Source organism: Phalacrocorax carbo, chromosome 1 (genome assembly GCF_963921805.1).
Source record: "Phalacrocorax carbo chromosome 1, bPhaCar2.1, whole genome shotgun sequence".
NCBI lineage: Eukaryota > Metazoa > Chordata > Aves > Suliformes > Phalacrocoracidae > Phalacrocorax > Phalacrocorax carbo.
The window spans coordinates 195,441,145-195,584,556 of NC_087513.1; the positions used below are offsets into that span (position 1 = coordinate 195,441,145).

Genomic DNA, 143,412 nt, shown 5'->3' on the forward strand with positions numbered 1-143,412 from the left:
ATTGTTTTATACCTAAGCAGATATTTATTGTGAAGTACACTTAATTAGAGCAAAAATATCATGTGGGCAGAGATGCACTAGGAAAGCTGAGAGCAAAACCTTGCCAGATTCCTTGTCCGAGAGTCACTGGGTCATTTTCTTAGGTGCTGTGTGTGAACAAGTGCAGGTCTAGTAACAGTGGCTGGAAAGCACAGCCCAGGAGGGAAAGGTTTCAAACACAGCCCGTTTCTTAAAAAGTAGAGGCCCCTCCAAAACCACATGCTGTTCATGAACGAGGCCAAATCAGTCAAAGCAATGAGCAGGCTTTCTTTGCAATCAGTAAGGTAGACTTAGTTCTGATTAAATAATTGAAAAGTTCATGGAAATCTAGATGTCCATCCCAAAACTTGGTCAGCTTTACTAGATTATTCAAAACAATTACAGACAAGACTGCCAGGGTCTCCCCTCAGACCATTCAGTATACCAACACTGGCACAATTGCTCTCCAATGTCAGGGAAGTAGCAGATCCACTATATATCCACAGAGGCCATTCATACAGAATTTATGGACGTTCAGGAGCCTGGGAAGCCAGCCTGGAAACTCAGGATATCGCTGCCCAAAGCAGTGGACAACCAACGGAATCAACAGGGATTGATAGCTTGGCATAATAACATTACAGCTGGTGACACTGTCAGGAGAGGGAACCAACTCCAAAACCATGAGCTGCAGTTAAAGTTATGCCATGCACTTTGGGTTGCAGAATTAGACCAGGCAGTTCCTCTAGCTTTATCATTGCCCGCCCAATACTCCTTTCAGCAGAGTTGTGATGACAAATTGACTACAGTTTCATAAAATATGAGGTACAATTGCTTGCTCATGAACATTGTGGCTCTTCCACAGCAGACACTGGCTTCCAGCAGGCAATACATGTGCTAATTAACAGCATCATCCCTGGGAGGGCAGCTGATGGCTGTGAACATGAAGGTCAGCCCGACAGACCAGAATGCCCAATACCCAGCTCTGAAGCAACTGTGCTTCTGTCTATCCTACACAACATTTCTGAAAGCTGAGCTTGTTCTTATTGTATTTACTGATATCAGCTTCAGCATCTGAGGCTTAATTCATATCAAAACAAAATCCTACTGGCTCCAGAGACGGCCAAGCTAGGCCCACAATGATGGGAATTCTTTGTTTTATGGAGAGTAAGTGTGCAGCTGCCTCACAAATGCTGGAGTTGTTAGCAAACAGTGAATTAGTTCTATTTTAGCTCCCCACAATAAAGATCTTGCAGCAGTGTAATAAGGGAGAGGAAACATAAGAGCCACTTGGAAAGGAACAACAGCACTAGAGAGTGAATGAAGCCTTTATCGCACAGCGATCCAACAAAAACAGGATTCCACAACTGCGGCAGAGGAGCAGCAGCTCGGTAGCGTGCGGCCCTACAGCTATACCTTCAGGCAATTACATAAGCTAAGATGTCACAGGATCCAATGCAGTTAATTGAAGGGGACCAATAGGGAGACAAAGCGTAGGACGGCTCTTTGTTCCACAGATTTGCAAACACCTCATATCGGCAAACAGGTCAAAAGATCCTGGCCTCTTCTTGTTTTCCTGTCCTGAGTGTGCACACTCACTGCCAGGGAGCAGCAAGAGCAAGGGCTCAGCAGGGGACATGGCCTGGCACGGCACAGGCATGCCTGCAACAGAGCTCGGGCAGGGACCTTTGTCTAAGAAACAGGTGACTTTGCTGGCCAAGGCCCACACATGTTTATGTGAAAATCACATAAACAAGTGGACTAGAAGTGTAAGAACAAGCAGTCTTAAAGGAGGAACCTACACTACTGAGTAAAAGAGAGTCAGGGAGAGAGCTCTAGCACTGGATCACCTGGGTGGTTGTCCACACTCTGAGCTCACTCCCTGGCTCTAATTTAGATCTCTTCAACTAGCTCTTTCCAAGAAAATCTCTTACAGAAGGACTAGCCATGAGCAGTGGGAACACGCAGAGCAGCGTGGCAGTGAGGCTGGGGTCTGTCTCCAGCAGTATTTAGTCTCCATAAATACTAGTCTAGTCTCCACTGTCTTTAGCAGTATGGTCAAACCCATGCAGACTCTGGGTATTCAGTACATGGATAGCTGGTCTGTCCTCAGGCCATTAGCATATCCTTAGACCTCCAGATCCAAAAAGGGGTTCATGATCACATAAAGTAGGATATGAGGTTACTTATGATCCTGGAAGTAGGATAGGGTTGAAAGCCCACAAATTAATCAAGAAGTACAAACAGAGGTGAGGCTATGTGCATAAGAGTTTGAGAAGCAGTGTTTCAGTCCTAAATAGGACCTACCAGGTTTTCTGGGCTGAAAGCAAATATATTTCTCTTTTAGGCACAGTGTGCAGTGCTTTCCATACCTGACCCCTGAATATATTTTTATGAAGTCAAAGGCAGCCTGAGTTCATCCTTTCTCCACTGGGAACAAAAAGTAAGATAATAATCTGTTGGTAGCATCTCTTTCTCTAAAATCACTGGATGGATCTTAACTAGGCTTGTAACATTTCATTCTGTTCAGGAGATATTTTTCAGCAGCTGGCTGGTTTGGTTATGCTCCATTGCCCAAAATGTGAAGCTGGAAGTGGTAAACCCCAACTCAAACCTTGACTTCTTTGGTGCCTCAGGCAGTACCTTGAGTGTGCTCCCCAGGAACTGGGAGTTAGACGATTTTGGAAAGTTCAAATGCCAGAAGCCAGTAAGACCCAGGAAAGTATCTCTTCTGCATGGAAAGACCTTCCTCCTTTTACTTTGTATCTGCTTAGGTTTTTTTCTCTCCATCCATTTAGCACCTCCCTTATAAAAAGGAACATAGTGATGCTTTGCCCACCTCTGTGGCATTCTTTGGATGACTAAGAAGTACTGTGTAGAGATAAAGAGTGAGGGGCAGACCTCTACCATTTGCTACTGTACTTAAAGCTGTAATTGTGTGTAAGTACTTGTAAATATCAAGGCCACCTTTGGGAACAACCATGTGTAATTGTTCTTCTTGCTATATTCCATTTGTCCAGTAGAACATGATGGCTTAATCAATGTAAAGTGCCTGTATTTCTGTTTTCTGCTCTCCCTGGGGCTATTCTTTCCAGTTATGTATGTTCGGCTTTGATCTCCAGAAAAATCAATGAAGATTTAGTTGCTCTCAAAAAAGAACCACGTTAAACATTTAAAGCATTTTCTGTCATCTTGGTATGGCATATGTAATCCCTCTCCCCCTCAGGTTGCCACAAAGAGTGCCCGACTTGTCAAGTTCTTGTGAAATGAGCAGTACCATGAAAACAGGTTTATACTTAACAGTAGTTTTTCTTGGGTCTCATTCTTAACCGTAATCAGTGAAATTGTTTTTATTTGTGTTGTCATAAAAGAACCATTACCACTTTGCTGTTCCTGAAAAATAAAGGCAGTTTTCACAGGAAAAAAAAAAAAAACCAAGAAGGAAAAAAGCAAGAAAAAAAGCTGACTTATGTATCCATTTTCTGACATCTCTTTGTGTCAAACCCTGACTTTTTGGTTCACTTTGATGTTTGGCTGTGAACACAACATCGATTCTCATGATGCAATCAGCCAGTGACTGCAAGAAGACACGGCAAACCACAATTTTTCTATGTCCATAGAAAGATAAATCCTTACAGAAGATTTAGGAATACATTTATAATAAAACCATTGCTTTGGCACTTAGGTCTCCACAATGGCTCTTGCCTTCAGTACAACCTTCTGTGCTTTTCTAACAATCAGATACCACAGTCAGTAAAATAATGCCTTACTTCTCAAGCAGCCTTGAGCACTGGTAAGATTTCATGCTCCAAGATATAATTCTGCTCTTATTACAGAGAACAATTTTCAGGAATGATGCAACACCATCAGAACATCTCTCTGCAAAGCATAGCGGGGGCCTTGGGGATTAAAGGCGTTGCACCCAGAAAGGTTTGGCATCACAGCTCATGGGCCGGCTGCTCAGCGAAGCAGGTGGGGAAGCTGAGCAATCTGGGGTGACAGATGCAATTCACTACCATTTTGGAAAACACTTGTCTCTGATTTTAGCAGCTCGATACCGAAGTTGCCTGGATGTTGGAAAGGCAACATGTCTGCTTAGGAGCATCAGTTTCATCAAGTAGAAGGTAAAAGCTGTGAAAAGTACCTTCCTAGGGCCCCTTGACCCAGTCCTCTCACTTAATTATCCTTCCCGTGGGTTGTGTGGAGGTTTTGCTTTGCAAACAGAAGCAGTCTGAAGCAGGTTTGGGAATCTAGTTTGACCAGTTGCTTGCACGTCTTACAAGGAGGAAGGAAAGAAGCCAAATCCTCCTGCAGTGTGTGGGTGTATCAGCATACTAGCTGTGTTATTACTGACGATACCAACCAGGCAAGATGCACAGCATAGCCATTATGGTGCTGATCACACCCTCCATGTCCCAAGTACCTTCAGCTCCCCTGGCATTGAGCATGGTGTCGGCGTGGGGTACGCTTGGGTCTGGTAGGAGGAAAACAACGCGTGGTCCTGTTTTTGGAAAAAAAACCCGCTCTGTTTATCTGCAGCTGCTTGGCAAATGATGTCATCAAGACTCTGTTTCATTGCTTTAAGTGGAAAATGTTTGTGTCAGGCATCTTCCCCAACACTTGTGTAAGGACACAGCGTGGGGGTTGGAGAGCGCAGGGAACTGACACACACTCCCCCCTACACCTGTGATTGCTGGTGCCATAATCACCACTTGCCCTTGGCAGAAGCTTAGTCAGCGGAGGATGGCAGAGTGGAGCGCGGGAACAGAAAAAGTTTCTCCCGATGCCACTCATCAAACGTGATGTCCTTGCAGGGTGTTTGCAGTGGGCAGATGGCCTAGGAAATGAGGTCAGAGAATGTGTAGTGTTGGCCTCTGTAGGGAAGTGATGGTGAAATAGCCCACAGCAGCGTTTCGCAGTTTATCTCACTCTCTCTACCAGGTTCTCTGGCTCAGCCGAGCATCAGCAGCCACGCTGCAGAAATCTACTAGCACTTTTATTAAAAGCCACAAGCCAGCTGCAACTTGACTGGTGTCTTCAAAGTAATCTGTGGGAAGTTAAACCAGCAAGTTACTCACATTCTCTCCTCATCTGACTAGCGGAAATTTCTGGAGGGCAAACTGAAGCAGCCCAGGTGCATGGGCCACCGTGTCCTACTGACAGAAAGAGGCAAGTCTGGGCTCCACAGGCATTAAGCCCAGCCCTGCCAAACCCAAGCAGCAGCTGCATATCAGAGGTGGCTCTGAAGGAGGGGTCAAGCACACAGGAGTTGAAAACATGGTGTTTGAGGTTGCCTAATGCAACTGGGGCTTCTGAAGAAAAGAACCCGGAAGATGTGTTAGCAGGTGATGACAGCACCTCCTTTCTGCCTGGCTGGACCATCCATCACCCATTTAGGCCACTGCAGCAGAGGCAAACCCAATTACCTGCTGACCCATCAGCTCCTCTGTTCATCTCCTTCCCCAGGAAAAAACCCACACCAATCTACACAGCAAACAAAACCACCTCCACCCCAATAGCTCACACTGGGGAATGACAGGAGGACAGTGCACCTAACCCTGCCTGGGCTGGAGGGCTGCTGCCCACCCTCCTGGCACAAACAGGGGGCAATGAGGAGAGCCAGCACCTTAGCAAGGGGAGCAGGGACAGGGATGGGCAAGGAGTGCAGCTGGGCTGCACTGTCCTGCACCCCACCACAGAGGACCAGGAGGTTGTCCTCAGCAGGCCTGCAGAAAGTGCTTCTGCTTGATGAGGAGCTCAGCAGAAAATGTTGTGCACACACAGAACTCAACAGACATTTAACACAATGATATTACACACAGAAGAAGAGTATAGCTATGCATTACTGAGATAATGCTAGCAAGATGAAAATGTTTATTTATTTTATGCTGAAAAAGAGGAAAAAAACAGTCCTCACTTATAGGAAGACCCTGTAACTTTCTTCTGTGCTCCCTCTTCTGTGCTTGACTTGAGTTCCACATGCCAGTCTCTCTGAGTTTGGGGACAGCCAGCAAAATCCCCATGTTGGGCCACCATGCAGCCAAGGGTACTCCCTGCTGCAGTGATATATACTCCTCAGGTGCCTGGTGATTCCTGGGCTCAGTGTTAGCCTATGCACAGAGGCAAATAAGACTCAGAAAGACTTCTCTGAGTGTTATAAATTTTTGGTAGGGATGAACCCTACTAGCCCTGGGGTAAGAGGCTCCCATGGCTGTTCGCATGTCATTGATCCCTGTAATGCTTATTGAGCTCATTTTAGGAGGCAGGCTTTTTTAAGGCTCATTTTAATGCCCACATCCCACCCTCTTTAGAGGCTTATTTATCTGATTCAGTGCTCAGATGGTGCCAGCACCTCCTGTATTTCTCCATGCAACCTTGCCCAGACACCAACCCCCAGCTCAGGCTCATGCCCACAAGGTTTCTTCTTCCTGCAGGTTTCCTTCCTCAGCCACCTGCTCTGGATCTCCCAGCTGAGCGCAACCCTCTGCCAGGTGTTGACTGATAGCAACAAGGGCCTGGTTCAGACTATAGTGGTTGTTGGTAAGAAGTTGCTCAAGCCTCCGAGCACAGCCCTGGGAAAATTAAACAAAGCTGTCTGAGTCCCCAGTGAGTAACATTTTCTCTGAGCATAAGGGATGAATCAAAGGGCTCAGCAATCCTGGAGGAAGAAAAGGGGGACAGGAAAACAAGCAGATGATGTACAACAACCAGCTGTTCCTTTCCCAAAACACAGGCAGCCCCTGTCTGGACATCCCAGGAGGGCCCTCTCAAGAGCCTCAGCATCCAGGTTTCTATGAGCCGATGACTTTTGCTGACACCACTTTCCCCAGCTCCCTCCCATGGATTGCATGACCATTTTCTTAAAGTACTGAAAGCTGGAGAAGGGAGAAAATCACTGCAAGCCATCCTCCCACCTTCCTTCTTCTGTCTCCACATCAGTAGATTGACTTAAAAGTCATACAATTTGAAAATAAGTTTTGGATCTCAGGCTGCCCTCTCATTTTCTGAGCCTTTGGGTCACATTATATCATAGCCAATCACTTTTCTTTCTGCATGTGAAGGCTAGAAATTTGTCTTGAATGACAGCAGAGATTAATCTCCAGGAGCTGAGGGTTTCTATGTAAAGGTCTATTTTTAGAATAGAATAGAATAGAATAGAATAGAATAGAATAGAATAGAATAGAATAGAATAGAATAGAATAGAATAGAATAGAATGGAAATTTCAGTTGGAAGGGACCTACAACAATTATGTAGTCCAAGTCACACCATGGGACTTGTACTCCAAATGTAAACATACATAACTTTAGAAATATTTTAGAAAAATTAATGAGAAAAGCGTCTGGCTTGCCTTTGTGGAGGGTTTCTGTTGAGGAAAGCTGCATTTTCTTGAGAGCAGCAGAAATGGCTACACGAATCTATTATTCAAGAAGGAGAAACACTGTCAATGTCTGTCAGTAATGAAATTTTCTCTCAGTCCACCGGCTTGTAGATAGATTATACAGAGCTTATGGTCAGGAGAAGAAAGGAAATATAAGAAATATAAGCCATCTGAGTTTCCATTCCCTATGGGAAATCTTTCATTAAGAAATTTGCTGCTGTAAATTGTCCTTAGGACAAAAATTGTTGTTGACAAACTGCAGGAGGCCTCCTGAGGTTACCCCATTTTAAATGCTGATTAAATGCTGTAAACTCTTACAGCAGTTGTAAGGTTCACAATTTCCTTGCTTCAGTGCATGCTGTTATATGTACAATACTCACCCCACAAAAGAAACATCATCTTCCTTTCCCTCACCCTTTGCAGTGTGCAAAATACCATCCCAAAACAATCCCACCTTGCTTACACTTTTGCAACAAATACTGAGTGTTCACTGGAAACTAAAACAAAGCAGTTAATATTTTTATAAACCACTTTTGAGGAGCTGTGAAACTGCAGATTGCACAAGCTCACCAAGGAATAGGTTGATTTCGTTAGGAAATGTGGAGGTCTGAGGTTGGTTTTGCTTTTATCACATTTTGCTTTAGCTAACTGGGGCAGAGATACTGATTTGTGACTTGGGATGGCAGCAAGTGTCCCTAACAATGGCTCCCATGGGGCAAACCTAACCTGCAGGAGGGCCGGGGAAGGGTGAATGAGATTAGATGCTGCTGTTTTTCCTGGAGATGCACACGCTGAAGTGAAGAGCTTCAGCCCAGGCTCGGCTGGAGCTTTCAGGGAAGAGGGTGAGCAGCGCAGGTGAGACAGCTTCTGCCCTCATAGGGGTGGCAGCCCTTGGAGCCTCCCCTGGGGAGCCGAGCTTCACCTGGAGTCCCTGGGCTTTCCTCTCCAGCATGTACAGAGACCCACATCCCACGTTTGATAATGGTTGATGAACTGGTTCAAGGTTTCCATGATATGCTGCTGACCAGGGGATGGAGAAAGTTTCCTGACCACAGGACCACAGACCACAGTTCTATTGCTTTTTGAAACGGAGAGATCAAAAAGGAGTAACTATTGAGAGTGGAAATTATGACAATTATACCAGATTCCTGCTGGTATTTGCTGAGTGATTTTCTAAATCAAGTCATCTAAAAAAAACCCTCAGTAGCGTCCAAGCCACAGCTGATAGTCATACTTGAGGCTATGGGTTCTCCCGAGATGGCTGCCCCATCAGTCAGAGGGAGGGTGCTAGATCCATCCCCACTAGCAGCAGTCCCAACACCAGTCAAGGGCAACTCTGCCAAGGGAAAACTTATACTGATATTCATATCATACACGGCAGTGCACCCTCCCCACACTTCACTGGGTGCTCCGGGAAGGCCGGCTGATGGGTCAGTGGGCAGCCTTCAGCTCCCCAGGGGAGGATAATGGGCCATTTCTCCAAGGGGCTTATGCCCTCACAGGCACCCACTTGCGTGGCTCCATCGCATTTCAAGCCATGAAGAGATGGAGCTCCTTGACAGTGAAGGAAGGGAATGCACTTCTCTAGCTGGGAAAATGGGAGGGTTGGGGGGGCCCTTGAAGTGTGAGCCACGTGGTTGTGTGGAGAAAGGAGCTGAAATGGACAGAGGTTCACAGCTGAACCAAGGGGATGGTACACAGAAAAGATGACAGAAAGCCAGGACTGAGCAGGGCTCAGGAACTTGTCCAGCTTTGCCAGCCCCAGGGCAGGAACACCTAACTCTACTGCCCTCTTCTTTCTTCTTTTTTATATATATCTGTAGAGTGTTCTTAAAAATTCTGAGATTTTATAGGATTGCTGTGCTCCTTTTCCAGAGCTAACTGTCCAGACTCCTGGAAATTATTTCCAAATTTCTGGCCTAAATCCCCATGCTGCAGCTTAGATCCATTTCTTCTTGTCTTCTCTACACCTGTTGTGGAGGAGAGAAGACAAGCCCCACTGAGAGGGAGATGAGCTATGGAAATGCTTGAGGGCAGGAGGGTTCCTCAGCACTAAGCCTGTGTTTCTCAGAAATGAGGTGAGATCTGAGCTGGTGCCATGAGCCCGAAGTGCAAACAGATGGGGAACTGCAGTCTGGAGGTGGGATCCTAAGGAGGAATGCTTGTGACCTGCTACCCTAAGCCCAGCTGAAGGCATGGGAAGTCAGAGAAGAGTAACTGTGGCCTGACGGGTATGAAAATGACAGCTCAGGAGCAAACCTCCGCTTGTGCAGAAAGACCAGGAGTTTGTCTAAGCAAGTATCTTCTCAATTAACCGACATGCAAAATAAGAGATAACAGCAATCGGAAACATAGACAAGCAACTAAAAGGAACATGCAAGCATTGTTCATTCACTCTGGGATGAAATGAGAAAGGAGAAAGCCCAGCTGGAGCTTAGAGTGGCTAGGGACCGAGACAAATGTGCAAGGATGTTACACATATGTTAGCATCAAAACGAAATTTGGAGAAGTTGTGTGTCCACTAGTGAAAGGGGGAGACAATCCACTGAGAGATGATAGGCAAAAGACCAAAGTATTCAATGACTTTTTTGCATAGATTTTCATTGGCAGAGTCTATTCTCACACCTTACATGTCCAGCATAATTTGAAATTGGGACAATCAATGGCAGGAGCCATAAATGAGAATCTACCAAGAGAAGCTGTAAGTATTCAGATCCAGGTGAGCAGATGGGATTCACCTGAGGATGCTGATGTGACTTCATGGCTGCTGTCCATCATCAGAAACTCACAGGGACAGCTCTGACAACTGGAATGTCTCCTGCAGCCTTTTTCTCACAAAACCTGAGCAAACATGACTTGGATGAACAAACTGTTAGATGGACTGAAAATTAGCTGGACCTCTAGGTCAAAGAATAGTAATCAATGTTGTGATGTGCCATCTGGCAACCAGCAACAAATGGAGGACTCCAGGGAATGACACAGATTATATTGTTCAATATTTTCATCAGTCACCAGGCTGATGACATAGACGGCACTTTCAGCACATTTACAGATGGTAATAGATTAGAAGCAATGACATCCGTCTCTATTTGGCAGAGCTGGTAGAGCTTCAGTCCAGAGGGATCTTGAGAAACTTGGGACCTAAGTCAATAGAAACCCCTGAGAGTTCAACAGCAGCAGTGCAAACCCTGTGCTTTGGTGTAGGGTGGCATCCTACTGCCTACGTAACAACAGCCAAGCAGGAAAGGCCCTGGGCTCTATTATGAGACTTCAGTGAGAATTTAATGTGAATCATGCAAACCATATACTGGAGATGCATAGAAGCAATGTGACTGGCAGTCAGAGGGCAGTTATTATTCCCTTTCTACTCAGCGTTGGTGAGGCTGCCACAGAAATGTTGTCCCATGTTGGGACCCACATTTCAAGAGGTCATTGAGAAACTGGAGAAAGTCCACTGGAGTTCTGCCAAGATGGTCAGTGGCCTAGAGCACGTGATCTGCAAGGATATGCTGAGGGACGTTGGTTTGGGTAGTCTGGCAAAGAGGTGGCTTAGGAGAGGTCTAAAACTAGCCTGCACCTACATGAAGGGGAATGACAAAGACAATAGAGCCAAACTCTCCACATTAGTGGCAAACTATACAGAAAAATCGTGATCTTCGCTGGAGTGAACACGTTTGTCTCTTCAGGGGCTTGAAGGAGGATCATGAAATGGACTTCTGACCACCTACTCCAGCTGACAGCTTACTGCCTAGCTCTGCCTTGGGTGGCCCCAGCCAGATTCCTCTGAGCCAGTGCCCAGGCACTGCTCTGAGAACAACTCATTCCCACAGGTTGTCCCCAAAAGACAGCATAGAAAGGGTGGTGCTAGATTCCTCCCACTCAATCTTTAACAGGACCTATTGGGCATTGCATCCTGAAACGCCTCCACAAGCTTCATGCCACACCTTGTGGCATACAATGCAAAGCCTGTTTTGCATTATAAAAATGTCATTCTCATGGGCTTACAACTTTCCTATCACCTTGGATATTTTGAACGGTGGGAGACAAAAAAACTCAAAAAGATTGTCATTAGGAACCTGAGTATCCCAGAGGGCCCAGAACAGACCCCAAATTGAATGCTATTTCATGTAGACCTGGCTAATATAGTGACAATTAGTTTTAAGCAGAGTGGTTGCAGACAAGTCCACAGGGCCTTGGGGCTGGAATTCAGTCACCAGCCCTCTTTCAGCTGACAGCATAGGGACAACTGTGGAAACTTAAGGTCAGTTGCCAAGGGAAGCCTCCCCCATGGCTGTAAGTCATTATTCCCAGCTCAGCTCCCTGCTAGCATGATGTTGAAGACCATGGAGGGCACAAAGCAGTGAAAGGTAGAGCCCTCTGTGTTACCTCCATGTAAGTAAGAAACTTTTATAATGATCAGTTTCCTTTTTACATCTCAGAGGCACGTGTCTGTGCAGCATGGTGGGGAGGAGGTTGACCCATGGAAGTGCCAGTTTCTTCCAGTGTTTTCCTCTTACAGTGCAAGGGGATGATGTAGGCAGCGACGCAGCTCATTGCCCACATGTTCTGCTTCTTGCTTATATTTTACCAGCTTCATATCTGAACATCTCATTAATAAAAGCAAATGGACTACAATATCTTCTAAGAAAGGTTGCTCAGAAATCCCTGAATCAATCAAAAGCCAGGGAAAACAATTCATTGCATCTGATGCATGAGTTCTTGGAATTTTAGCTATATTAGGCAATGCCTCTTTGTTCACTTGGATTAGCCTAATTGCATGCATATTTATTGTCCACTGTTCTTTAGTATCTAGGCAAAATCAAAGTAGGCTGTTTCACTACAGAGATGGCAATTTTGCATAAGAAATATGGACAATTTTACATCAGACTGATAACGCTATTCCATTATTCAAAACCAGAGCTAAAATTAGCAGGCACCTCAACAATCAGACGCATATTTTATCTTCAAGATATGAGCCTGAATTAGCACAGACCTTTGCCTCCAATCAGTAGTCCTTATTTTTATATAGGCTCTTCTACACCAAGATCATTGGCATGAGATAGGCAAGTGAGAGTCAGACTACCTCTTACGTATCTTCCTATTCAAATACTAAAGGGACTCCAGAAGTCATGCTCCATGTGCACCCATTTGCTGTGTCAGAAAACTACATAAACCTACAGATGTGACATTTTGTATACCTTTTTAATAGTAAATCACTTGCTGGTACCTCTTTAAAGGAAAATGGAGTCAAGTCTGCATGCAGGATTGCACCTGCTTGTGCTCACTTCCAGAAGCTTACTTGACGCCCTCCTTGAAATGATTTGGCATCTTTCCTGTCATTGGGTGGCCAAGGGATGGGGAGGCCCTAGCACAGAGCAGGTGCTGTAGCTCATCCGCACATTCTAAATAACAGCCAAAACCTTGTTGTGCAACAGCCATGAAATGGTCCATTAGGTGGTCTTTTAATAGGCCATACATGAGCAGCACTTGGACAGATGGAAAAATTCTCTCTTGACCAACGTTGTGTTTTAAGCACCCTTAATCAGCAGGGACATTGCCACTTGAATGGAATACTGGACGACACCTTGAAGAATGCAATAAACCCAAAGCAAGCTCTGTGTTTTAGCCTCTATGCTCTATCTGAGACATGAAAGGGTAAAAAAAATCATAGTTCTGGTATAAAATCCTCAAATGTCCCTCCTGCCTGTGCTGATGGAGTGGTTACTTCATGTCTAAAGCCTGGGCCAGCTTTTTCCCAGCTCAGTTCAGATGCAGGTAGAGGAAATGTGGCTGCTCAAAGATGGTGAAGAATGACAAAATACTGTAAAGCTGGACCATGGGCTGGTCTCCTCATTGCTGGGGTGCACTGACCGGGGCAGGGGCTGCCCAAGGTGGTTCCTCCCTGTGGAGGAACAAAATGATCAGAGATGCCTCCTTCTCTTCATGGGCTGTAGAGGATGCTTTGCTTAGAAGCTGCTGAGATGTCTCAGTTCAGGTGAGGGGAGTCCCCCCAGCTGCTGGGCAGGACCCAGGGCTAACGGCTAGGGGGGGACAGTTTCTCCCATCACTGGTACTGGGCATCATAGAGCGGGAGCCAGTCCTTTTCCTTCCCAGCAGCTGAGTACAATACATCTACTTTCACCCAAATGAGACTAATAGCATCCATACTTATTGCCTGCTGTTGTGTTACAGGTAGGTGACACCTCCTTAGCTGCTTCAGACCTTAGAGGGTTGCTGTGGTTTCTCCATGGCCTCTGCACTCCTCAGGCTTCTGCCAGTTCTGTCTCTTGGGGTTAAAGACACCTTTGGACTTCTTAATATCAAAAGAAAAAGTATGAGTGGGAAGTCTGCTTGCTGAGCGTGGTTCAGATCAAACCATGTTCTTAAAGGCTTCTGGAAGGGTTCAGGGCTGTGAGCCCCAGACAGCAGGAGCATTTCTTTGACTGTGCTGGGATTTGTTTGCAGGAGGGGAAGGAAGTATCAGCTGCAGGACTGGCGTTTGTAATTCACCTCACTGCCCCAGCCAGGGGAGAGTTTAGTCCCCTCTTCTCAGAGCTGCACCCAGAAACAATATTTGCTGATATTGGCTTAGCATCCCAAGGCAGGGGAAATTACTATGAAATGTTTACAAGGACCATTTGAAACCTGAGAATAGGATGTTTTTAGTAATGGGGAAAGAGCCAAATACCTTAGAAGAGAAATATTCCAGCTTTAAGAATTAATTACAACTTCCCAGTAATGCAGGTTGGCTATTAAATAACCTTGCACAATTTCCTGGACAGATACATTTTAATGGCAATAGTGTGCACAGATCAAGAGCAAAATACAGTTCACTGAACTGTGGCGCCGCAAGCCCAGGCTCATGGGCAGATGCCTTTGCCGAAGCACTTATCCATAGCAAAGCCCAGAGGATGAGGCATGGGGCTAAAGCAGCCACCTATGCACAGCAGCTCATACTGTGAGGGCCTCTGGGTGAGGTTTTCTCCTATGGATGTTTATTTTCAGCCCAGGAAAGGGAAGCATGGATAATAAACAACCAAGTGCCTTTTTAAAAACTGTAGCATCTGTGGAGCTCTGTAATCATTATGCAAACCTTACTACATAGCTTTTCAGTTGTAAATCAAGTACCATAGGCCAGTGAAATGGATGCTCAATTTCTATATCCTAATTTTTCTTTTGATAGTGTGGGAAGATAGTATATAACTGGTTATGCTCCACAACGCACACTGGCATAACAACTCACAATATGTATTTATGCTTCTTTCAGTCAAAAGCATCAAGCAATGAATGTAGTAAGAATACCTCATAAACCAGTTATCTGAAAACCATTTTCAGTGAAAAGGCATTGCTTTCTCTTCCTTTTTAGATAGATGGAAAAAGGAGAGCCGTGGAAGAGCAAGTCTGAGAATCAGTGGGGGTTTTGGGAAGTTTGAATTGTCACTAACTAACCAAAATCCTCACTGAGCTGCTGTTTTGTGAGCCATGCTCTAACTCATAATAAACTTTTCAGGGACATAATTCTGAAGATTTCTCAGGAAGACAGCTCTTTGGAGGATTGCATGGTACCTTGGAGCAGTGATGCAGCAACAGCGTCACCCCCAGAGATGTTGCTCCTAGAAGGACAACTGGCTTTGGATCCTGGCTTTAGGAGCAATTGAAGACATCCTGTTGTCTTACTGGTGCAAACAGCCAACAATCATATACAAAGTGCAACAACTGCTGCAAAAGGTCAATTTTCTCAGAAGGACTTCATTCTGAACCTATTCAGACCTTCCTAAATAAACAGCAGCTTCATCAAAAACTATCAAAGTCCCTCAGGACTAAAATTGCTTTATAGGATGTCCAGACATGGGATGCAGATTTGCTTCCAGTTGTCTGTCCATCTGAGCCTCAACCACTTTTGCTCCCTGTCTGAAGCTGGAATCCAGCCCTTACCCATGATGTGAACATGGGCCTTTTTGTTCACAGTCCATCTTCTCCACAGACCTTCATCCAAACAAACCACAGAAGTACAGCATGGACATGCAGCACTGACAATTGCATGTGCTGATAATCTGCGCCCTGCCAGGAGGCAGCGAGAAAGGAGCCTGGGCCCAGGCTCCTCGAGCAGGGCAGAAAGTGATGGGACATCTGTAAAGCTTTTTGAAGAAAATATCCCTACCTCTGTCTAGGGATCTGCAGCTCCTGAACTGAAGCAAACGGAAACAGGTTGATGGCAGCAGCTATTTTAAAATTCATGAAATCTTAAAGCATTACTGAGTGATTTCAGTGCTGGGAGATAACTAGACAAAATAGCCCAACACGGGGGAGATGCTGATGTAGTAGCAGCCATAATAGTGTGTGATGCCGCACACGTCCCTGCTTCTGAAAACCCACTCATCCGTCCTGTCAGGGGAAATTGCTGTGATTCTGTTTCATAGCAGAGGTGGTGGGAGGAAGGAGTCAGATCCATATCTTCCTTTTATCAAGGAGAAAGGCCAGGCCATGCCCCACTTACCCTCTTGAAGCCGCCCTGGCCTCCGGGTGAAAGGCTTAGATACCAGTGGTGACAAGTATTCAGTAGGGAGGGTGCGAGTAGCTGTGATCCAAGAGAAACAAGGCTCTGGAGCTGCCTTGCTAGCACTTGAGAGGTGGCTTTCCCTCCCTACCCCAGTGTGCCCCTCTTTGTCCACTCACCTGCAACTGAAGAAAATGCCAGGGCAAAATGAGCTGGGAGCCAGTAGGCTCCTTCTGCGCTTTGCCTGTCAGCTCAGGGTTGCAAGGGCTGAAAACTTCTGGGTGAAGATAAATCTGTGCCAGCCGAGGCATGTTGTGACAAACAGTTTAAGTGCCTCATTTATGTATCTGTACCCGAAAGCATTATCCAGAACGCCCCAGCTCAACTGCTGCCTTAGACTGGAGACTGGTCTGAGCAGCCTTCCCTCCCTGCCCTGGGCATGCTTTAGCCAGTGAGATTCCTCATTAACATCCCAGAGGGGCATCGTCCTGCTCTCAGCATACAGCTGAGCCAGCCCAACAGCATGGGGAGGGAATAGGAGGGTTTGCACCTCCACCTGAACATGGGTGCCTACATAATAAGGGGGGTCTCTTTAGTTCTTTCCATAAGAGAGAGATGAGGAAAATCGCTGTATTTACCCTTCTGCTCCTCCTCCCCATCTCTCCCCTTCATGTGCTCGGCCGCCTCCTGCCCAAACTCTGCCCCTGTATCACTGTACAGCCAGGACAGCTGCCCGTGGCTTCTAAAGGCTCACAGTGGGGCAGCAGGAAGGACCAGAGATTGGTGCCTATTGTTTTTTTTCACCTGACCTTCAGTGACCATGGTGAGATGCAGAGGTCCAGTACATGTTACCTGCCCTTTTAGTGTATTTTGTGCCCATGTATGAGCCGGATATCTTTAGCAGCTTGCTCAGTGAAAATCCATACTGGATGTGTGAATAGGAAATCAAGTTCTGTCATTTCCAAAGACAAAAACTACAGTTTAAAAAAATTACCAAAACTGTATCATAGTGGTAATTTCTCTCGTAAACAATTTGTTATCCCTGATTTCAGGATGGTGAAATGCTGCATAAATATCCCACTTGTGATTTCACAAACTCCCCTTCAAATTTCCCCATGAATGCATGGCCTGTGTAATGAGTTTGAGTCTGTCATCCTCAACAACCCCACCCCCGTAGCTCCCCTCAAGCCCCCAGCCCAGAGTCCTGGGCCTGGCAGAACAACTCTTAGCAAAGAAATATTTAAAATATGTGATAAACAGTACTTTTATTTGTGCAGGCTGTCACCATGCTTTTGTTCTTCCATTAATTAAAGAGTTTTGGACCCAGTTTGCAGTCCCAGTTTCAGTCTGGTCCTGCAGTTCTGGAGCTGCCTCCCTTCAGCTCTCCCACTCCCTTTGGTAGGGTAGCACAGGGCCTTCAGAGAGGAGATACACTGGTAACATGCCTGGACTACTGATGTGCACGTGGCCCAGGACAGGGAGTCGTGCTGCTGGCATCCCACTCCCCCACCCAGTGCTAAAACAGGCCTCTGATGCTTCCTTGCAGAGCATCATCTTGCTCAGTCACCCTTCCCTTAATTACCACCATCATGAAGATTTTCATCTGCAGATCACGAGTGGAGTTGTCCCAGAAAGCTTCAAGTCCCAGGGGTCAGAAACAACAGGTACTGCCCACTAACTACAAGGGACTTACACAGCATTTACCTGCCTTTCCTAAGAAAGGCAAGAAGAAAAGTGTCTCTGGACTTAACCTATGAAAAGAAAATAATTTTTTAAAATATCTGACTGGAGTTGTGTGTGAGCAGGTTTCCCCCTGTACATATTACTCCACTTCCACGTTTTCTACTCAGCATGGAGCAGAGCTTTATTTTTTAACCAACACAATGCACATTCTTCAGAGGCACATTTGAAGTGCAAAACCCACGTTCCATGCTTAGACATCCAGCAACACTTAAAAAACATTCTAGTATGGTGTACAGCTGACATGAAATGAGAGGGAAAAGTCCAACCTCAACCTGTTTCCAATGGCTACAAAATTGCCCTGGGGAAGACAAAGATAGGATTTCTTTTAAATGTAGCTATTTTCTGTAAAGGGAACCTACGCATCAGTCCTTCCTATCACCCATCTCCAGAGAAAGCAACAGCCATCCCACACACTCCACTGCTGCAGATTGCTCAGCACTTTGTCCCACAGTAATCTGTAGGAGAAACTCAACCTCCCATTAAAGGCTTTGGGGTCAAAAGATTAATTCTGCAGAATAGATCTCTAAAGTACATCAGGAATCGGAACCCATCCCTAGCAGCTTATCATCATTCAGGCAATTACAGGTGCAAGCAAAACAGCAGTCATTGAGGGAGGAAAGCAATCCTATTATAATCAGAATTCTTACAGACAGTTTTATATTTTCATATTTAATAGAGCTTTTTTTTTCTTTTTTCCTCTCTCCATATAAAGCTTTCCATCAAAGGCTTTCCAAGCGTTTTATAAAGGCAGGTGTTACATCATCACCACCTCCATTTTACAATCAGGAAACTGAGGCTCAAAAAAAGTCATTCCAGCAGAGTAAAACAGCAAATCCCAGCCCAAAACAGAAATGGAATCAAAACCTCCTGGCAAAAATCCTCTTCTTCAACTATTTCTATTTAGTTGCTATGCAGCACTTTTTTTTTCCCCCGTAAAAATAACCCAACCAGTCAAACAAGAGAGAATGGCAAGGAAATGGCAAGCTTTGACATACTTACTTCCATACTGCTGGCATTAGTACAAAAATAAAGATTTTTATTAACTAGCTTACAAAAAAAAAGTCTATTGAGTCACGCAGGATCTCATCAGGGGGTTTATTTGACTTTGGAAGATAAAGCCTGTTTGAAACGTCTCTTTAGATCTTGCATGTTGGGAGATTTGGGCCGAGGGATGATGGACGACCGCCTCCTGTCCATGCTACTGGCGTGCTGTAGTTTGCTGACCTCCTTACAAAGGTACTGGAAAACATCACAGACGCCCTGGGAGTCGTCACTTGTGGAGATTTCCAAGAACAGGCTGCCCAGTTCATTTGCCAGCTGTAGTCCCTCTTTCGCCTGTACTTGCCTGGCATGGAGGAGGTCTGCTTTGTTCCCCACAATAATGATGGGAGTCCTGGCGTCTGGGTGGACCTTGCGTATGTGCTGATAAAGAGGTCGGACTGACTGGTAGCTGCTGTAGTCTGTGATGGAGTAGACCAGGAGGAAGCCCTCTGCCCACTTCACGCACCTGGACAGGGAGTCCAGCACCTGCACGCAGTCCTCCTGCACCTGCGGTACGACAGAGAGCACAAATTTGGCATCAGGTCGTTAAAGTATAGAGCCTGTATCATAGGTAGCACCGCTAAACAGGTCCAAAGGGAAGCCTGAGCTCTGTCTTAGGAGACTAAGCCTGGCCTTATAGGAAGCTGGGGCTCAAAACCTAAGCCCTTAAGGTGTCAGAGAACGGATCGATCCGAAGCATCTCCGTACCTGGATGCACCCCGGCGTGTCTTGGATCTGCACGGCGACGTGGTCCCCCTCCAGGTGGACCAGCCTGGAGTAGAGGTTGCCTGGGGGAGCAGAGAGCCGTCAGGCACAAGCCGCCGCCGCCGCCGCGGGGTCCGCGCCGCGCCCCGCCGCCCGCCCCCTCACCTGTGTTGGGCTCGTAGTCCCCGATGAACCGCTTCGTCAGGAACCGCACGATCATCGCTGAAACACAGAGCGGCCGCGTTAGGACGGCCGGACCGACCGACGGCCGGCCCCGCACCACCCCGCCCCGCACTCACCGCTCTTGCCGACGCCGCGGGCGCCCAGCACCGCCAGCCGGACCTGGGCGCCGGGGGGCCCCGGGGCGCACTCGGCGATGGGCGCCAGCAGGAAGGGCTGGGACATGCTCGGCAGGCGCATGGGAGGGACGGCAGGATGGCGCGGCTCGCAGCGCCCAGCGCGGGCGGCCGCCGGCGGCTTTTAAAGGCTCCGCCAGCCACGGAGGAGCCCCCGCAGCGCGGGGCCGCCCATTCGGCTGTACCGCCTCCCTCCCCGGCTGTACTCCGCCCCCCACCCCGGGCCGTGCCCCCTGGCTGCCCAGCTTGCCTCCCAGTTGCACTCCCGCCGCCGCTGCCCACCCTGGTTGTACCCCCGCCTTCCCCCTCCCCAGGGTGTGGGGTGGCCCCCAGTGGGGATGCGGGACAGCCCGGACAGGCAGCGTGAGCGGGTCTGGGGGCGGGCACCGCAGCACCCCACCGTCCATCACCCCCTCCCGAGGCAGGCGGGCGGCAACACTGGTCTCACTGGGTTTGGGAGGGTGCGCCCCCGCACCCCACCAGTCCCGACCAGCACCACAAGAGGCTCCCGCTTTATGCAGGGCAGGACTCCAGGCACAGAAGGAGGGAAGTTATTTCTTTACCTCGGACTGTTTTGTTTCCCACACCTGGATACATCCCTCCACAGCTGATGTTGAAATCTCAGCTTGCAGATCAAGCAACGGGCAGCACTGAAACCAAAATGGTCCACAATGCCTCGAGGTCTGGATTAGGCCCTGAGGGCTTTTAAAGTGGAAGAAAGTTTCGAAGAAAGGCACTCCACCACAGGCTGGCACTGAGCAAGCCTCAAACCTGCAAACAGCAATGTAGATGCTTCAGTTTCTCAGCAAAACCACTTCTGCAGCGCACGCTTTGCAAGCACGTAAATGTTTACAAGAAAAATAATCCATTCAGGGACTACTTTATTTTTGTTATTATCAGGGAGATAACACAAGCCAGCAGGAAATTACATGGAAGGTGCCAGCAGGTTGATACTCCAAAGCAGGGGGATGGGTCTGGTGTCGCAGAGCCACCATGGGAGCTGGGGGACCCATCTGCAAGGCTGATGCCCAAGGGCACCCCAGGTGGCCCTGGACGTCCACAGGCAGGCAGCTGAGCTGAACCTTGGCAGTGGCAGGGCTGTGCAGCGATGCTGCTCTTGGTTGCCTTCCCCCTCCCCTTCAATGCAGCTCTCAGAAGATGCAGGCAATGACAAGTTATATTTTAACCTCGCTTTCCTCTTGCCCTCCCTCTTACTTTCTCCCTACATCCACGCCAGAGCCCAGCTACCCAACCCAATATACATTTCTTTGGACATCCTCAACCCCAGTCCCTCCAGCAACATGAAAACTCAGAACAAGGGCACCAGGATCACATGGTCAGCTCTGCTCTACCAGAGCCAAGGTGTTCCTGAGGGAAGTCAACCCTCAGCACTGTGGGGGCAAGGGTGGGGAGGAAGGGGAGGAGCTGCTCCCTGCTTCCCATGGGCATAGAGTTCGAGCAGGGAACAGAGGCTTATCTTGGGCTCTGCATCCCACAGCAACCAGAGGACAGGCCAGCCCCCCAAAACAACGTTCTGCCCTGTTTAAAGATTCTCCCCTGGTGCCCCAGAAATGTTCAACCTGATAACAATTCCACACCGCTCTTTGCTGAAGGGTTACACATACTTCACAGTAGTTAACACCATGCTAATTAACATCAGTTCAAGAAGTACCTGCAGCAGAAAAGCACCGTGGAAGAAGTGCTGTTGATTATTTGTGTTACTTTAGTGCCTAAGAATCCCTATGGTAACATCAAGGCCACTTTTAACCTCAAAAACAGATTGCCTCTAAAATTTCTACTTCACTTCCCATCATGCCAGTGAGCCCTTTTCTTTTGGTAAACAAGATTTCTCTTGTATCACTAAAAGCTTTTGGTTTCCAGAGGTTCATGTTATTGTCATCTGCTCCCATTGTCATGCACCACAACTCATCTTTGGCCTCACTCACAGTGCCAACACAGGCTATTTTTATACATTTCTTTACAAAAGAACTATCAGAGTACATTCAGTGTGCCCTTGGAAGAACGCTATGAAATGAGTCCATTCTAGACAGATGATTCCCAGGCACTGAGCTGTGAAAGCAGTAGTATTAAACAACCACCACCCACAAAACTTGAGGAGCTCCCCGTTTCCAGGCAGCTGTAGAGCTGATGCTGCCTCACTCGCTGCTGAGAGCACCCCCAAAGGGGAAATGGTGATAGTCAAGCACAGAGATGACTGCATACACCTAGGTAGGAGACCCCACACAGGAATTAATTTCCAGGGAGCAACAGGCTGACTCTCCATCAACACCTACTCTGGTAGGCAGTTCAGTAGGTTGAAGCAGTTGGGGCTGATTCCTCACATGTGGGGGCTCAGATTAGCTGTCCCTGTCTGCAGGCCCTGGGATGTAGCACCTCACAGCTATTCCAAGGAGCCTTTCCTTTCTCAGCTGGAGGCCCTACTTAGGAAACACAAGGCTGTCCCTTCACCCATGCCATGCAGATGGCTCATGCCACCATCCTATGGTCTACCCTTTCACACAGCAACATGACTCAATCCCACTCACATGGCATCCCAGGGACACCACAGTGCCACCTGACCCGCGTCCCTGATCCAAGCTCTGGTAACATTCAACAGCAGGCACTTTGTGGGTGGGAGTAGGCAGCTTGCTCCTGTGGCTGCAACAGGGAGGACATCCTGAGAGCATCTGGAGCTCATTTCTCCTCTAAAGCAAAATGCAGTGTTTTCCTGGGAGTCTTTGCCGATGTTGTGGAGCCAGCTGGTTCTGGGCTTAAGATCAGCAGGACCATGTGAGATAATGAGCAGCAGGAGCAAAGCTTTTCCTTGTGGAGGAGCACTGGTGACAACCTTTACTGTGAGCTGGCATGGCTTCACTGCTCTTACAAACTTCCAGGAGCACAAGCCCACGTTCAGGACTGCACGTATTCCTTGCACTCCTCAGTTCCTGCTGGTCAGTGGCTAACAGTTTGGAGTGGGCATGGACAAAAAAGCGACTGAGGGCCCAGGGGTCATCACCCGAAACCTTTTCCTCCAAATACTGGAAAATTAAATCAACAACCTCAACCATAACTCAGAGCTTTGCATTTTTCTGGGTTACTGAGCTGTATGGGTGCTGCTGATGGGAGCGATCACCCTCCCACTTGAGCAAGGATGGTTATGACTACATAAATCCCAGCAGCTACAACCTGATTCTTAAATAGACCTTGGTAGTACATCCACTGAGGTAGGTGCATGGACCTGAAAAGCTCATAATCCACGTGTTCCATACCACCACCCTCAGCATTGCAGGGACTGCTGGTACCTTCTTCCTATGCAAGGAGAAAACCGTTTGCTGCAGTAGGGTGCCCCCTGCACCATGGGAGACATTACCCACACCCAAGTCATGAGGTGCTACCCAAACCACAATGAGCCCAGCTTAACCACATGTTTTCACCACAGACCCTGAACTACAGGAACCCATTGCACCTTGCAGTCTCTGCGAGGACAGAGGGAGCCTCTCCTGCCTGTGCTGGGGTAAGGAGGAACACATTCTCTGGCAGGTGTATGCACCACTCTTGGCATTCTCTGGACCAACCAGGACATTCCAGCACACCATCTGTGTCTGGGATGCCAGCTGTCCTTCTGATCATGAGGGCCATGAACCTGCCAAGTCCAGGATTACACCAAGAAGGACAAGGGAACAAACATCAAGATGGTTTCCCCAGTCTGATACATACAACAGAAGATTACGAAAGCATGAATTGTTTGGACACCCTCATGGCAGCTGTCTACCTGCCTCCCCCCAGTCATGGGGCTGGAGGTGTCTGCGCACCCCTCACCCCCGCAGGCATGTGCATTTCACCTGCTCCCTCCCGGGGTCCTCAGCCTGCAGCCCGTTTGCACTGGCACGGTTCCTCCTCCCCAGTCCTTTCTGCCCTTTCATTGACTCTTCCCAGCCACAGCACAGTATTAGCAACCAACACTGCCTACACAGCCCTCGGGAAACCTCAGGCCTCGGTGTCACTGATATGCTCAAAAAGATGAAGCCAACAGCCCAGGAGAAGTCTTCCTTGCTTCTTCTCAACAGATTTTTGGCAGGCCCTCTGGCAGGGAACCAGCTGCAATGGTTCAAGGCAGTAAAACCTGGTGAGCAGGAGACAGCTCAGCCTCCACCCCCTAATTAGGCTCAATGTAATGGAGACAAAGCACTACAGTGAAGTGTAACGGCTTGTACTAATCCATAAGCACGTCACTCTCCACATGTTGTATAGGGACGGCCTGTCCACCAGCTCTGGGATAAATGAAGTCCCTGTGCTAGAAGGGGACTGGAAGACAGTTAACATACCATACTGAACTTCTGCAAAACTGGCTTTTAAACTAGGGATTCCTGAATTCTGCTAGCTCAAGGTATGCCCAGTTATAAGGGAAACCCATACCTTTACACATTTCACAACAGTTCCCCACAATTCAAAGCATTGCAGAATGAACAAAATTCAACTTTGTCATGGTATCAAGAGAAACACCTAGCCTTTAGCTGGCATGCCCGCTCCAAGGTTTGGTTTGCTAGGTACAGCCTCAGACAGGACTGGAGAGAACTGGTTACAGCTATGGGTCTGTGTAAAACCCCCTCTATAGCGAGTCGGAGAGTAAATTGCAACTCTACCATACGGAAACACACTTCCTCCACCCAGAGGGGCAGAGGCTGAACTGCCAAAATCACCCCCCTTCCCTTCCAAATCTTCTCCACACTCCTAAAACTACTTTCTTCTATCAAGAAGGATGCATCTCAACACCAGCTTCATGACTGCAGATGTCCTGACAAGTAGCTCTTCCAGCAACTTTTCTCAATTCACAGATCTCCCTCTTTTGTCAGGGCTATGTAAAAACAGGGCAGCTGAACACATGGGAAGTCAACTTCAACAGCAGATACTGAGACCTGTGAATATCTGAGCTGTGCTTCTGCAAACCCCAGATTAGCAGGAAAACCATCACTGCACCGAGAGCAACTAACTGGTAGCATCTATAAACGCAAGACAAGTTAAATCTTAGTTAATTTGTCCTGTTTTAAAATGTTAAAAAAAAAAACAAAAAGGCTATTCTCTTGCTACACAAACCCAGTTTCATTTTCAGTCATTTCTGGGAATCCTGACCAAGGAAAGCATTCCATCCTTCTCCTCCCAGCCCACACACAACTTCCAAATATGCATTTAAGAGCATCTACTGTCGACATAATGACCTTCAAAACACAGAGACTAAATAAATTGAAAACTGTTGCAATGCAGTGCCTCTGGAAGCACAGCTCTTAAATGACACCACTGCATGCTGTCTCGTCTTATTATTCCAAATTGTTGAAAATAAATTCAAAAGTTTAGAACTACTCACCACTTCTAGTTACTGTTAATCATTTTGATGCTACAGCTAATCCACTTGAGTCTTGACAAGTAAGTACAACACAAACATAGAACCAAAATAACTTAGACAAGCATGCACGGGAAGAAAATTTAAAATACCATCACCAAAGATCGTACCTAGTAAAACCTCCCACTTAACTCCTTCAGACGCAACGCCTAATGGAAAACAATGCTTATCTTGTGAGTCAAATACCGACTTTAAATTACTGTGGAAATCCACAAGCCAAAGCAGCTAATAAAGGTCTATGGCTTAGTACACAGACCTAGCTGTTCCAAGAAAACCCCGCTTCATCATACAAGCTAAGCGCATAAGCTGCAACAGTGAATGTTAAGACAGCTTCATAAACCTTGCTTCAGAGATGGTGGTGCACTCCATGCCTAATATGTATTGTGTCAAAACAGAGCCCTAGTATCATGTATCAGTCTGTTGACAGGTAAGCTTCCTTTCATCTTCTTCATAGCACTTCCAAAGTCATTCCAGCTGTATAACTTGCTCCATCTTCCAGGACTGGAGCTTGGAGAAACTTCAAATGCAGCACCTGCTCACTGCGACTTTGAACCCCCAGTGCCTGAAGCCCATCACCCTTAAATACCAGGCCACGCCAGACTTCAACGTCCAAAAACTACATTCCACGAGAATGGGAATACCCACAACTGAATGTTAGGTAAATGCAAACAGGCGTTAATCCCTTAATTTATAAGCCATCTGTACACTTCTGCTTAAGGCACTTCAGAATTGAGGGAAGAAGCAAACCTCACTACCTCTCCATTTCTTACTCCCAAACCTACTAGCTGTCCTGCAACTGACTATTCAATCATTTTCAACAGTCAATACCTACATACTGCTTGAGGTCACCACCTTCTGTAGTATTTTTTAATCTCTCTACATGTAGACAGTTTTATATCACTCACTTGAGGTAGCTAAGCAATGCCTTACCTCACACTTAGAAAGCTGAAGCATTATTTATCTGTATCTGTAACAAAGTTAAGCTTGAGTTCGTGCATGTTCAAAGCTAACTATGCGTGTTACCTTCAGCAGTTTCTCTAGCAAGCTTCACAACATTTCAAACAAAGCTCACAAAACCAGCACTGGTTAGTAAGCAGTAGGCTGAAGATGTTCCTCTGTTCAAGAAAACACTGGGCAGGTAGCACTGGGTTTTTGTGGACTATCAATAAAATCAATGCGATGAGAGGAGCACATCAGAACATCCAGGTAGATGTTTAGATCCAACAGACGTGCAGCAAACAAAATGCAAGTGTTCAGCTATGTCAGCCAATTCAAATTATAAAAATCAAGTTACAAAGGCTGGCAGTTTTAGAATTAAAGCCTTGTTTCTAAACTACTACTATTTAATAAGAATGCTTATTATTATTATAAGAATGCTAAGGATGTTCTAAAACTTCTTTTACAGGTTTCAATGGTGAAACACCAAAATCTGCCCACAGCCATTTCTCAAAAGGTTGCTTTCAAAAATTGTCTCCACAAGTTTTTATTTCCTATTAATCCAAGGTATCTTAGACAAAAACTTTTATCAATGAAGTCTGAAGCCTGTTACCCCTTTTCCCACAAAAAAATAAACCTTCAAGTGAGACTGCACAATTTTTTGTCTATGCTCTTAGTTTGTCGGTGAAATATTCCATGTCCTCTCATGTTGCCTCTTAGGTTAAAGAAGGATGATCATCACTAAGCATTAGCAAATTTCAGCATCCCAGGATTTCTGGTCTATATAAATGACTAAACTGCTCATCAAAAGCTGCAGATGATTTGAATGAGCAAGCACCATGTAGGGCAAGTTGAACAAACAAACCTCAGTAGAAGAAATGTTTTCTAAAGCATTTGTTCAAAAAAAACCCTAAAGGAATCAGCCACAATCACATACACTTGTCCAAAACCAGCTCTGCAGTTTATTTTTTTTAAATGTGCGTTATGCCATAAATTCATAGGGAATTGGCTCCAGCAGCTCTGGATCCTTGCCATTAGTCCTCACAAAGTGTGCTTCTCTTGGTGGAGCAGGCTGTAAACAGAAAGAAAGGAAAAGAAAACTCATGGCACTAAAAGTCAGAAGAAACCTTACACAAAATTCATTTTGACAACCATTTAACACATTATTATATAAACATTACAGCACTTTTACCATTCCTAGTCTCTTTAAAATTTTTTTCAAAGAATAGCAGTAATAATCTGCTAGGAAGCGTGCTTGACTTTCATGGCTGAATGAAAACATCTACACTTTACCCTCTGCAATTTACTAATCCAAATTATCATGAAGTTATGTACCCTAGGGTTCTGGAAGCAACAGCCACTATCTCCTCTCTAAAGTGTAGTTATGCTCTTCTTAAAGGGTTGCAAGAGAAACTGTTGTAGCTAAATTGAACTACACCAAAGGCAACACTGATCCCAGAAATCAGCAAGAGCTTCTGCTGGAGATGAACAACAGAACAGGAAGCACCCGTCCCTTTGTTCACAGCCAAGGCTACAATTTCCACCCAGGAACAGTGCTGTTCTGTTCAGACACCAAACATACCAGACAGCTCAGATGCAGACACACTGCATGCTGCTACACTACTCCTAAAAAAAAAAAACCCCAAAACCCAGTAACTTCCTGCAAAGGATTGCAAACCCAAGGGAGGGTGGTAGCAACAGGCACCTCCAATAAAATCTGCCAGACCTGGATTTTTCAGAATACTGTAAGCAGCTTCATTAATGTGAGGTGGGTGTGTTTGTTTTTTAAAGGCAGACAGAAAGAGCTCAGTTTACAACCTCAGTTGTTCTGGAAGAAGACAACATTTTACTCAACCGGTTTGGTTCTAGTTGGGTTTCTTTTGGTGAACTGAATCATCAACGTGTCAGCTACAATAAAAATATTACCTGACGTTTCAGTTGAACCCAAATGCCTTTTTCTTTTGCTTCCTTTTTCTTCTTTTCATTCTCCTTCACACGCTGCAGGAAGCTGTCTCTGCTCTTGGAATGTTTAATATGCTCGATACGCACATTAATTCTCTTGGCAAGAATCTTGCCCCTGAGAAAAGAAATCAGTTTTTAATCTATTGCACTTGGAAAAAAAGGTTACTTCAAAGGTAGTTTTACAGCCCTCACATGAGCAACTTCACAAGCTCAATAACAGATACATTTTCTTTAAAAGGGCAATCACTCAAAATACATTGCCGCAGATGCAGATCAGATATAACTTACATAACTGAAAGTTTATCAATATATTACAATATGCTGACAATTTAGGATTAAGACTGTGGAAAACACAAAATGTTAACCTTGCAGCATACCAATGAGGAATTGTATTACTGCTGTACTCCAGTCCAGTTACTGGAAGAAACACAACATGTCCTCTTCTGACTAAACTGTAGAAAACCCACCTGAATACAGCTGGATAGAGCTACAAATTAATATTTAAAAAGGGTTTCAGTATCAGTGCAAAAGTTGGCTGAAAATCTCCATTAGGCAATGTGACTTTAAGCACTGCTCAGAAAAATAAAAACTGTTTCCTCTGACAGGATCCAAGTCAAATGAGCATCATTTGCTTGGGTTATAAAAAGGATATATACTTTACCCACCTTGAATGACCAATCAAGACAATAACTGTCTAACTGGCAAAGTGAAAGGAGGGTGGCAAGGACAGATCAACTTTTCCAAAGACAAAGTTTCAATACACAGAATTTCACTACTTACTTAACCTGCTTGTTAACAATAATGCCCACAGCGTGTTGAGTAACATTGTATACCCTTCCAGTCTTGCCATGGTAACACTTGTGGGGCATACCTTTTTGAACAGTACCCATACCCTGTTAGAAGGTAAAACAAGAATAAAGCATAAACTTTAATTGGGGGGGGGGGGAAGGCAACATTAAGTACTTTTCTTTCAGAAGTTATTTAAAGTACACATTTCAAATTACTTTTGAAATTACTTTTAAGATTACTCCTATTTTATTCATACATTAGAATTTATAACTAAGCATTTTATATCTGAAGATTACCAAATTCTGCTATGACAATTCTGGGCTGCTTTCAGTGTCGGTGAAATGATGGATCACTTTGCTTTCAGCAAGCAATCACAGGAGACAAATCATCATCAAGCTCCAGTGCATCAAGAAGTGTTAATTCTTCACAGTACAATTCTCCAAGAGTCAAATAACAAACAAGCAACTTATACACCATCTTCTGTGTGACTGATACAAAAACTCTGCATTCAAACAAAACTAAAGGATTCAGCAAAGTAGGAATCCTTGGTGAAAGGCTTTCAGATTCACAACTTAATTTTGAAAGTACAGTTGACTTTAAAGGACAAGTTCTAGAAAATACAAAGTGATGGGAAACGCTGCTTCACCTTTTTCCCCTGTATTAATATACATGATGTATCCTTACATTTATTTCTTGGATTCTAGCTTTAATGTGGCGTTGCAATCACCATCCCTGTACATAATTATTTTAAGTATAGCCCTACAATGATACAGAGACACAGACATAACTATGACTCTCTTGAACAGCAGGTACAAATCAGGCAAGACTAAAATACAGCTGGGCTCCTAATGAAAGCACTGCTGGTAGGCACAAGCCAGCAACCGAGTATTAGATACGGTGCCGCCTTTCACTCACTTTTTTCAGCTGAACACACAGTAACAGCACAGCCGAATGTATATAAAAATATATATATATACGCACAAATATATTAAAAAAACCACAAAACCCAGCATGTGACACTGAAGTGTTATTATTGGTTCAGTAGCACTGTCATTCCGTTATTGCTTCAAAAGTGAGCAGCAGGTACTTGTGTTGACACACATCACCCAAATAACAAGACTACCTGAAGAAACTGGAGACTGTAAAGGATTACACTGCTTTAGTTTTTAATTAGCTAGCACTAACACAGTAGAACTGTAGAAAGTACCTTGATATCAACTATATCACCCTTCTTGTAGATGCGCATATAGGTAGCCAGAGGGACAACTCCTGTTAAGAGATACAAATTTGGATACTGATGAAACTCACAGTTTCACACAGGTACACGCCCCCCAATGGGATGTGGGACATGCATTTGATAAAGTTTTCTTAATAATGCCTCAAATTTAAATTCAATTTCAAAAATGTAGAACTGAGAAATTAAACCATATTTTTTTTCAAGCAGTAATTACATATTCACATGCGTCCGATTTTAAAAAAGAAATCCAACCAAGGGAAAAGTACAGCTTTAATCTCGTTCCTAACATAAAAGTTGAGATGACATTACAACTATTTACTACTTTACTGTGAAAACAGCTGTTGTCACTGCTCATTACTAAAAGGCAACAAACTGTACATTTTTAAGTTAAGTCTAACTGTTGAAATATTTTCTTCGCCTTCAAATTAATTTTCAAGCATTACTAGAATTAGCATTGTAACAAGCAACCAGAAGCAACCAGAATACCAACACATAAGCTGTAAGAGGTGAGAGTTCACTTCTGTATCATTCTACAGTTTTTAGCCCAAGTTGTCAGATATCCTTTGACAGAAGCCATGTTTTACATGTGCTGCTTAGGGACTGTTGACATCCAACAGGTCCGTAACATAATGCAGCGTTCTTAGTACAAGGTATACTTACCATGCTTGCGAAATGGCCTTGAGAACATATAACGTGTTCCCCTCCTCTTTCCCTTTGTGTTCGTCATTTTGGCTGATTACTGTAAAAATGAATATAAATTAATCAGAACTACTAGTTTTCATTAAAAACTTCACTGATAGCATTTTCAGACGCGTCAGAAAAATCAAGTCTTTAAGCCTATTCAGAATGACACCCTTCCAAATTGTCAGATGAATTCAAGCAATATCTTTTAGCTTAGACATTCACAGAAAAGAATATTTATAGGACCACTGGGTAACTCACTTTTGAATAGATGTTAGCAAGTCACCTAGCTCAACCTCCTGCTTGAAGCAAAGTCTACTGTGAGATCAGACCAGGTTGCCCAAGGCTTTGTCCTTGAAGCCCCTCAAGGATAAAGGGCTACCAAGATGATCAGGGGACTGGAGCATCTCCCTTATGAGGAAAGGCTGAGAGACCTGGGTCTGTTCAGCCTGGAAGAGAAGACTGAGGGGGGATGTCATCAATACTTATAAATATCTGAAGGGTGGGTGTCAAGAGGATGGGGCTGGACTCTTTTCAGTGGTGCCCAACGACAGGACAAGGGGCAATGGGCACAGGCTGGAACACAGGATGTTACGCTTAAATATGAGAAAAACCTTTCCTGTGAGGGTGACAGAGCAGTGGAACAGGCTGCCCAGGGAGGTTGCGGAGTCTCCTTCCCTGGAGACATTCAAAACCCATCTGGACAGAGTCCTGTGCCCCCTGCTCTGGGTGTGCCTGCTCAAGCAGGGGGGTTAGACAAGATGATCTCCAGGGGCCCCTTCCAACCTCTCTCATTCTGTGATGGAGAACTACTGCACAGCCTCCCCGGGCAGCCTGTTTGGAGGCCTGGCTGTTCTCATGATGAAGAGATCGAGCCTGAGCTTCTCATTTTGTCTTAAGCCCCTTGTCTCATGTTCCTGCCACGTGCTCCTGTCAAGTATCAGGATCCGTCTTCTTGACAACAGCACTGTTAGGTGCCCCCCAAAGCCCCCTCTGCTCCAGGCAGAGTAAGCCCAGTTCCCGCTGCCACCCCTCAGAAGGCATCCAAAAGGCAAGATCTCCTTTACCAGATTTATCAGCCGCTTTACATCTGACACAACATAAACCCTAGTCATCAGTTTGTGCTCTGAGTGTAACAATTTCTTTCGCTTCGAGCTGCGCTTTCTATCGCCACAGGAGCCTCCCCACCCCGCCGCTTCGTGCCAAAGCGCAGACACCCCGAAGGCCCGCGGGGACGCCAGCCACCAGGTCCGGCAGCGACGGGCGAGTGCCGCCGCAGCCAGCGGTCCCCGCTCCGGGGCCCACCCCGGGGAGCTGCCCCAGCCGCCCGGCCTATGCAGGGCCGGCCCCCGGCCCCCGACACCACGCCGGCGGCCACGGGCCTACCGGGCCCACCGCCACCTGCCGCAGCCTCGGCGGAGCCCCACTCCCCCGCGCCTGCACCAGCCGCCTTCACCAGCCCCCTCTCTCCTTTCCCCCATCTCTCGGCAACCTCCTGGCCCACCCCGCCGCCACCCAGAGCCGCGGAGGCACCTGAGGCCGGCAAGCGGGGCTAAGCTCACCTCCCCGTGTGTGCCTACAAAATGGCGGCTCGGAGCGAAAAGGGAGAGGCGGTCCTGCCGACGTCCTTAACAGCGGGACCTCGGCGGGGCTGTCCGCGCCGCGCCTGACAGAAAGTCCCGGGGAGGCGCCCGCCTGCCTGCCTGCCTCAGATAGAGGTTGTGAGGGAAGCCCTTGTACGCCGATGCTGATAAACGACCACGTAACACGCTCGGCAGAAGTTTGACCCTTTTGCTAAAGCAGGGGCAAATGCCGGTTTTCCTCATGGCTGTGCCGTGAGACGGGGCTAGGAGAGGTTTGGTGGCGGGGAAAGGAGCGAAGTGTCTTGTCAGGGATTCTGAGGAGTGAGTTCTGTGGTGGAGCGGCTGGCCCGCTGTTCATAAGGAATTGTGTTTGATAACGTAAAATATGAACAGCCAATAAGTTGTTTTATGACGTTAAAGAAGTGCACCGGAATTTAAATTTGCAGTAATGTCAGCCTTCTGCTACTACGGGTCAGTCCCAGCTGCCTGCCTGGAGATCCAGGTGGTCCTGGGCAGGAAGGCATGGTGGGAGAAGAAAAACCAACAGCAGAAGCAAAGAGGCTGCTTAGGTTTGGAGTTTGTTGTTGTTGTAATGGGCTCTCCTACTGTTATAATGTGATAATCTCCAGTTTGTGTGTCAGATGTTTCCACAAAGATAAATTAAGTATGGATTCTTAACAAAGACCCTTTACCCAGGCCACAGGTTGCATCAGCTGTGTGGTGCCTGAATATTAAGCGGGCTGGTGAGCAGCTTCTAGAGCTGACGGTGTGACTGGTTGTGTTGTGCATTGTCAATATTAGAGCAGACAGGAATCGCATGGGAAGCTGATTGCAGGCGGGAGTGAGTCAAAAGAGGGCCTCCCTCCACTGAGCTAAACACGAAGGGACAGTTCAAAACTTGTCTCAGCAAGAAGTTGCCCTACTGCAGGAATTTTTGTTTTGAGTGAAAGAAGCACTTCTTTAATTTAGGGGAGGGATGATTACTTAAAATGGCATATAAAAACATATTTGATCCTCTGACTAACTTCACAGTTATTCTAATGTTGTCTTACAAAACTTAAGCCCTTTCTATCATCATTTTAAAGCTAGTTTAATATTTATGGATCACAAGAATGGATATGGAGGATTAAATACACTGTCAGGTTCTGCTTGCAAAGCCAGCTGGCAGGGCATGTTGTGACAGACAGAGGCCCTGTCTCCACACAAAATCTCTTGGAAAAAATCTCTTAGGACAAAAAAAATTGTGTCTATATTCCAGCTCTGCACCATGAAAAATCTAGAATTTACAGCACCTGATAGCTATGCAGAGAAAATAATTTAATATGCATTCAGCCTAGGTCTCCAAGCGTGAAGAGTTACGAGCCTGAGCAGGTCCTAGGTGACGAAGCATATTGGCACCAGATAGAGAGATTTCAGGGAGGTTATCAAGCAAAGTAAATACAGAAAGCCAAATCCTAAAAGGGATTATTGAATAAAGGAAGATAGGCATTTTCAGTGAGCTGAACTCCTTACTCTTGCCAGTTATTTACATAGAGGGCAAATCTCCACATCAAGCAGGAAAGAATGGGGAAGAAATTTCACATGTTGAAACTCAAGTCCACATATAAAGTACGTAGGTCTAGTTCATAAGGGAGCAGTAACTGTGAACTTAATTGAACCTGCTTTATTTGGGGCCAAGTAAGACATTCAGGATTTGCTATATTTTTTTCCTAAATAAATTGCATGACAGGTTTATTTGAAATTTCAGTAATGTCTTTATTCATAAAATTTACCTTGATTAGCACACCCCAGGATCCTCCTTTAGCTTCACATTTCAAAGAAACAATCACGACCTTTAGAAGAAGGGGCAGGCAACTCAGGAGGACTACAAGGATGTTGTGAGGTTACGCAAGGAGAAAATAAGAAGGGCCAAAGCCCAACTAGAACTTAACCTGGCTCTGCCATAAAAGAGAATAAAAAACGTTTCTGTAAACACATTAACAACAAAAGGAGGCCTAAGGAGAATGTCCATCCTTTATTGGGTGCAGGGGGAAACATAGTGACAAAGGATGAGGAAAAGGCTGAGGTACTTAATGCTACCTTTGCCTCAGTCTTTAGTAGTAAGACCAGTTGTTCTCAGGCTACCCAGCCCCCTGAGCTGGAAGATGGGGATGGGGAGCAGAATGAAGCCCCCATAATCCAAGGGGAAATGGTTAGTGACCTGCTACACTACTTACACACACAGAGGTCTATGGGGCTGCGTGGGATCCACCCAAGGGGACTGAGGGAGCTGGTGAAAGTGCTCACCAAGCCACTTTCCATTGCTTATCAGCAGTCCCAGCTAAGCAGGGAGGTCCCAGTTGACTGGAAGTTAGAAAATGTGAAGCCCATCTACAAGAAGGGCCAGAAGGAGGAGCCGGGGAACTACAGGTCTGTCAGTCTGACCTCTGTGCCAGGGAAGGTTACGGATCAGATCATCTTGAGTGCTATCACGCGTCACGTACAGGACAACCAGGGGATCAGGCCTAGCCAGCACAGGTTTATGAAAGGCAGGTCCTGCTTGACCAACCTGATCTCCTTCTATGAGAAGGTGACCCACATAGTGGATGAGGGAAAGGCTGTGGATGCTGTCTACCTGGACTTCAGTAAAGCCTTTGACACCATTTCCCACAGCATTCTCCTGGAGAGACTGGCTGCTCATGGCTTGGATGAGCCAGCTTCCTGGGTAAAAAACTGGCTGGATGGCCAGGCCCAAAGATTTCTGGTGAATGGAGTTAAATCCAGTTGGTGGCCAGTCACAAATGGCGTTCCCCAGGGCTCAGTATTGGGGCCAGTTCTGTTTAATATCTCTATCAATGATCTGGATGAGGGGATCGAGTGCACCCTCAGTAAGTTTGCAGATGACACCAAGTTGGGTGGGAGTGTTGGTCTGCTCAAGGGTAGGAAGGCTTTGCAGAGGGATCTGAATAGGCTGGATCAATGGGCTGAGGCCCATTTTATGAAGTTCAAGAAGGCCAAGTGCTGGGTCCTGCACTTGGGTCACAACAACCCCATGCAATGCTACAGGCTTGGGGAAGAGCAGCTGGAAAGCTGCCTGGCGGAAAAGGACCTGGGGATGCTGCTCAACAGCTGGCTGAACATGAGCCAGCAGTGTGCCCAGGTGGCCAAGAAGGCCAAGAGCATCCTGGCTTGTATCAGGAATAGTGTGGCCAGCAGGAGCAGGGAAGTGATTGTGCCCCTGTACTCGGCACTGGTGAGGCCGCACCTCCAATACTGTGTTCAGTTTTGGGCCCCTCTGCAGAAGGACATTGAGGTGCTGAAGCATGTCCAGAGAAGGGCAATGAAGCTGGTGAAGGGTTTCAAGCCAAGTCTTCTGAGGAGCGGCTGAGGGAGCTGGGGTTGTTTAGCCTGGAGAAGAGGAAGCTGGGGGGAGACCTTATTGCTCTCTACAATTACCTGAAAGTAAGTTGTAGTGAGGTGGGTGTTGGTCTCTTCTCCCAAGTGACAAGTGATGGGATGAGAGGAAATGGCCTCAAGTTGCGCCAGGTGAGGTTTAGATTGGATACTAGGAAAAATGTCTTCACTGAAATAGTAGTCAGGCATTGGAAGAGGCTGCCCAGGGAAGTGGCTGAGTCACCATCCCTGGAGATATTTAAAAGACATGTAGAGGTGGTTCCTAGTGACATGGTTAAGTGTTGGTCTTGGCAGTGCTAGCTTAAAAATTGGGCTTGATGATCTTAAATGTCTTTTCCAGTCTAAACGATTCTATAATCCTGTGATTCTGTGTTTCACAGTTTGCCTCCATTGAATCACTGGGCGTGCTGCGTGGGTCTGATCCAGAAGGCAATACTATCTGCTGACATTTTATACCCGGTTTCCCAAATCTGTGGCTTACTGAGCACTTAAAGACTGAAAGGCCTTTATATGTTGCTCACAAAAGGGTTTCTTAATAATGGCTGTCTCTAGCAGATAAAGGTGCACAAGTTGTGTGGTGAGTTCTGGTCTGGAAACCAGAGCTAGCAGCCAAGCAGGTTTGTGGGAGACCTACAGCTCTACATTCCAGACTACAGGTGCTTCCCTTACTGCCCTGCCTCATTCCCTCAGAAACCCAGCCTAAATTGCTCTTCCTTGATCAAATTGCAGTTGTAGGATCCAGATTCCAATTTCTCCTGTGCTGTACAGCAAACACAATATCTCATTCTTCTTCAGAAACATCACATCCTCAAAACTGGGGTGAAAAGGAGTGGCAACACCCAGCCTAACATGAAAATCTAAAATCCCATGAAGGTCCCAGGCTGGTGCTCCACCCATTAATGTACTCTGGAAATCTTCCTACACTATGGTATACTGTTTCCCTTCTAATCCCTCTGGCTTGGAGGTAGAGCAGGACAGGGAAAGCAGCTTCAGTGGAAGCCAGTTCAAAAGTTGCTGGGGAAAGGAGCTTGAAAGGGAGGGCTCATTAGAAGTCCTACAAGTGGGAACTAGATAAACATCACTTTGTTTTTCAGGCTGGAAAGTCCCATGCCAAAAAAACAATTTCCAGTCCCCAGGCTCCCATAGTGACAATTCTGGTATCTTTTTTGGGAGAGCCCCATTTTGTTTCTGACACTTCTCTGCAGCATCTGTCTGGACAGCAGCTCTCTCTAAAGAATAAATGCGCTATGACAATTCTGCACATGGGGTTGTCAGGAATCCTTCACTGAAATTTTAATGCACAGTGGGATCTGGCTGGCTCCTAAGCTCAGAGGACCAAGTGTACACACAGAGATCTCGAGTGTGACATTCCATTTGTGTTAGGTTATTCAGCAGGGGTGTGGAAGGAATTTAAATTAATGAGAGTTTGTAAAGGGCTTTGAGGTGAAAAATGAAAAATATTCCCCTTCACTAGGGTGTAGGTCTCCTGTGTCTCACATAATGCATTCATTACATGAAAAAAAAAGATAGCTGATTATGACTGGAGCAAAATTTTAATAGAAATAACTGAGAATAGGTGTTAAATAAATAGGATTGAAATCTGTGGTTCCTCTTGTGATAATGCTGCAACACCAAGGGTCTCAATTGAAAATCAAGATTGTGAAGTTAATTGGTTACCCCATGGCAGGTTTCCATCCATAGAAGTACAGCACCTACCCTGCACTTTTTTGATCAAAAAGTCACTAACCAAAGTCATCTGTGTCACCTCTTAAGTTGACCATGTTGTTCCATTGTTCTCCCTTTCCAAAAGGATCTTGTTAGAGGGCGTCTCAGACTCATGCTTCTGCCCCCTTTCATGGTTTCTTTAGCTCCCTGATGATTCTACCTCTAACAACTCTTTTTATTTCTGGTAGTCAGTTCAGCTCCTCTTCCGCAAAACCCATTCTGTAAATATAAGCCCGAGCCTAGTTTCACGGCAGTTAAAATCAATAAAATTTGTGTTTAATCAGCCAACCACCTCCCAGAAATGACTGTACAGGAAAACTCCTTGAACAGTCTCACTGTGGAATTGCACAAGTGCCAGTACAGGTGGCTGTACTGAGCTGCATTGCCAGTGAGGCGTTTCATGGAGAGAGGAATGGAAAGTAATGACAGCATGCCTTCAAGAGAAATGAAAAGGCAAAAACTCTATAGACCAAGAATTGTGATGGAAGCCAGCACGTCACACATGGGTGAAAGTTTTCATTACACTTACGTTACTTTTACATTAATTGCTAATTCAAGATGTTACTAAATGCAGATAGACTGATACTGAAGCCAAACAAATGGCCTTTTTTCCATCATGATCTCAACTGCCACATAAAATATGAAATACTAACAAGTTCTGTCATTCAACTGTATATTTGAATAACATGGCATTCTACTTGTATAGGTGCATCAGTGAATACTGTGTTACTGACCATCCAGTAATCATCAGGACTTGCAAGGAAGCTGTGACCAGCTTCTCACGGGTACCAAATAATATAATCCATTTATCAAACTTCAGATTTGTCAAACTTCATTTCAAAAGCAATTAATGTCCGCTTCCTCTGTTACTAATAGAGTGGCTTCTCAGGAAAATTATTTCATTAATGCAGTGTTTTCTCAAACTTCGTGTGTTATTACTTTTTTGAGGTCGCCTGTCCCTGTGTGACCTCCCTTGAGTCCAATCCCTCTAGCCAGGAACAAGCAAATCCCCATATTGTCAGCATCAACCACACTGTATATTTAGTTGTTTTGACTAAAGGTGATTAGCAGCTCGTTGGCTGGCACAGACACTGGTAATTACAGATACTTTTTGCTCCTCTGTCATGGAGGAACTGAGCTGCTGCCAGCAGTAAATCTGCATAATGTGGGGATTTTCGTGGGGATTTTCTTTTGATAATGTACTGAATATAAGTATAGAATTAATATTAAAACATATTTTTTAAAATCTGATCTTTCACAATCTGCCTTAAGCCCTTCGCTAGCCCTCTTGGGAGCTCTTAACTACAGTTTAAGAAATAACTGGCTTAATGATTAGGAACATACTGCTATTTTCTGTTCATTTGTTTATGTCTGAGCTTATGTGTACTTCTAGCTGGAAGAACAACAATGCTTGCCCTTTTTCTGTAATTATTTACACAGAGGAATGATAGTCCGTGTATACCTTCATTTTACTAAGCTAAATAACTCAGGTTCTTGGAGCTGCAGACACGTAGCAGGCTCTGTGCATTTGCTCCCATTCCTACACCTCTTGAGTATCTGTGATCTGTGATCAGATTTGTACACAGCAGTCCCGGTTAGCTTATTTATTGTGCACCAATTATTTCTGAGATACTTCCTGTTATTACTGAAGATGATCACAATCCGTGAAACATGAAGCTTCTGGGGTTGAATCTTTTTTGCTGGCTGTAAATGTTTCAGTGCTTGTCCTTAACCTGTGAGCTTGGAACTAGGAAACAATTTTTTAATCTCACAGTCATGCAATGGCAGGCCTCTCAGTGGTTTTGGTGTCACAAAGTCAGTTCTTGTATAGTGAAGATTTTGCTCAGGCAAAACTTTCAGTGTCTTCAAAGAATTTTTGTCTATAAGGAATAAAAAGGACAGAATTGGCCTTTGATCACTTTAAAATAGATAGGCCAAAACAAATAACACTCTAGGAAAAAACTGCAGACTGGTGAGGGCTAGACTTAGTTGACCTGTTCCTTATCTGATTTCTAGCATGTGACTGTTTTATTAACTATAAAGTATAATTTTAACAGAAGCTCAACCTATGCCAGTTGGTTTTTCAAGACAGGTTTACCTGTGGAAGGCAAAGAGTAGGCAAAGAGCTTTAAGTAGATCTGAATATGAGCTTTGCTGCTGAAATGGGATACCTGATGTAAAGATTCACATATAAGAACAGTTTATTATAATGGCATACTGGGTTTGAACTGATGAAATCTCACCGAAACTATATTACAAAACAACTTTTTGGGTGCTACTTCTTAGTTGAGTTTGCAGGTGACACCTAATTGTTGGGAGCAGTCAAATCACTGGAGGGCAGGGCTGCTATTGAGAGGGAGTGTGACAAACTGGAGATATAGGCCGACAGGAACCTTGAAGTTCAGGACAGACAAACACAACATCCAGTGCTTGGGTTGGAATAACCCCATGCAAGAGGACAGGCCAAGGGCTTTGCTGAAAAGGACCTGAGGGTCCTGGTGGAGGACACCAAAATGCCCTTGCTGCAGAGCCAACTACACCCAGGACTATTAGCAAGGGGTTAGCCAGCAGGGCAAGGGATTCTTCCTTGCCATTTGGCACTTCTGAGACCACATCTGGAATATGCATCCTGTTCTGGGCTCCCTAGGAGACAAAAGGCATGGACGTACTGGAGCAAGCCCAGTGGAGGGCCACCAAGATGGTCACGGGGCTGAAGTACAGGGACATATGAGAAGAAGCTGTGGGAGCTGGGTTTGCTCAACTGGCAGAGGAGAAGGAAATCTTTTAAATCTCTTCTGCTATATCATGGGAAAGTGCAGAGAAGATGGAGACAGACCACTCTCAGGTGCACAGTAGGACAAGAGGCAATGGATAGAAGTTAGAACACAGGCAATTTCTGACTCAAGATAATGAAAACATTTCAGATGTAAAGGTGGTGAAAAACTTAACCAGGCTGCTCAGAGAGATGATGGAATTTACATCCTTGGAGCTATTTAAAACTTGACATGGCCCTGAGCAACCTGATCTAGCTGGACCTGCTTAGAGCAGATTGGACTGAAGTCCTCCATGGGTGCCAGAGATTGTTTTCAGTCTGTGATTCCAACTTCTCAACATCAGGTGCTGTAGTTTAAAAAGGCAACATGCCTGATGGATGCAACAGCATAAAGTAAAATTGTGGGTGGAATCACTCTCTGTTCTATACATACTCTATGGCACTGTATTAGCTGGTTGGTACCTGAGGTAGCTATTTGTATTTCTCATTAATTGTTCTCATCAGAGCCATTAACATAGTTTTTAATTGCTTATGAAATGGCAAAGAACCTTGCTGGAAGGAAAGGGCTATACAGAATATTGTTAGTTTTATTTCAAGTAAATGAATTTTTTCTACTTAGTATTAGCTGAACTCCAGTAAGCACAAATTTAAATTTATCTTCAAACTATGCCGAAGTAAATTTGTTTTTCTGTATGAGTACATAAAGACAAAGCAGCATGTTTATGATTTTAATAGTGCTGCAAAATGCTCTTTTTAATAATGCATGAAGTAACCAGGGTTATTGGAATCTCAAGTACTGAGCAGATTGTAACAATCTTTCAGTAAACATTATTGTCTTGCTCTAGTTTTACATATCTTCTGGATGCTAAAAGAAAATCCTATGCTACCTCCATAGTCTTGTCTTGAAAGAAGAGGAAAGGAGAATCAAATGCAGAAACTACAGGACTATAAAGCACACTGTTCTCTGCATTAAAGCATTTTCACAAGTGATTATAATTCCAAATATATATTCTTTCCTAGGTGCTTTAGCAGAGTTTGAATTTGTGGTCAGAAACTGTCAGCCTTCACTGAGTGATTTACTTTTTGCAGGCCAGCCTCCCTTCCAAAATGGGAAATGGTCTGTAGCTTCTGCAGTCTTACACATGCCAGTATCTTACATGATGAACCTGAGACAGACCCCATGACATCACAAGGTAGAGGTGCTTTAAAATAGCTGTATTTTTTAAAAATACATGTGGTTTTATTTTCACCCTGTTTTGAACATTTTCAATCCTGCCACCACATTTTTCAGTTTTGTAGCTTATTGAGCCAGAAACTTGTTATAATAAGCAAAAGGTGAATTTCTCAAGCAATCTTCATCACCTGAACCCGAGAACTGAGGTTGCAGGGGAACTGTCAAGTATCACAAGGCTTGCGATAAAATAACGAGAGTTGGCCACGCTCTGACAACCTCTGTCAATGAGACAACAACAGCTGCTCTGAACAAACACTACAGCCAGAAAAGATAAATTAGCGGTCAGTCAAGAAGAAGTGAAATGGAGAATTAACAAAGGATAAACTTGACCGAGCTATGACCAACCAAGGATAAACTAGACCAACTTTTCCATATGTATAGCAGGAATAAAAACACATACTTAGGGAGCAGGGTTATTGTGAAGGATCGATTCATTAATATTTGTGAAATGCTATGGAGTCCTTCATGGAATATGCAAAGTAGTATTGTGAGCTAATTAGCATATGTGCTGCTTCAAGGCAGCTGCAGCTTATCCAAGGGAGAGCAGCAATGCAGGGGAAAGGGTAAAACAGGAAAAAACAAATAGAGGGCAAATGCACGAAGCAGTGCTGCAGGGGGAGAAGAGGAAATAAAATCGCAGGGGAAATGGAAGGAGGAAATGAGGCCACATGGGACAAAGAGGTGACGCCTGGGTTACTGCAGTATAAAGGCACAGATCCATATGAAATTGAGCTTTATTAGTTCTGCTCATGCAATAACCAGTGGTTGGTTGTTCTGTTGGGCTTGGGGTTTTGTTTTGTTTTTGTTAGAAAAAATCTAAGTATAACCAGACAAAAACAAGTATAACCAGATGGGAATATTTAACTGACCATCTGCAAGTGCAGAGGGGAATGAGGGTTTTCCAGGATATAAATCTTCCAAGAGAAGAAATTAAAATCATTCTACTTCTGCATTGCTGACAAAGAGAGCATTGTTTGAGAACTGATTGCAACATGGACTTGAACAATAGCTTTAGATCAGTGGAAGCACAAAATATTGCTGTGACATATGTTTCAATTAAAACAAAAATAATTAACCACCCATTAGTGTCATGAAAAACACAGGCTATTAACAGTAAATGCTCTTTAGCAATTTTATTATCTCCACAAAGCTGTTTCCAGTATTTTTGCTACCTCTTACTGGTATTTTTTCCACTGCGTAGCTATCTGCATGCTGTTTTACATATTCCTCCTCAGCTTCCTTTACATCTTGTACTGTAGAGAACTGATTAGTGGGGGAGACTGTAGTGATACAAAGATTCTTCACCTGGAGGCTGCCTGTTATCACATTGTGCGTCACTGTTGTTATTACACGACAGCTAATCTTGCTTTTGGAGAACTGCTGTGAAGATCACAAAAATAATATCCCAGTGACTGCAGCAGGAAGCTTTGCTTGGTATTCTGGTAGAGAACACAGAGACTGAAGAGGTGTCTTGTACTTCTCACCTCTAGTAATGGATTTTCCAAGTTAGCATTAGAGCACTGTCACTGACTCTTGACGTTTTCATCCTAAGGAGAAACTGGAGTTACTGAGACAATGGTTTCCCTAGTGCCTGTGTCAAGGATCAAAGCCATTAATTTTTTAAGAAAAGTTCCTATTATTGAAAGTATTTCATTACAATATTAAACAACCTTACTTCTAAATATACTTGTGGCCCTATTTCTCCAAAAGATTCTGTCCAGAACAATGTCAAAAAGCACAGTTATTGTTTTCATGCCTAGCTCACGTCCTTTCATATCAAGATCACTGAGACCCAAACTATACACATTTCTCTTGCAGAATACAATGACACCTTTCAAAAGAGTTACTATTTTATAAATGTACTCTTTTTCTAAGAAGTATAACTTTATTTTCAGTCAGAATTCCACCTGCTTCTAGGAGCCTAAAGACTCAGTGGTAACAGTGTAGAAATCTGTTATTTTCAACACAACTGAATTCTTACATTTTACAGTCTTATTGGACATCTCTCTTAAAGGATGTACATTTTAAGTGCTGTTGGCAGAAATTTGTATTCAGTTTAGTAGTATAAAATTTTTTATTTTCTCATTTAACTTTTCAGATGCTGGTAATCCTTTGTGTAATAACAGGTTAATTGTTTGCCAGCTCTATGTATGGCAAGACGCCCAGTATCAGCTGAGCTGTGAAAATTAAAGTATCAAAATATCCCCATGTGTGAACTCTGCAAGAAATAAATATTACCCTCTGCTTAAAAAAACCCACAAACCAACAAAACCCAGCACCCTTACTGAGGAAAGCTTTGGTCTTCTGAAATGAGTGTAAGGGAAAAATAATCATAAGCAAATTTTACCCTGTCAAAGAACTCTTACCTAATTTATTCTGTTTATAGATTTGGTCTAATAATTATTATTTTTCATACCTCTGTGTAAAATATTCTGAGATTTACTGATGAGAAGTGCTAAGTAATAAAATAATATTTATCTATTGTACAATTATAGTATCATAATTTTTATAGTTTGTGTAGTTTTCTCTGATAGTAACTTATTAATGTCTTGCTTATGATTACAACTAAGACTGAATTTATTCTTTTGAAATTATTAATAAAACGCATTGCTTTTTTAACTACTTGCTCAGATCCTCCCCTATCCAGTTAGCCTACCGTCACCCCCCCATCATGGCTCTCAGAAAGCATGTACAACTGTTATGAAAATAGTTGTATTTTCTGAAGATGTACCATCAACATAATTTACAAAGATTAATCTATGAATATAGATGTTTAATTACCTGTCAGTTAGTACAAGATGGTTTGATATGATTTTCCAAACATACTTCCTGTCTGTCTCTTCTGTTTCACAGAAGGATCCAAGTTCACTCACATAATGTTAAAATTCCAGTTCTGTATAATTTGATGTAGCTTCAGGTTTTTGTGGAATTATGAAATACAAATTGGGGAAAATTTCTTTTATGTCTTACTCTCTATTACCTCATAGCACAGATCCTGCAACACCCGTTGCCCACAGAATAAGGTGGATTTCTGTGGCAAGGCTGGTTAATGCATTGCGAGAATGGTGGATGACCTTCTCTGGGCTATGTGTCAGTAAAAGTACAGATGATGAATACAGATGGTTTTCTTGCAAGGACCAAAACCCCCCACTATTATGTCTGGATCCAAATTTAAGAGTTCCTAGAACAAGTAAAAATGTATATATACACAAAGCAACCTGTTCTGACCTCAGATCTGACTCTGCTATGAGCAGAAAGTTGGTCTAGAGACCTCCAGAGGTCCTGTCCAACTTGAATCATCCTACAGTCCTGTTATGCTGTGATCTGTACTATGATCATACTGTCTACTAGTCCAACAACAGATGTGGTATGTCTGCATTTGGAGACTGCAGCGATGGTCTGACCAGTTGGTGGATGACTGGTCAGCAGAGTGGGTAAATAGATTCATGGGACCAATTCTGTTGTCAAGCAACATTAATAAAAACCTGACGTGCCCCAGACTCAGCAAAACCATCTGTAGCCGCAGATAGATGATACAGGCACAAACATACCTGTACCATGCCTACTCTTCAAGTTCTGAAGCCAGCCTGCCCACACACCCAAGACTAAGCTGGGCTCCTGCCAAACCACCCGATTATGAAACAAGGAGAGGCACAGGATGAGCAGCAGCAGCTTCTACTTGTTACAGTTTCTCTTCGCTCCTCTCTGCTCTCTGTCTATTGGTGCCTCTGTAGATTTGGAGTGTGAGCTCTTCAGGAGGCAGAATGGGGTTTTCTCTTAATGTCTTTACATAGTCGCTAAGGAGGCAAAGTGCTCTGGCCTTTGACTTGTGTTTCTAGGTGTTATGGTAATTCAAATACTATGTAATAACAATAGCTACATGCTCTGAGAGACTTTCAGGGCAGGGAATTAAACCTATCTGTTTCAACTAACGTGCTTCTGTGAGAAAAGCATCTATTCTTTAACTGAAGCCCTTAGGAGATACTGGATGTGCCATTTCTCTTGGCAGCATATTCCAACCATTAATGTCCTCCACTGTTAAGAATGTGCGTAATTTCTAATTTGAATTTGTTTCATTTCAGCTTATAGTTATTTTTTCTTGTTATGCCTCTCACTGTGCAAGATTAAAAATCACTGTAGTCACCTTCCAGTCTTCTTTTTGACAGGACAAACAGACTGTGCTCTTTAAGTCTCTCCATGCAAAGGAGCTTCTCTGGCCTTGAATAATTTCTCAGCATTCCTCTGACAACAAGGAATCAGAGGCTAGCGCAGTATTACCACAAAGATCTCGCCAATGCTATACATAGAAGGAAAACAACATCTTTTCCTACCTGCCACATCTCTGGCTATATAGTCAAGGATTCCATTAATTGCTTATACCATAGCATTAGACTGGAAAAATAATTTTTGCTGGCTTGGCCACTGTCAACTCTCAATTTCCTTCCGGTCACTGTTCTCCACCACACAGCCCCTCATCTCTGCAGACGTGACCTGCTCACTGTATTTTTAAGTATTTCTAGTTGTGTCTATATTAAAACACACTCTATCTGAACAGGATGAACTTACTAATCGTAGAATCATTAAGGTTGGAAAAGACCTCTAAGATCATCAAGTCCAACCGTCAACCCAACACTACCATGTCTCTTAAACCATGCCCTGAAGTGCTACGTCTACACGTTTTCTGAACGCCTCCAGGAATGGTGACTCCACCACCTCTCTGGCAGCCTGTTCCAATGCCTGACCGCTCCTTCAGTAAAGAAATTTTTCATAATATCCAGTCTAAACCTCCCCTGATGCAGCTTGAAGCCGTTTCCTCTCACCCTATCGCCAGTAACTTGGGAGAAGAGACCAACACCCACCTCACTACAACCTCCCTTCAGGTAGTTGTAGAGAGCGATAAGGTCTCCCCTCAGCCTCCTCTTCTCCAGGCTAAACAACCCCAGCTCCCTCAGCCGCTCCTCAGAAGACTTGCTCTCCAGACCCTCACCAACTTCACTGCCCTTCTCTGGACACTCTTCAGCAACTTGGTGTCCTGCTATAATATAGATCTTATTATAACCCCAGGTTTAATTTAATTTCCTATTTAGCTGCTCTTCACAGGACATCAGTTTTGCTTTCTTATTGCTGAAAATATCAATACATTTATTTGGTTTTCTCAGTGTTAGGATCCTTGTGCTTTCCCGTCAGCTTTCCTAAGCAACTTTACCCTTCAGAGCTGCTGTTCCGTGGATCCCACCTACCAGTTTCCTGAATAAACTGTCCTAATGCTAAGGTCTACTGCTCTCCTTCCTCAGCCCCCACAGGATCATGAACTCCACTCTGCAGTCATGACAGCCCAGTACATCCCCCAGTACCCACTACATCCCCCAGTTCTTCCTTGTTAGTTACTAGTCGATCCAGCTATGAATCACCGCTGGTGTGCCCAGTCAGTATCACAAAGTTATCCTCGACGCCTTTTAGAAATCTCCTTGACTGCTTGCATTCTGATGTGTGGTGCTTGGAGCAGACATCGAGCAGGCTGAAACTCCCCTAAAACCCAGGGTCTGTGATGAAGAGACTTCCTTGTTCCTAGTTAAAGTCCTCCGCAGTAGGTTGGCTGGCCAGTTGGCAAAGGTGCTCTTGTCGCATTTTGTCAGGTGGACCTTGTCTCTCCCCAGTGATACAAGATATGACTGATATCTTATCTCAGACAGGGTTAGTTACTGTACTGATCTATATGCATTAGAGTGACTCTGTAACTGCTTACAAAGCTTTGTCTCCTCAAGCAGACCAAACACATGCACAATCCTGGTCTGCCCACACTGTTTTTCCTTAGCTGGTCAGATACCTTGGAATACTTAATTTGTGAATAATTCCAGTCACCCCAAGGGGCTTAATGATAACAATTAAGTGATCATTTCCAATTCTTTTACTTGTTTCCTCATACTTTACCTCATTTTAACGGTCGATGATATAGAAAGCATTTCTGTATTTCCCCCATTCTATGCGGCATGAATTCAGTTTGCTTGTAACACAGCACCTCAGTTTACACGGCATTTAAAAAATCAGTCTCTCTGTATGTTACTAATTTAGCATCTTCTCAGCTGTTCTGCTTAGTCTCCAGCCACGATTAGCCCACACCTGTCAGATGCAGGCCAGCACAACCGTACGTCCCCCACTCTTTTGAAGTGTGGTCCAGTACTCCACAGCATCTAAATTTTCCCTTGCAACAATGGACAGAAAGAGCACTTCACACCAAGTATATTTTGCCTTCTTTCTCTAATTTATGGGCAGGAAGAAACATCAGGGCAATATCTGACTTGACGTTCAAGTGCCTTGCAAAATTCCTACAGCTTTCTATGGCCTGTACAGCCTGTACTTGATGCCACATAATTGGTTCCAAACTGAATTATCTCCCCAGTAATCTTACAAGCTTCTGCAGTAGTGCAATTGCTTTTTGTAGTTTTGTTTCGGGGAGACAGCACACTGTCATGTTTTCCTCCTGTCATTTTTTGAAGACTTTGTCCACTCTGGGTTATATAGGAGTATCTCTTGTAGCATGTCTGATTAATACTGCAAGGAATCGTATTACAGATGTATCTTGAAGCGTTGTATTTCAGTAGATGAACTGCTGGATATCTGAAGGTTTGACACTTCTCGCTGGCCAAATATCCATTCTTGCTTTTTTGCACATAAATGGCCAATCCACTTCTTTTGTTTCTGTTCTCTCATTCTCCTGATGCTGTCCTCCCCCATGGTTTCTGTGGCAACAGTTTCTGAATGTAGTCATCCAAGAGGCATTCATTTCTCAAATACTGTACTTCTGAAACATACACTTCTAGACCACAGATATTATATAAAAGAATTGCTTGAGGATATTTCAGGTTGCAATAGAGTCAGTTATAAGACTTTCTAAAGTTGTATTCTTTACGCTTCAGCTGAAGGTAAATTTACCATTTCCATTAATTTAGTTGCTAAAGAATGCTTACTTCTGAAGAACATAAAGTGTCATGATTAATGTTATAGATATTAAAATATCTTTTTTACAGAGAAAGGATGCATTTATGATCTAGACCTTATGTGCATACACATTATTCTTAATAACACTGCATCTTAATCTGCTAAATATTTCCCACATATTAAAAAAAAGACAAGGTGGGACATTCTGTGTCAAGCATTGGAACAGGCTGCCCAGGGAAGTGGTGGAGTTGCCATCCCTGGAGGTAATGTGTAGATGTCGTGCTTAGGGACACGGTTTAGTGGTGGACTTGGCAGTGCCAGGTTAACGGTTGGACTTGATGATCTTAAAGGTCTTTTCCAACCTAAATGATTCTGTATCTTGGCTAGCTTTATGCTTCTTTAATGCAGACATCAACATCTTGGATGAGTTATCCAGATTTCCATTATAGTCTGGAGACAAACAGCCACATCAAAGTGATTCATCTCATTCCCAAGCAGACACCTCGAGTAGTTGATATTTAAATGACTACTCTACAGATCTGCTTTATTTTCCAACATGTCTGAGGCTGGGGCATGGAAATCCCACACTCACAGAAACCAAAGAGCTGGTAATCTAGAGACGAAGCAAAGGAAAGGAAAGGAGGAGTTGATGGGTACATGCCTCTCCACATGCCCCTCTTTCTGGGAGGGACGCTAGAGGAACGGCTTAGACAAGACAACTGCTGCTCAGATGTCACAAGTCACTTAGAATTTAGCTTGGTATTAGAGTGATAAACTTGATAGGAGGCAAAAGATTTCTTAGTTCTATTTTTTAATTTGCTTTTGTCATTTGGCTACAAGTTATGCCTATTCATTCCACTTACGTTTCCAGGCCGCAAGAGAACTCTCTGCCTGGAAGCAGCTCAGCACTTGCATTACGGAAAACACCCACTAATCCCACATACACACACACAACCCTTCTGCTGCCAGCACGCACCTGGTGGCCGACTGTTAGATTTCAACTCTAGGGCCAGAGAAGGGAGAAAATAAAGCAAAGCAATCCTCAGCCCTGAGAGCCCAAACATTCCTCCCTCCATTCACTCCCTCCATTCACTCCCTCCCTCCCTCCACTCCCTCCCTTCACTCCCTCCCTTCACTCCCTCCCTTCACTCCCTCCCTCACTCCCTTCACTCCCTCACTCCCTCACTCCCTCCCTTCACTCCCTCCCTTCACTCACTCCCTCCCTCCCTTCACTCCCTCACTCCCTCCCTCCCTTCACTCCCTCCCTTCACTCACTCCCTCCCTCCCTCCCTTCACTCCCTTCACTCACTCACTCACTCCCTCACTCACTCCCTTCACTCACTCCCTCCTTTCACTCCCTCCCTCCCTTCACTCCCTCCCTCCCTTCACTCCCTCCCTCCCTTCACTCCCTCCCTCCCTTCACTCCCTCACTCCCTTCACTCCCTCACTCCCTCCCTTCACTCCCTCCCTCCCTTCACTCCTTCACTCCCTCACTCCCTCCCTTCACTCCCTCACTCCCTCCCTTCACTCCCTCACTCCCTCCCTTCACTCCCTCCCTTCACTCCCTCCCTTCACTCCCTCACTCCCTCCCTTCACTCCTTCACTCCTTCCCTTCACTCCTTCACTCCCTCCCTTCACTCCCTCCCTCCCTTCACTCCCTCCCTTCACTCCCTCCCTTCACTCCCTCCCTTCACTCCCTCCCTTCACTCCCTCCCTTCACTCCCTCCCTTCACTCCCTCACTCCCTCCCTTCACTCCCTCACTCCTTCCCTTCACTCCCTCACTCCTTCCCTTCACTCCCTCACTCCTTCCCTTCACTCCTTCACTCCTTCCCTTCACTCCCTCACTCCTTCCCTTCACTCCCTCACTCCTTCCCTTCACTCCTTCACTCCTTCCCTTCACTCCTTCACTCCTTCCCTTCACTCCCTCACTCCCTCCCTTCACTCCTTCACTCCTTCACTCCTTCCCTTCACTCCTTCACTCCTTCCCTTCACTCCCTCACTCCTTCCCTTCACTCCTTCCCTCCCTCCCTCCCTTACTCCCTCCCTTACTCCCTCACTCCCTCCCTCCCTTCACTCCTTCACTCCCTCACTCCCTCCCTTCACTCCCTCACTCCCTCCCTTCACTCCCTCCCTTCACTCCCTCCCTTCACTCCTTCCCTCCCTCACTCCCTCCCTTCACTCCCTCCCTTCACTCCCTCACTCCCTCCCTTCACTCCTTCCCTCCCTCACTCCCTCCCTTCACTCCCTCACTCCCTCACTCCCTCCCTTCACTCCCTCACTCCTTCCCTTCACTCCCTCACTCCTTCCCTTCACTCCCTCACTCCTTCCCTTCACTCCCTCACTCCCTCACTCCCTCCTTCCCTCCCTCCCTCACTCCCTCCTTCCCTCACTCCCTCCCTCCCTCCCTCACTCACTCACTCACTCCCTCACTCACTCACTCCCTCACTCCCTCACTCACTCCCTCACTCCCTCCCTCCCTCCCTCCCTCCCTCCCTCCCTCCCTCCCTCACTCACTCACTCACTCACTCACTCACTCACTCACTCACTCACTCACTCACTCACTCACTCACTCACTCACTCACTCACTCACTCACTCACTCACTCACTCACTCACTCACTCACTCACTCACTCACTCACTCACTCACTCACTCACTCACGTACGTTGGGGCGCGACAGCCCGGCTGAAGGTAGCGAGGCACCTCCCCCACCCCGCCCGGCCGTTCCGCGCATGCGTGCTTGGCCGCGGCGGGGAAGGCGGTGGTGGGCGGAGCCAGGACGGGGGCGGAGCTGGCCGGTGGGCGGGGCGCGGGGCGGAGGGGCGGTGGAGGCGGCGGGGCGGCCGGTGACCCGGCGGCGCTGGGACCCGGCGGGAGGCGGGGCGGGGCGGGGCGGGGCGGTGCTGGCGGGGCGAGGGAAAGCGAGGCTGTGTGGCGCCGGTTGGGAGCCGCGCGCCCGGCCGTTGGGGCCGTCGGGGCCGCCTGCGGCCCGCGGCTGGCGCTGGCGGGGGCGGTGAGGGCACCCCCGGTGGCCTGCCTCCCCTTCCCCTCCTACTGCTGCCCGGTGGGGCACGGCCCGGCCCGGCCCCGCTCGGCTCGGCGCTGCGATTGGGCGGAAGATGGCGCTGGGCGGATGGAAATCCTAATGACAGTCTCCAAAATCGCCTCCGTCTGTACCATGGTGAGCGGGGGACGGATCCGGTCCGGGACCGGGACCGGGACCGGGACCGGGTGGGGGCGCGGCGCGGCGCGGTGCGGTGCGGTGGGGAGGCGTGCGAGGGGCCGGGCTGTGTGTGTGGGGAGGGGCGGGGTACTGGGTTTGCGCGGCGCCCCGGCGGTGGGTGGCGCGGCGCCGTGCGTGGGGACGGGGGTGGCGGGGAGGCGTCCCGGGGCCCGGAGCGGGAGCGCTGTCGTGGGCGGGAACGGGCAGCGGAGCGGGTTAATCGGATTTGGGAGACTCAGGCTTGATGCGGGCACAGCGGAGGGGATTGGGTTGGGCTGGGGTTACCGAGCCCAGCTTTTCCCCAAAGCGCGCTGAAAGGCTGGAGGGAGAGCTTTAGCACCCCGTCTCCAGCTCGGGGCTGCTTGTTGCAAGTGTCTTGTAAGGGCAGGGCTTCTAGAAGCACCCTCTTCCTCCCCATGCACTGGGTAAGTTGTCCCCAGCTCTCCGAGTACTTTACTCCTTCGGTGGGGCCGTAATTGCCTTGCCTATCAGCAGGCGGGTGCTCCTGTGGTTACCCGGAAAAGTGTGAGCCCCATCCCGCGTGATCCGGTCAGCCCAGCACGCCCCACGCGCCGGCGTGCAATTCGACTTTTTTGCGTCGATCCGGGTCCTGATAGGAGGCTTCTTCCAGCCATCGCTTTTTCATCACTGCCTCTCTTGATGAATTAGAGCTATAAACAGATGCACAGATGTGATAAGGCTCTCTTGGGGTTTTTTTTAAGAGGGGTGGGGAGCTCAGTAGATTCACTGCTGGAGGAATGCTGAATTTAAGGAAGGAAAAATCCCTTAGTCAGTAGAAGTCACTACTTGTCGTGGAAGAGGTGTGTTGGTTCATAGCTCAAGATCTTGCATTTGTGCTCTTTCTTACCTATTCTGTGGCCAAATGAGAGTTCTTGTTCCCAAATCTGTTTCCACAGGGGAAGGGAAGAGGTGGTTAAGGGGAAAAATGCACTCTGTCATCTAGTTTGTTAATTTGCTGGACTGGGATTATAACATATCATAATGTCAAGCAGTGGGAAATGCTTATATTTTATATTATTGGAAGCTTGATTTATGGTTTTCATAAATCTCGCTGCAAAGAGGCTTTAACATCTCAAACAGACGTTTCAGAGGTGGCCTATGAGAATTTTCAATGAATGTCTGTAAGCCCACAGGGTGAGATTGCTCAAGTAGTTGTCAGTCAGCTGGCGTAATGTTTTTTGTGATACGGGAGATCACATCTTTTCATCTGGACTTAGAGAGTGACTTCTTGAATTCATGAGCTGCATACATACCAAGATCTTTATATGGCCAAGTGCTGTGGGGGCATATACCATGAACTTCAGGAGTTTTTGTTCACCAAAGTAGTTGGATTTTAGGTTAGACTGTTGAGGGATCAATGTGATTGATCCTTGAGCTAGGATGATCTTGGTTTTTTTTTTCAGTTCTAGCTAACATGTTTTCACCCACAGTTGACCACTCGCCTTTGTGTCAACATAAATTCACTGCTGGCCTCTTGACTTACGTCCAGTATGGGACCTCACTTTCCTGCTTCTGGGCAGCATAGAAGGGGTAGGTCTGGAGTGGCCAAGCAGCTAGTCTAAGATTATGCTATATGTGTGGTTATTAGAAATGACATTATGTCACTGACATTTAGGTCAATCCTGAAACAATTTTTTCTACTAAAAATCTTCTTATGATTAACTGAAGTGTCTATATCCATGAGGCTGAAATTCTGAGGGCAATTAGGTGTTATTATCTGTGCAGTCATAATCGTGTGCACTGGGGTGGATAAACTCCAGGCATGAGATTTTTCCTGTTTCTTTCTGATGCATGAGCTTTAATAGTACAGTGAGATGGGACAGCTAGTATAGGATAAGCACTTAATAGATAATATAAGATTGTGCTTAAAAACATTTCAGTAAAGATAGTGTGAATAAGCACTTGGTATTTCCTGTGGAGTTGTTTACAGCAATGTGGTTATGGTTGGGCAGATCTTCTTAATTTTAACAAGAGTCATATACTCATGTTTAAGCATATATTTTGGAAAACTAAAAAGGAATATAATTGCTGAGTAATACTGTTTTTTTCTGGCAATTCTTCTTTGCATCAACCCACTGTTTGATAAACTGCCAGACAACTTCCTAAAAATTCTTACAGGGTTTTCTTGCCTTTCCCCATGTCTCTTACAAAAACTCTCAGGCTGTTGCTTCTCTTCTCATGTTTGGTTAGTACAAAACCAGTAACAGGAAATTTTTCTTAAGAGACACTTTGTGCCTACACAAACCTAACATACCCGTACACTTGCAGTCTGTAACAGAGCAGTCTGGAGCTATGTTGAAGAAGCTCTTCGTTGCTGTCCTGCATTTCATTACTTCCTTTTTTGTATCCAAATTCAAATTTCACTTCTGCTGACTCACTTATATTTTATGCATCTTATCCTTGCTGTTCAAGCTCTGAATATTAGAAAGCAATATATTATGTTTTACAGTACTGGCAGGTTGTGTGGGTACAGTGAAGAGTGTTATCCAGTATTTTTAGTTTGTTAGCCACGGTGCCTTTTAAAATGGTCTTACAAAAGCACATTCTGTCTACCAAGGGTTACTACTTCTGTGTGCTTCATTAGTTCATTTATCTATACTCCGGTGTTCATACCAGAGATGACAGAGCTCTTCCTGTACTCCTGTCACCTAATGTTGTATCCCATTTGAGCTTTCTTGGACTTCTTTGCCCTACATCACTACTCCTGTGGTTCCTTGTGCTGTAGTAAGTCTTAATTACATGGTTGGAGATTGTGGAAAAACACTTGAAAATACCTTTGCCTTTGGGTGGTTTAGTTAGTTGTTCATGTTGCAAAATGGATGAGGTTAAAAGTGTGTGGTCTGTTGGTTTTTTTTTTTAAACATCTTTGCAGTAGAAGTCAAACTTGGTCTTTTACCGTCATCCATGCATTAAACTGCAAAGTCTTACCTGACTGAATTAGATGGGGTTTTTATGCATGGCTGAGAAATAGTAAAGGAACCCATGCTAACTGCAGTGATAATGTGCCCCAAGGTATACTCACCATAAAACAGAGATTGAATCTAGGGCTTCTGGCTTTTGCTTCTGTTGTCTAGAATCCAGCAAACACTTGCCAGCAGTTGAAAGGTATCAAGTCTTACACTAGCTGAAGTGAAGACCGAAATTATCTTTGTAGCTTAAAAGCTACAAAAAGCTACAAAGACATCAGTCTCAGACATACAGAAGGAAGTTGTAAAGGTAGTAGCACTTGTTTTTCAGTGTGTCTTCTAGAAACTGGTTGATTATATTAGCACAACCTGAAAAAGTTTAATGAAATTTAAACCTGGTACTAACCTAGAAAAGTTGTAGCACTAGGCAGGGAAATCTTTTCTTCATGTTTCAGGTATTTGCCTGTGTGTTCCCTTCTCTGTCTGCCAGTTTATAATCTTATAAACAGGGTCATTGTCACTGAATGTCTTCAGTGATCGATTCAGCCCCCCAACACTGACATAAAATACAGTTTGTAGCTAGATGTGGATTGTATGGTGTGTGTTCTGCATGAGAAGGTTGTGCCGATCTTATAATCGAAATTTTCATTTTGTTTTTGAAAGGAGTAAGACTTTTGGAATCATGCTGAATGGCTGGCTGTTGTCCTTTTCCTGCCTGTCTCCCATCTAAGGGTACTGCTGACAGTACCCTTTTGCCCGTGTCAGTCACATTTGACAAGGGTGAAGAGGTCTTGGAGGTACTTAAGTTCTAACAAGCATGTGGGGAGAAAAAAGGCAGCTTAGAGGAAACAGACCCTGTAAGTGGCCAGCTGCGGGAAGGTTGCAGTGCACCTACCTCAGATGTCATAGCAGCGAGGCTTTAGAAACACACTTGATTACAGTTTCCTACTGGAAGATTTTGTAACTAACTGTGAGATAGGTAAACATATATGGACTTCATTACTGCTTAAGGAATTTTTTTTTCAATAGGGTTTTCAAACCTGATTGTGAAATCTGCACTTAATGTAAATTGATGTTTGCCAGAGTTTGCAGTCAGCCAGAAATGGCTATGATGTACTCACTCCTGTTCCTTCTAATTGCACTGTCTCCTCTGAAGCATAAATTATAATTCCTAAACATTAATTGATGATCAGTTTAACGGATTGCACAGGAAAGTGTACAGGAGTCATGCTGGAAGAAGTGAGAATTGAGAGTTACAGCAAGGAGAGTAAGTTGTGGAAAAACAGCTTCAAAGTGAGGAGGTAATAGAAGAGAAAGAGGAGGAGAGGACTAAAGTATCACAGAGAAAATAGCATTATGGTATTCCTTTATCCAGCTGTCTGACTTGCTCATGTAGCAGAGTTGGCAAGAAGGAACATGTGCTGTGTCTCAGCCACTGCATTTCACTCTGGCATCATGACCTCAATCTGCCTTGATCAGTGGACTGGAGTGTTCAGGCACGTGTTCTGTTGTGGTGATTCTGTTGCAAGAGCATTACATTTTGGAGAAGTATTTGTTGGGCAGTTGGGGTAAGAACTTAAACCACAGTAAGGAGGTTCACTCATCTGTTGGGAGTTGTTATCAGGAGAGTACTTTGTGATAAATACAACACTAAGACTGAAGCATGATTGTGGCATGTGTCATCTTAATTTTTGTAGATGTAGCATGCTACAGTTGGTAATAGAAGATGAGTCTGCACATTTGCTCTTTAAAATACTGGGTTTGTGGCACTGCTTAGTATACTAATTAATTTAGACAAACTTGTTAAATTTACATCAAAAATGTACAACTGAAATATACATCAAAATTTGAATAAGTAGGGAAATTTACATCAAAATATGAGTTTGACTCTAAATTAATATTAAACAATGCCAAATATGACACATGAAGGAAAAACTCCTGAAGCTGTATAGCTGTAAACCGATATTTATACCAGCACAGAGAGTTATTTAGTTGGTATATTACTTAGTTGGATAATTTCAATTATATAAATGTTCCTTTTTCTTTTTACCTGTATGTATACATATATTCATCATGCAAGTTCTAAGCACAAAGAAACAATGAAATATAAACCTGGACTCTAGTCTTGCCGACAGAAATTTTTACCTGTGTCAGTGGGAATAACTGATCCTATTACTAGAAAAGCTTGAATATTTAGATTGGTGACTTAAATAGTCTTTGTATTTACTTTTTAAACTACTGAAGCAACTAATTTGCATTAAAGCTCCTGGGAATGATTCTGTAAAAATGTGGTAAGAGAATGTCTGTCCATTATTGATATTGTCTATGTTTCTATTTCAAATTATTTGAAGAAAAGAGGTGTATAAAAGCCCTATATACGGGGTAACTTTTGTTTTCCTAGCTTAGGAAGTTTGCTAAAGTTAAATGCTTTTAACAAATTATTTATTTCAATAAGGTCTATCTGAGGTTTTAGTTGAGGGGAAAAAAAATAGTCTAGATCTTTATGTAGCATAGAACCAGAATGGTGTACTAACATAAGTAGACCAGAACTGGAAAACATTTTTACCATTTTTCATAACTCAAATTCTTTTTATAATTCCATGAAAATGTGAAATTACAAAAGCAACATACTTCTTTTTATGAAACAGGAATTTTGTGGGTTTTGTGCAGTTTATCAACAAAAGCAGTTGAGCAAATGTGTTTTGTTTTGTTTTTTTCTCTCCCCATCTGTGTTTTTAGTGATTAGGTGAGTCTGAGTTTTCTAAAAGGTAAATATAATGCTTATAGTTGTCTGTACTTTCTAGGCAGTGAAAGATTTCTAAGGACACTGTCAGATCCTCTTTTAAATACATCTCACGGACTTCCTGTCTTGTCTGCTAGTGTAATTCAACCTTTAACTAAAAGTCCCTGAAGGTAATAATTTTGATCTTTTGGGACCCCCCTTAATAAGTGTCATTATGAGATGTGTTGCACAGATGATACTGAAAATCCATCTGAACAGAGGAGACTGAAGCAAAGGCACCTGATATCATAAACAGGGTTACACCAGGAATTTTCTGGAACTATCAGTATAAATACAGTTTATCATGTTGGCAGTGTATTGCACGGTAAGGTTTTGGTAGCAGGGGTGCCTTCTGTCAGAAGATGCCAGAAGCTCCCTCTGTGCCCAATAGAGCCCATGCCAGCCGTCTCCAAGACAGACGTGCCGCTGGCCAAGGCTGAGTGCATAGGTGACAGTGGCAGCGCCTCTGGGGTAATGTATTTTAGAATGGGAAACACTGCTGCATGACAGCAGCCAGAGAGAGGAGTGAGAATATGTGAGAGGAAACAACCCTGCAGGCACCAAGGTCAGTGAAGGAGGAGGGGGAGGAGGTGCTCCAGGCCCTGGAGCAGACATTCCCCTGCAGCCCGTGGTGAAGACCATGGTGAGGCAGGCTGTCCCCCTGCAGCCCATGAAGGACCCCATGCTGGAGTGGGTGGATCTTCCCAAAGAAGGCTGTGATCCCGTGGAGGGCCTGTGCTGGAGCAGGCTCCTGGCAGGACCTATGTCCCCATGGAGAGAGGAGCCCACGCTGGAGCATGTTTGCTGGCAGGACTTGTGACCCTGTGGGGTCACTGCTGGAGCAGTTCATGAAGAACTGCAAGCCTGTGAGAAGGACCCATGTTAGAGAAGCGCGTGGAGGACTGTCTCCTGTGGGAGGAACCCCCATGCTGGCGCAGGGGAAGAGTGTGAGGAGTCCTCCCCCTGAGGAGGAAGGAGCAGCAGAGATACTGTGTGATGAACTGACCCCAACCCCCATTCCCCGTCCCCCTGTGCCGCTCGGGGGGAGGAGGTAGAGAAATTGGGAATGAAGCTGAGCCCTGGAAGAAGGGAGGGGTGAGGGGAAGGTGTTATTAAGATTTGTTTTTATTTTCTCATTACCCTACTCTGACTTTTCATTGGCAAAAATTAATTTAATTTTCCCCCAAGTCAGTCTGTTTTGCCCATGATAGTAATTGCTGAATGAGCCTTTTGTTATATTCTTTCCCCCCTGTCCAGTTGAGGACGGGAGTGATAGAGCAGCTTTGGTGGGCACCTGGCATCCAGCCAGGGTCAATCCACCACAGCAGTATTTTAGCTTTTAGCAATATGATTTCATTCTGTATTGGGCAGGTAGTAGACAAAGCCATTTTAAGTCTGGCAGCAATTAGGAGGAATTGTAGAAGTATCATTACATACTTTCATGTTTTGAATATCCATTCCACAAAACAGCCAAGCCCAGAGCCCTAATTCTCTGAGTCTCAGCTTCATATGTGAGAGCAACTTATCTTTGACTTCAGTATTCAAACCAGAAGGAAGCATGACTATTTGTAGTTGCTGTGAAGGAAATATATTGTGTGTGCTCGGTGGGTCTCAAAAAGATGGATGTGGTAGACATACCAAATGTGAAAAGAAGGTAATTTTGTGCAGTTTTTCTTGCCCAGGCAGAGTTGGTTTTGCTTTGTACTCAATAAAATGCCTTTTGTCTTAGCTGCACATGATTAAAATATACAGGACTATGCCTTAAACTAATTAGTTAAGAAAATAACAGTATTTGTAAGTATCTTAAAAATATGAACTGAAACTATTCAAATATTTCATGGTTAGATTATCAAGTTGCGTGTTACTAATGTGTGTTCTTCTGCAAATAAATGAACAACATGGATTATTGAATCCCACTCAGCATATTTCACTTCTGCTTCCTGGGCTAGAAACAGCAGCAAAAGAAATGTGTTTCTGTTTTGGCTGCAGTCGAAACAACAGATATAAACTGATTTAATATAGCTATTCTGTTTGCTCCTAATTCTGATTCATATAAGTACATGGAAAAGTAGGAATTCACATATTCTGGTAAAACATAACTGGAAGAGTAGAATTACGTATTTCTTCTTTAACAGAAGATTCCATCAGTTACAGTGCATTAATTAATATAGGCTATGAAATTCTGTATACCTTCACTAGTGGCACAGACAAGAGTCTTCTAATACGTGGCAAAAAAAAAGTGAAACCACTAGTAAATGAGTGCTTCTATACTGAGGTTTATTTTTGCTAATTGTAAATAATTTTGCATTTGTAATGTTTTATTCTTGTTTAGGAAAATATTGCTATTCCTGGTTACTGAGTTTCTGTTTTACTTGTAATTCCTTTCTGTCACTAGGAAGAATAAAAGTTCTGTTTTGTGGGTGGTGGTGGTGGTGGTGTTCACTTACCTATAGCTAAGGTCATGTTTAAAAAATTGGACTTACATATACCTGTGGAACATGGTTTACTTATGTGAGTCACCTTTTATTGTTCCTCGCTTCTTGAGGGAGGTAGAGAGCACTGTAGGGAAGGATCTAGCATAGTGCATGTATGAAGGGATAAATGGATCTTAAGAATTTTGACAACAAATGTAAGTTTTGAGATAAGAAATTTCTTTTAAAGGTGAAATTTTTTGTTTTACTCAGGAAGTTCACAACTCGGTAATGCTAGAGAATAAAGCTGTTACAGCAAACTACTGAAAAGATGACCCACCAAGTTATCAACTGATATTTATTCTAGAAAGGCATAGATGAAACCCCCCCTCTCCCACCCCAATAAGACTAACACCAGTGTAATCTTCAATGAACATTAGGCTGGTTATGAATCAAGTCTTTGTAAGAGAAATGCTGCCTACTAGGTTGTATGATAACAAGAAGGTAGGACACTTTAAAACCACAGTTGTTTGTCTGCTTGCTGACATGTTTTTAGGCAGTACTTTTAATATAGGGTGGCTTTTTTTTGACGTTGACGAGAGCTGGGTGAATTTTCATTAGTGTTTTAGTTCAGGTAAGGTGTGTGCAATTCTGAAGTGATTCTCCCAGGCATCCCAATTTACCGTAATTTGGTTTGCATCTTGGAGTGGTCTTAGAGCGCACAAATTAAATTTCCTTTGGAGGAACCTCAGTCAAGCAACGTAGTTCAGCTGCAGCTGGGTGTTCAGTCAGAGAGCCAGCCTAGAACTAATCTGGCAAAACCCCTCTGAAACCCAAAGCGTGTTTTAGATCGTAAGCACAGCTGATTTGCTTTACAGATTGGCTCCAATTAGCTTATCCATATGTTAGCTGTTAGTATGTCTCAGGAGTACTAGTTCGACATGTAGCACCGCAATAGTGTGAACTTTGAGGCAGTGAGAAAAGGCAATGATAAAATAGGAAATTGCATTTAACAATATTATTGCTTTAGCAAGTGAAAAACTAAACAAACAACCAACCAACCCCATCATATGTCTGCAGTTCATATTTTCCCCCTGTCTTTTCCATTGAAATATAGAATGTCAGGGTTCTTTTAGTTTGTTTTAGAACTGTGGGAGAATGTATATCTGTAAAACTTGAAAATCAGGAAAATTCAACTGTACTAAATTAAAAGATGCTACACTGTGTTTTGTGGGCTTTGATTCCACTGAAATGAAATAAAACACTCATTTGGTCAATGATAAATGTGTTAATTTATAGAAACCTGGAGGTCTTTTGAAAATAGAAATTGAGAAACTTAATTAAGGGCCTTCCGTGGTAAACATGGATTCATATCCCTTCACTAAGAAATTAGCATCTAAGGGGATCTTTGATAAATCCAATAATATAGCCTTTAACTTGGTGGGAGAGATAAGCAATAAATGTTCAACTGATTTTGAACATGGTTTACTCAAGATTATTCATGATTTATTTCCTATCAGTGTGAAGTTAAACATAGGATGAAGTGTACGGTGTTCAGCTTTACACCTGACTTTCATTATGTGTGAGAACACTCTTTTATAATCATTGATATTTCAACATTTTTTTCCAGAATCAAATTCAATACCACAAAAAAGTTAAGCAAATCTTGATTTCATATTGTGTATTTGTATATGTACCTTAGTTGCTGACCTTTCCCCTTTATAAGCGGTATTGTGTTAATTAGGACAAATACATGTTCTGTATGCCTGTACAATTATCTCTGTGCTGGAACGGGGGTAATGTAAGGCAGTGTTTGGTGATATATAGGTTTTACACTAATATGATGCAAAAACTGGTAAATGCCAGTACTATTGCAGTATTAGCTTTTTTGGACTTACGTTGTGTCTCTGTTCCTTCCTTCTTCTGGGTAATGACCATGTGTGCTTCTGCTCAGAAGGGTAGGGAAGCTGGAGGTGGGTGTACTGACCAAAGTTGGTGATGTTCCTTTCTGTCTGCTGCGCAGTGTCAAAGCCAGGTTGCTGTGTGGGGACTGAGCACCTATTGTACGGGTTGTTCAGTGAGCACCAAAAATGAGGGGTTCACTTTGGGATCTTGCCACCTCCCAGTTCAGTGGCAGAGGAAGACATTCTATATTCTGCAGCATACGTCGCGGGCTGAAATCTCCCAAGTCTAGATCCCAAGCCCACTAAGTCCATCTTAAAAGAGATGGAAGGAGATAGACTCCACTTCTGCCTTAAACCTCTTCTGTCGTCTTGTCCAAAAGACGATATGGCACCATATTAGTTGGTGGTGTCACAGTGTTTCTGCTCTGCATCTGTATTTACATAGTGGAAGAGGCAGCTGGGGCTGATGATGTGTACTGTAATGCTGAATGGGAAACCTTTTGTAGCAAGGGATAGTTAGGTTTCAAAATAGCTTTTGTGGGTCAGGTGTGAACATTAATTTTAGCATACTCTTTCAAGTCCCTGCTGCATACTGCGTTTTTGCTCTCTGCAACCAACACGCTGTACACAGTATAAATTATTACTTTGGGGGGAGGAATAACATCCTTTATGATAGATAAAAAGAGAGCGGTAGAAGGAAGTCTCAGTTTTATACCAGTGTAAAACATGTTGGTTTGTAGTAATAAAACTTTCATAAACAACTGCATTCAAACTTAGGCAAAGCCATGCTTTGAAATCATGTGAAAGTCTAAGCCTTGAATGAAACAGCCTTGAATAATCAGAAAACCATAACTATATTGGAGTATCTTAGCACGTCCTTCTAACTGCAAAGTCAGGATCTTTATTGTGCTAGAAAACTAAATGCAGTGTTCAGGTCTGTACAGAACAGAAACATCAAAGTTTATACCATAATATTCTTCCTTCCAAAGATAGAATAAAGCAGTTACTCCACCCTAGCTTCGAAAAGAGAAAGAATTTCCTAAAAACCTGCTCTTGGATTTATTTCTTTTTAAAGAAGTAGAGATTTTAATAATAGGATAGAAAGGCCTCCACAGTTCCTTTTTTTTCTAGTTTATTTGTAAATGATATCCACCTTGCCAGAGCTCATGGGTGTATTTCAATAAGGCTGCAAAACTAAATATTCAGAAGTCATGGAGTGCTTTAATCTTAAATGAGGGTTTATACCCCTTTTCATTACCACCAACATTGCCGTTTGAGAACAGCTTCTAAAGTAGTAAGCCCTGCAGCAAAATCCCCAGTAAAGGAGAGGCTTTATTGTAATTGAAGGGGATATGACTGATGAAAAAGCAGCTGGGGCCACGTTGTGGATGGAGTAGAGCTGTACTGTCTCAAGTGTGGAGTTACACTATCTCTTGCTCTATTCTACTTAAAGCGGTTACCTCCTAATGGGCATTTGACCATGTGTTTCCAGTTTCAGAACTACTAAACTAGACTGTGTAACCACTCTTAAGTTCTGCACTACCACAGTCATGTCATGGAAGATACCACGTAATTGAGTTTCATTTTAATTTTATACACTTTGATACAGTCCTAATTTTAATTCTATCCCCCTTCCCTCATCTGTACTTAATCTGTGAAATCCTGTGTGCTGTTTTTAATGCAGTTTGTGATTTTGATTTAATTTTATTGTTGCAAAGTCCAGGGCTCTTTGCTACATGTTTGGTGTAAAGAAAGAACTTGTTGGGAAGGAGTCACATCTGTTTTAAAATTCTTTGCTGTATACTATGTGCTATTTTAGCTTCAGTTACGCCTGACTTCAGACTGGAATATTCATGCTCACATACTAGTTTGATAGAGGATATATATCAGTGTTGTTGTATGCAACAAAAGGGGTTTAGATTTGGATACATGTGCTTTTCTCTAAAAGCAATCAGTATAAGAACTCATAGAAAGCTAGGGTTTTTTGTTCCCTGAATTTTTGAGAGTAGTTTTTCTGCCTCTAAATAAAACCCCTTTATTCCCTTCAAAACCCAATGTTTATTGCTCTGGTTCAGTCAGCAGTCATCAGTTGGAACCACAGAGTAACCAAAGTTACCTTCTCTGACTTCTTTTTGAGGATCAGACCCAACAGATTTGTCGGGTGAAGGCTGCAGTATTTGTAATGTATACCAACACTAGCTGTACTGTGTTGTCTTTTAATTTTGCAAAGTTCAAGGTATTTAGCAAAGCACTTTGAACATTTTATAGTTTCAGTGTAAGTGGAACAGATGAGTCTGCTTCCTATGAACGTTCTTCATTTCTTAACTTTTCCTGAAATTTGCTGCACAGTATGAAAATTACACTTGTTAAGAGGAGCTCATCATTTGGCCTTATATTACCTGCTTTGCAACACTGCATTAATGCAGTTGTTATTAAAGAAGCTCCACTCTGAAAATAATACAGAACATCACAACAGTGTACTTGCATGAAAATACATGAAAATGATATAACTTACTTTGAGATGTTTTTGAACAGAACATATTTGGAAACACATCTCTAAGGTATTTTGGATTATGTTTTCTTCTAGTGAAAGAGCGTTAGGTTCTTTATAATAAGTATGTAAGTATCAAGTTAACAGCACAGAAGACGTGCTGTCTGCTTTAAGACCTGTGTGAAATGGTTTTGTGGACGATCTAAACATCCTGAGAGTGCAAATCAACAGAGAACTCAAAGGGCTGATTTTTCTGCATTCATGGCTATTGTTATCCTGCTTACGAGCTTGTCTTTGCATTAAGCAATAGACTAAATAAACAACTGTGGTTGATTTGCCACGTATGATTGCTGGGCTGGGTCACAAACTCTACCTTCTCCCCGCTCTCCAGGGCACAGACAGGAAGCTGTTTCATCTGTTTTCAATACTTAGTCTTATTTCTTTTTGTTTTCCTCCCTCCTGACTAGAGAGAGCTTCCGTGTAAGTTACTTTAGTAAACCCAAAGTCTTATGGTCTGAGATTTGAAGATACTGGTTTGGTGTTAGCAAGGTCTGTAGTTGTGATCAGGGGTTTGGGGGGATTTTTTGGTTGGTTGGTTGGTTTTGGTCATTTATCCTTGTCAAAAAACTTGATTCTTTTTTTTGCCTGAACTAGTTAAGTTCACTGTGTACGTAGCTGCAACACTAATATTTTACTGCTTTTGATTCTTCTAGGGCGCCAATGCCTCAGCTTTGGAGAAAGAGATTGGTCCGGAACAATTTCCAGTCAATGAGCACTATTTTGGTTTGGTTAATGTAAGTTTCTGTCCATAACTTCATTGCTTGGAAATGCCACAAGTGGATTTGTTAAATTACAAGGCTGCAGCTGAGTGAATAATTACAACACTGAAAGATAGAGTCGTTGAATATAAGACTTATTGAAATGTGTTTCAATATTCAGTGTACTTGTTGAAATATGCTACTGAAATAATTGTTGAAATTGGACTGTTTATTTAATATTTTTATTTCATTCAACTAATTGTGGGGTATTTTTAAAATAACTTTCTTTCTATTAAAATGTATAAGCCTTAATAAAAAGCTGTTTAAAATATGTAGCTTTTAGTTCATCATATGCCAATCTAAGTGAATAAATACAATAAAAGAAAAAAATCTGTGAAAGTCTGTTGTTAATATGAAGTATTCACATCTGGTATTTGTATTAAGATTTTTAAAAATACTGATACCAAAGGGGAAAGCAATGGTGGAAAAAACACACTGAATTGTTTGATTCAATCATTAGTTTTAACGAATAATATAAATTTTAATTTCTGGTATTACACATGAAAAGTATATCTTGTTACAAATCGCGTTTTTCTGAAATAAAGTATTAAATTATTTTCTTTATTGGGGCTTCAGAAAGTGCATATTTAAACCAAGTTGATTTATCAAGAGCTATCATCTTGCATTCCTTAATGGAACTAATTACTCCTAATGCTGTCCTGCTACTATAACATATGTCTCTACCTCTAGGTTCTTAGCACTGACGTAGTCTAAGAGTCTGCAATCTGAGTATACACTGTGCAGTCAGTAACCGCTATTACTGATAAGCTGACTTCATGCATCGCAAATGCCATGACTTAAATTTGTGATTTTTTTTTTCCTTTCTCATCAAAGTTAAAATACCTTTGAAATGACATGTTGTTTCTCTGAAGAGAGGAAATACAGTAGTTTAACTGTTAATGCTTGTTGTTAGTTCTGTTGCAGAGCTTAGGCTTTCCATCAAAGCTGTTCTTTTCTCAAATCTGTTACTCTGTTGACAGATAACCTGTTTCCTAATTTCTTCTCCAAGACCAGAGAGGATTTAAGACTTAACAGTAAAATTGTATTATATGCCTAATCTTGAAGTTTTACATATTTGGTACCCTTAAGAAAAGTTTCATTAAAGGACAGTCTTCCTAATATATAACGAATATCAACAAATTTTGGCTTTCTGTAGTCCAGAGGGCGTAGGAAATTTGAGGGGAGATCTGTCTTTAAGTCATTGCCCTCAACCATACACGTAAGAGGCAGGCTGCTAAGATATGTCAGAGTGCTGTTAGCTTTCTATGTAGTACCGGAATGTTGCTTATTTTAGATTCAAACAATTAAGTTTTATGGACCAAAATTCTTTGAATTGTAACGAATAGTAAAATGGGATCCCATTACATCTATGGTGCATTGGTGCTGTGTTTTTCAGGTATAGTGGTTGGCTGAGGAAATTCAGTCATATTGTTGCTTGGATGGTTTTCAGATCTGTTATACAGATTGTGTTTATAAACACTGTATGTATATGCCATAAATGTGTAACAAGCTTGCAGAATTTAATTCTATCAGGAAAAGGAAAGGTAGTGACCTCTTCATTAGAAAACTATGGCCAGTGGCCTTCAGAAAGAATGACAGAGCTAATGGTAATTAAAAGAAATATTAGATAATTAGATAATAAATTAGGAGTACTATTAGATTGAAAAGAGACAGAAATCACAATTTTTGCCTGCATTGATTTCTCTAATTGTTTTATGGCAATTAAAAGAAGCTAAGTTCTGAGAGGTTTATTAACATTTACTGCTAAATTTTTCTAATTTGTTTATCGATTTTGTTTGTCCTAACTTTGTCCAGAGTAATGGAAAAAACATAGATAATGTGGAAATCAATAGCTCGCTTCTAACTGTGTGATAGCTAGCCATTTGAGATGTCTGGAATGTAGGTCAGGATTTTAGATAAAGGTGACAATTCTGAAATAGAGATCTGTCGATGGTAAACATAGCATTTATCCAGGGGTAGTATAAAAGAAGAGAAGGTAGAAGCACTCTTATCTCCTCTCCAGCTTTGTGGTGGAATCTAGGGATTATTCAGAGGGTGTCCTGAAAGAACAATTTGAGAGGTAAAAGAAGAATTAAGAAAGGGCCATTATGGGAAGCATATGGAAGACCAGATGGTTGATGGGATGTTTGATTCTGTCAATGAAAGCTCTAAATGGAAAATTCAGCTTGGGTTTGAAAGGACAATACCATTCACTAAATCAGCAGGAAATATTTAAGATAAGTGGTAAGATGAAAATATGAGTAATATGATGTCCCATGCACAGGAACATCAAGTAAGTCTGCCTGTCATTCTTTACCTCTACAGTGCGATAATGCAAACTATTCAAGTCTCTGTGCTTCACAAATTAAATCAGTTATTTTACCCATTGAGTATGAAATAATGAACACTTTAATCTCATAAGAGGTACTCTGGTAGCTCTTCAGCAGTTTACCAGACTTCTGGAGCAGAAAGTTTGGTTATTCAGTCTCTTGCAATGGAGCTGTTTGTTTTGGAGAAATCCTATTTACTGGCATGGCCCATTGCAGCAAATAAACGTTGTCAGAGCTGCCAGTGCATCAGAGCTGGGAGGAACCCTAGTGCTGCACGCAGACGGTGTTCTGAGCAGATCTAAGTTCTTGTAGGTCTCTTGTTTGGTTTTGTAGATCTGTGGGGTTCAACAACCAAGTTTCTTTCCAGCTGTATCTTGCATTAGAAGAGTAAACTATAGCAAACTATAAGGCTATAAGCCTTAGTGAGTGTGTGGTGTTTTGTTGCATTGTCTATTTTATTTTTTATTTCCACACAGGTTTGAGTGTTTCAACTTCGATTTCAGACTTAAAAAGAGAGATGCATGTGGGAAACATACAGACTGCAGTATTTTTATGAAAGGAAATAATATAATTTCTCAAAACTTCGAACAGAAGAACAATAAGGACCAAAAAAATGAGGAAATCTTTTTTTTTTTTTAAGTTTTCTATGCACATCTTAAGATGATCCTCACAGAAACAAGGCAGCAATCAATAAACCAGTTGAAACATAGGTTACAATAACTCTCTATCATCTCCATTACCTTCCTCTGAATGAGACAGAGGAGTTTCAGTAGCCTGTACGGGCTGACAATTTAAGATACAAAATTACAACGATGGTCTGTCTTAGCATTTTCTACTGTTATTCTGAGGCAGACTTCACAAGCGTTTCATCTTCCTACAATTATATTTTGAATAAAGCTAGCTGAAATCTAAAGCTAGCTAAATATCCTTCTTGTTTTGAACAGTTTGATGGGCTTCCAGTGCTGTGCATTTTCATATTTCAGAGTGGTGTTGGAGTGTTTACACTGTCACTAGAAAACATACAGATTATGGTTGCAAACATACTATACAGTGCTGTGCTGGCACATCTTCTTGCAAGCATTATGCCTCTGAGGCAGCACTAGCTGTAAAGTGAGGGAAGAAGGAAAGCATCTGTTGGCCAGGTTAGCAGGAGAGCTGAGTACTGAAGATGCAGAATTAGTGAAGTATAGGTGTTCAGTAGGAGGTGCGAGGATGGGGAGACTGGAGGAAGGTCTTAGGCATTTTCTGAAGGAGAAGTGTGCTTTTGTACTGGAGTCAAAGATGGGAATTGAAGTAATAATGGTGGTAAGACCAGCCTTTATTCGTGTAACCAATTCCCTATTTGCTTAGTCTAGAAACCTCCCCACATTTTCCCTGTTGTTATTTAGTACATGTACCATTATAATTTTGTTATGATTAGAAGCTTTTATTTTAAAAATATTTTAGGTTTTGAAGTGGTGAAGTTTGATGCTTTAGATATAAAACAAATGTAAATAATATTTCTTCAGGAGTTTGTTTTCAAACTCTTCTATTGCCTATTGTCTTTCTGAATTTGATTGAAGAAAACCTTTTATGTACTTAATCTGCTTGCTTTTATTTCCTATCCATAGGCATGTAGGTTAACAGATATTCATATTAAATTATCTCCTGAATTTTGTTCAGTGTTCTGAGTTCTTCATAATTTGGTCATCTCTCACTGCATGTTTGCATTCTAATTAATTTCTCATTAGACTCTTCCTTTTTAAAATTGGAATGTCACGAAATTTCTAATTTGCTGCCTTTTCATCTTTTGACACTTGCTGTATAAATTTAAGACGTTCGTAACATTTTAATGTAGTTCTCCTTTTATGGCTATTTCTAATTATAAACTCATAAACAGTTACCTTACAATATTAAAAGTTTTGACATAAACTACTGTGTGATTTCATCTGCTTCTTTTAAGGAAAAAAAGCCATGGTTTTCCTATTCAGTTCATTGACCTACTTGAGTGCATATTTGGACCACAAAGAAGCTCATATAAGCATTAAAGAAATAAAAATAATGGGCATTAATTTCCTCACTTCTTAATATGGAGATCTTAGGACTTATTAATATCTTTTTAACAAATACAACTCTTATTCTTTGAGTGTGTCTTGGGTGTTTAGAAAGTAGTTCTTATATTTCATTAATTTAAAATAAAGGAAAAAAAATTACTTTCCAGTTTTCTGATTAAATTGCACGGTGCTCTAGTTTGTCACTGTCTTAACCAGGGAGAGCAAAAACCAGTTACTTCCCTGTTATTCCTATGATGTAAAAGCTCTTAGTTCTTTTTCTCTGTTGAAAGAACCTGCTCTTAAAATATTTCTAAATGTGCTGTTTGCTATATAACAGTCTTCCCATCATAGTATAGTCTTAGGATTTGCTACCTGTATATGCTGCTCTCTTTATGTAGAATGTAAATATGAACATTATTTTTACATTTTACAGAATGTGTGTAGCAGGTATGGGATTCAATTTGCAGGTTGAGTGACTGCAGCTGAAAGGTTGGGTTACTTGCTGAGGGCCTTATAAAGATTTTTCTCACACCTTCAGTGTTAGATAATAGGTTTCACTAGGGGAGGGCAGCATAAAATGAGAGTGGCTCTATCCACTGACAGCTCATGATGCCTTCTCAGAGGTGACAGGGAGGTTTGCAGTGTTGGGGTGAGCTGGAGACAGTGTCAATGATCACAAGACTCAAGTGCCTAGGAGCTGGAAGGAGTCTGGGGAAGAGGGACATCAGGAGTGTCGTGGTGCAAAGGGAGTTAGGGATGCTTTTCTAGCTGCCCCATTTCAATTCAGTGGCCTGCATCCTTTGAAATGCACGTGTCCAAATTGTGCATTCTTTTCCTCAATTTGAAACTGCCACCAGTACCGTAGCTTTTAATCCTAAACAAATCACGTTGCAATCTTTGAAGAGAACTGAATGCCAATCCTGTCACCTAGGCTTTTCTTGCGTTTACTTGCAGTGTACTTGTTACTCCTTTGCGAAACAGACATATGCTTTACTACCTTAGAGTCAAGAAGTAATGACTTCTCAAAAATTTGCCCCTGCTTATGCATTATCCTATACTTTTGATTTAATTTTACCTCTTTACTGTAATACAATGCAAGCTAATAAATCTCTCTCTTGTTTTATAGTTCGGGAATACATGCTACTGCAATTCAGTTCTTCAGGCACTTTATTTTTGTCGACCATTTCGAGACAAAGTCTTAGCATACAAGAGTCAGCCAAGGAAAAAAGAGAATCTTCTTACATGCTTAGCTGATCTCTTCCACAGTATAGCCACACAGAAGAAAAAAGTTGGAGTAATACCTCCCAAGAAATTCATAACAAGATTACGAAAAGAAAATGGTAACTTTTTTTTTCTTGTGTAATAATTATAGCAATTATGATTTAATTCTGAAGTTCACATGGTGGAATACCTACATATTTGTTAACACGTGAAAAACGTTCTTGGTCCTGCAGTATAAAAAGGAGGTGACCCTAGATTTAAATAAACTGTGTGAGGTGCCTTATTTAACACTGCTGCAATAGACATGTTGTAATCTCTCCGAGGCTATATATGCAGCCTAAAAAAGTGTTTCAATATTATGATGACCATCTCTGTAGTAAAAACAAGAAATAAAATGTGACATTCCTAATTTGAAGTGAGCCCTCCAGCAAATGCACGAGTTGTAATATTGCTATAAAAAATCTCTCAGTTAATGTATGATCTCTTACCTATGCAGAATAGAAAACTCATGCAATTCTTCAGTAAGTATACTTGAGTAAGTACGCTTGTGTGTTGATATATTTAAAGAAATAGTTCATTATGTCAATGAACGTTGACTTAACTATGACAAATGTAGAGAATGGTTCAAATGGAAAGCAGAAGTAAACCACAGGAGCATTTATTTTTAGAAAGTGTTCTTTTTAATGCTTAATTATGTCATGACACTAAAATTGTAAGCAGAAGGCAATTGGAGAACCTTCATTAGAGAAATCGGATGTGAACGTACAGCTCTTGCTGGCTTTTGGGATCTCTTTTAAGGATGATACTCTCACCTTTTCTACAAATAAATGGCTAAATTGTCAGGCAGCAATTACATGGACATCATATATGCTATTAAGTGCTTATTGTAAATGTATATCATTTTGAGCTTTAAAGAAGTTAAAGAGTCAGGTAGGTGTGCAACACTGATCTAGATTCTGTTCCTGTCAGTATCCAGCTATACCAGGGTGATGACTGAGAACATAATCTTAATGTATTCCAGACTACAATGCTGCTGTTCCATCTTTATTTTCAAAGTCTGAGTATAAATATATTAATGACCTTAAAGCTTAACTGGCCAGGAAGCAGATGCTGGGTTGAAGTCAGCTGAAGGCATACTATTATGTTTACTTAAATTTAATCTAATCATAAAATGAACGATGTGTAGCTTTCATTCTGTTGTATTTAATGCTAATTTACTGGATGGGCACATAGCCCTGAGAAGTCCATGATGTAATACTGTGAAGAATTTCTCAAGTGTTTTCACTCAAGAGACTTGTAGCTCTAGTTCTGCCTTGAATTACTAGATTTGGAGTTGAACTTACTTCTCAAAAATAGTGTAGCGGTTCATTAAATAAACTACTTGGTTCATACTCTTGGCTGACCTATGGCACTACTTAACCTCTCCAAATGATCTAGATTAGCATCAGATTCCTCCCTACTTTTCTAGTAACTCAGGATTTCTTTTTTTCCTATTTGAAGTTTACTCCTGGCTGCCACCAACTGAATGATAGTAAAGCTTCCTTGTAGTCCCTGTATGCACTTCAAAACTTAAGCTTCACTGAGTATCTTTTTCATTCATCTTTCCAGTCCTAGGAACTATCCCTCCACTGAAGGCTAGTCTCTTAGTATATTCTTGGACTACAAGCAAATTACAAGTTATAATTAACTGAAGTGATTGCACATTAAAAGAACTGTATGATATTAGCCAGTGATATAAAATGCTTTTTAAATTGGCAGGTAAATTTCCTTGTAACAATTCCTGGTCAGAGAGAGAAGTAACTATTACTAAATTGGATTCAATGCCTTTATGGTTTTCTTAGTCCCATTCCTAATGTGAGGACTTGTAGCAGCAGAGGATTTCTCAGGTTGATGTCCCAGGGGAGTACAATAAACATTTTCAGCGTAGTACCAATGTAAACATAAACAAGGGAATAGACTTGTAAGAAAGGGAGTTCAACTCTATGCTTTAATCTGTATCATTGCTATATATTGCAAGTATGTGCTAGTGAAATTATTCCCTTTCCACTGAACTAATCCTGAAACTCTTATGCTTGGAAATGTTGATAAACTGAGGGCATGAAGCGGAAAGCATAGTGAATCCATTATTATCTATCAAGCAAGCCCACCAGTAATAAAGGTGCCAGGTATACCAATCAGAAGCAATACTTAAGATCTTGAAAGGCAGATCTATTTATTACTTGAAGTCCTAATTTGAAACCTGTTTGCTCTTGCTGTGGCTAGAACTTTAGACTAATTTGACATGGATTCTACAAATACTAGCTTACTTAAAGAGCTTTGAGAAAGAGAACAGTTTAAAAATATTAGTACCTCTAAGTTTTTAGTCTTAATCTTATTTTCATTGCTAGTATTGATGACGCTGTGCTTATAACAGAGCAGCAGTGGATTTAAAACACTAAAAGTGAGAATAAATAAAGCAGTGTTTGAGCATTTATTGTTCATCTTCTACCTGTGATAGAACATATGGACGATGAAACATTTCCTGTCATAAGTTCTCAGTTCATTTCTGGAAAATGTCAACATCTAGTGCCATTTGGGATGCCCTTTGTTATTAAAGACATTGACCTAAGCTTGGCAGAGATAGCATAGCCCCTGTAGGAGATCCAAATCGTCGTGGTCTAGTGTCTGGAGGCTGGCTGGGATAAGTTATAACATTTCAGGTGGTACTATATATACACCTATGTTTAGGTAGTTGAATCATGCCCTAATTTTCTTGCAGAATGGTTTGTTCTTTTGTTAATTCTGATCAGCTGAGAGATTTCTGTGAATGTAAGCTGACTGGCTTTCCCCTCTTCCCACCCCCTATATTTTTGGCTTAGTTTATGAAGTATGCATTTTGGGTTGGTGTTGTATTGTCATGAATGATTCAAGACGTGAAATAAAGACTGGTTTTAAAATTTGCCCTCTCTTAAGAACTTTTTTGTAGTATAGCGCTAACCAGTTAATTTAAATAAATCTTCTGTTGTTTTGTAGAGCTTTTTGATAACTACATGCAGCAGGATGCACATGAGTTCTTAAACTATCTATTAAATACAATTGCGGATATCTTGCAAGAGGAAAGAAAACAAGAGAAACAAAATGGTCGCCTGCCTAATGGCAACATTGACAATGAAAATAACAGCCCGCCAGACCCAACCTGGGTTCATGAAATCTTTCAGGGAACATTAACTAATGAAACCAGATGTCTTACGTGTGAAACTGTAAGTCTGTATATACATTGTAAAATCAATCCTTCCTCCTTCCATGTTTCAGAACTTCATGTTTCATGATTCATTCATCTCAGCAGACTAACATACTAGATTAGTTTCTTTAGAAATCTTACATTTGTATAAACATTTGCATTGTTTCTTTTTTAGTGAGAAAATTTCAGTAACTGATGCATGAATTGTAGGAAAAGGCTTTTCATCAACATTAAGAAAATGCCCACTTGAACTTTTGTCAGTGTGGTCATCATCAGCTTCTAAATTTAGATTAGAAAATTCTGACTTCTTGTATTCCTAAGAGCAATGCAGCCTGCTGCTTGGGGATGTGTTCTTCTCAAATTTCATATCTTAATCATTTAATGTCATGCTTAGTGATACATTTCATAAACAAGTATTTTGAATCAGTTTCCACCCATTTCTAGTTTTCAAATTTAAAGCTGTTGAAATTGAGATACTATGGTTGGCTTTGGGAACTGGGACAGTAGACTGGGACTCTCATAGAACATAACTTAATGTGCAGGAAAAGTAATCATTTCCTAACTGTCTGTCAACAGGAATTCTGCTAATACTAGACCCTGAGAAATAAATTCCTTCTTTGAGTAACCTATACTAAATTTTTATTTGAGAATAGATTCTCAATTCTAGATTTAGAGAAAGCATACATTTCAGAAAAACTATAATGGAATTTTATCTGCTTGAGAAAAAGGAAAAAGCAGCACAATTTGAAAATTACAGTAATTTTGTCATGGTCTTTGTCTCAGATATTGTAAAAGCTAATTGACTGTATTTTTTGTATGACTTTTCATACCTGTTTTCCTTAACTTAATTAGGCAATGCAGATATTTCAGCATGACATTGGAAAGGAGGAATTAATCAGATTAAATCTATATATTTCACAAGTAATTTTCTCCATCTTCTAGAAACACCCACCTCTCTTATTTCAAAGAAAATAGCTTCCTAATGTCATATATAATGTAACTACAGACTTCAGTAGATGATGGTATTTTGAGTAATTTAGGTGCTGATTTCTAGCTACCATATTTTCTTTCCTGGTAGATTTCCCCTCCCTAATAACTATTTCATGGCAAATGTCAATTGCTTCTCTTCAGTTCTTGAACTGATTTTTTTTTTCTTCTTGAAATATGAGTTTAGCTTAGTCTCTTAACATGACTGACATCATCACCTTTCCTCACTATGGCATAGTGAACTACTGCTGTCAGGATTTTGATCTAGGTACAGTCCCTAATACAAATTTAAAATGCTGATATGCTCTTTGCCAGCATATTTTATTAGTTATTAGGCCTATCACAATTTTGAGAGTTCTACTAATACTGCTCAGTTATATTTTTCTGTTAGCTATTGCTGAACAGGATGCACCATGTCTGTTTGCCACTCTGCCTCCTTGGACAGTTGAATTTTAAATTCAGTGTTCTAATACACATTGGTTTGTAGTATATTAGGGCCTTTTTTTTTCCAAGCCCTAATAATCTGGAAACTATTTTATCAGCTTCTGTCTATTCAGTATATCAGCTTGTGTCTAAAAAAACACAGTGACTTGAAAATGGGCACTTAGAAACACATTAAAGAAGTAATATTACTGTGAATAGTTTCTTATTTTCAAATATAGTGAGCATATATGATTGTTTTAATGTTTATTGGAAGCTGTTGGCATTTAGAGTCTTTCTGTGTTTAGAAATATAACTTAAAATGTCAGGCATACTTGGATATAGCTAATGTAGAAGATTACACAGCAATAGTGGATGAATTAGTGCTTCTAAATGATAAGATGATAACCTTAGCATATTTTTTATTTAAATTGGAACTTATTGCATCCTTAAATATAAAGCATAATATATCTTTGCTCTAAGTGAGAATAATAATCTTTTAACTGGCCAAACCTACTCAATATTCCTAAAATTAGCATGGCAAGATTTATTCTAATTTCAATTGTCCTGATTATAGAAAAGAACTTTCCAGGATACAGTCTCATTAGCCCATCTTAAGATAAAAAATTAACTGACTAAAGATTTATCCTCAGTTTAAGTGTGAACAGTGGAATATAAGGAACATAAATATGATTCTTTAACAAAGATTCACGTCGTGGGTCAAGCCATACTATAAAATGGATAAGTTACAAAACAGATTGTAAATTGTCTTTGCATGCTTTTAATGTGATTTCTTGTTATGATGCTTTCCCACTTGCTTGATAGAGGTAGTACCATGAAGTGACTGTTGAAAATTTTTGTGGCTCATAGATAAAAATTATCTAGAAGTTCATTGGTTTTACAGATTTCTCTAACAGTTTAAGGAAAGAATAACAGTAAACCAGACAATAATGTAATTGACTTCATTAAGATTAAATTTGAAGCTGCTAAATGCAGGCAGTACTTCCACAGAGAAAAATAGGAAATCATCTTGGGTCAAAAGCACTAAACATATCAATAATGTTTTTCTCCAGCTGATGGTCTTCCTCTTGTGTTCAAATGACTCTACAAGGCATAAAATTATTTGGCTCAATTGTACTTTGGACTGAGAGTTGGCAATAAGGAAAATCTCAGTAGTGTCTCTTACAGGAGTACTATAGACTATAGAAGCCTTAACTATGCCCTACTTTTTTTCTCTCTCTTTTTTTTAATTTGAAACCAAGATAAATCATGCCCTTTTGTTTCAGCTTCATTTAAAAATAGTTTCTGTCTTAGCACATATAGGAGCCTACAGTTGCAAAAGCTTTTTTGTCAGTGAGCTGACTCACGTAGCTAGTGAAATTCCAGACTGAAAGAAATACATATTGCATGAGGGTTAGCCTTCTGAGTTTTCTCTTCTGTGTGGCATTGGTCATCAGAGGATAGCTGAGCTGTTGGAGTGCAGATTATGTCCTTGATGTGAGAACAATGTACCATCACCTTTAGCCAGAATGTTGGAACACCCAGATTCGTCACTGTTACTCAGATACTCCTGTTCGAAGCACTCAGATGGCTTTCTGAACACATCAGGACTTGATTCTGCAAGTGATGAGGTTTTCTCACTGCATCCGTCTTTTTTTCATTCTATAGATGATTGAAATATATAATATTGGCAACTTTAGCCTAAGGAACTTGTTCTGTTCAAATAAACATCCCTGTCTACAGAAGAGGTTGAGGAAGGGAGCTGGTTAGAGTGGAGGGTGACTTTTTAATAATTTATCTTTTTTTATTAAAACTATGAGTTAATGTTGAAAAAAATCTTGAAAATTCAGAATAGCAATTTCTACATTGTCAACATAGATGGAAAAAATCTACTTGGCTATTCTTTCAATAAAGCCTTTAGCAGTTCCTCATGATCCTAAGTGTACAATGGTCTGGATAACCTGAGAGAGGTTCTTTAAGGTAGTATTATCAGTATTATCACTAAGAATGGAAGAATTCTTTTTGCAAACTTCTGGTTTCAGTCCCAATCTGTTTTTAACCAAGTACAACACATCCCTTTCCTCTTCTCCACATCCTCCCCTCCCTTACAGCTTCTGCATGGGATAAGGCTGCCTGTGAAATCTTTATTGTTTCATGGAATTTTCTTTGATTAGACTGAGAGGAAGAATTATCTAATTGCATGTCTGAATAACAGTGATCACATGACTCCTTCATGCCAGCTGTCCTAGCTGAAGTCTGCAGCAGAGTATTTTCTAGAACTATTTTCTTTTTTTTCTGATCCATTCTTACTCCCTAGGCTTAAATTATTTCCACCAAAGTTCTTAGCATTACGAACTCAAATTTGATAATTCCAAAAGTGATTTGCAATGGGATATTTTGAAGAATTGTCCACACAGCTAAACAGTAGTACACCGCTAAAGACAAGAAATGTGCAATGCACACTGAAGGTGGAGGTGGCTTTTTTCTTTCCATCCTAAAAACATCTTGGAAGTTTTCCATATAATTCTGTTATCCCTTTAAAAGTATAAACATTACACTTCAGCATCTAAATAATGTAGTAGATGTGATGTAAATCGGCATAAGTGACGTATTTTTTGTACATGTGCACTTACTCTTGGTAAGATCAGCTACAGAAGGGTGGGAAGAATCCTTGCCCAGTCCTCTCACAGATATTAACTGAAGCTTTCAACTTAATAAGTTTTTGGATTTGCCCAATGGTATTAATTTTCAGAAATATTTGTCTTGGCCACCTGTATTTTTCCTTTTTGTTCTCCATGTATGCTGCCCTTAGGAACTGTGTGGTTTTCATCTCTTGGTAATCAGAGAAAACTTTCTAAATTTTTTTTATTCTGAGTTGAAGAAAGAACATAAATCTCAGGTCTTAAAGATGAACTTACATTAGTTCTCCTGTAGCTGTTTAACTTTTCCTGCTTTCCATCAAGAAACTGCAGCTAAGCATCTTTTCTAAAAGCATTTACTTTTGTAGCTAGGAGTTGTAAAAGGCAGAGGACTTTCTCATCAGTGGCACTGAGTATCTCTAAATAAAGAGAGGAACAGCAGACAAAAGTTAAGGTTGCAGATTGCTATTTCCTAAACCTTTTAATAACAGAATTGGTTTTCAGGGCAGCTGTGGATTTTGTCCATCACCATTTTGGAGTATTTGTGATGGAATTTATTCTCTGCTTCTAGGATTTTCTTTTTTACTCTAATTGTTATTCTTGCATTTTTGTAAGAAATGGCTATGCACTCTTCTGCCTCTATCAGACCAAGTCCCACGCTCTCATTTACCAACAAATTTGCTATCTGGTGCTCAGAGTATGAATCTAGACAAGGGGATTGAAAATACTTGTGCTCTTTATGAGGGACATTAGGATATACAAATACATAACTTTCAGTTGGAGGGCATCATACGGGAAGAACAGAGGTGAGAGCACTAACTAGAAGAATCCCAGTGATTGTGTTCTTTTGAAAAGAGTAAGGTGTAGAGGGAACTTGGCATTAATACTGTTAAGCTGAAATGACATCATGATGACAACTGATATTATATACCCCACGGACACATACATACCTCCCTCTTCCTTTTCTGAGCAAAATCAGAGACAGATCTAGCAAATCTCTGAAATAGAAAGGCCACCAGTAACAATTTTTAAAAGGCTGTTATAAAGTAAAAGATGCATTCTGTCAACAGAAAATGGTACTGAAAAACAGAGGTAAATTAGTATAACTAATTTTAACTGTAATCTATTGGTTCTTTTTTTTCCTGCAGATAAGCAGCAAAGATGAAGACTTCTTAGACCTTTCAGTTGATGTGGAGCAGAATACTTCAATCACTCATTGTTTAAGGTAGATGCAAAAATCTACCTTAGTTTTTACTTAGAAAAACTACCTTCCTTATTTTTTGCTTAGTTTTACTTAGTTTTACTAAGATATGACAAAAATTTTTATAATTTCTCTTTTATCTTATGTTTATCTTATCTATATGTTACCTAGAAAGCAGGAAGTAAAACTAAAAGCTCATAAGCTTAGCAAATTTTAGCTTATGTAGACTTAAGAGTATAAAATTATGTTTATATAGTACATGTTTATATGTCTATTTCAGATATGAAACTAGTATTTATAGCGTTTCTTTTTATTTTTTTTATTCAGGGGTTTCAGCAATACAGAAACTCTGTGCAGTGAATACAAGTATTACTGTGAAGAATGTCGCAGTAAGCAAGAAGCACATAAAAGGTACATCAGACTCAGGGAGGGGAAAAAAAATCACCTATGCATTTTGTGAAAATACTCTTGTATTTCCTTGCGTGCGTATGTTATGAGGCAGGGGGAGAACGTTCTTTTTCCCTTAATTTTTCTCACTCTTCTTCCACCTAAGAGTAACTTGGATGAGCCTACTTCCATGAGTAATGAGAATCCATGTAAAGCATTTTGGGACTCCTTTGATCATTAGTTATTTTACAAACGAGAAAAAGAATGGTCTTAAGACCAAAAATAAGTTTAAAAGACAAGTTAAAACAAACTGCCAGTGACTAATCAAAGATTATGGGTAATGATGAAAAGTCACTGATTTCATGTGACTTTTTAAAGTTGGTTTTGTCTTGGTAACAAAATAATTTTTGAATTGCTGTAAGAATCAGTTTGATAGCACTGTTTTTCTGATTCAGTCAGAATGAGGTTTGTTACTTTTTTTTGTTAAGTGAGTTTCTGGTTTCTTAAAAGTGTAATTAGTCATGCTAAACTTCTGCTTGACAGTGCTCCTGAAAAGCATCAGAAGTTCCATGGAAACCTGAAATTCATTATGTTTAAAAACAATACTTGTCTGCCGTAATAATTCTTTTAGTCTAGTTTACACCTTTGAAAAAACCTCTGATTTTGTGTACTGCGTGGTCTTTATTATCTGAGAAAGTATTTGGTTGCTTGTAGATGAGTTGAAGGGATGGGAACGCTGACATGCTTTACTGGTTATACCACTAATTATGGTTATTTGGTTTACCATAGATTGAGTACATGGCTTTTGGCATATCTCATCTGCAAAGTCTGCCTTCACACATTGCCTAAGCTTACTAATTGGTGTGTATTAGAGGGTTGTGAGGCCAGGTCTGTCCTGTTGGTTTCTGTTGCCGTAGCGCTTTTTCTGTGTGGGAGGTAATGTGATACCTGACAAATATAAGCTGTGTTGACATAAGCCTGTACTGCAGGCACTGCCATATTGGCAAAACACAGCTTTTATTGTTTATATTTTGCTTTTCATGTGGGGCTTAAGTTCACTTTCACTATGGTCATAATTTTCTTCCATCTCTGTAACATGGAGCTTACCTGTGATAGTGTCTACTCAACTAGCAAAGGTGGTGTACTGAATTTCTTCACCAGTGAAAGAGCTATTATCAAACACAGCTGCACTATAAGAGAGGACTTTCATTTTGAAAAAAGAAATAGAGCAGAAATTGTATCCATATCTCAGTAATATAATAAAAATGTAACTCTCCCTAAAAATGGTTGCTTCTGTCATCTTCCTGCTCTTCTCCAGCTTTTTTCATTTCCTAGTTTGCTTGTGAGCCATAGAGAAAATCTGAGTCTAGCAGGGTTTCCTACAGGTTACTCTCAGTTTAAGTTGAATGAGAAAAAGGGAAGGAAAGTGGGTTTTCAAGGATTTTGTCTCCATCCCCCTATCTTTTGGAAAAGGGTTGTCCTGTACAAACATTTCCTGATGTTCTGAAAACATGGTCCGAGTAGACATGTCTGAAACCTGGGCTGTGTTGTTGAGACTTTTGAGCTACCTTTCAGGGCTGAAGGCATTTTGAAAAATTCAGCACAGTGCTCATCTAAGGCAGTTAGCCTTGCCAAGAAGCGGAGCATCCTAGCTGGGTTGCTGTGTTAGTATGGGCAAATCTATTGCCCAGAGAGTGGAAGTCTGTTTGCTGCCAGGCCAGCTGTGTCAGGATTTGTAGGCATTGATGCGAGATCTCAATACCTCAAACTAGGGAAAGCGGTCAGTAAGCCCTCAGTAAAATTAGATTATCACTTTCTGGCTTTGACTGCCGTAAAAAAAATGCTGCAACATTTGTGCAAAATTATTGTGCTAGAGCACAGCAGTATCTGGTTTGGATAGCGTGAAGTAAGGTGCGTAACACTGGGCTATTTGTATCCCTTGGCAATATTAAATTAATAGCTTGATAGGAAAACTTGGAGTAATGCGTATTGTAACAAAGTGGTGTAACAAAACTTATTTTAAAAAGCTTGTTTGACTTGGCTAGTTTACTGAGAAATTCAACTGGAACAGGATCTCTGGAACAATGTTGTTGCAATACCTCTGCCCTATACCAAGTGGGATCTAGGTTTTGCTTTTGGGAACTCAGGAAAGCTATGGGGAGGTATGTTTAAAAATTTAATTCAGTGCTATGCAGTCATTGTGTCTAAATTATTATGTGGGTTCATCATGGCTGTTATTATTATATATTATAGCTTATTATTTTAAATACATTTGCAATTCTCTCAGTTGTTAAAATCCACCCTTAGTTTAGCAACACAGGACATGTTCAATATTCGTTAAACGGATGATTATTTGAGCTTCTTCTAATGCTTGCAAAACTTTTTTAAAGACTTCAGTAAAACAGGTTTCCTGTTTGTTGATATCAACTGAACATTTTGGCTGGATACTGGAAATACCATTGGTTTGTTGTTTGTTTTTTTTTTTTTTCCCCAGGATGAAAGTAAAAAAGCTGCCTATGATTCTAGCTCTCCATTTGAAGAGATTTAAATACATGGATCAGCTGCATCGATACACAAAACTCTCTTATAGAGTAGTTTTTCCTTTAGAGCTTCGTTTATTTAACACCTCAGGAGATGCCACCAATCCTGACAGAATGTACGACCTTGTTGCTGTGGTAGTTCATTGTGGAAGGTAACGACTCTATTTTATGCAAGGGATTTATGTATAAGTTTAACTATGTTTAAAAACCGAAACACCCATCACATAACTCTAATAGCATTTAAAGACCTCTCGAAAAGTTCCTTAGGAAAGAAAGCATTGTGGGGGGATGCTAGCAATCCTGACAGAACGTATGGCTTTCTTGCCATCATAATTCTTTGTGGAAGGTGATAACTGTATTTCACATGATGGATCTTGTATGAACTTAGCTAAGTTCATGCAGTGTCATATAACTGTAATAACATTTAAAGATAATTTTCTTAGGAAGGAAAGTGTTATAGAACAGATTCCTTTTAAAATAGGGTGGGGTTTTTTAAGGCTTGAGCAACATTTTCTGTAATCCATAAATTATGAGTTTTGTTGATTACTTTGTTTCCTTGCTTTAGGAAGGAATATGACTTAGATTTGTATTTGATTTTTCTGTATTCAGCAAACTTTCTTATGGTTTCATGCCTTAAAATCAAGGCTGTTCTACAAACTGATGATTGAGTAGATAAAAGCCCCGAAGTGGAAAACTACAATTTAACATCTAGAATCAAAGAATAATACACATTGTGAGGTCTACTACTTAAAGCTCAAAGCAGAGCTAACTGATGTTAGATTAGGTTGCACTTGGCTCAGTTTAATGACTAGGAATGCTGATTTCACTGCCTCTCTGGGCAATTTGTTCCACTCCACCTATGATCTCACAGTGATTTATTCTCCCCGCCCCCCAACCTGGTGAGAATTTTCCTTGCTGCAATTTGTGACCACTGCCTCTTCTCCTTTCACTGTGCATTTCAGAGAAGAGCCTGGCTGTGATTTCTTTATAACTTTTCCATTTTGGGTAGAGGAAGACAGTAGTTGGATTCTTCATTTAGTCTTCTCCAGGCTGAATAAAGCTGGCTCGCTCAGCCTCTCTTCATCCATCTGGTGCTGTAGCCCTCTGACAGATGTAGTGGCCTGCCACTGAACTTCCTCCAGTTTATCAGTCTCTCCTTTAAACTGACATGGTCATGTCTGGAATCCCCCGTCCAGTTTTGGGTCACAGAATGCAGAGTGGTGGGGATTATCACTTTACTGATGGCTCTACTTTTACAGTACAGCCCCATATGTGCTCATCCCTCTCACCAAAATTATGTGCTGCTGGCTAACAGCTCATCTTGTTGATCTCCTGGTCCCACTTAGGCAGCAGTTGGTTTGCAGCTGGTGCTGGTGGATGGAGTTAGTCTGGCACAAGACTTTGCATTTGTTCTTGTTAAACTTCATGAGGTCCTTATCAGCCCATTCTTCCAACTTCTTGAAGTCCCTCAAAATGGCAGACCTGCCCTCTAGTTGCCAGCTACTGCCCTCTGTTCCACCCCGATTCCCATTCCTACCTAGATAGACCAAGGATTAGAACAGAGATAAGATGACTAGATCCCAAGTTGGCCAGGACAGTTTTGGAAAATAAGCCTTTGTGCCATAGTCTTCTGGGAAACTTTTGTTCTGGATCTTAGGGAAAATAGAACCTGCCCATTTCTGACTGTTCTGTCCAACTCTGACCATTTCTTTCTCCTTCATTCAAGCTGCAGTCTTGGAAACTTACCCATTCTCAGAGCTGTGGAAGATGATGAACCCAGTTTTCATTGGGCTATGTGATTTGGTACACAGACATGTCCCTCACAGATGGCAACCTTCCCTCCCTGATCTAGACATAATAATTGTATGAGTGCTTTTAGCTGGTTAAGACAGTTCCAGAGCTGCTTCAATTAGTTGTCCACTTTCAGTTGTAAGGTTCAGCTATTTCAGAAAGTGTATTATTTATTTACTTGAAATCTGATTAGAAGTAGAACACTTTTAAACTTGTATTTTTTTCTGTTGTAGTTGTGGTGAAATTTATTGTCTGCCATAAACTGAAGAACTGTGTATTATAACAGTTTTAATGTAACTGGCAGTCCTTCTCATTGCTGTGAGGATTCTTGAGACTGTCAGTTTAATTCAGTTTTTGTTTACAGTGGACCAGATAAAGAGATTCCTGATTGAGACTGTAAATGAACAGCAGCTCTACAGCTCTTTCTTTCTGACGATCAGAAATAGTTTGGGGTCTGTTCTGTCCTTATGAAACATCAGAACGTTTTCTTGATTGCACTTCTGTCTCTCTCTTTTTTTTTTTTACAATTTCATTGATATTTTCAATGACTGTGCTGCTTATTCCTCATTTGAAATTGTAATCCTTTTTTTAGCACAATATTAATGTATAAAGCACAATATTAATGTATATAAAAAGTAAGATTTAAGTAATCAATCGAGTCAATCAAATCAACCAAAGTCAATCAGAGATAAGTAATCAAGATCAATTTATATAAAGACAGTAAGACTGCATTATGAAGATGACGTAAGTGGAGGGAAAAAAGAAAAGAAACATCCAAACGGAAGTTGCACTGGTATTTTAATTACTGTTAAGTATTGCTTTTCTTCAAGGGAAAAAAAAAAATACATTTCTACATATATGAGTGCTATTGTCTGTGTTCTTTTCTAATTTTATTTTACAGTGGCCCTAACAGAGGACATTATATTGCAATAGTGAAGAGTCATGATTTTTGGTTGCTTTTTGATGATGATATTGTTGAGGTAAGCTCCATGTAACCCTGGACGTTTTTCTCGTACCAACCAGAGCACATGCACCCACTCTTGTGCATACGATTACTTGAAGTAAAAGGACTGGTGTGCTAATGAAAAGAGAGTTCAACCCCAGTCTAAATGAGCAATAACTGTGAGTGCAGAACTGTGCCTTACAATTTGACTATACAATACTTTGAATTGCATTTTATTTTTCATACTTCTTAAAAGAAGCTTCTTTGTTTATGGCCACTGTCTTTCACCTTTGTTTAATAAGCTATTCCTGTGGCCACAAGACATGGCAGATGAAGATACAAATAAATTTATTTTACTGCGGTTCTTTTCTGAGGGCAAGAAATTGGAGCAAGCCATTTGTTCATATTTTCTATTATTCTAATGGAATGGGTCAGTCTGGTAGTCTGTTTTATCAAGTGTTCCGGATTGTTTCAGACAAGAGTGTAACAAGTATCAAAACAGGAAGAAACTTCAGATTTTTGGTATTTCACCCTAAAGTTTAAAAGTTAATCCCTGAAGCAGGAGCCTTTTGCCTCTGGTGGTGTTCTTGCTAGAATTAGCCATGCTTCCAGGAATTCTTATTATTAAAAGAAAAAAAAAAAGCTGCTAACTAATTTCTTGGAACAGCAGAATTCCCTTCACCAGTTTTGATTTTATGATCTTCTGTTTCATCATTTATTCTTTATTGAGAGAAAGGGCAGAAACTGCTGGTGTCCTTATATCATCTCAGGTTTTTCGCTTGTTCTGTCATCTTTCTTTTTTCCCCCCTTGTCTATGCTTATGCATGAACAGAAGTAGAACTGTGCTGTCCAAGTCTTTTTCCTGACTTTAAATTAAACTATTCATTTTATAGATTTAATTACATTTTCCTTACAATACACAAGAACTGCATAATTGAAAAGAAGAAAAATGAGTGAGACAGGCATTGGACTTTGTCGTTGTTTATCCCCAGCCAGCAACTAAGCCCCACTAAGCCACTCGCTCACTCCCCTCTGGTGGGGTGGGAGAGAGAATCAGAAGAGTAAAAGTGAGAAAACTCATTGGCTGAGATAAAGACAGTTTAATAGGTAAAGCAAAAGCTGCACACACAAGCACAGCAAAACAAGGAATTCGTTTGCTACTTCCCATGGGCAGGCAGGTGTTCAGCCATCTCCAGGAAAGCAGGGCTCTATCACACATAACAGTTACAGTTGCTTGGGAAGACAAACACCATCACTCTGAATGTCTTCCCTTCCTTCTTCTTCCCCCAGCTTTATATACCGAGCATGACGTCATGTGGTATGGAATATCCCTTTGGTCCGTTGGGGTCAGATGTCCCAGCTGTGTCCCCTCCCAGCTTCTTGTGCACCCCCAGCCCACTCACTGGTGGGGTGAGGTGAGAAGCAGAAAGAGCCTTGACTCTGTGTAAGCCCAACTCAGCAGTAACTAAAATGTCCCTGTGTTATCAACACTGTTTCCAGCAGAAATCCAAAACACATGCTAGCTACTATGAAGAGAATTAACTCTACCGCAGCCAAAACCAGCACAGATGTACATTGTTAATTGCAGAATGGGTATGGGTATTGAAGAATTCTTCTCTCCAAGCCACATTACGGACAGTTTTTAACACAGGAAACGACAAACATAGAAATACGCAGAGCTATTGGCAAAGTGAAGGGATTGCCTCTGTGTCTTATCAAGATACACAGTAAATTGAAATGTCTTGATAGGGTCAAAAGTCCACTTTCCTCCAGGGAGAACAGAGTATGCTGTAGTAGATCTTGTATCGTTTCACAAACATCAGGGACAATCTGTCCAGTACCAAAGCTGTAACACCTGGCAGTAGTGTATTTTTTTCTCTTAGCCCTTCTAAAAAGGAAGGAAAGAATTTCTTTGTTCTTAGATCTAAAACATCTCATTGACATTTAGGCCCATGGTTCATCAAGTTGGAATGGCTCACTCCTTCCTGAGGGAGGTTTTATTCCAAATAATGGGAGTGAAATTCAATAAAACCTGCATAAGTGAAGAAAAATTTATCTTTCCACTTTTTTGTTGTTTGTAGCCTAATTGCCCTTGATTTAAAATGTGGCAAGAGAGCTTGCTTTCAGTTTCTTTTGCACCTGAAAATGATGACAATGAAAACCAGACAGTACTCTTCTCGTCATCTTAGCAGAAGTTTTGCGTCTTTTCACAAAAATCTTGGTTATAGGAGGCTTTGTAAGCTAAGAGGATCAGAGGCAAACGTTCTGTGTGAAAACATAGAAAACGTTAGCCTTCATTCTCTGCCTCCTCCTTATTCTCCTGAGCACTTGATTGGTTTACACTGCTTAGATTTAGAAATGATAGTCTGTACTTGCATTCTTCATACTGAATTTAAAGTCTCAATGGGATATTGTTGTCTTTAAAACTTTTCTGTGTGAAATTCATGCAAGCAATGCATGTAAGTTTGTACTCATAGTAGGTTCACGTCATACTTAAAAATTTGTATATAAAATGTTTATATATATTTGTATATAAAATGTTTCACAGAAATGTGTATATATTTACTACCCTCTGTGCAGTTGAGGCAGAGGGAAAATCAAAACATAACAAGTTTAAAAATTATTTGGATGTTATTACTTTATGTAATGATGTGAAAGTGATTTTTGTTTGACAGTAGTTTTTATAGTGGAACTTAATGCCATGTATATGTTACGCAAGACATTTTTACTTAATTTTTGGGTTTTTACATACAGAAAATTGATGCACAAGCTATTGAAGAATTCTACGGGTTGACATCAGACATCTCAAAGAACTCTGAGTCTGGTTACATCCTCTTCTATCAGTCTCGGGATTGAGGGGAAACTGTAGTGAAGAGAGATTTTTATGCCTCACATCTTCTCTATCTTGGAATGGAGCAAGCACTGAAGAAAAGGAAAGCAGGGAGCTCCAGGGGCAGTAGCACAGTTTGCACATGACTAAGCAAAGAGTTTGGGATTCTTAAAACCTTTGTATCATTTTCATTTTATTTGCTCAGGTATCATGCTGACTACACATCTCCACTGCATCGTATAAGCAAAAAGAGAGATACCAGCCACTCTTGCAGGAGCTTCCCGTTAGGTAGTACTATCTCTGTGGTCCTAATTCAAAGCCCATTAAGGTCACTGGAGAGCCTTTCATGGAATTCGGTGGAATTTGAATCAGGTTCTAACTGCACTGCCAGATTGGTGCAATAGGAGCATTAGAACTCTGTATTTCATACAGACTTTGTGTATAAAAGGTAAAGGACTCTTTGTGAACTTAGTTTCCTGTGCTTAAGTTTAAAAGAATGAGGCTGGGAGGGTTAACATGTAAGCAGAAAGATATATCTGGGCCCAACACAATTGCCTTCTTGATGGTAGTAGTTTAACTAAAGATATAAACTGGTGTCGGGGGGGCAAGTATGTTTTGCTTCTCTGAAGAAGCTTACGTTATTTATAATGTATGATCGGGAACAATCAGTCAAGATTATGGCTTTTAATCTCCGTATGGGGAAAGATTTGGTTTGTAATAGTTTATTTTTATTTATAAATTATTGTAACTTAGGATCTTGTGTACTGTCCTTTATTCTAACAAGTATTGGAAATTTTATATATTAATTTGAATTAAACCTAATTATGTTTAAATGTTAAAGAAGAGCCAATATAAATTCTAAAAACAATGCCTACAATGTCTGTAAAAGATGAATAACGCAGAAGAGAGATTTCCTTCTGGAGGAACTGGTATCTAAGTGAGGTACTTTATTTAATTAAATTAGAATATCGTTTTTCCATTAGTGAGTGAAAAAAGTGATCAGACTATTACATAGAAGACTTTAAGAATGCATATTGTAAGAAAATGATGGTGCAGTGGTGGTATACTGGTCATTAGAGCTCTTTAATAATTTGTTAATGTTTTATACTCTAAGCAAATTAGAATGATTTGAATGGATGTAAACCATTTTCAGAATATTATTCCCTCTCCTAAAATGGATCCACTTGTGTTGCCAGTGGCATGGGCAACTATCCTAAAAACCACTCAGGGTCTCAAGTGTAAATTATGCCTGAGTAATGACAAGAAATAGGTTTTGAATTTCATGAGATTGAAGATACCACATTCCCTTAAAAGTAATAATGTTTAAGTCCTGTAGGGTGAAAATTTCTGCTTTAGCTTTGTGAAACAGCATTAAGAATTAAATCTTGACAAAACACCTGATCTGTAAGAAATGTGAACTATTGTGATATGACATTCTTCCACTTACCAGTACGTTGTTTGACAGTAGCTGAATGTAATTTCTGGAAAGTCATGAGATGTGCATTCCAGATTATGGCAATCAGGTCTTGGATGTCCTTGTCACTCCCTCTTCTGCTAGTGATTTTTACATAATTGTGATTTTCTAAGGTTATTTTATTGATACTGTTCCAACTTTTAAAAAGAATGTCTCCTGTCTGCTGCTATAACTGACTATTTACTTACTTGTATCTTTTAGCTCAGGAAACGACTTCACCTATTCACTCAGTTGAGCAAATCTTTAACAGGGTCACAAAATAAAGTGGGCTATTCAGCAACTGTCACATTGTAACAAATGGCTTTTGTAAAATGCAAGGTTTCTAAAGCCTTGGTTTGGCTAGAATTCTTTTCTAGAGAATTATGTGTCACGATTAAACTACCAGCATTGTAAAGTAAAGCTTAAATATTGTGGGAGATGCAGAAAAACTGATTGGATTTTTCTTAAAGGTTTCGAAGTATTTTAAAAACTTTTTTCAGGTTTCAGTGGGAAAAGGGTTGAGGGGTGAATCCGTTGGATAATGGTGCACATTAGAAGGATGAAGTCCTTTGCATACTAAAGGTACAGTATTGTAAAAGAACTCTCACATTACTTTTTGCTAATTGAAAATATTTGGTCCTTTTTTTCTTCTTTCTTTTTTTTAATTTTGGTGTATTTAAAAGCTGAGGCTAGTTGCTAAATATTTTATACCCTAACAAATTTTAAAACATTTTTGTTGTGTCACTGGTTTTACTCCTGCAATGTATTTTTATAAGATAGTGACTTTTATTTTGTATAGGGTTTTTGAGATAGTATTTCAAATTATATATTTCATTTTCTTTTAGTGCAGCTGAAATAATTGTAAGTTCTTAATTAAACTGATATCAGAAACTGCAACTTCAATGAAAAGAAGCAGGGAAGTGCAAAATATAACTGGTATGTAAAACATTATAGCGTGGTTTTTTTCTTGGCTGTAATACATTGGGGAGTGTGGGGAAGTCATCAGTTGTAAATGGTGGGAATTATTCGCTGTGTAACTATGTAAATGTTAATTGGGACTACAGTCCCCTATTTTGTATATTGGAGCAAAAAACTTCTATTAAATAAAGTATGTTCTCTAAAGGTAAGTACTGTATCCTTTGTGGAGCCTGAATGGTCAGTCAGCTGCCTTTTGTGCTTTTCATTGTTTTCAAGCCTAAAAAGTATCTGGAATTTCCCATTTTAAGCTAGCTGCCCTCAGCCGTGGAGGGAGAAGTGTATTCAAATACACAATATATCTTCCTAGGTGTGTTGTTACAAAAATAGTTTGGTGAGGGCCATATTTTTGGTGGTATAGTTCTCTAGAATTAGTTTTTACGTTGTTGGTTTCTGACGTAGAGGAGAAGGGAGTGTTGTGAAATACTGTTCTTTCATGACTTCCATTTCCTCAAAAAAATCTGCACCTTGCTATAAAATATGCAGCCAAGTTGCCTAAGGGATTTCTTGGGTCGCCACCTTGTGGGATGGAAAAGAGAAGGAAAGAAAAATAGCAGTGTTTACAGCACTAACGTAACAGAGAGTCTGACCAAAGATGGGGGTCCAGCATCAGGAGAAAACAATGCCACTGGTTACAATACCCGTGTATGATTTGGTATCAAGTTGTTCTTCACTTGGAGTATATGCTGCTGTTTGTAATGAGTGTATGTACTGACAGTTTTACAGTTCATACCCTGCCGTATTTGTAGTTGTGACGCCCACATCCATAACCTTTAACTGCATGAAAATAGTGACTTTTAGGTGTTCAGGTACACGTACGAATGGTTAAATTGAATTGTGTTTTCATAAATCAGATCGTGTATCTTCAGGTGATATTCAGATGTTCGCACATAGGGATTTGATGCCACTTCGGATCTTCTGCCATACCCTTTGACAGCTGTGTGGGACTGGCAGGTATAACACAAGGTGCACAGATGATCTGCATCCTTCTGGAGCAGCAGCTTGAAGCCAGACAGGACATCCTGGCTTGTTCCCTGTGTCTGTTTCAGTGTTTCCACAAACACTATTGCATATGCACTGTTCGGATCATATACAGATGAGAGTCTGTATCACTTGGTTACTTTTTTGTGGTGATGTTTGTAAATTTTAAAACCTGAAGTATTTGAGGCCTACAGTTACCTTCGTAATTCCCTTATTAAAGGAACTTTATCTTGTGCTATTTGGTCCGGGCTCTCAGCTGTAGGTTTATGATGATGTATAGACTTACTACTAAGTGCTTGTAACTGAAAGAAATTTTGATATGTGAAATCTTCAGCCTTCATTTACCAGAACTTACTTAGCTTTGTTTCTTCTTACCTTTTTCTACAGAAATTTCCAATTGCCCTTACAGATAAATCTTACCTGTGTACAGTTAATGTCATCAACAGATCCTCATAACTTTCTTCATAACTGTTAATTCAAAATTAGTAGTTGTCCCTTAGTAGAGTATACCTCCTCAAGGTGGATTACAGAAGAGCAGGGATGAATCCTCTTACACACAAAGCTTTGTCTACTTATACACATGAAGAGGTGACATCTTTTTTTCTGTTTAACTGTTGACTTTGCTCAATGACAGAATTCAGCTTGAGCTGAGAGGCTGAGAGTGGGAGCTTGTAGAAAGCATTGAAAATGCATCAACGGCTGAGGATGCCAAAAAGGGTTGGGTGGTGGTGGGTTGGTTGGTTGGGTTGGGTTTTTTTCTTTTTTCCTTTTTTTTAAGTTGCCTGAGAGCAGTTATGTGAAAGTGGCGTGTCATCCCTTTAGATGTATTTGTAGATTAAACCAGCAGTACATGCACCTCTTCCATTACCTTATCTGTAAGAGGAGAGAACTTCATTTCAGTACATGTTAATAATCTGTGGGTTGCAGTATTATATTCCAGATACTCTTGTGACTTTTTTTGCTAGAAGTTTAAATATCCAGATACGGTTCGTTTGCTTTCAAAGAGTGGTTTTACAGTGTAAACTGTCCACTTTGCACCCCACATTTGTCTGGGTTGATCTTAAGTTTATGTATCTTAGAAATTCAGTCTTTGTGTTCCCTCTTGATAATGCAATATGCACGCTTACGGTTTCTGTCTTGTAAGGCTTCAAAGTCCTAACCTCTCACAGCATAATGTGAGATGTATAATACATTAGTCTCTTTACATGCAAGCGTCCAAGTACTCAATTATTACTGAAATTAATATTCTACATAATCTGTATTCAAGGGTTGTTCATTTTGCAGCAGCTCTGCTGCTGACTGATTGCTATAAATGAACTATGCAAGTCAACTACCATGCAAACAAACACAGGCTTAATCTTTTAAATACAGAGATCTCTGGAATCTGATGTTTCCAGTCATAATAATAGAGTGTGTTGAGGCAGAAATAAACTTTCTTTGGTCTATATTAAAAAATTTCTGCAAAATTGCCTGCCTCTTACCATTTTTTTCTTCTTAAGCGAGTTAATTTTTAGGCTAAACGTAAGAATCTGCTATTATAGTTGATTAATCCCTTTGGGGGTACTTGTGTAAGAATGTGTTGGATATATAAGGGGGATTATTTGCAGACATCACCAGTTTTGAATTGAACTGAGTAATATCTTCCAGTTTCTTCCCAAAAGTACAAATAAATTATATTCTTTCTTTCCCTCTAATGGCTTGTGATTGCTGCCTGCATAAGAGATTGTAAGGGCTCTGAAAAGGGCAAGGTACTTTCTACCTAGCTCTTTGTATGGAACTCGTGTTGGCAGCATTAGAGAGCTTGTAATTACAGAAGGATCATCAGTCGTGCCCGTGTTCTGCCTTCCGCAGGTTATGTAATCTGGGAGAGAAAACGCACGGCAGGACCTGGCAGAGAATACAGAGAAGCAGCTTTACAATTATTTACTAACACACTGGATATAAAAGCAGCACTTCCCCAAAAGACAATAAATTACATTTAATGCAGATTTCTGGTGTTCGGAGAATTTAGGGGATGCTCCGTACGTCCTGCCGTGCTAGGCTTTTGTTGCTTATTGAAGGGTGTATTGAAGTGTGTGCCTTTGAGTGTGTTTAGTTTGCTATTTAAGCCTGTATTTGAAATTTCTATCTGTACACGAATTTGTTAGGTTGATGTGATTGTATTAATGAGTGCTCCTCCAGAAACAATTTATGCATATATGTCAATCAAATGAAATATAATCTTTTAATGGTCTGATCTACAAAGCATTTTCAGCTATTCACTAGGACCGCTTTCTGTATTTTCTGTTACTGATTTTAAATTAGAAAAAAAATTGAAGATCTCCAAATATTTTATTAGCATGCTACGTTATGAAGTGATTCAATATCCATGGATGCCTGAAAATCTCACTGCTGTCAAGTATCGCCTGCTCAGAATTTGAATGCCATCACATCATAACACAAGTTGATACACATAACCGCTCTGAGCTGTGATCATTACGTTATTTCAGCTCTTTCTCACTAAATGTTGCTTTATTGTAATGGCCGCTTTAATCGGCTCTCATGAGATATGCTCACGACATTCAGCTCGAGTTACATACTTTCATGCGTGCACATTTATTTGTGTTTCTAGAGGCTGATCATCCTAATGTTATGTCACGTCAGTCTTCTGTCTGCATCTTTCATGCCAAGGAAGACTGCTGATAGGCAGCTACAGGCAATGTTTGCTAAATTACTGAGCTGTATGTCAGAGATGAGACCAATGTTTAAGATTTTTTGCACTGAAAATATCTGGAGCTTTTTGTCTTCTACTCCTCATGCCCCTCTGGTGAAAGTACTCTTCAATATCAAAAACACTCTTTTGGAGTCATTGGATTGAACAGATGCAACCTTGATGTATGCCTTTCTTCCTCTTTTTAAGGAGACCCTGAAGGGCATTCCATGTTTCTCCCTAGGGTTGTTACACAACCATAAACATTTGAAAAAGGAAACATTTGCTTTATAGAAGATAACATATAGATTATTTCTGAATTTGCTTGGGGTTCAGCGTGGAGGCAATATCACACAGAGATCTATCAGAATGAGTGCAGCTTGTGTTAAGACCCGTTAGTAGCTAGATACCAGGGAGGTATTGCTGTGTGTGCTAATCCCAGTGTATTCTAGCAGGACCCAAATTTTGCAGAGCAGCCACCACGAACCTTCAGCCAACGTCTAGAGAAAAACTACATTCAGCAGGACTGTACTTGATAAGCACATGCAAGGCTCTGAGATAGGCCACTGCTCCTTTTTATTCCCTTTCTTTGAATAGTAGGGAGACCATTTTGAAGGTATAACTTTGATATGTATAGGCTATGTATTCACTCACCCTTTTTTTTTTCTTCAGTGAAATTTGGTAACTTTTTCTGAATTAGGGGAAGGGATACAGGCTGCGATCAAGAATTATGTTCCACATGTATTTTTCAACACCAATTAGCCTCTTTTTTCCTATATGTTACATATAGAAAATTTCGTAATTCAGAGAAATGAAACAAGAGTGACTAAGTTCCTAAGCTGTCTTTTGTCTTTCTTCATTATGGGATCGTGTGCAAGATAATATATATATTTGGGACAAGAAAAGGTTAAAAAAGAACTTGGGCATTCAAAATAGAATGCATGACAATTTTGTGCTTCAGTGAGTAATAGTAATTTTTAATACAAAGCAGTGAACCACTGCTTTTGGCCAAATTTGGTAACTTTTAAAAATAAAGCTACGTAGCATACTGAAAGGTTATTAATAAAGATTAGAATGAGATGAAAAAAAGCCCCAGAGCCTTGAAATCTTCTAAAAACAATGACCATTCTCCCAGACTGGAAGAAGACAGAAAAAAAAAAAGCTGTTTGTGCAGGCTGATAGGGACAGTCTGTATTATACAGATTATCAGCCTGCACTGTGAGCCTGCACGTCTAAAAAATGGCATCTCCTAGTGTTTATGCTGTATGGCAGATACATCTGCACACATCAGAAGACACAGCTGTTTGTGCAACTGAAGACTTCCATAAAGAACGTACCCATGATAATAGTTACAGCACATTAATATTTGTCTTTAACTGCACAACTATCAACTTCAGTTTTGGAAACTGAGAAGGGATAATGTGAAAACACAGCTGCCGTGTGTCCCCAAAAAAGAGAAATCTTGGGTTTATGGGGGGGATGAGTGTCATTTGCCAGAGTCCTGCATAATTCAGGCCTGCATCAGTGTTTCCCTTCAAGAAAATACGTGTTTCAGAGAGCCGCCGTGAATCCTCCCTGGAGGAGACCTGCCTGCTGCCACTTACTCTGCTATAGCCTCGCATTGCAGACACTGTTGAATTTGGCACTGTTCCCCTACATGAAGTGCACATTAAAATTCTATCTTCTAAAATATTCCTTGCAAAATTAGAGATAAGATTGGGTAGAGGGCTACGTAAGCTGGTTGCCGGCTCTTCCACTTGTGTGCAACAGGTACAGCAGCTTCTAGGACTCGGGCACATACTTGGCGTTTTCTGTATTCAAGTCATCCTTGTTCTAACTTGCCACGTTTGGTGGTTTCTAACTGAGGGGCATTTAGCATCTGCTCATGAAGATTATCTCGTTAAGCCATGATCTGACTCCAGTTTCCATTGTTGGCAGAGCATGGATAGAAAGCACTTCCTGATGTATCATGGCTATTTACATAAGTACGAAAAGCAGCACTGCATTTTCTGTTTAGTCGCCTCAAGGGCTGGATAAGATTGTAGGGGTCAGCATGCAGGGAGATTACAAAACTCCAATTAATCATTAAATTTAACAGGAGTTATGTATTTTAAGTACCTTTGTAGATAAGGACCACAGATAGTATAGTGCAAAAGCTGTAGTAATTCCTGTGGAAGCAAGGAGCACTGAAAGTTTGCGGTCTTGAATATCAGAGGGAACAAACCTAAGTGCTCCAAAAGAGTGTATGGACCCTCAAAATGCAACAGCTCTCTCTGAGCATCATCTTGGAGATGCTGATTTAATGCAAATGACTTACCTTTTCTGGTGAAATTAAAGGTAATGAAGCATTTTCCCCATTCTGTATGCAAGGTCTATGTGAATTTTGAGGCTGGAGATGTTTTTCATTGAAAATTAGTTTGATATTTTGTGATTCATAATCTACTGAAATACTTCTCATAGATGATTATGTTAGGTGAATTAAAGTTCTAAGTGTCCTTATATCAATGTTGGTTTCCCATTGTTTGTGTTATTTTTTAAATTGTAGTAAGGAAGATGTGGAGATTAGAAGTCAGCTGTCACATTAGCATTCCATTTATTTGGCAGATTGGTCTGTTGTGGATGTCTAGATAATTATGTGTAAATCACCGACTCTTGCTAATGGCCAACGTGAGGGTTTTTTCCCACAAATCTGTCCGTTCTTGCATGTTTCTCCTAAAGTGTGAGAAGGCATTAAAAAACATTTTGACATACTCGTGCAAATGTAAGCTGAATGTAGACATGCAAATGCTTAAACTCTGCGGTAGCTAAGTGTGGAGGTTTTCAAACTGCTACTGTTATTCTGGAAAGCAGGCGATGTATTTGAAAACAAAAACTTTTGAAATGCAACTGCCTGAAGCTAATTGTTTCAATGTGATTTAAAATTCTACTTGTCTTCTGAATATTTCTTCAGTGTTAACAGTAAAAGTCCACTAAAATTAAAAGGAGCTACATGATCTCAATGTCTTTGGAAAGGTCATTTTAATGGAGAAGCCTAATACAGAGTTGGAAGCCTAATTTTTTTACATAGAGTTGACAATTTTGGCCTGATTTATTAATAGAAGTTTTCAGTAGCTTCACAGAAGGTAAAGAATCCATCTCATGGATGGTGGTGAAAATCTCCAGTTCCATATAATTGAAAAGAAATGTTTGCGTTATTAAGTGTTAGTTTTCTTAAAATCACTGGAGCTTGTCATAGCAATGTTCTAAGCACGGTGTGACAGCATAGCATATTCAAACCTATGTGAGCACGGATTTATCAATGATCAACGCTATTCATACAAACATACTAACATCAACAGCAGAGCTTTCACATACTAAACGTGGGAGAGAAGCTCTATCTTCTTTAAATAGTTTTTTTGAAAACGGCTGTCTTGTACAGCTCTGGCTGTCTTGTTGGAGGAAGTACATTACACTGCTGCAGAATTCGAACACTCTTGTTAAACCAGTCCTCTCAAGGCAATGGCACATACAATATGTGTTAAGTATTTGATTGTCATCAGGAATTTCACTGAAGGCTAATGGTGTATATGGGAATTTTTGTTTTAGAGCGCTTTTGTGAGGACAAGTAGTTGCATTCAGGTCAGTGATACATGCTTTTAAAGGCAGGGCTGCACGAGCAGCTTTGTGAGAAAAGGGAACCTAGTTCTGTTGAAACATGTCTCTCTGTGTCAAAAATGAAATTCGGCAATTTGCTTGGGCAAACAATGAGATTGCAGGAGAGTGCTCTGGAGAAGTTCCAGCTTGTCGAGCATGCAGTGGGCCATCAACCAAGCCGCACTCATCACAGTAAACAAAACACCCTGGCGCTCTGAGCCCTGTGCAAGCTTCCAGTAAAATACTGGTTCTATTGTGCTACTCCTGATTGCCAACGGAATCCACCTCAACTTTCTCAAATCCCATCCTTCGCTCTCTGATCAGAGTCAACAGAATGGATATCATCAAACCAGTAAAATCCAGGGTAAAATCCACTAGTGGGGTATGGTGCTTTCTGAAGAGGGTCAGCTCAGCTCCTACTGCATTTCTGCAGTTGTGTCTTCAGAGTTACAACTGAGCAGGAGTTTTCCAGAAAAGATAACTTTGTCAGAAATCAGTGAGTTGTCAAAACTTAAATGCTTTGTAGGAATGTCATTCTCCAATTTGTGGTGAAACAGCCGCAGAGCAAAGAGCGCAGTTGGTTTGCTTGCCTTCTGGTTCATGGGATAAGTTTATGGGGATCACAGATTTTAGGATTCAGGCATAACTTTGCTATGTGAATTCTTCAGTAGCAGGAGATCCCACTAGGCTACTGGGTAGTCGTGAGGGTTTAAGACAACATAAACATCTGAGGCTGCTGTAATTGTGTAAGGTCTTCAGGTGCTACAGTGCTTCAGTCTAAGCATTTGGGTGTTACTGCATGTGCATCAGGAGGCTGGATTAAGATTCATAGAATCATAGAATGGTTTGGGTTGGAAGGGACCTTTAGAGATCATCTAACCCAATCACTCTGCAGTGAGCAGGGACATCTTCAACTAGATCAGGTTGCTCAGAGCCCCGTCCAACCTGACCTGGACTGTTTCTAGGGATGGGGCATCTACCACCTCTCTAGGCAACCTCTTCCAGTGTTTCACCACCCTCATTGTAAAAAATTTCTTCCTTAGATCCAGTCTAAATCTATTCTCCTTTAGCTTAAAATCATCACCCCTTGTCCTGTCACAACAGGCCTTGCTAAAGAGATTGCCCCCATCTTTCCTATAGTTCCCTTTAAGTACTGGAAGGCCACAATAAGGTCTCCCCGCAGCCTTCTCTTCTCCAGGCTGAACAACCGCAAATCTCTCAGCCTGTCCCTGTAGGAGAAGTGCTCCAGACCTCGGATCATTTTTGTGGCCCTCCTCTGTACCTGCTCCAACAGTTCCATGTCCTTCTTGTGCTGAGCGACGCAGGTGGGGTCTCACCAGAGCAGAGCAGAGGGGCAGAATCACCTTCCTCGACCTGCTGGCCATGCTTTTTTTGATGCAGCCCAGGATACAGTTGGCCTCCTGGACTGCGAGCGCACATTGTTGGCTCGTGTCCAGCTTTTCGTTCACTAGTACCCCCAAGTCCATCTCTGCAGGGCTGCTCTCAATCACTTCATCCCCCATTCTGTGTTGGTATTGGGGGTTGCCCCAACCCAGGTGCAGGACCTTGCACTTTGCCTTGCTGAACCTCATGAGGTTCTCACCGGCCTAACTCTCCGGCTTATCTAGGTCTCTCTGGATGACATCCCATCCTTCTGGTGTGTCAACTGCACCGCTCAGTTTGGTGTCATCTGCAAACTTGCTGAGGGTCCATTTGATCCCACTGTCTATGTCATTGATGAAGATATTAAATAGTACCGGTCCCAGTACAGACCTCTGAGGGACACCACTCATCACTGGTCTCCATCTGCATGTTGAGCCATTGACCACTACCAGATTACCTTCCTCCCATTTCTGCCCTTTGCATGCTTGACATTACAAACTTGATAATATTCATTGGAATTTGTAGCTTTCCGGTTTTTAATGACAGCTAAGAGGGAGAAGCAGAGGTGTTTTCTTATGCAGGTAATTTATCAGTCCTTAGAAGGAATGGAAACTTTAGGTCTGTCTAAAAAACATGGCATTTGAGCTAACAGAGCAAGAGATAGGTTTATTATCTTCTGAACAGTTTGGTATGAAAAGAGGAGTCATATGAAGTTGCAAGCAGGCTTCACAGAGATTTTCTGAAGAAAATAGGTGACCTTGGAGCTAGTTTCTGACTCCCCGGGCTGGAGGAGATTGTTTCCCACTTAACCCCCTGTTGTCTCACACCTGCCCAGGGCAAGTTTTTTTGTTTTCCCATGCCATCCTCTGTTTGTTTTTAACTCTGGGGAATTAACCCACTGGTTAGTGAAAGATCAGGAACTATTCCCTTCCTAAAGCTGTGTTCAGATGGCATCTGTGGTCAGACCAGGTTGCTCAAGGCTTTCTCCATTTGGGTCTTGCAAATGCCTAAGGCAGAGACTCTACAACCTCTCTGGGCAACCTGTGCTTGACTGTCCTCAATATGGAAGATCCTCATTGCAAGTCTGGCCTTCTCTCTCTTCAATTTATGGTGTTTATCTCTCATGCACCCACCATGTACCACAGAGAATAGTCTGGCTTCCATTTTCCATGTTTTAAAACCAGAGAGCTATTATTCATCTGACCTCTTGTGTATCTGTATTGGGTTTGTGTGGAAAGTTTTTGCTAGCGGGGAGGGTTACAGGGGTGGCATCTGTCAGAAGATGCCAGAAGCTCCCTCTGTGCCCAATAGAGCCCATGCGAGCCGTCTCCAAGACAGACGTGCCGCTGGCCAAGGCTGAGTGCATAGGTGACAGTGGCAGCGCCTCTGGGGTAATGTATTTTAGAATGGGAAACACTGCTGCATGACAGCAGCCAGAGAGAGGAGTGAGAATATGTGAGAGGAAACAACCCTGCAGGCACCAAGGTCAGTGAAGGAGGAGGGGGAGGAGGTGCTCCAGGCCCTGGAGCAGACATTCCCCTGCAGCCCGTGGTGAAGACCATGGTGAGGCAGGCTGTCCCCCTGCAGCCCATGAAGGACCCCATGCTGGAGTGGGTGGATCTTCCCAAAGAAGGCTGTGATCCCGTGGAGGGCCTGTGCTGGAGCAGGCTCCTGGCAGGACCTATGTCCCCATGGAGAGAGGAGCCCACGCTGGAGCATGTTTGCTGGCAGGACTTGTGACCCTGTGGGGTCACTGCTGGAGCAGTTCATGAAGAACTGCAAGCCTGTGAGAAGGACCCATGTTAGAGAAGTGCGTGGAGGACTGTCTCCTGTGGGAGGAACCCCCATGCTGGCGCAGGGGAAGAGTGTGAGGAGTCCTCCCCCTGAGGAGGAAGGAGCAGCAGAGACACTGTGTGATGAACTGACCTCAACCGCCATTCCCCGTCCCCCTGTGCCGCTCGGGGGGAGGAGGTAGAGAAATTGGGAATGAAGCTGAGCCCTGGAAGAAGGGAGGGGTGAGGGGAAGGTGTTATTAAGATTTGTTTTTATTTTCTCATTACCCTACTCTGACTTTTGATTGGCAATAAATGAAATTAATTTTCTTGAATCTGTTTTGCCTGTGACAGTAATTGCTGAGTGATCCCCCTGTCCTTATCTCAACCCCAAGCCTTTCATCGTGTTTTTTTACCCCTGTCCAGTTGAGGAGGGGAGTGATAGAGCAGCTTTGGTGGGTACCTGGCATCCAGCCAAGGTCAACCCACCACAGTATCACTGAGCTATAGATTTCATTCAGCTGCTCCTGTGGTACACAACTCTTTTTTCAAGGTCCCTTTTGCTGGCATTTCTAACCAGGTTACTTATTTGATCTCAGTACCCTTCTCTCTTGCTGCCTTCACACTTCTTATGTTACCTCATATATGGTCAGTCTGAACCAGTCATTTCCTCCCCTGCCCTCCGACTAGTTTCCTTCCCCATGCTTGCCTTCATCTCACTCTCCCTGAATCTGATCCCCATTTCTTTGTGCTTGTGAGTCTCAGTTTCTCTATGACCTGCTCCCCACCTCCCTTCTCTACCTGCGTCTCAGGGCAGATGTCTGCACCCATGTGGTTCTGCTCTCCATTCTTCCCTCTGCCTTCCTCAGCCTCGACTCCCAGCCTGACTCGTCCTACTGGCTCTAGTCCTGTTCACCTCTTCTCTTGTTCTCTCTCCCTCCTCCTCTGGAGCTGGTCTCAGACTTGTTCCCTCTGCATTCAGACTGGAAGAGCTTGGCCTCTCCTTGCCTGGGCTCAGCAGCAGGATGCTTCTGCTGCAGATTCAAGTCTAACCACCAACCCCAGCATTTGGCTTGTGACTCATGAGTCCCACCTTTGAGACCTGCAGATTCACAGACTCAGGGTAGATAGGATTCTATGGTTCCAGTCTGTGTAACGTTGGGTTACCCTTCACCAGGGCCTGAGCAAAGCTGCCTGCCAGAAAGGACACTACTACTTATTCTGTTTTCAGCCTGGATACCCCCCTCCTGTGCAGTGTTTTTGTACTATACAAAAGCTACATGCTTTAGTTCCAAAAGTCCCTACTTATCAGTGGTCTGCTCCTCATCGCTATCTGCATTCTAGCTTGGACAACCGTGTCAGCTGATTTTCCTAACAAAGTCACAATACCTTTCCCTTCATCTCCATTTATGTATAGTATGAGTCCTCTTCTTAAAATTTAGTAATTTGTAAACTAAAAGCTTTGGCAAGATGACTTCACTTCATTGCCTTCTTCCTAAGCAAAATTATCCCTGAAACTCACCTGTAAAATCATCTGAGGCACTGTGTCTGCTGCTAAAACTATAATAATTTTTCTTATTTTCTAATTTTAAATTTGCACCTCTCACATCCATTTATACTCCCAGTGAGTTACTGTGTTATCCTTAAATTATAGGGAGGACCAGGCTGATCTCTATATGCTGGGCTGGTGCCCTATATGCTGTGGAAGGGCAATCATAGCAATCATTATGTATGGAGGATATTAGGCACTCAAATAGGAGGCATTCATTATTGTTGAGCTCAGATTCATACTTGCATTCCCTGTGACAGTGACAGGAACAACATTTTTTTATTTTGTGATATCATTAGTTAAATATTATTTCTAATTCTTTTTTTTTTTTTTCTTCCTTTGGTGGTGGTAATTTCCATCTACCATGGGATTCCTCATTCTCAGCTCCATGTAATACATTGCCATTTTCACGTTTTGGCCTGCAGAGCAGAGACATTGGGCTTTCCTGCTGCTCTAATTAAGCCAAGGCTGTGGAGGCCAGGGGCATTGACGAGGGGTTCCTGGGGAGGCAGCTGTGGGGTGCAGTGCTCCAGCTGTCCTGCTGCGATCCCCAGCTTCAGGGCCAGGCAGCTTGCCCAACCAGCATCACCCGTGAAACCCAGCAGACACCGGGTAAGGCAAGGAGGAAAAGATGCACTAAAATTGTGTTACAACAGCTTTACTGCATGCAGCTGTCATACCGCTGCTGGGTTTAACTGCAGGCCTGTCCCGTCTCTTCTGCAGTAAGAACCGAGCTTGCTAGAGGAGTGCTTTCTGCCTAAGGGAGAGCATGCGACCAGTGCTGAGAATTTCTGTTTTTCTGTTGACAGGTAATGAGGGGATGCGGGATGGATCCCTGAAAAGTTGTGCCTTTGTGTTCATGATGGGGAGTGAGTTATTATCATCCAAACAACGCTCCAGTTTGATGCACTGGTTTTCAATGAAGAGAGACGGAGTTTTCCCAGTTGCTTGCTCATGGGCTGCTACTGTTCCTGCCTTAGGCGGCAGCTGCCTCTCCAGCCCACTGCTGTGGTGTCTCCCCCAGGAGGGCTAACTGCCACCTTGGGGGGGCACATCTCCCCAGAACCCCCACCTCCCTTTTCCTTGTCAAAACATCAGCTCTCGTCCCCCCCATGGGAGGTGAACAGCTTGGCAGCAAGGCAAAAAAACTCAGAAACAAACTCTAGGGGAAGGGTTTCATAAACGTTGTGTTAATTCTTTACAAAACGGCATGAGGCTGTAATCAGGCGTAATGAGAGGAGGTACACTTCCAGCATGCTGCTAATTAGGTACTAAAAACCTGAGCACAGTTGTTAGCACCTCTCTCCCCAGTGATAATTCAAAATGTGGTATTCCTCCCCTGACAAATCCCCCTTGACCAATCAGTAAAGTGACGTTTGCTTATAAACACCTAAAGTTATGGCAAAACCCATTCACTTTAAGCTGTTACACGTCTAAGAGCAGTCTGGCAAAGTCAAGGGGACTCATTCCAATTACACTGAAACATGAAAAAATATTGCTGTTTTTTATAAACAGTTACTGAAAATTGCACTTGTTATTTCCCCACAGCCGATGGCAGTAGCGCCGCTTCCTCGCTTGGCCGGGCTCCAGCCCCAGCCTGTGCTGCGTGCCTGCCGTGGCTTGTTTGGGAAATCAGCTCCCAAGCTGTAATTTATCCCTCCAGCTGGTGCCTGTGCAGCATTACTGTAGGGATGTGCTAATTACCTGGTATTAATTCAAGCAGAGACAAGCACACCACACTTTCTAATTTATAGGTAGGATGAAGATGTTGGACATTGGTCCTACCTTTAACAGAGATTTGCTTTGCTTTGGTGGTTATTACGCTGGGAAAAACTGATGCAAACAGCTTGCAGGAGCTTTTGATATTTGGATTTTATTTCCTTTCTATCCCAGCTGAGAACAAATACACAAATGTTGGAAACTTCCTCTGAGTCAGAAAGCTTCAACACGCCAATTTTTAGATTTTAAAATTTCCTGTGAAGTAGATGTTATTTGGGGATTCATGTTTATACTTTATAGAATCATTTAGGTTGGAAAAGACATTTAAGATCGTCAAGTCCAACCATTAACCCAGCACTTCCAAGTCCACCACTGAACCATGTCCCTAAGCACCACGTCTACACGTCTTTTAAATACCTCCCTGGACAGTGACTCAGCCACTTCCCTGGGCAGCCTCTTCCAGTGCTTGACAACCCTTTTGGTGAAGACATTTTTCCTAATAGCCAATCTAAACCTCCCATGGCGCAAGTTAAGGCCACTTCCTCTCATCCTACCACTTGTTACTAGGGAGAAGAGACCAACACCCACCTCCCTACAGCCTCCTTTCAGGCAGTTGTAGAGAGCGATAAGGTCTCCCCTTGGCCTCCTCTTCCCTGGGCTAAAGAACACCATCTCCCTCAGCTGCTCTTCCTGAGACTTGCTCTCCAGACCCTTTGCCAGCTTCATTGCTCTTCTCTGGACATACTCCAACAACTCAGTGTCCTTCTTCTACTAGTTATTTATTTTAAAGTTTTCATAATTTTCATTTTCCTTGAGATATTGGGGAGCGAAAACCATTTCTAAGAGCTGAAGATGGAAAAAACAGCTCCCTGCCATGTGTCCATGACTTTGCCCCAAATCCCAGGAATGTCTCCTTCACTCATTGCCCTCCCAAGCTCTTCAAATAGTTCAGTCCTTTATAAGAGCACTGCCCCTGTACAGAGGGGACTATGCATTTTTTTAGGCTGAATCTCATTTTACTTCCATCCTAGTTCATATTTTCCATTAAAAAATAATTCTTCCTCCAATAGCTCTGTCAAAACACGCGTCAGCGCTCATTTTTGCTGATTATTTATAGTCCTTCATTACGTTCACGCTGGGTTTTTTCTGAGAAGCTTCCATTAGGGGCCTCAGCACAGGGAGGATGGTCAGAGGTGGGGCAGGGTTAAATAATGGCAGGATGTTTTGATTCCAGGTATGATATGAAAATATTAGCCCTGGTATCAGTGCTAGGGCCTTAGTTCTCATCAATCGACCTTGCAGTGCTCTGCCGGTGTGGAGCTCTCTTAGAAACATCCTAAACTAGGGCATACTCATGGTTTAAGCAAATATCCCAGGATTCTACAGCTGGCTTGACCTCTGAGCCCCTGCTGTGGACAACATGGTTAAAATTAAGGTCAGCATCCAAGTGCGACACCTTGGCTGAGACCAGCCCACTTGCTTTAGGGTAGTCCAAGGCTGCGCTACGGTGCTGCAGCTACGCACAAAGCTGAAAGCCAGCTTCAATTCCCACCCAGCTGTGCTGGGCAGCAATCCGAAGCAGCCAAGTCTGGCCAGCGTTTGCATTTCTTTAGGTGCTCCCCTAACCCCCTAAATCGTACTTCTGCTTTGAGGCTAGATGCATGTATTAAAGTCCCACAAATATTACAGCTGTCATCAAAGGCAGAAAGACCTGAGTAGGCAGAGCTGATGATAAACCCATGGAAAGGATTTTACAGTTGTGTCCATGAATATCTTTCCACTTAATATGAATTATTCACCCACTCTGCCACAGTTTGCTTGTCTGGAGTAGGCAGTGACTTGGACTTTCAGTCATAAACCTTCACTTGCCATGTCTGAGGATCCCTCCCAGCATGGTTTACACCAGCTGGCTGGGTGATGGGCTTGGGTCGGCCCATCAAGTACGTCTGGCTAAGTCAAGGGAAATACAAGTGGTCTGTGGGCTCATTGCCATCGGTGGGGAGGAGGGGGGACTCAGCACAGCAGAGACTGAAGACCAGGGCTCTTCATCACTCCCAAGCAGCTGAGGATTGTGTTCTGTTGTTAGCAAAACAGACTGCCCCCCTCTTCTTTAACTCTGAAAAATATAACCTGTTCTTCTGGCAAATACTTCTAGGAAAGCAGTGACTGCAGGGAAGTACCAGGGAGAGAAGTTCTCCAGGCAACCATACGGCAGATGCGCTAGTAGACAGGCACGTTAGCACCATGATGGCTCAGGTCTGTGTGGTTAACCCATCTCTTAATTGATTGATGTTTTACAAATTACCAAACTATCAAGATGGATGATTCTATTATTAAAGGTAGAAATACCAGAAAAAAAAGCAAGAAAAGGCCTCTAGGCTGCAATGAGCAGGAGGTATATAAGTAGCTGCGATGAGCTGTGGGTATACAGCTGCCAGCTGTGTTTTCCCATAGCAGTTAGAGCCTCTGGGAGAATGTCGTGGTTCAGCCTCAGTCAGCAACTAAACACCACGCAGCTGCTCGCTGACTCCCCCCACCCCTGCGGGATGGGGAGAGAATTGGAAGAGCAAAAGCACAAAAAAACTTGTGGGTTGAGATAAGAACAGTTTATTAATTAAAATAATAATAATTAAGATGATGATGATAATAATAACAATAATGATTATATAATAAAATGAAAAAGAAGAAAAAAAAAAGGAAAAAAACAGAAGCACAAACAATACAACCGCTCACCACCCGCCGACCGACGCTGCCCATACCCGAGCCCCGATTGCTGCCTCCCTCCCCTGGCCAGCTCCTCCCAGTTAACATACTGGGCATGACGTTACATGATATGGAATATGCCTTTGGCCAGGTTGGATCAGCTCTCTTAGCTGTGCCCCCTCCCCTCCCGGCTTCTTGTGCACCCGGCAGAGCATGGGAGGCTGGAAAAGTCCTTGAGTAGTACAAGCACTACCCAGCAACAGCCCAAACATCTGTGTGTGTTATCAACATTATTTTCATACTAAGTCCAAAGCACAGCACTAGGCCAGCTGCAGTGATGAAAATTAACTCTATCTCAGCTAAAACCATGACAGAGAATCAGGTTGTATTGAAAATGCTAAAAACTGCTTTCAATCAGTCTTGACAGTGAGACTGAAACTTGAGCAGAGATGTGCTCAATCTGGAATGAAATGAAAAGTCCTTAGGGGCTGGGGTGAAGAGGGCTTCCACCTCAAAGAGCTTCTGCCCTGTGTCCCAGAAGCTTGACAGAGTTTTTTGCAGGGAACAGTGATAGTCAACCACTGCATCCCTTACAGATTTATTTCTGTCCAGGTCTATTATGTATAAACTATACAAAGAGATGATGAACAGGACCCCTGTCCCTCTGGGTGAGCGGAGAACACTGGTTGGTTATGAGAAGATTTCCCCTTTCTCCATTTCCACCTGTGTGCTGCCTTATTTGTTGTACCATGCCCCTGTTCAGCAGGAGGAACGCTCAGGCTACATGCTCAGCCAGCCTCCCATTCCCTGGCCAGTGCCTCAGTGCAAGCATGGAGACGTGTGGACACGTGCATCACCTTTCAGGTTAGAGACAGAAGCCTTGAAAAGAGATGGCAGGTTTGGGTCACTTGCTCGCTGAAGCATTTTTGCTGGCATGCTCCATGCAGGTCCCTGCTCAGAGGGCATGACTCTGGGTTTGCGTGTCTTTTCCCTGCTCTGTCTATGCCACCCCACCATGGACTATCTTATTCCCTTGGGGGAAGAGAGATAGGAGGGTACAGGCGCTGGAAGTGTGCATTGCAAATGCCTTTGTCACTTACCAGACCTTTCTGTGAATTATTCCTGCTTCACAAGAGACATGCTTATTTCAGGTATATTATGTGAGAGAAGTGTGAGACCATATTTGGAGTACTGTGTCCAGTTTTGGGGCCCTCAGTTTAAGAAGGATGTGGAACACCTTGAGCAACTCCAGCAGAGAGCTACCAAGATGATCAGGGGGCCTGGAGCATCTCCCTTATGAGGAAAGGCTGAGAGACTTGGGTTTGTTCAGCCTGGAGAAGAGAAGACTGAGGAGGGATTTCATCAATACCTATAAATATCTGAAGGGTGGGTGTCAGGATGATGGGACTGGACTCTTTTCAATAGTGCCCAACGACAGGACGAGGGTCAATGGGCACAAGCTGGAACACAGGAAGTTCCACTTGGATATGAGAAAAAACTTCTTTCCTGTGAGGGTGCCAGAGCAGTGGCACAGGCTGCCCAGGGAGGCTGTGGAGTCTCCTTCCCTGGAGACATTCAAAACCCATCTGGACAGAGTCCTGTGCCCCCTGCTCTGGGTGTCCCTGCTCAAGCAGGGGGTTGGACAAAATGATCTCCAGAGGTCCCTTCCAACCCCTACCGTTCTGGGATTCTGTGATTCTGTGAAGTAATTAAAGAATGAGAGGCATCCAGACATGGCGGTGTGACAATGAGTGCCTGCAGGGGAGAGCAGGAGGTGCTGCCTGGAGCTGTGGGAGCTCGGAGGACCTTGACACGGGGCAGACAGGGCTGGCTGCAGGTGGGCACCTATTAGGCATCTCCCTATGGCTCTGCAGAGCCCCAGCTGCTGCCCTGGGCCCACAGCTGGGTAGCCAACCTCTCATCTAGACAAGGGTATTCACATCCCCTGGCAGATAGGGCAGAGGTAACATTCCCTTCCAGAGGGTCAGCTAGGATCTCCCCAAAGAGGCAGCCAGACCCAGCTTGTGTTAGCTAAAGCAGCATGTTTATTTTAAGGCACAGACAAGAAAAAGATACAACAAGACCTACAGGAAGGTTTTGGAAACCATTTTTTTAAATCTAAGTCTGTAGGAGGCGAAGATATTACATTACGCATAGGGCTGTTTAGTTTAGTAGGTCAGACTGAGCACAAATGTAATTTCATTCCTCCCTCTTCTGCCTGCTGTCTTCAGATATAGGCCAACTTCCCTTTAGATACAGTCGAAGAGTAAAAGATCTGATTTCCAAAGGTCCAACCTACCTGTACTGCCTGCTGCCTTCAGCAAAGATCAGGAACTCCTGCTGTGCATGAAGAATCAGAGCCCTAGTACATGGCACACACAGCCTTTTCTCTGTAGGTCTGCAAGGGCCTGAAATCAGTTGTCATGCGAGATCCCTACAGAGCAAAGGGTTCATCCAATTCAATGACTGGTTCGGGGTTGTCTTTTGTTGTCCTGCTCTTCCGCTGGTTGGGCTGAGCTGGCGTGTGTGAAGGGTGGAGGAGTGCTCACCCATACACGGCTGCTTGGAAGGGGTGTGGAGGGAAGGAGAAGCTCTGCTGGCATGAGTGCTACGTGAGCTGGTCGCTGCAAGCTAACCATAGACCACTCTGGGTTTTTTTGGTGGGTATCGCAGAATAACTTGGAAAAAAAAGCACACAAACACTAGGTTCTGTCCGCTCAGTCCAGGTACCATCTGGGCGTTCCCTGAGTCACACTGCTAGTGTCTCCTCCAAGAAAGGCTCTTACTGGGAAGCTGGAGAGGTGCTGGGGGGTTTTCTGCTTGGGAAAAACAGCAACTGGAAAGAGGGAAGAGGAGGAGCACCTTAAAATGAGTCAACGTGAGTGAAATATCTCACTACAGTTCAACTGGAGGAGCAGCACAGCAGTGAGAAGACAGAACATCATTATGCTACCTCTCTACAGCCTACTTCAGCGTCCCTCACCCCTCTGGGAGAATGACTTCAGTGGGACCGCCTCAGAGAACTGGGCATTTGCTTCTTAAAATGTACAGATAAACATGACGTTTTTATGAAACCCTCTGGCATTACCATCTCTACGTGGGGAGTACAAGACAGCACAAGAGTGGGCCAATAACTTGCTATACAAATTTGCTGGAGGGCCCAGCAATGTGCCAGAGGGGTGAAAAACATTTATGCCCTGTCCTTCTAGGATGGTGGGAGCACTGGCAAGCCAGAGCCGCTGCCAGCTCTCTGCCAGCATGAAGCCTCTTACTGCAAGGCTCCTGCTAAGAAGGAGTCCCTGCTCCTCTCTGCCAGAAGAGCAGGATGCTCCTGTCTGCCTCCCTTTCCTCCCATCATCTCACATGGGATCCTGACCTGGCTGCTGGGATAGCATTAGTGCAACTATAAATACTGTAGCAATATTATTTATTTAAATTAACCTGTTTTCTGATTAAAGTAATTAAGCCAGCAGTCACACATTTCATAGAAAGGGCCTTCAACATATTTTTTCCATGGCTAACGCTGTTGGCTGAGTCACAGGAACCTGAGATCCAAGTGCTGAAGTGCTCTGGCCTTGCTGCCTTCTTGGTCCTGTGTCCACCATGGATGTTTTCTGGCACCCAGCTGAGTCAGTACGCCAGTGCCATCAGCACTGGGACAGCTGTGAGGAAAAACTCTCTTCAGCAATATCTGTATTTTCTGGTGCAATCTGTAATGTCCAGGATAGCACCTGCTCAGTTCCTGGGCTGAAAATGCAAGTGAAAGTTCATAGAATCATAGAGTATTTTGGGTTGGAATGGACCTTTAAAGATCATCTAGTCCATGACAGGCCATGGGCAGGGACATCTTCCACTAGATGAGGTTGCTCAAAGCCCCATCCAACCTGTACCTTGAACACTTCCAGAAGTTGTGGGTGTCCACAACTTCTCTGGGCAACCTGTTCCAGTGTCTCAACACCCTCACTGTAAAAAATTTATTCCTTATGTCCAGTCTATACTGAAATCTCCTTCAGTTTAAAACCAGTGCTGCTTGTCCTGTCACTACAGCCCCTGGTAAAAAGTTATGTGCTCCTCATCATCTGCTTGATGTGGCGTGTGGGTATGGGACCCTGGCCCTTCCTGTGCAGACACTGAAGTCAGTCCCTGTCTGCGGTTCAGGTGGGGAAGGACCAGGAGGTGGTGGCTGGGAGTTGTGACAGCTCCTACCAGCACTCCTCTGTGGACGCTCATCTGAGGCCAGCCTGCAGAAAAGCTGCTGGGGTGTCAGGAATATGCCTGGTGCCTACAGTCATGGTGAGAACCTGCACCTTGTTGCTTTTCTCCTCAGCAAATTGTATGTAGGTGGAACCAATTACATGTAATGTACTTCAGCTTCCTAAATGCAAAGCATAGGAGGCTAAAATGTGCCCCGGACTGACGTCAGCAGTACTTCAAGTGTGTAGCCAAAGGCAGCATCCCTTTCATATCTGGCTATTAGTATCCGTTTTGCTAATGTCATGGGTAGGTTTTTTCTTCCATTTGTCTGTTTAGAATTTTTTAAACTGTATTTTACAGTAACGATTTTCACAAGCAGAAGGAAAGAGAATTAGCAAAGACTGGGGCAGGGGAACACGTGACTGTTTCAAGAATATGAGGCTGTAGAAAATACTCCTTTGAGCTTTCTGGGTTCAGAAACAAGCCCAGAGTCACATTCTTTGGAGGTGTGAATTACATCACTCACAAGCCAGGGGACTTTAAACTGTGCTTGTGTCTCCTGGTTCTCGGGGATCCAGGTAACAGTTTTGCTTTCATAAGCACATCTATTCAGTAAGAAAGGGTAAGCTGCGCAGGCAAAGTCACTTCTGTTGCAGGCAGCAGGCCAGCAATAGGGAGGGAGGAGTGTGGGGGGAGATGGTGGGGCACATATTCTAGGGGGTTGAGGACTGGAATTGGCCTTCAGTGGGGAGCGGCCAGGCTTTCCAGGGGCTGTTGGCAGGACGCATCTCTTTTTGCCCCACACAACTTCCTCCCTCATTCCCTTGGGGAAAGGAGAACCCCACATTAGCCTCTCCCAGGTCTCAGGAGCCAGAGCCACCCTTCTCTCACCCCACCAAATCAGCCCTTGGATAGAAGGTAGGGGATGCACAAGCAGTTGGGGAATGCAGCCCTGCCGAGCCATACAGGAACAGCAAAGCCCTCCTGCAGGTAAACAGACACAGCTCCTGGAAAAGGTGCGAGATGCAGCCTTCCAGCAGCTCTATGACCTTAAGCAAACAAGTGGGAGTGCCTGGGATTGCATGGCAGGCTACTGGAAGCTGCACACTTCTCTGTTGTATGGAAATTACTATTGATTCAGACAAGGACAGGGATTCAATTATGAGATGCTGGGCTTATTTAGCACCCGCCATAACCAACCATCTCTTTTGCACCCTTCAAGATTTACCACCACTTCAGGCAGCCCCCAGTGCCTGTATCCTTCATTGCTACCAATGTTTTCCCTGCTTGGGGTAAAAGATGGAGAAAAAGAACAAGATTTGTCTGTCTTCAAAATGACTACACTTTCAGTAGCTGCTGACAAACTTCAGTCACAGAGCTCACATATACAGGTACATACACAATAATATTCATAGTAACGCTTCAAGTTGTGGATTTGGTATAAGCAATAGATCTACATATGCTGCTTCTTCAGAAAACTCATATCCACCAACTAATAAAGTGTAATTAGTAACTGGGGCCTTTAATTATGTTATTTTAAATAGATTGTTCTCTATGAATGGTAACAATGTTAGTCCATTTTCTGTATAATTTCCTTGAAAGCTCTAGCAAGTGCTTCTGCCTTCCTGATAAGGCTCGAGGAGTTGAGAAGTGAGGAGTGACTGAGCACACAGGCAATTAGTCGAAAGTACATCTTATCCCTTCAAAAGCTGGTCCTATTAAGGGGCACTCAACCCACCACACTCAGGCCTTACAGGAATACCCTGAGAGATCATTTGGGAAAATTTGTTATGCAAAAACAACATGTACTAAACCCACTGTCGTAAAAGGACATTCGAGTTCCTGAGAAGCCGGCAAACATCACCCTGAGGGCTCTCTGTGCCAACAGCTCCCATCAGCCCCGGTTCCTCCCAGAGCCCCTCATTCCTTTGCAGCATCCCACAGCCATCATACACCTCCATGCTCAGTGTCTCTGCCCATCTTACCCCACCAGCCCTACTTTCCCCATCTCACTGGCACCACTTGCCTCTCACAGACACTTTACCCATCTCCTGCCCAGTTCCCAGGGCTGCCCACCTACCCCTGCCTGCAGCCCTGCTTAGTGCTAGGGCAGTTCACTCCTGCAGCAGCAGCACCTCGGAGCTCAAGCCCAGCAGTGCAGATGGAGACTGGAGCTGTATGTGGATGTGGCAGGGAATGAAGCTGTGCAGAGGGATGGCTCTGAATGTAGCAGGCTCAGGGAGGAAGGAGATAGGGGCTACTGAGACCTCTCTGCCAAACAAATGTGTACTGAGGTTTAGAAGCTGGCCAAAGCTGCGCGGGATTCAAAAGCAGCGTAAGTACTCATGGCGTGCCAGCCACATCAGCCAGCAGCCTCAGGGATGCAAACATTTCTCCAGAAGCGGGTCCTCTGAAGCTTCTATTGCTGGAAACCACGGTAGTTCCCCTTATTTCACGCCTGGAAATGGAGTGAATCAATTTTGGCTCAGTCTGTTCCAAGTCCACCTGCAGCTAATACCTACCCTGGAAAAAGCCAGTGAAGAGTGAAGAGTTAAAGCTGATAAATTTAGACACAAATAAAATCTTCATTGCAGGAAGAGTCTGTACAGCGGGGTAAGGCTCAGCCTTGCTTAAAAGGATTGTCCTGAGCTGGGGACCATCTCTCCCCAAATGAGTAGAAGAAGGATGTAGTGAACTGCACTGATGCAGATCGAGCAATGCCACTTTGCCCTGTCTCCTTGTGGAAGTTACTTGCTGTGCTGTATTTCATCTTGGAGAAGTATCTAGACATAGGCTTGCACTAGGTTTATTTTCTTTCTGTTGTTTCATTCTCAGTTCCATCCAGAAAATATACCTCACCTGACTGATAAGAACCACCACAAACTACACCCTGTTTGATGTTAAATGCAGGCACATCATTCCCTCAGCCTTGCTTCAGTCGTTGTTACACATGAAAGCCAGCAAAGGATAAAGCAGTAATGAACAAGGCAGCAGGAAGATCATCAGAGCAGGGATACTGTGGCAGGGGCTGTGGCATGAAAGCCTCATTAGTCAGAGGGACAGTCATGCTGGGGTGACTCAGCTTGGGAAAATGTGCTTTTTTTGATGACTTAATAAAAGGTTGTTTAGTTGTTGTTTTTTTTTTTTTAAATAATTGCTGTTACTGACTCATTGCTAGTGGATGTCAAGGACGAATGGAGCATGATGGCACTAGCTTATCTAGCAGACTTGTAGCTGTCACTTCAAAGTATGCTCCACATGGTGCCACCTGTATTTTAGGCTTTCATTTACACCATCCCTGTGATTTTGGTGGCTTTACAATTCTGCCATGAAGGCACCATTTGAACTGAGTTTTCCCATGCTGGTGGTATGCCTTGAACTTGTTATTAGTAACAGGACTGTAGTGTTTCAGCTGTTTCCGAGAACTAAATTAGGCGGAAATGTTTTGCAGATGATGGTTTTGTACATTGCAGGACTTAACAGTAGAAGTTCTGCACTCAAACCATCAATGCTTTTGAAATTTATCAGCCTCTGCTTTCTCAGATCTTAGATGTTCCCCAGAGACTTCTCTGAATTCAGCAGCTCTGTGGATGCTCTATGCCGGTGCTAAGCCTGCCCTCCTGGCACATCCCTGGTGTGTTGCCCATCCCGCACACAGGCCACCTCTATAGGACAACAGCCCATGCTTCATCCACAGGTCAAAGCCGGATCAGGACTTCCTCAGCGATAGTTTATTTCAGCTTCTGGGTGCCATGGCCAGAAAGCCTCTCAACCCTCTGCTTTTTGTATTTCTCACACTGGCACAGAGGAGCAATGCAGGAAAGGAAGGGTCTTTGTTTGAATGCCAGACAGAAATAAGTTCATCCAAGGATAAAAGGAGGGAGGAGAAGGAGGGCATTAGGAGACAGACAGACTGGAGACAGCAGGAGCAGAAGGGGTCAAGCTAGCTTGGAGGGGATAAGCACATGAAGAACAGCCTGTAACCAGTACAGCATGCTCTTTTCTTGCAACCTGGAACAGGACCCAACACTGGCAAGTCTTCACATTCCTCTGCAACCAGCAACATCTCTGCTATCAGCTGGTGGATATGGTGTGGGGTTAGCAGTTGGGACGCACAAGCACTGGTGGATGGACATCCCCTGTGGTTTCTGCAGCAACTTGTTGGCTACAGAGCCATGCAATTAGTTGCCACGTCCCCAGTGAAATCTTGTGTGAGGTCGCTGGGGTTCAGCAGAGGGCAATTTCTGCTGGTACGTGCTCTGGAGAGGGAAGGAAGGAAGAAGAGGGAGGAGGCTGTACATACTGCTGTCCTACAAACCTTGTGCAATGACAGGGAAGACATTGCTAAGAACATTGACAGCACCTGGGAAGTGCCACCATCCATGTGACTTCCTCTCCATTCCTCAGAGAGTAGGAACAATGCTTTCTCATTTTATTCCTTATTTGACTAACCCCCTGTTCTAATCAGCAAACCTGAGTGGCTCCAGGAGCAGAGACGTAAAGCATGTTCCCTGCTGCCATTGCTGACAAACTCCTCATCGTTTCCATAAGTCATTCAAGTCATCAAGGGAGACAACTTGGGTCTGGTCTTCCTGCTTGTCCAGGAAGACTCTGTCCCAGGCTCTCACTTTTCAAAGCACTTTTAAAATTCTGATTGTCAGCCTCAACTTAGTCAAGTTTAAGCCCATTTATTCTTGGGCTTTTCAAAGCCCAGGATATATCATGTACTATGCAAAGTGCAATCTCCATGCTAATAGGCAATTCCCCAAAGAAGCAAAGAGAGTCAGAGCTATGATTGATTTTTTTATTGCTCATTCTCCTATTGCTTGTATTTGTAACACTGAATGTTTTTAGAGATATTACTGTATGTTAGCTAGAGTTATTGCACCAGACTGAACTTAAACAACAGTGGTGTGTTGCCAATATTGAAAATTCAAACTGACTGAGAGCTATGAGTCTACTAATTTAGTTCTTGTTTTGCTTAAACTTAAGTCCAAATCATCTCAGAGAGGACAGGAAATGCTTGTGGGATCTGCAAAATTAAAACTTAATCTGTATATCAGCAGAGCTTTCTGGAAGACAGATTAGACAGTGAATTTGTTTTATTGGCCATTTAAAATGCAACTAAATAAAGCTATAAGAATGTGCTCTAAGAATAATTCAGCACTGGCAGAAAGACCGATGGTAACATCTCCAGGCCTTATCTTCAGCGAGTTTTTACAATTCTCAAGAAAAGAGTCCCAGTTCCTGAGGATGAAAAATGGGTCTCTCAAGTACTTGGAGTTGCAGTTGTGTTGATAAAATTTTGTGCCAGTGCAGCCTAGGGAGGAGCATGGGGATCTATGTCCAGGGTAACAGAAGAGTGTCTTGCCCCTTACATGCATACCAGCCTCCTGGCACCTCCTCTCAGATGAACTTACCCTTTCTTTTGCCAAAGAAGCACCAAGGAGCATAAAGTAGTTTTTGGGGGCAAATCTACCAACAGCAGCCACTCACCTCCTCCCCACACTCTAGAAAGCCCCACTTCAAAAATTCCAGCTTTGGCCTCCCTGCAGCTTTCCCGTGCCCACTTAGCCTTGGCCCCAGCCCTTGCTTTTGGGAAACATATTCTGCCTCCCCCTTTTGGTCACATTTTCTGCTTCCCCTTTTGGTCACATTTTACTTCTTCCTCACCCTTCTCCCTTTCTGCAAAAGCTGGCATTTGCTTTCCCTCACCTTCACCATCAAACCAGCTAGCCTGCACATGTGTGCGCATCCCTGCCTCCCTGGTCCAGTACACAGTTATTTGCACACCCTCCTGCTCAAGCAGACTTACTCTCCCCAACCCTACTGCTCAGGCTTGCAGGCTTGTCTGTTCCCACCTGTCCCCTTCCCTCCAGCACTATCTAAATCACTTTGTCATCTCCATCAACTCTTCACTCTCTCTTCCTTCACCCTGCTTCAGGACACCCCCATGTTGGTGCCTTGCAACGTGCTGGCTGGGAGCCCAGGAGGATGCACAGACTTCTACAGACATCCCGTGCCCGTCATTGACATCCTTGTGCCAGCAGGACCACTGAGCTCACATGGCCTTCAGGTCCATCACAGCACTAGTCTCCACAGCATGGTTCTGCTTGCTGTGGCCCATTCCTGGTGTGCGCTGCGTGCTCCTGATGCACCCGGCTATGGCACAGACCAGCCTCCAACAGCAACACCAAACTGCCTGTATGTATCATGCCCTGGATACCCCAGACCTTCCACAGTAGTTTGGGTTGATGTCCTCAAGCAGGGGATGACCCCAGGCCCCTCCCCCTTCACCTCTTAGCCAGAAAAACAGTAGGGGGGGGTGTGTGTCTCTGAGAAGTCACAGAATCACAGAATGGTAGGGGTTGGAAGGGACCTCTAGAGATCATCTTGTCCAACCCCCTGCAGGTACCCCTAGAGCAGGGGGCCCAGGAACTCATCCAGGTGGGTTTTGAATGTCTCCAGGAAGGAGACTCCGTAACCTCCCTGGGCAGCCGGTTCCGCTGCTCTGTCACCCTCACAGGAAAGAAGTTTTTTTCTCATATTTAAGTAGAACGTCCTGTGTTCCAACTTGTGCCCATTGACCCTTGTCCTGTCATTGGGCACCACTGAAAAGAGTCCAGCCCCATCCTCTTGACACCCACCCTTTAGATATTTATAAGTATTGATGAGATCCCCCCTCAGTCTTCCCTTCTCCAGGCTGAACAGACCCAGGTCTCTCAGCCTTTCCTCATAAGGGAGATGCTCCAGCCCCCTGATCATCTTGGTAACTCTCCGCTGGACTTGCTGAAGGAGTTCCACACCCTTCTTAAACTGGGGGGCCCAAAACCGGACACAGCGCTCCAGATGTGGAGTCCTGCACCCCACTCCTTAACAGCTGAGGCTCTGCTTTAACTGGAGACAAAGGTGGTGCAGGAGGCGCGCCGTTTGGCGGGTGGGGGCGGGGTGTGCGGCCACGCCCCCGCCCCGCCCCGCCCGCGGAGCGCGCCGCGGTGCCACAGCGCCACCTGGTGGAGCAGGGCTGGCCCGCGCGCTGCCCGGTCCCCTCCCGCCGCCGCCCCGCGGGGGGCGGGCCTCGCCCCGGCACGCGGCCCCGGAAGCGGCGGGGAACCCCCTCCGAGCACGCCTTGCGGGTTGTCGTGGTTTAAACCCGGTGGGCAACTAAGCCCCGCATAGCTGCTTGTTCAATCCTCCCCCCGCGTGGGACTCGGGGGGGGGGAATTGGAAGGGTAAAAAGTGAGAAAACTTACGGGTTGAGATAAAGACAGTTTAATAATTAATAATTTAAAAAAAAAAAAAAAAGAAAAGAACAACTCAGGGAGAGGAAAATAAAACCCAAGAAAAACGTGATGCAAAAGAGCAAAAGAAAACGATTGCTCACTACCAACCAACTGATGCTCAGCCATTCCCCCCGCATCGGCAGCCCCCTCCAACCTCCACCCCCGCCTTGGTTTTATTGCTGAGCACGGCATCACATGGTATGGGATATCCCTTTGGTCAGTTGGGGTCAGCTCTCACAGCCGTGTCCCTTCCCAAAGTCTTGCGCACCCCTCAGCCTGCTCGCTGGTGGGGCAGCGTGAGGAGCAGAAAAGGTGAGAACTTCTCAGCGACAACTAAAACATCCCTGTGTTCTCAACACTGTTTCCAGCACAAATCCAAACCATGGCACTGTACAAGCTACTATGAAGAAATTTAACTCTCTCCCAGCCAAACCCAGTACATTCTCCTGCAGATAAATGGGGGGCTTGAGACCCCCAGTAACATACAGCTCTGAGAACACTTTAGATGCCGTCACTAACACCCCATGTTGTAACAGGGGGCAGCATGACACACACATGCTTGTGTCATACGGACTGATCTTAAACCATGGCAGTTCATCAGCTCTGCCCATCAACCTGGAGAGCAAGGTGACTTGGCCTTGGGTTGAGTGCCACACTAGTGCCATTGCTTAGCAAGGGGAGATCTGGATCTGCAAAATCTGGTCCTCGTTGCCGTTCAAGTAGTTACCAACCCCTCCCACCCCTCAAGCCTGGAAAAGGTTGGAAACCTTGAAAAACTGTGAAAAGCAATGTCTTTGCTTACAGAACATGCACTTTTCCTGCGTATAGGTGACTGGGAGGAGGATTAGCAAGGCATTAGCCTCCTGCACAATCCCAAGCAGTGCTTCTTGGAGAGCAGTGAGATTCCCACCTCCTCTGCTTCCAGTCTTGCTGTCTGTATGCAGCACGTTTGCACACAGAGGCAAATTAAACTCACCGCTGCCAGAGTTGTTGCAGAACTGCTCCCTTGCTTATATCAGGGATGACTGTAGCCTGTTACAACTCACCCCTCCTGTTTCCATTAGAAACAGCCATACATTTTCTTTGAGGTTTTATAAAACTCCTGCTGTAGGTCCCATGGGAAGTAAGGCCAGTCAGATGAAAGAACAAGCTCAGGACATGGGAAGAGGCTGAACTGGCGCTCACAAATTGTGGATTATAACCTTGTCCTGCCACACCCGCATATCACCCCCATTTTTTCTACCTGCAAAATGTTAAGAACAAGGAAGCCCTTTTTTTCTGCAGCCTAATGAGGTCCCCAGGAAAACAAACCTGGGCTGTGGAGGCATGGTCCGAAGCTCTACAGGTGAGACCTAAACATTTTGTGGAGAACTGCACTTGTGGGCTCTCCTTTAAGCAGCAGATGTGTAACCTGCACGCAGGCAGTGCGTGCCACCTCCCCAGGGTCAGCAGACCCTGCCTCCTCTGCCTCCTCTGCCTGTGCACATATAAATGTGCCATTGGAAAAGTTATGAGCTTTTTATTGTCACTTGGGGAGTGAGATATTGAACCATCGAAGTGCTTATTCATTTCTGGTTATCTGATTGTCGTAATGTTTCTAAACTGCCAGGTGAAGGTAACAGATAAACTCCAGCCAGCCTCAGACTGAAAGGCGCCTTTGACGTAGCTAGGGTTTTTTTTCATCAGGGGATGATATATTATTTATTGACCCACACAGGGTCACCTGAAAATACTTCATGCTGGGAATCGAAAGGGAAGAGTAAATACTGAAATCAAAGGTCTGCAGGACCTCGTTTTGCCGGTGGGACAGTTTTTCTCTGCCTGTGTGGACATGGTGGACCTGGTCTCATGGCTGGTGGCTCTGGTTCTCAGAAGGAAGATAAACTCCTGTGCCCTCTGTCATTCAAAGAGGAATAAATGCAGCACACAGCAGAACAGGCAGCTGTGTTATTTATTTCTCAAAGAATTCCCTTTCCTTGTTTCCATAACCTCATGTTTTAAAACCAGCTTGGAGATGGTAAACAGAGATTTCGGGGCCAAACTGCCAAAGCTACTTGAAGGATTGAATGGCAGGGATCTCCTTGGGGATGGTGGGGAGACCCGGCATTGCTGCCAAAGGAGATCAGGCAGGAGGGAGCCTCACTGTTCTCTAGATTTCCCAGGCTTCCTCTCTAAAAACTAATCCAAATGCATCCCCATGAAACACCATTCACTTTGTAAAATGAAAAAAAGGCTTTTCCGAGGCTCAGGGGAGTTGTGTGTGTGCAGGGGCTTCAGAGATAACAATTTTCTGAATAAATCTTAGATGTTAGTCTTTCAGTACTTAATTTCAATGGAAGACAGGAGAGACATCCATCTGCTAAAGGGAATATTTACTTCTTCCATTCTGCATCTCGCTTTGCTGTTGCTATGGTCACATGTTGTTATAATTGTCTTTTATTAAAGAGAATCTCTTTTAAAGACCTTTCTACCCAATGCATCCTGCCAGCTTTCTGGTTCATGAATGTCTATTTACCTATTTAGCCTGTCTGATGATGGCATTTTTAAGGCCTCAGGGTATTCAGTTTCCAAGCACTGATAGAATTAACAGGGAAGTTCCCAGCATGATCATGATTTCCTGAGGTCAATGGCAAGTTGAAAGTAGTGGGGTTGGATTTTTTTTTCATGTTTGTATTAATAAATAAAAACACTCCTTTCTGAAAAAGAAAACGTGTGAAGATTTTTATCTTTTTATCAATCAGAGATCAAATATAATAGGCTGAAGGAGATTAATTAGTGTAACTCATCTGCTTGGATGCCTTCTGACAGAATTTTGTCTAGCCTGTTTTTCAAAGGCTGCCAATTGGCCTACTATGGCCTACATATGGATTCTATGATTTCTCTGGAGTCATCAGTACCCTAGAAAAAAAATGTCTTAATTTCAAAAGCAAATTGCTCTGCAGCAAAGCCTTGCTGCACCCCAGGCTGGGTGTGAGCAGTGAGCAGTGAGGCCAGTGCCTTCTCCACAGGTGCTGTCCCTTGTGCCTGGCTGTCCTTCCAAAAACAGGATCTCAGGGAATGAAGGGGACGTGTGCTCAGGTTCCATCACAAACTGCAGCTGGGATGTGGCAGCTGGATCTAGAGGCTGGGAAGTGTCTCACGGTTTTTACAGAAGCCAAGTTACTTTTGTCCATCTATTGGTAGAGGTAGAGAATATGATCACTATGCCTTGCGTAATGACCCGATGCTTGCCTGAAGACTCTTGCCATATCGCTGTCAGTTGTCTTCCTCAACAGTGCCAAACTTTGCATTTTATTTTGCATTAATTTTATCTTTCTGCTTTCAGGCCATTTCTGCAGTCAGTCCAGATCATACGACATCCTAATCCCATCTTCCCAAGCACTCCTCCTGGTTTGCTGGCGTAGGCCAGTTTTATAAGGGTGCCCTTTATTCCATCATCCCCATAATCACAGCACAGTGTGGGTTGGAATGGACTTAAAGATCATCTAGTCAAATCCCCCTGCCATGGGCAGGGACATCTTCCACTAGGACAGGTTGCTCAACGCCCCACCCAGCCTGACCTTGAACACTTCCAGGGATGGGGCATCCACAACTTCTCTTGGGCAACCTGTTCCAGTGTCTCACCACCCCCATCATAAATAATTTCTTCCTTATATCTAGCCTGAATCTACCCTTTTTTAGTTTAAAACCATGACCTCTTGTCCTATCAATGACCCCACTGAATGACACCTAATCAGAGCAGACCTATGTTAGGCTTCTCTTCACGTGTACCTCCAAGATGGAAAGTTAATTGTTGGTAACTACTTATTAGCCTTGTTTGGTTTGAGTACACAAGGCGGTTGAGCTGGCAGCGTCCCCTCTGCATTAAGTGTGAAATGTTGCCTGAGTTCAGTCTGACCTGGCAGCGGGACAGAACTTTCAAAGAAAATTGTGTCTGTATAAATATCATGAAAGTGGATAGCCAGACAGAGACAAGGACCCTTCTCAGTAACTTGGCTGAGCAAACAGCTGTAGCTGACCTCTTGGCTTGTCAGATGCCAAGGAACCTGCACATATGAGAGCTCTTATGAACCCTCCAGACAAAAGCAGACATGGAGCCAGGCATTATCGCCCTCAATTCTGGAGTTAGTTGCAAGGCAGGTCTGTAGGCAGGCAGGCTTCAGGAGGCCTGGGGCAGAGTGCAACTCCTCAAGCAGCTCCAAATCTGCCTTACCTCAGCTTCACCTCCTTTGCTGGGGACAGCTCTGCCTCAGGCAGGGTCAAAAGCAGCATGTTGGTCAAAAGGAATGGGAAGTGGCAAGTCTCGCCCCGCAGCAAGGCAATGATGCTGATGGCTCTGTTAGCCAGCAAGTGTGGGCTGCTGGGTGGCCAGTATTGCAAACAATAGCCAAACCCTAAATGAAGCAAACACAGCTCCACAGCTGTGTCTCCCTGCTCCTGAGGTCTCCATGCGATGCCCAAGTGAAAGAACAAGAACTGCTTTATAGCTAAGGCTGTGTCCAGTAAAGGCTAATGGGCTGTTAACCCCTTCATACACAAAGTCTGGGCTCTGTCCAGCTCAGCACGTACTTGCCTACCGCGGTCCAGCCATCACATTCAGCACTCCTGCTGAGGCACTGTGTCACACGGTGGGACCTGCTGCAGCTGAGGCCTCCCCAGCCTGCGTTGCCATGGCAATCTGTGCTCCAGCCTCATCCCTCTTGGTCACCTGGCACACAGCAGGTCTCACCTCCTTATTCTCATGTCTCTCATCCCTCCTGCCCTGTTCACCATAGTGCAGTAAGCCTCCATGGTCCCAGCTAGACTCTCCACAGTAGCTGCTGTCTCAGAAGCCCTGTTTTTAGGGGGAGCATCCGTCCTTGCTTTTGTTGGACTGCTTTGCCTTGGTTTGCTTGGCAGCTGTGGTGAGCCGTGCTGCGGCTGCTTGGGCACCGCAGCACTTACATCTGACCTTTTGTATTAAACAGTGGGTCTGCAGAGCCAGGATCAGAGGCCAAACTCAAGTGCCTTTAATGATTTGGATCTTTGTGCTCAGAGGTTGCTGCAAGGGTAAAATAATAACGGGGTTGCTGACATTTTGCTAGTGTTGCAAAGTGTATTAGCTTTCAGTGGAAATGGGAAAGAAAAAAAAACAACCAGCACTCAGCTCTGTGCTGCTGAGTTAATTGGGCAGAACTAGAATAGTTTTATCTGGCCTGGTACCAGTCACTGATCATCTGCTCCTAAAATCCGCCTACCTCTAGGTGCCACCTCCACCATGTCTGTCGTTGTGCATAGCTGTTTTGAAACACAATGTGGATGAGAAAAACAGATGTTGGAGAGGCAAAGGTGAGATTGTATAGTCAGAAACTCACCTTTCTTTTCCCTGAGGTGAGGATGTAGGAGGGGAGATTGAGGGGGTTGCGTTACTCCTCCCAACCCTCAGCATCCCCAGGTGCAAGAAGCACTGCCAGACCCTTGACAAGGGAGCAGCTACAAGAGTACAACTCAGTCCCATGTTCAACAGTGTGAATATTTGCAATTAGCTGTGTGTAAATCCAGAAGCTGGAGTATGATGGGAGTTACCTGACCCAGTTCCCGAGCAGTTCTCAAAATATTTAGAGAAGCACTGCTAGTCAATAAACCAGGATGGTACAAGGATGATGGTAAGAATGTAGGAGTGGCCATACCAAGCCAGCCCAGCATCCTGTCCCCAGCAGATGGCTGAAGAGAGAAGGAGGCTATTTATTCTTGTTAAAGTTGTGTTGATGCCCATCTCCGTCTTCGAAAAAAACAACAGAAGTGGCTCAAGGACAAACAGAAGGACCAAGCAAGTATATTGAGATGTTTACAAAAAATCTGTTCCATCACACAGCAATCTATGGCTCAGGGGCCTCTGGGCCCTTTGCACCTAAGACACCTCCCCAGGGATTTCACCTCTCCGAGGATGCCACAACATATGTGAACTCATGCACATTTACCTTACATCCATAATGTCCTCTCACAGGGAGCAGCACAGATTTAAACACTGTGCAACTGTATAAATTCCACACTGCACAAAAATAAACTTCATTCTGTTTTTCTTGAAATTGCAGCCTGCTGGTTTTGTGTGAGTCGCCTTAGCTCTTGTATTAAAAGAGGCTGATGGGTGGTTCCTTCCTCACCTTCTCCATGTTGTTTGTCGTTTATAATCCCCTAGCATATTCTCCCGTCTGGTTTTTGGGCTAAGGAGTTCTCTCTACCTGTTTTCTCCATGCACAGAACCTTTCTGTACCTTTGGTCATCTTTGTCAGCTTTCTCCATATCTTTCTAGCCGTAAAGCTAGAAAAAAAAAAACCCTCCCTGTTTCCTGTCTATAATGCTGGGTAAATGCTAAGTAAGGCCAATGTGTACCATTTATGAAGCCCAAGGGAAATCTTTGGAGGTGTATGAACCCTACAACACTGAGGTGCACACAGAGCATGCCCCTGTTCATGGGAGAGTGGACTCAGAGCAGACAGGCCATAGTGGAATCCAGAGTGGGAAAGGAAGGAACATCTACAGGACAAGACAGTAAGCAAAATCTCATCTCCATAGGGACACAGCATCCTGTCACAGCCTGAAATAAGCAATTAGGGACGTGAAATTCTCTGTACAGAACGCTGGAGAACACCTGCTAAACCCCTGGAGGGGGACATTTTAAATGTGGGAGGGGTTGGACACATCATTAGAGTGACAAACCACATTTCTAGGGCTCCATCGAACCAGGAGATCAACCTGAGCCAAAGGGCTAAGCCACTCTGCAATCTCCAGCTGTGTGCAATGAAATGCAAAGAGCCTGTGCTGTCAGTTACAGGTGAGTGCAATATTTACGTGCCTGCCTTAAAGTCCCAGCAGGGTTTGGGTTATACAAGGAGAAGTCTTTAGGTGTGTGGCATGCAGTCTGGGCTCAGTTCATATGATAAGGCAGCCTGGATCTTAACATGGGATCCTCCTGGATTCTTTGTGTGGTCCTGGGAGGCGTGACTTTCTTCTCTAATGGCTGTCATTGAAACATATAACTACAAAAACTGACACTCTTTTATACACAAACCATAGACATTTTTTTGTTTCCTAGAGCTAGGAGAGGCATCTGCTGTTCAGAGTGGCTTTGCAGGCCCCATGTGCTGGGGACATCAGCATTAATGAACCACAGGCCAAGCCATCGCAGCACCTTCCTCTAATACTTTCCCCAGTTTTGCCTGCCCAGCTCTCTGGCTAATGCATGTCTCGAGGATGGCAGAGATGTGAGTCCAGTGCCTGCCTGAACACATTTCAATCTGTGTCTCCATCTTGCCAGGAGAGGTCTGTATTGCCTGCTGCGCAGCTAGTTGGTGTATGTAAGAAAGAAAGAGAGCAAAAAACAGTTCTAGGGCATCTGAGTGTCTGAAGAGGAAAAGAACTTTATTAAATAAGGGAGCAATTTTTGTGCCCCATTGCAGGTGTCTCTGCTCCAGGCAGAGCCCAGCTGTATGCTGGGTGAGACTGCGTCTCGTTTTGTGCTGCAGGAGGAGCCCCAGGCCCCCTGGCTCAGAGGTGGACCCTCATCTGGCCAGGTGACCCCTTCCCCACAGCCTGTCTTCCTGACTTTAAGGAAGGCAGAAGAAAAGGTCACCATCGGAGATGTTTGGTAGGAATCAGGCAGGGCAGGGATGCTGTTTCTTGTCCTTAGGCACCAGCCTTCTGGCACCTCAGTGTGCTGTCATTTCCTCCTTGGCTGCTTCCCTTACTATAGCACAGAGATCAGCTAAACCAAAACTGTGTGGTCATGTCTTTATGTGATGAATGTTGAGGCTTAATGACAAAAGTGTAGGCACCGTTGCCTTGAAAATGTGTTGCTAAGAAGCAAATGAAGAGGCTGAAAAATGCAAAATACAGGCAGCAAAGGAAAACACAAGCACAGCTACGGAAGGAAGGAAGGAAGGAGCTATGCTCATAGCTCCCTATAATCAGACACTGCAATGTTTAAAACCTTATTTTCAGGAAGATCCCAAAGACATTTGTATTTGAGGGTGTAACAGCCAGGTTCTATCATCAATAAACATTTTAACCACAAAGTACAAATCAGCAAGTAAATGAAAGGAACAGTTCAATAATGTCTTCAGCTTCTGCTCAGGGACCTTCTTGGAAGGCAAGGGGGAAGGAGTGGGATGGATGAACATGGGACGGAGCCTGTCTGAGGCAACATTACATTTTTTTCCCATGTTATGCTTGGAATACACTTAGGTGGTCAGTGAAGAGCGTTTGAAACATCTGCTTGCGCCTCAGCAAAGGAAAGAATGGAGTACAGAATATTTTAACTTTTCATAACAAATACTCCAAAGGTGCTCTGAGCTGCATGCAATGACTTCTACAAAAGGTATGAGCATTTATAGTGCTCTACATACTTAGTGTGCCATGCAAACACCAGCTAATTAATCTAAGTAATATCATAAACCAAGTTAAACCATTTATCTTTCCACAGATAAACCAACAAGCAAAGTTAAAGAAAATAACCTCCCTAATGGAATTCTTATTTGAAAGGCAAAACTGTTACGGTGTTTAATTTATTTCTCCAGAATAAAGAAATTTCCTGGTATTTCTGCTATAGATGAGTGCAGAACAAACAGAAGGGCTGCACTACATTCACTTGAAAGGTTTGTTTTTCCCTCCGGTGTTACACCAACATCAGCTCCTTGTTTTCTGAAGCATTGCTTTTTTCAACTAGTGTAAGCACTTGGAGAGCTGGAGTCCTAATTCCAGTGATTGCTCCTTCAGCTATTGCCTTCCTCTTTCATATGCATACAAAAGAAGACTTAACAATACACACAAAAATATTCTGATGCTGAAATTGGGTTCAGCTGCCTTTCTGTTCCCCCCACCCGCTTCGCCTAAGCTAAATGAAGTGTTCTTTCACGCGTTCATCCAGCCTAGCAATCATTGTCTAGGAGCTGGGCATTTATTTCATTGCAGTCTTCCAGCCTCTCTCCTGAGCACATGAGTGAGAGCATGAGCCAGAGCTGGCCGTGTTAACGGGAGGCCACACCTCTCACTGCCTCTGCAAACCCACACCTGGGCTTTGGCTGAGCCTTACTTAGCTGAATAAAGGCTTTGAGGATGTAGCCATATAAACGAATGTAAACACTATATAACAACTAATCTTCATTGTAGAGGAGGAAGTAATGCAGGTTTATGAGCGGGAAGGTCAAGGAATGTTATCCGCTTTTACTCAGGAGTTTTGTGGTCTCCATTTACATTTTGTCCATTTGCTTTTCTATTGACACTGGCTTGCGATAGAGGAAATGCATGCAAAGATCAGATTGCCAGTCAAGAGCCTGACAAAGGAAGGAAACCGTCATTGATTACAAGGGACCTGATTTGGCATTCCTCATGGAGCTCCCTGCCCCACTGCGGAGCTCCCTGTCCCTTTGCTGGCCGCTTTAGGTGCCTCAGGAATGCAGAGTAGAGCCTCATGCTTGTCCAGGGCTGGCAGTGGGTGTCTGGTGTCACTTGCAGGCTATCTGTCATGACCATGCTTGGTCAACTTCAACTGCAAGAACCAGCTGAAGTGGTTCTGGGTTCTGGTCATTCGAAAGAGAACTGGGCTTCACCCACAGCAGTGTCCCTGCATGCCTGTTTGCTGACCCCTCAACCAAAGGGGAACCAAGAAGGGTCAGAAGGGGATTCTGCCTCCATCATGCTCCCATCATCCACCCCCAGTGTATCATGTTTTGGAAAATTTTTTAATATAATGGCACATAGAGAGAGTGACAATAGGTACTTCTAATGATTCTGATCTCATTACAAGAGTTATTCTAACTGTTCATCTAACAATGGAACACATTTGCATACTATTATAGATTCATTATATGAGTATATATACTCACAGACACACAGAGTTATATACCAAGACTAGCCAGCTTAGAGTCATATTTGTTTTTTAAACACTTGTTTTCCAAAAAGTTATGATAGCATGCTTTGTAAGACATGGGAAAAATTCCTGGAGTTTATGATTCTGAAACAAAACAGGCAGAAATTTAGACCAAGGAAAAAAAGTTTGCATGGGATCCACAAGTAAGGGGAAAGTTATATGCTTTGGAAATTAACAATTTAAAAGATAACCGCTTGGGTTTAGGATAAGCACTGGCACTTAACACTCAAAAGATTATACGGCATCAGTTCAGTTCAGATTTGCAGATTCTACTCTCAGTCTTGGGGTCCAAAAGTTAAGAAAACTCCAGTTGTCGCCAATTTCAGGTTTTTTGTCTGTGAACAAGAGACTGGAATCTGGTCTTGCACACTTGTCCATTACAGAAGTCAGAGAAATGCTAACCCAGCCTGATCGCTCTTGCTTATTTTTGCTCTTGGTTTTAAATGTAACAGTAGGGAATTCTCTGCCAATGCAGAGAAAATCAGGAGTACTGGGCCGTAGTATGTGTTGAGTGAATAGCCTACCAGAAGAGAGGCTTTTCCCCTGCAAAGGGTTTTTTAAGCACGGGACAGATAAACTTTCCCATTGGCATAGGCGCATGCGTGCATGCACACACACAGAGCTGGCCAAAGCCTCAGGGACTTTTGCCACCATCCTGTTAATCATTATCAAAGCAGAGCTGTATTCTTTGAGATCTCTGACCTGTTTTGCAGCCCTGAAGGGTTTATTGCAGCCAGCACAACCTTGGCCGGTGTTTGAATTGCGTGCTGACTTCCAGCCAGCTGGCCATCGTTCAGAGCTCAGCGATACGGAGCGTTGCAGGACTGCCCGTTTGTACTTCTTGGCCTCTTGGGAACATGGAGCAACTCCTGCTTCCACCAGCCAAGGAGGAGCAGGTGGCCCAAGGGACGTGGGGCGAGGAGGAAGCAGCCAGGTAAATTTCCCTGGGTGATAATGAGGTCATGTGGATGTTGTGGCTGCAAGAACACGGAATCAGGTCTGAAGAGTAGTCATGTGAAATGGGATGGTGCAAGGAGAGCCTCTGTCTTCAGTGGACTGCACTGAACGTATGAAATCTCAGCCTCAAATCTTACAAGATTCACACATACAGAAAAGACTTCTAGAAGTCTTTCTTTAAGTCCATTTATTTTCTTTCTGTTCTTTTCAGGGCTCTGGAAGCTTTTCCTGAAGCCTTTGGTGATTTGCTGAAGCCTTGAACTTCAGGCAGAAATTAATTCAGTATTGAATTCATTCAAGAATTTAAGTGCTGTCTTATTACTGTTGTCCTAAATTGTAAACCATTTCAAACAAAGAGGAATCAGAACTATTTTGTCAATCGTCTTGATTAGCCAGTGTCTTGCTGGCTCTTGCATATCCTTTCTGGTTGGTGGCTCTCAGGGTAGACATCTGGTTCAAATTCCACAAAAGTGAGTCAGTAAAAAAATCCATAAAGAAGTGGAATTAGGAGTTCAAACCCAGCAGCCTTGCTGGGTAAGGGGCCCGTGACTAGGTAATCTTTAAAGATCCCTTCCAACACAAACTGTCCTATGGGTCCGTGAGTCTACAGTAAGTGTGACCATGTAGTCACTCAGGGAAGCTCCTCTTTGGAGCACATTCCCAAGAAGGCATAAATAAAGAAAATGGTTCCTTCTTCGCAGTCCTGGCAACTGAGGAAAATCATCCGCACCAATTCTAAGAAAGGGCACCAGCCATGCTACACAGAAGGCATCTCCATGAGGTCAAAAGGAGGGAGCAGAGATAACTATCTCTGACATGAGAGTTTGCCCTTCTGAAGAGCATGGTCCCTCTACTCTGACTAGCAGCACAGCTGCTAAGGCTGAGAGATTTATTCTTCTATGTTTTTCTAGAAAGTGTTAGGAAATGGAAGTATATTTATTTCCCACCATCACCCCAGTAAAGTTTCATCCAGTTTTGTCAAACCTCCATACATCTGTGCCTACATAAGGCACAGAGCTATGAGTAACAGTGAGCATGTAGTCACAGACAGCAAACCCAGTATCAACAGCAGCAAGGCCTGTCAGCTAGGCCAGGCAGACTTGCTTTCTGCTCGAGTTAATCAAACCCCTCTAAAAGCTTCCAGAGAGCTCAGGGGGTTGCATAGTGCCAGATCCTGGCTGCTGAGGTTCACACTTTGACGGGGCTGGAGCTGATTGAAGGGATTTGTCTTGTTCCAGGATGCTGAGCCCTTGCAGAAAAGTCTGTGCTGCCGTCAGGATGATATCTACTGTAATCCTTCTTTCTTCAAAACACAGAAAGGTGTGACTTTTTCATGAAACCAGGAAAGGGCGCGATTGATTTTTTGTGTGTGTGTGAAACAGCGGTACAATTTTGAGCCTCCCCTGCTGTCTCACCAGTTCAAATCCCAAAGCATTTGCAGAAACGACAGTTCTGCATGGTATGAAATCACTTGGCACTCACTGGTACAAAGAAGGCTGCACACTATTGACGAAAGCCTTTAATCAGTTACAGCCAGCTGCCTGGGTACGTTCGCTGAAAACCTTTGAAATTTTGGGGGTTGAATCACTTTGGTTGTATTTATCCATAATCTTTTTCAGCATTACTCAGGAGTTTGCAGTAAGCAAATTTTACTCATTAGGGATAATGAACATAATTCATGTGTAGTTCCACTCTATTTTACCAACTACATCACAGGTAGTTGTCCTTAAGGTATAAATTATACATGGTCAGTAAAGGCTTATTTTACTGCAGTCAATAAGATATGAAGGCACTGTGTGCCCAGGAAAGAACAATTTAGGGAAGTTAAGAGCTATTTCATGAATGCAAGAACAAAGCTCACTTCCAGCATCTCTTTGCACTGTGGCTTCTCTGATGCCTAAGAAAAGGCCACATAGGTCCAGTGGGGACACAAAGTATGTAAAACTTTGCCCCACTGAAGCCATCTTTAGATCTTGAAAATGGAGCTGCTTGATAACTGGAGAGAGGGTGTTAGCATGCATCGAGGGCAGTGAACAGCCATGCACTTCCCTGTGAGTTGTCTTTTGGGGATATTCCTGAAGGCCAGCAACCCTCCTTTCAGAGGGGAAACATCCAGTTCACCCCCATGGGACAGAGAGGTGAAGTCTCTGCAAAAAAAATCGCTGTGGGGACACTTCCCCAGTTCTCACTGGAAGCGAGGGGTGTTTTTTTTCCAGTAACACTTGATCTCCTAATCTTCATCATGTGCAAGAGCAGAACAGAATGGCCGCCATGTCCTCGTTGAGCTGGTCTAAACAGAGAGCTCTGCATCCTCGGCAAACTTCTACAAATTCTGCTTTTAAATGACCCTGTCCTGGAAGCTTTGTAAATCCCGACTCACCTTGGCTAATGTTTGGTGGGACAACACACCATACTGATTCCAGGTACCTCAAACTTTAGTTTTTACTAGCATTTGGCACAGAGTCCCTCTTGGCATGTAGCAAAGCAGGAGACCATCTACACTGCGCTGAACTTCAGATGGTTTAAGGAAAGCATGTTTGCTCTTCCCTTGATATCGGTCTGCATGGAGGCAATGATGCCACTGGTACATTTTACTAGTGGAGAGTATAGCACAGGATGCTGTATATGTTTTTCTCTGCCCCCCAAGAAGGGAGCACTGTCGGTATATAGCCCAGTACACAACATGCAGAGATGGACTCACGTTTCTTTTGTAGGTACCCAGCTTAGCTGTTGTGACCACCATGGTGGCTAAGGCCAAGAAGGTGATGAGCAATCCAGATGGCTCTCCAGGGCTGCCAGACATTACCTCCTTCCTCTGTTGAAGGTAACACTTAAATGAGGCACTTTAAGCAAGCAGCCTAAATGCAGACCATAGCATAGAAAGATAGGATAGAGGCAAGTAAGAGTGTGAAGGGCGTAAGGGCAGGAAGTAGGAGAAATGATACCAGAGACAAAGGCCTGCCAGGATAATGCAGGCTTGCAAAAAGAAGCAGAAAGGCAAGAATGAGAAGTATAGAAGTGGAAAAGTCTAGAAGAGAGTGAAAGAAATAGAGGTGAGCAAAAGGGTTAACTTTGGTATCAGTTTTCTTTGAACAGGGAAGGTGAAGAAAAGCTGAAAGAACAGAGGAATGAAGAACAGACAGCAGAGCCTCTGGTCCTCCGATTTAGAGGACACATAGAAATGCTTCGTCACAAAGCACTTTCATTTTCTAAAACTGCCCGGTCATGGTGGAGAAAGCACTTGTGCCATTGCTGTTTGGTCTCATACAGGATCCCTCTCGTTCCCGGCGCAGGGTGCTGAGCTCCAGTGGGTGCTTCCGCAGACCCTGTACCATGGCCTCAGCACCACCATTTCTCCTGTAGTCAGAAGACATGCTTTTTCATGCAGATGATTTAACGCGATGTTGTGTTCCCTCATCCTACAGCTCCCCAGTGGAAATCCTTGGTTGGAGTCATGCTGTTTGGAGCAGGAGGTTCCTGTCCTCGTTAGTTTATTTGATTCAATCCCTTCTTTCAAATCCAAAAGCAAGTCCTGGAAGAGCAATTTCATGACCTGTGGTCACCTTCAGAGCACTGAGGCTCACTAGAGGCCACCCATGCAGGACGCTGGACACTGCCTTTGCACCAGTGTGTGCAAAATGCCATGATTGTCACATTTTCTGTAAACTACCACATGCCAGAGTAAGTATATTGTCTGTGTCCCTCTGAGTGGTGTTAGATAATGTGTGAACATTTAAAAGACCTTTTTAAAAATTTGTTTCTGTAGAATAACATAACCTGATACAGGGACAGAGCAAGTTCACAGAATTAAGATGTGCTGCAAAGTGACAGTGGCTGATCAATCAGCTGACTAATTGACTCTGACTGCAGCAAGTAGAGATTCTTCTGTCCTGAGTTTGCTTCCAATGAAGCGGGGAAGAGAACTGTGTCACCTAAATGGCATGAGGCATAGGCTGGCCAGTGCAATCAGTTGCTTCGCTTAGTTGCCGTCACTGATGGGAAAATACAGACAGTTCTGTAGTATCGCTGGAACCTTTATCCAAGATGTTGCATGCAAAAAAATATGTAGGATTAAAAGTATTTTGTATTTTTGATGTATTTCTAAAAAGTAATTATTTTATTACCTAATCAAGGTATATAGTAGTGTTTTATTACCAAATCTGAAATTTATTACAGTTGTTTTGTGGTTATACCAAGGGTTGAATTAGTTCTTTATTACTATAAGCAGCTGATAACACATACCTAATTAAGGTATCTTTGTATCTATCTGTCTTGTCTGGAATTGTTCCAAAACCAAGTTCTTGCTAGTACTGAACAATTGTTGTTATTAGTGACTTAAGTGACATGAAAAAAAGACTGAATTAACAGGTAGAGAAGATGTGATTGCACCACCAAACTTCTAAGTAGTTTGATTGGTAAATAATGCAATAATACCAATTAGAACATCACAGCTGCTTATCTCGTAGAAGTCACACAATAAAATAAATATGTAGCTGTAAATATATCTTGATATGTTAGGGTGCAGACCACACGATTTAAATTACTTATAAGAAATAATTAAGCTTCTTTATTATATCAGACATCAGAAAGATAAGTGGTCTGCACCTCAACTTAGTGAATGCATCATCACAAAAAACACAAGCAAATAAAAGTGTAAGCCAGGTGATTTACCAGATATTACTTTGTGTTTCTGAGTTCCAAGTAATATTTTGTGTGTTATTTTGTGTCTTTGCTGAAAAAAGATCCCAAAGATAGCTGGAATATGCATGAAAAATGTAGTCTCATGGCACCAAATGGAGAAGGATTTGATCTTGGCTCTAACCAGAAGAAGAGCTTTGAGTTGGGAACTCAAAGCTCATATTTTCTTATAGCTTTTCCTGTGCATTCAGAAAATCAAGGGTTTGAACCCTCTGTGTAAATAACAAGGCTGCAGCACATACACACCTATCCCTAGCAGCAGTTTGCTTTTCCAGCTGCATCTCCCGGGCCAAAATTGTTCCAAAGAACAAGAAATATCCCAAGTGATCAACGTGGTGCCTGGAGAAGTACAGCTGTTTAACTTCTACCTCAGGAAGATCATGGCGCTAATGTGGACACCATGCTTCTGAGAGGTGCTCCGTGCTGCTGAAGTAAGCAGAAATGATGGCACAGCACCGCAGCCTGATCGTATTCTTGAGGCTTAGGTGTCTCAGGTGGACACTGGAGGCACCTCATTTTCTATTTGGATTTAATCTTTTGGAAAATATTGGGAAAGAAAAATAAGCATGGAGAGCATTCAAGGCAAGTCAATTTAGTTTTCTTATAAAGAAAGTAAGGAAGAGACAGGATCTATTACTTGTCCAGAGTCAGAGTTGCAGTAACTGGGGAAAGTGGGAACAGAAATTGGGTTTCATTATTTCCCACCACACACTCAGCCATGGGACGAAAAACAGAGAATCTCACAAAATTCATCAAGGCTAGGAATAAAAGGAACAAAAATATTTCAGCTCAAACATCCATTTCTTCCTTATTCTAGAAACAGTCCCACCATCTATTTGTAGATAACTTTTTCCTTCTTCAGTTATAACTTTATTCAGTTCCTCTGCTCCTCCCCTCTTCTTCCTCCTACCCTGGGGATGGCAAGTGGGAAAGGCAAATGGTGAAGGCCAGTACCTGCCACACAAACTCAGCAGGCAGGAGGGCTGGTGAAAATTCCCTGCTCCCAGCATTTATGGCAGGGTGCAATCGGTGGCTTGTGTTTGCTGTTTAAACAGCCTTGGAGTTAGAGGGAAGGTCTTCCTCAAGAAGCTGCTGACTCCTGAAACCCGATGTCCTGCTCCTTATCAGGCCAGTTTATGATGGGTTTCATAAATGTTTTATGGGACCTTGGTGACTACATCGCTGAGCAGGGTGGTGGCAGCTGTCTCCAACTTTGTGCGTTGTTGACAAAAGATCAAAGACCAGATTTACCACCCTGATAAGATTGGATGGATAAGAATCCCGAACTGACTTTTTTCCCCGTTTCCTGCACGGACAAGCACGTTGCAGAACTCACTGAGAGAGGCTCAATCCTGAAGAACTTATTTGGACAAAACTCCTAGCAATTTCTACATCTCTTCCCTTAGGCCTAGTGGAGATCCCTTGAAATGGTCAGTAAAGTTTGAGGCCATTGACGATTTAGGGTGAGCCACTGCTTTTACTGAAAAACCCTTTTTCAGAGTGTCCCTGGATAGAGGAGTGCTAAGGGAATCGTTTGTCTTGGTGGGGTCAGGTTGATGGGAACGACCATGGCATTGCCAGCTTGCCAATTTTTTAAAGCTTTGGTGCACAAGGCCTCCCTCCAGCTGTTGCAGAGCTCCAGCTTGCTCCTCTGTGTGGTCCTATGGGATCTGCTGACCAGTGGTGTCCCACCGGCTGAGATCAGTGGAGGCAGCAGCTGGGAACACGGGCTGCATGACAGAGGCCGGCCAAGCCTGTCACGCATAACGTGTCTGATTTTCCAACCCCAGAAAGGTCCTGGGGTTGGTCTGAGCCGAGGCTTGAGATGGTGCTTGTCCTACAGAAGGAGATGTCTCTCCTGAACATGTTCACCAGCACATCTTGCACCAGGAGCACTGACTCCCACGCTGGGCACTGCAGTCCTGGGACCTAAAGGCTGCAACATGAGGGGGCCACTCAGAGCTGCCAGAAGCACATTATACCTGCCATGATTTAGGGTAGTAGATGTGTTAGCAAGCTGAAGAAAGCAGGCAAGAAGGCAGGGCTGCAGTGTGTTTCAAACATAACTAGAAGTCAGAAAAGTTTACTTCTGTTACTATTTTTTGCTGTAAACTTTCTGGCTAATTGTCAAACAAATGTATGCCTCTTTTCCTTGCCTGGGAAGTGAAATATTTTTAGTTTCTTATCAGAGGATTATTTCATTATTAGTAGAAAAACTTTCTGAGACTGCTAAAAATAAGATATTGTAGAGACACTGGGCTCAGTCAGTGTTTGTTGATTTTTTTTTTTAAGAAATGTATGAGCAAAACAACTGTCCTTCAGTGACACAGAGGGCATGCCTGTACCCTGAAGTCTGTTTCCCAGGAAGCCTGACTCATCACTCAAAAAATGTCCAGTAACATGGGTTATGAGACCAAAATATCTCAGAAATTGCCTTCAGAGCCACCTGACCAGCAGAAAGGATGGCTTAGAGCAGTAGGCTGGCCCACAGCACTTAAGTACAGGGACAATATGAAATAAAGAGAGGTAGTGGGATCTAAATTTCCACCACCAAGTTCTCAGAGCCAGATCCCACAGTAGACTGGAGAAAATCTGTTTATTCACTGCCAGCTGTACCTGAACAGAGAGAGACTGATGTTCCTCTGCTTGGAGAGCAGGGAAAGACAATCTGACCTCATTAGGAAAGATTTAGATTTTTTCAAGCTACCAAGTGTCAAACAACAGTTGGGCAAACAAGTGACTCCCCCAGGCTTGAAGTGTGTAGTTCGTGGGGAGCTGCTGTCTGTTTTGTGAGTTATGTTTTCTTCACTGAAAAGGAAAGATGAAAAAAAGCTCAAGTTTAACATTTTTCCCCTATTCCTGATGCCAGAAGCTTGCTTCTCTATAGCTCAAAGAAAGATAATTCTGTGGAAAGGTAGGACTTGGCAGCCATGAAGCAGCCTGTCAAGTGGAGATGGTTGGGCTTTATGCCCTCTTTGTGGAAGTATAAGTAATTCCACAAAGTGATGGAGAGTCAAAAATCAACCCCAGTGACCTGAAGTACCCGAGGGATTTGGTTTTTGAAAACAGCACATGGAAAATAAACATATATAATCTAGCATGGTTCTGTATGAACTAATAAAGACAAATATCCTGCTATACGCTTAGGTAATCATTTGTCTTCCAATTAATTAATCCCCATGCTTGTTTGCTGCTATGGGAAGTAGAGGTAAGGCTCTGCATGGGGTTTGGTGGTGCAGTAATCATTCCCACATGAGCAGGAGCACCAGCCCCACCATCAGCCCCTGAGCTTGGTCCTACTCTGTCCCAGGGATTGGTCAAAAACTGATGCTGGGGAGAACCGCTGCTCCCCATGGGTTGTGAGGCCCCATCGTCCTGGGCTGCAGAGCTTTCTGTGCTAAAAACATGCCAAGTCATGATGTTGCTTGGGTCTGCTTCTCCTCTGTGGCGTAAAAGCTCATTCCCAGGGGAGAGGCAGCGGGGGAAGCAGCCCCTTCTGGGGCAGGTCTGGCGGGGCGGGAGGGCAGGCAGCAGAGCCGGCGCAGAGGCAGCCAGCGCTGCCTTTTATAGCGAGCGCAGGCAGGTGGACGCGGATCTTTATCTTCTCCTAACTTGTTTTCTAAACATTATCAACTCAGATTACTGTCCACAAATTTCACTCCAAAACTTGGGAGTAATAGGCTTTTACAATGCAGTAAAGAAAGATATTAACTGGTTCGGGGATTGACTAGACAACCATTTACACCACTCGTTTATCAATATTGCCATAATTTGACACTTCTGAATGGAGAAGGATTGTAAAGTGCCTGCAGACCCTGTAAAACATGTTAAATGGAGATTAGTCTTACTGCTTAGTTTAAGCCTAGTAAAAGATAATTAAATTGACTGATGCAGCTGTAAATCTTACTTTTATCAAATCCTGGCTCTCTTTGTCCTTATGATTTTACAGCATCATTAATGTTGTTGTGACAATATCATTAATCTCCTCCTGCTGTTCAGAAAATGAAAGGCAACCAGCAGACACTATATAAATCAGCTCTCCCTTCACTGGCTTTATCTTTTCTCTCTTTTTGACTCTCATACAACTCAGACATACATTTCATTCATGCGGTGATTTCATAAGCTGAAAATTAATTGTAAATATACCATACTGTTTCTTTCGTTGCTGCTTGTGTGAAAAGGTTTTATTAGATTCTATTTTTTATTTTTTTTTTTAGTTTTGTGAAGCAAAAGGAGATTAGGAATAAATCTTCCGTGTTCTTCAGTGCTTTGGTTTCTGTTTTTTTTTTTTAATTTAACTCTTTGTGTCAGCTGTACAACACGAGAGACCGTCAAGTGTTCAATTGGAGGTACACTGCTGTTTTGCAAATACTGGGAACTCCAGCTTAAGTTATCAGTGACATATTTTTATTTTTCCTGATTGGGAAGAATTAATTAGGCAGGAATGGTTGACTATTTTCCACTTCCATTTTCCAAATGACAACTGGGACTGAGCTGGGCTTGGGGAGGAGGTGAACAGTCTGTATGGGGAACTTGTTGCCCAACAGCACTGCATAAGAGATCCCGATGTAGTAACTGGAGCCACTCAGCATGCAGAAGGCTTTGCACTTCTGCAGTTCCCAGTGGGCAGTATAGATGTGACAGGGAGTTTAGCTATTTGGACTCAGGCCAGCCATGCTACTTGCTTTCTGGGCTTAAGGACTCACTCTGGTCCTTTTTATATGCTAGCCTAGATAGAGCCACTGCATGTTGCAGGTTCAGGCTCACCAAGGGGAAGCTGTTCTGCAGGGCACAGTTACAGAAAGCTGGGGTGATGGTAGGTAGTGGATGCTCCAAATTCCTATGATAAAGAACCAACAGGCTTTTAAGAGATGACTGATAAAAAGTCATTAGAGAAGTGACCAAAATACCTGTCCTGACATTTCATAGCAGTCACCAGAGGCTTTGGGAAAACCCCGGAGGCATGCAAGCCTCATGATTGCCTTGGGGGGTGTCACACTGCCTCACCACTCTATCTCAGCTCAGCATCTCCCCAAAATTATTCCTGATTTCTTTCTTCTGTGTCCTTTTCCCCTTCATGATTGTGTACGAAGCTTGCAGCCTGAATCGTATGGGCTTTTAATTTCTAAACCACTTTGCTCTCCGGAGGAGGGCCATTTGCCTAACCAAAATGTAACTGTGGATGCTGGGTCATGCACCTTAGGTTGGTCGGGGCACACAGAATCCCCTCTCTCAGTGTAAGGTGGACAACATAATCCCACCTCAAACAACAGGAGACTTCAGATAAATGAAGTTCAGATAGCCACCCTGTCTGCCTTCCCCAAGGTCAGCTGGCTCAGCAGGGCTTTATCCACATTGGTTTACCTAAGATATTTACCCACGACCCAGGACTAAATCCCTTCAAATCAAGATTTCCACTCAGGCACTTCACCTTGGGTGGTGGGTCTCACATGACTGAAATTTTGTGGGGATCTTTCTGAAACAAAAAACAACAAAACCCACAGTCTGAATGCTGACTGAAGCCAAGTGGCTCCTCCTAACAAGGGATATCAGCAGACAACCTATGAAGTTTGGAGCTAGGATATTCTCACTGGCCATTTTCTCTGGTTATCTGTATTTTCCTGGTTAATTCAAGGTTTGAGGCTGTCCCCTAGGTCTAATGTATAACCAGAATCATGCTGTATTTGGCTGGAGTCAATGGAACAAATTGGGTATTTTAGCTCACTGTTTATGTGGGGAAAGTTAGTGTAAAAAATATTTCGGAGTTCATAATCTGGTGTTTAAGTTACAGTGAAGCCTAAATATGGTGCTTTAATCATCAGCAGCTATAATTTCACTCTAGTATTTCTTTAAATTGTGTGGCTTGAAAGTCCAAAAGATAAGAAGTATTTCTCAGCAATGCAAATAGATGAAGAGCATGGGGTTCACCCAGAGGCCATTCCTCCAGCCAGGGCTGTGCTTACCTTTCCAGCTCCCAGGTAACCGGGAGGAAGAAAACAGGGAGTTCCCTCCAACCTCAGCTCTTTCAGATCTTTGGGGTGGTCAAGGTCTACCCCTCTGCAAAGATCCAGGGCAGCACCAGCATCCCTTTTCTGTGCCAACCTTGTAGATAAGTGGCCAGGGTTGTTCAGAGGTGGTCCCTAAGTTCTGCAAAGGGGAGGAATTCATGGCGAGAGTACAACAGGTAGCCATGGTCTGGGGTGAAGGGGTGGTGGGAAGAACTGCATAGTTTAGTTTGGGTATGGTGTGGGCTAGGCTTAGCTACATTCTTACACAAGAGTATGTATAAAGGGGGCTAAATAGTTTATTTCTAGGAGCTGAGTAGTTGGTGCCTGTCAGGGAGTGCTCTCCACAGTTGTGGAGGATTCATCTCACTAGATGTCTAACTTCAGTCTTGCAAAATGTAGGTGTTTAGCCTTAAGCTGGTCATCTGAGCTCTCTGAGCAAGCAAGGGAGATAGACAAGCATCTCCTGAGCACAGTTCATCAGAGACCAGGTTTAATAACCCCCTGGAGGTACCTAACTCTCTCTGTTGACTATGCAGGTGGACATCTGGCTTGGAATAGATGCATGACATAGTGTGATCCTGTCTGGTAAAGAAATGCCCAGGAGAGGGAAATCTGTGTGAGCAAAATGACTGCGCAGGAGTCTCAGGCATGGTGCAGGCAACTCCCTTCCTTCTGCTGCCTGCCAGGGATTTTGGTCACACAGATGGGCCCTGGCTCCTGCTGCCTAGGGCAGGGTGTGAAGGGAAGTCATGTGGGGCAGGTCAGCAGGACAGGACATGGGGTCTTCCAAGACAGGGGCTGGGTGTCCTCACAGGGCCTTTGCCTCTCAGAGCTGTCCCCCAAAGCCCCAGGTGACCCTCCAGCAAAGCGCTGTGCCTGGCTTTTTTCACAGGCGCTGTGACCTCGAAAATCCTCTTAGCCAGGTCAGCAGGTGCAGGTACATGAAAGTCCAAGGGCAGGATTTTGTCAAAGTCCACCCCTTTATGACGCACAAAGGTCTGCTGCTGCAGCCAGGTGGCTCTGCTGCACCCAGGGGTGAGGCCCCGAGAGCCGTGGGCTGCCCTGGCTCCGGATGGGTGGGGAGAGCAGAGCCCGCTCTGTCCTGGAAAGCACTTGTGCCCAAGCAAAGCATTGCATTTTCCAAAACCTGCTACAAACCAAGCGCCCAGCCACAGCGCTGGCTCCCAAAGGCACCGGCGATGCTCAGAGGTGCAGTCTTGCAGCAGCTGGAGAGGCTCCAGCATCTGGTCCCAAACTAATGACTCAGATTATCTGGAAGCGTAAGCAGCAGAAGATACTGAGTGTTGTTACTCCTCAATAAAAGGTGCACATTATTTGATTCTAATTATATTTAGTTCAAGTTGCTTCCTAATGGTTAGCATTTGAAAGATTTGTCAACAATTTTCACTTTCTTTAAATGAAGGGTGATAGGCTTTTATAGCAGAGTATAAAGATATCAGCTGGGAAATCTATGGCCATCAATGGCTTTATTTTTTTCCCTTTACCTATTGATATAAACCTAATTTGACACTTGTCTGTTGAGGAAGCTGTTAAAGAGACTGCCAACACTGTAATGCAAGTTAAATTTAGATTGGTCTTACAGCTCACTTAAGGCCCAGTAAAGTGATAATTAAATCCACTGTTGTAGCTGTAAACTCTCAAGTACCTGGAATTAGCTCTATTCCTGCCATTGGAATAGAGCTTCATCAGAGTTTATGCTGTCCCCTGCCCCAGGGCCCCTCCAGATGTGGAGTGGAGGTGAGCATCTGTCTGACCACACTGCCCAGACCCTGCAGCCTCATCTGGCCCATCCAGCCTTGTGAAACACTGCATCGTGGCTGCCACAAGTTGCTTCTGAGCCTTGGCGCAAGGCTGGTATGACTATACATATCTCCAAATTCAAAACAGAGGCTCTAATCTTTGTCAAAACCATTCAGTTTATCAGAGAGAAAAGATAGACCTGCCCTGCTGTTGGGGCAGACAACAAATAATTTTATGTTATCCTATCTTGGCTTCTACTTTTTAGGCAGCATTAGTCATTTGACAACTGAAGCTAACAGACTTTGGCCAAGGTTTCATCGTGCCTGTGCTGAGCTCTGTAGCAGGGGAGAGCCCAGATGCCCCTTTACTTGTGTTGCCCACAAGCCAAGCATGCCGCAACCCCATGAGGACGGCGCAGCTTAAGCTCAGCGCTGGAGGAGAAAGGGAGTTGGAGGAGACTGTGGCGGTCTGTCCTTCCCTCCTAATGACCGGTTTCTTGGGTCATTTCATTCTGCCTCTGTATCCCTGGCATCAGATTAGGAAACCTGGAGCAAGGCAGCTGGCTGGGAGACAGAGAAGGCCTTCCAGCAGCAGAACCATACATGTGCCACTTGGTCTGGAATGATGCCTCTGCTTTTTTCTTTGGTAGGGAAAGGGATCTAAAATACCTCAAAACTGCTTTCACAGATACCAAAAGGAAAGACCAGCACATCAAAGAAAGTCATGCAAAGGAGAACAGGTTTCAGGTTTGATCACTGTATCTCAACAGGTTGATTGTGATGAAAAATCTTGAAACACGCTCAGTGCTCTTTGCTGTCTCAGTTCAAGTTTTGTCTGATATCTTGTTTGAATTTCAATCATTATGATCATTAAATTTTCAGGCAAGCATCTGACATAATTTTTTAAGAACAATTACTTCCTACTTTTATTATTTTCTTGGCATTCATGGTTCCCTCTGATCCATTAAATAGATAAAATTTTCCATACTTTCTCACTGGTAAATATGTAGTACTAAAAACCATCAGTGAGCAGCAGTTAGAGAACCATGGAGCTCAAAACAGAGTGGCCACCAGGTGGAGGTGCCTTTCTCAAGCCCATGACTCAATGAGGATGGGATTCTTCCCACCTGGTTTTATACATGTGTCAATCGGAGACCTCTGCATCTGAGCTACCACCGTATTTTCCTTGTGTAGTCGTGGGAGGGAACTTGATTTCTTTCATATTCCAGCCAGGCAAGTCATGCTGAGAAAGCGCCCAGTGCCACATCTTCCTTCCCATCACACAGCCTGACCTGGGCCTTCATTGGAAGAGGGGTCTGCTGAGGGGTACCAAGCCAAGGGAAAGCCTCTGAGCTGAAAATATAACAGGAGCTGGGCAAGGGAGGTATTACAGACACTTGTCTGTCCTTAGTCTTCCCTTGGCATCTGCCACTAAGAGTATCTGCTAGAGGCAGGCAGTAGATGGAGTTTGGGGCTGAAGCTGAATGATCAGTCTCCAGTTCTCATTTTATAAATTGAGAAACTGGCTGAGTGGCGCCCACCTTTGGTTCAATGCCAGCCCAGTGGGACGGTGCTGTGTCACATCCCTGCCCTGCTTGGATGCAAAAGGATGAGATAGCTCTGTCCTGAAGTGGCTACATTAGAGGAGCAGTTCAGTTTTCAGTCAAATGCCCTAAATTTAGCAGCCTGCCTATAGGTTGCTACATGCAAGCCCAGCCTCTAAGCTGGACTTACAGGCAGTGCTGTGGTCAGGGGAGCAATGCTGCCAACCCCAGGGCTACCAGGCTAGTCCTCCAAATCACTAGCCAAGCTCAGCAGGCTGCATTGATGAGATCTCTGTTGATGATGGGTGTGTTACATGCTTAGTGTGCAGGTGGATGGGTAAATGTGGATGTCTTAGTCTCAGGCTGAATGCTTTTATTGTAAAAAGGGGATAACTCATGTAAGTGCTAGTCAACATTAAAGCTTTTGGAGTTCGATCCTTGTACGGAATGCTTTGCAATGCAGCAAAGTCTATGTTGTAAGGCAGTAAGAGAGATTTATGCTGTTTAGAAAAGGACCATGACACATACAATGTCATTTCTAGAAAGTTGTTTAAAGTTACTGAAATTCAGGATGGCACAAAATGCAAGTGTTATAAAATTAAACTCATGACAATGAAGGGCCCTTTGATGCCAGAGGCTGTTGTCGCCTCCCACCGCTTCCAGGAGCGCTGCCACCCGTCGGGGTGTGGGGCTCTGCTCCCGCTGCTCTGCATGGCACATTG

At 43.3% G+C, this 143,412-nt stretch overlaps 3 protein-coding genes, 1 long non-coding RNA gene and 1 other non-coding gene across 9 annotated transcripts; 1 reads left to right on the forward strand and 4 right to left on the reverse strand.

The window, feature by feature from the left end:
• Window positions 1-18,335: 18,335 nt before the first annotated feature.
• RASL11A (RAS like family 11 member A) lies at window positions 18,336-26,858 on the reverse strand. 2 transcript variants are annotated; one of them, XM_064441105.1, is made up of 4 exons: window positions 20,300-26,858; window positions 19,546-19,602; window positions 19,384-19,463; window positions 18,336-19,182 (listed from the first exon to the last, which is right to left on the reverse strand). In XM_064441105.1, the coding sequence occupies exons 1-4, from the start codon at window positions 20,331-20,333 to the stop codon at window positions 18,730-18,732; spliced, it is 624 nt and encodes a 207-aa protein (XP_064297175.1). In that variant the 5' UTR covers window positions 20,334-26,858; the 3' UTR covers window positions 18,336-18,729. The 2 variants fall into 2 exon arrangements, with proteins under 2 accessions (XP_064297175.1, XP_064297173.1); XM_064441103.1 differs by lacking the exon at window positions 20,300-26,858 and adding an exon at window positions 19,680-19,832.
• Window positions 26,859-27,009: 151 nt separating this feature from the next.
• RPL21 (ribosomal protein L21) lies at window positions 27,010-32,442 on the reverse strand. Of its 2 annotated transcripts, none has more exons than XM_064441106.1 (6): window positions 32,302-32,442; window positions 30,719-30,797; window positions 30,029-30,090; window positions 28,813-28,925; window positions 27,997-28,147; window positions 27,010-27,142 (listed from the first exon to the last, which is right to left on the reverse strand). In XM_064441106.1, exons 2-6 carry the CDS (start codon window positions 30,783-30,785, stop codon window positions 27,053-27,055), a joined length of 483 nt encoding a protein of 160 aa, XP_064297176.1. In that variant the 5' UTR covers window positions 30,786-30,797; window positions 32,302-32,442; the 3' UTR covers window positions 27,010-27,052. The 2 variants fall into 2 exon arrangements, with proteins under 2 accessions (XP_064297176.1, XP_064297177.1); XM_064441107.1 differs by having other exon boundaries at window positions 32,273-32,379.
• On the reverse strand, window positions 28,620-28,752 carry LOC135311674 (small nucleolar RNA SNORA27). The gene has a single exon (XR_010371287.1). It is a non-coding gene; the product is annotated as a small nucleolar RNA SNORA27 (small nucleolar RNA).
• A 9,898-nt stretch (window positions 32,443-42,340) lies between the features above and the next one.
• On the reverse strand, window positions 42,341-51,138 carry LOC135311540 (uncharacterized). Its single transcript, XR_010371186.1, has 3 exons — window positions 51,050-51,138; window positions 49,250-49,389; window positions 42,341-42,994 (listed from the first exon to the last, which is right to left on the reverse strand). It is a non-coding gene; the product is annotated as an uncharacterized LOC135311540 (long non-coding RNA).
• A 94-nt stretch (window positions 51,139-51,232) lies between these two features.
• On the forward strand, window positions 51,233-90,062 carry USP12 (ubiquitin specific peptidase 12). 3 transcript variants are annotated; one of them, XR_010371185.1, is made up of 10 exons: window positions 51,233-51,565; window positions 64,836-64,916; window positions 70,430-70,643; window positions 73,537-73,763; window positions 78,939-79,015; window positions 79,319-79,402; window positions 81,873-82,070; window positions 84,611-84,689; window positions 87,407-89,517; window positions 89,781-90,062. XR_010371185.1 is itself a non-coding variant. In XM_064441108.1 (9 exons), the coding sequence occupies exons 1-9, from the start codon at window positions 51,518-51,520 to the stop codon at window positions 87,506-87,508; spliced, it is 1,110 nt and encodes a 369-aa protein (XP_064297178.1). In that variant the 5' UTR covers window positions 51,233-51,517; the 3' UTR covers window positions 87,509-90,062. The 3 variants fall into 3 exon arrangements, 2 of the variants coding, with proteins under 2 accessions (XP_064297178.1, XP_064297179.1); XM_064441108.1 differs by having other exon boundaries at window positions 87,407-90,062; XM_064441109.1 differs by lacking the exon at window positions 51,233-51,565 and adding an exon at window positions 51,890-52,032 and having other exon boundaries at window positions 87,407-90,062.
• The last annotated feature ends 53,350 nt before the right edge of the window (window positions 90,063-143,412 follow it).

Coding starts and splice junctions, on each gene's coding strand:
- RPL21 (XM_064441106.1), bottom strand. CDS start 30,785: ATGACGAACACAAAGGGAAAGAGGAGGGGAACACGTTATATGTTCTCA. Junction 28,148..28,812: donor ATTGTTAACAAGCAGGTTAA/GTAAGTAGTGAA, acceptor TTCTTTTCTCAG/GGGCAAGATTCTTGCCAAGA. Junction 27,143..27,996: donor GGGTTCAACTGAAACGTCAG/GTAATATTTTTA, acceptor TTCTGTTTACAG/CCTGCTCCACCAAGAGAAGC.
- USP12 (XM_064441108.1), top strand. CDS start 51,518: ATGGAAATCCTAATGACAGTCTCCAAAATCGCCTCCGTCTGTACCATG. Junction 64,917..70,429: donor ACTATTTTGGTTTGGTTAAT/GTAAGTTTCTGT, acceptor CTTGTTTTATAG/TTCGGGAATACATGCTACTG. Junction 73,764..78,938: donor GATGTCTTACGTGTGAAACT/GTAAGTCTGTAT, acceptor TTTTTCCTGCAG/ATAAGCAGCAAAGATGAAGA.
- RASL11A (XM_064441103.1), bottom strand. CDS start 19,800: ATGCGCCTGCCGAGCATGTCCCAGCCCTTCCTGCTGGCGCCCATCGCC. Junction 19,464..19,545: donor GGACTACGAGCCCAACACAG/GTGAGGGGGCGG, acceptor CTGCTCCCCCAG/GCAACCTCTACTCCAGGCTG. Junction 19,183..19,383: donor ACACGCCGGGGTGCATCCAG/GTACGGAGATGC, acceptor GTCGTACCGCAG/GTGCAGGAGGACTGCGTGCA.